Source organism: Electrophorus electricus, chromosome 7, assembly GCF_013358815.1.
Source record: "Electrophorus electricus isolate fEleEle1 chromosome 7, fEleEle1.pri, whole genome shotgun sequence".
Lineage (NCBI taxonomy): Eukaryota > Metazoa > Chordata > Actinopteri > Gymnotiformes > Gymnotidae > Electrophorus > Electrophorus electricus.
The window spans coordinates 17026552-17170730 of record NC_049541.1 but is presented as its reverse complement, the minus strand read 5'-3'; the positions used below and the strand labels follow the sequence as shown (position 1 = coordinate 17170730).

The 144179-nt window shown below is 39.7% G+C and overlaps 2 protein-coding genes, 2 long non-coding RNA genes and 1 pseudogene across 5 annotated transcripts; 1 reads left to right on the top strand and 4 right to left on the bottom strand.

Moving 5' to 3' along the window:
* The first annotated feature begins 39183 nt into the window (after positions 1-39183).
* LOC113569442 (antigen WC1.1-like) lies at positions 39184-55629 on the top strand. The gene is made up of 17 exons (XM_035527964.1): positions 39184-39409; positions 40765-41067; positions 46465-46779; positions 46882-47241; positions 47507-47821; positions 48245-48550; positions 48670-48735; positions 48947-49261; positions 50142-50195; positions 50287-50430; positions 50539-50637; positions 53779-53841; positions 54116-54172; positions 54266-54340; positions 54636-54698; positions 54822-54872; positions 55321-55629. The coding sequence occupies exons 1-17, from the start codon at positions 39199-39201 to the stop codon at positions 55335-55337; spliced, it is 2814 nt and encodes a 937-aa protein (XP_035383857.1). The 5' UTR covers positions 39184-39198; the 3' UTR covers positions 55338-55629.
* Positions 55630-61174: 5545 nt separating this feature from the next.
* LOC118241667 lies at positions 61175-62250 on the bottom strand. The gene is made up of 3 exons (XR_004776293.1): positions 62199-62250; positions 61983-62075; positions 61175-61347 (listed from the first exon to the last, which is right to left on the bottom strand). It is a non-coding gene; the product is annotated as an uncharacterized LOC118241667 (long non-coding RNA).
* A 466-nt stretch (positions 62251-62716) lies between these two features.
* Positions 62717-69335, bottom strand: LOC118241664. 2 transcript variants are annotated; one of them, XR_004776289.1, is made up of 6 exons: positions 69241-69335; positions 66409-66471; positions 66069-66134; positions 65907-65981; positions 65418-65480; positions 62717-62782 (listed from the first exon to the last, which is right to left on the bottom strand). It is a non-coding gene; the product is annotated as an uncharacterized LOC118241664 (long non-coding RNA). The 2 variants fall into 2 exon arrangements; XR_004776288.1 differs by having other exon boundaries at positions 65418-65468.
* Positions 69336-69396: 61 nt separating this feature from the next.
* Positions 69397-120705, bottom strand: LOC118241714 (annotated as a pseudogene).
* A 1717-nt stretch (positions 120706-122422) lies between these two features.
* On the bottom strand, positions 122423-127467 carry LOC118241713 (deleted in malignant brain tumors 1 protein). The gene is made up of 5 exons (XM_035528177.1): positions 127389-127467; positions 123710-124016; positions 123274-123602; positions 122659-122950; positions 122423-122483 (listed from the first exon to the last, which is right to left on the bottom strand). The coding sequence occupies exons 1-5, from the start codon at positions 127465-127467 to the stop codon at positions 122423-122425; spliced, it is 1068 nt and encodes a 355-aa protein (XP_035384070.1).
* Between the last annotated feature and the right edge of the window lie 16712 nt (positions 127468-144179).

The following is a 144179-nucleotide window of genomic DNA, read 5'->3' as shown; positions in this document are numbered from 1 at the left end:
GGGAGAGGTGTAACACACAAACAAAAAAAACCTTCAGACTGATTTTTCAGGCTGTCATATTCTCCATCTACAATCTGTAAAACAAGTTCCAGAGAAGACCCCACATTAGGGAGTATACAATCTGCCCAGCTTCTTTTTTTTAAGTCATAAAAATAAACAAGTACATAATGTTTCAGTGCATATGTTTTTATTTCTTATGAAATAAAACATTTGTGTGCACCTCTAATGTCAGAAACATTTAAAAAAATGAAACAGTAAGTGAAATCATATCTGAAGCTTGGCTATACCTGTATCAGGTATTGTCACGGTTGGCCGGGCATCCAGAAGGAGGGACATGCCCATTCTTGCTAGGGATCGTACTACATACCTGCCTCATTCCCAGTCCCCTGCCTACTAGTCACCTTCACCTGTTCCTTGTTTTCTCCCTCTATTTAAACTCACAGGTGTCTAGAGAGGTGTCATGAAAGGTTTATGTAGGTGTCACGTGGTCATGTTACCCTTCAGTAAAGTGTTAATGAAAGTTTTGATTGTCAACCATCTTATATACGTACATGTCTCATACCTCTCATGTCTAATATTGGGCTACATCACAAACTGTCCAAGGTGACATTTCCAAATTCGCAGGTCCATGGTCCTGAACTCTAAATAGTATCAGCATTTTAGTAGTAACTGCAAACTGTTTTAAATAGGCCTATGCACATTTTTAAAGTGAAATGGCTTTTTTCACCTCATTAGGCTTAGGCCCATGCTCTCCAAACTAGATGCTGAGACACCGGTTCACGCCTTTGTCAAATACGGAACACTTTACCTCAATCTCTCCATTGCTGCTCTCCACTTTCCTCTTTCAAATCACAACTTAAAACATACCACTTGTCTCAACATTTCTTATAACATCTCTTCCTATTCGTATTTGTTAATTAATTTGTTGATTGTCAATTAATGCCTTTTCATTCTCTCAATCTTTGTGATTGTAAAGCAATCTTGAGTCTGCGAAAGGCACAGTATAAGTTAAACTTTTTTTTTTACTTGAAATTGCAAATTGTACCTAACATAATAATTGTGAAGCTCCTGAAACAAACCACCAAAATGCTTTCACAAACACACACACACACACACACAAAAAAAAAATAAAATAAAAAAATAAACTACCACCATTCAGAACAGGAATTGCCAAAGGTGAGGTTATCCAAAGTCTCAGAACTGTCCATGCTGCAGAATAAAACTTCTTTTGATCTCTTACATAAATGCATAATATTTAGGACAGTTGCATGCACTTCTGAAAAAAACATATTAAACAGTCATAACTGATACATGGTACAAAAATTGACCACCTGCTAATACAGCTGTGGAATTCGTTGTCTAGTGACTGGAGGGCTATTTGACAATCAAGGCACCTTTAGAGGTCAAGACTAGTCTGTTTAGAGCTACCTGTTTGCTTCTAATTAATAATAAAAAATAATATAAATAAAATGTAAGTGCCTTTCAGGATACTGAAGGACACCTTACAGTATTAGAGCAAGTGAAAACATGTTAAGTGTTATAAGAAGAGAATATCAGAGTAAAAAACAAAAAAATAATAAAATTATAATGCAGTGGGGAAATAAAATCAAATACAATTACAGATTACAATTACATTTTAAAGGTTACAGTAAGAAAATGGCAATACAAAACATAACTATGATAAAATAAAAAAGATGTGAGGCAATAAGAAGAAAATAAGTTTTACAAATTAGGAAAAGCATTTGGAAAGAGGTGTTTTTAAAAGCTTTGTGAAGGTGGATAGTGATGGCGTTGGGGTTCCATATTTTTGGGCATGCAACGCTAAATGCTCTTTCACCATTAGAGCATAATTTGGCAGGACTAACAGAAAGCAAATGAGCATCAGCAGTTGCTGTATGCGATAATGGACCAGGAGCCAGTGTAGGTTTTTTAATTTGGGGTTATGTGTTTCCATCATCTAGTGCACATGAGAATTTTTACTGCTGAATTCTACACATATTGGAGCTTCTTGAAAAGACTAACAGGGAGCTCAGCCAGAAGCAAGTTGCAGTAATCCAGTCTGGATGTAATAAAATCATGAATTAGAGTTTCAGACACAGAATCAAGGAGTGAGGGATGCAGTCTGGCAATATTTTTAAGATGAAAAAAGGCAATTATAATGGTCAACTCTACACTGGCTATTCGACTTATCTAAGTACCCCATCAGCAGTGCGGTCAATTACCCATTTAGCTTATTGTCCCTTCATTCACTCTCTATAGTTTAATACAAGCTCTGCTAGCAAGAGGGTCTTGTCAAGAATGGATTCGACTTTGTTTCCTTATTACCAAATAATGAATACAAACTCAAATTATTCAGCCTATCATTGGGAGAATCCTGAATGTTATGGTTTTATTTTCAAGTGTTGATTATAAATAGGACATTGGTGACTATGCAACGCTTGCTGACTGTGATGTGCAGAGAAAGTTGAAGTCCAAAAGTTTGCATTGAGCAGCTCAAGCATGCAGATGCAAAAGCAACGTTAACTGCCAATTCAGCACCATGGACAGTGATTATCTCACCTTTGGCAATGATTAGAGTATTAGAACAGTGTCCCTGTGTGTGTGTGGTTCTTCTGTGGGCTTATCTGCTTAGGAATATTTGGCTGCATTTGTTCATAGACACACTGTGTATATGTGTTGTGTTTTGGTAGTTTACATCAATTATGTTTAGCACAATTTGCAATTAAGGCAAAGGTGCTGATATTGAAATTTCACTTTTATACAATTTACACTGTAAATACAATTTGTAATTAGTACAGAAGGGCAGAAGTTCAGAACCATGGACAGTTCTGCATCTTTTGATGACATCACATTCGGATAAACTGCTACACAGCCTACTGCCAAGATTCAAAGTTATTTAATCTCATTTTTATCATAAAAATTATGTGTATAATTCTTAATGCACCAGAACTCATTAGAAAGCTCAATTTTATATTTCAAAATAATAATAATTAAGTCTAATTTAAGAAATTGTATCCTGATTGAAAATTGTGAAAATTGAACTAATATTGCAGCAAAAGCTTTAAACTAGCTAAGAAATATTACCACGGTTCCCATGGTGATGTTCACCTCATGGTCTTTGTTTATGTTTTTGGTTTCCTTTCCTTGTTTCCTTTTTTTGTTTATCTGCAGGTGTTTCTTGTTGTATTGTAACCCTTCGTGTATTTAAACCCTGTGTTTTCTAGTTTATGTTCGTCATTGTTCAATGTCGCAAGTAGTTTTGCTTCTGTGTTCTTACTGCCTTGTTTGCCTGTTTCACTGTTAGCTGTATTACATCTGTACTATGCTTCGTTCCATCAGCCTGTTTAGTTTTCTGTGTTTAGCTTTTGTGTTTTGCTTCTTCTGTTTGTTATGTACTCTGCCTTTGTTTCTGTATCTGATGCTGCTGGCTTTCACCCTCGTTCTGTGTCACTACAACAATTATGGATTTGCCCTTAATTAATATCACTCTACTTAGTCCTACCTCCGTTCACCCACTGTTATAGTCTTAGAGTGAGAAGAAAAAGAACCCCCAAACAAATAGCAATAACAACAAAGCACTTTTACATGGACATACATATGCACAGCTTTAAATGTAACTGTCTACAGTACAGCTGTACTGTATTTACCTTTTCACTGATCTCATTCATTGACCTCAACAATGACATCTATACAGTGTGTCAATGTTTTATTTATTACAAATAACTCAATATGCATTTTTAAAATCACAGATTCCCATGTAGACATTTCCAAAGCTGTTTTTTCAGCTGGAGGACATGGTGCACCTGAATCAACCATAAGAAAATGGCATCTCTTGGATTGAGTAAAAGGGAGATGGTATCTGACCATCAGCTAAAAGTGGCAGTTGCCCATGATGTAAGATTGCATGGTTGTTAGTAGCCTAAAAACATGAGTCTTGAGTCTCGGAGGTCTCGTTTGTCTATGATACAATAATCTAATTTGTCCCATGATTATATAGGTCTGATATATAGATTCAAAATGCTGACTGGTTATTTGGACCACATGGACATTCTTGTGCAGGATGGACTAGACATTAATTGCTGTTTTTTTAAAATTATTTATTTATTTTTCTATTTCACTGCTCCTTATTCCGCTCCTTATTGTCTATATTGTTACTATTGTGGTGACTGTTGTCGGCCAGAGGAGGATGGGCCCCGCCTTTGAGTCTTGGTTCCTCTCAAGGTTTATTCCTCATGCTTTAGGGAGTTTTTCCTTGCTACTGGCAGCCTTGGCTTGCTCACTGGGGGCTTGTACTCAAACATTTGTAAAGCTGCTTTATGAAAACAAAGTTGTAAAAAGCACCATGTAAATAAATTTCACATGACTTTGACTTGACTATTTTGGCCTTGTGCCAAAAATTAGCAGCACTTCATGCCAATTTATTATAGAATTGTGATCTAGATTAAGGTGTAAGACAGTAGTTAGCTGGTTGTCTTTTTGGGAAGGCCAGCAATTAATCAGACATGAAATCGAACGCTAAATGTTTTAATCATAAGCATTCTACTTGCATTTTGTACAATATTTGAGTTCTTTATGAGCATAGGACATTGAAATGCACAGAAATGAAATGCAAACATTCAAACCTGTAACACTGGTGAGTTTGTTACACTGGTGAACAAGAGTGTTGAGTATCTACAGAGAGTAAAAAATAGCAAGTAAAGAAGCAAGAAAATGCTGTAAATAAACCATGGAATGAATTAACTTAGATATTGTGATGGAAATTATTATTCGATCATGTATTATCATGTGATTCATATTTAATCATGTTAATCCTTTCTCTATGTAATCCTATATGAATAGTTTAGTCTGCACATTCCGTCTTTGTATATTGTGTAACCTGCTGAATCTGCTGAATCTGCTGAATCAGCTGTTTCGTGATCTTGCATGTGTCGTGCGACTAATGCTGATAAAGAGAAACTAGCAAACTGTGTCCGTCCTGGTGGAACAGAGCATCCTGGTATGTGCAAAAGTGTTTAGCATGATAAGGAGCAGGAAACGGGTAAACAGGATGACAGGACATCCCTTCTGGGATGTGAAGTTTAGATATAAGGAGCAGAGCCAGTCTACCCCTTTAGAGCTTTGCTTCACAGTATTAGCTCTCACACAGCTGTGTTTTGTACGTCTTATTTTCTTTATTAAATTACTCTTTTAATCACGTCTGACTTGCTGTTTATTCAAAATTCCACAATATGCTACCACATTCAACATTATGTATGTAATATATGCATATAAAAGGGTTACTATTGTATTTCTATGATGCTTCCATGCTTATAATGATTTTGACAAATGTGCTCTTTTACACAGCAGGACACTGAGCAAAAGCACTCTCATTCTTCTCTGATTGAAGCCTTTCCTTTGTGTCTTACAGGTTATCATAGACTGTAAGTAAAAGAACAAGAGGAAATGCACCAATTTAGATTTGCAAATTGAGGACAAAAAAATATTGTATTAGGTAATAGTCCTATATGGTCTAATTACAGTATGCTATACAATGTAATAAAACACTGCTAAACAGAGGGTATAATATAGTTAAAGTTATTTTTAACATACATTATTGGTGCTTTTTAAATTGGCTGAATCTCAGGACACAGAACACATATCTAGAATGTTTTAGAATGTTTTAGGTCAGTATTCTCATAGCACAAATTAAGGAAATTTCAGTAATTTATTAGAGGATTCAGCATATCGAAACCTTCTAGGACATCAGCCAACATTGAAAGGACAATATTGTGACAGTAATAAACCATTACAATACTGTTATTCGGCTGTAATCAAATGTTTTATCATATGCAAAACCACTTTGAAGGACCCAGTTTGGTACAGTATTTACTATTGTTCAGTAAGTGGTGATTCCCTTAAACACCCAGAACATTCTTCAAAATTTACATCAGCATTATCATTACGCAATAATACATCAAACATCAGATGCTACTGAGAGGCCAGTCATTAAATAATAAGCAATGCAGTTAGAACGTATAGGTAAAGAGAAACATAAACTTGTTATAATGGGCTCCACCTAAATTGCATTCTCACCTGTACCACCTCCTGAGTCCTGTCCAGGGGAGATGACATCATCATAGTCCTCTGGCATAAGAGCTACACCAGCACATGTAAACAAGTTTTAATGCCCATGAGCAACAAGTCTGACATTATAAACCTGTTGGTTCTTGTGCCTAGAATTTCATTATCACTTAGCGGATGCTTTTATCCAAAGCAACTTACAATTATGACTGAATACAACTTGAGCAATTGAGGGTTAAGAGCCTTGCTCAGGGGACAACAGTGGCAACTTGGCAGTGGTGGGGCTTGTAAATGTAATGTAATATAAAAATGTAATATAAATGCCATCAGACATTAGTGTCATTGAGTGTTATTAATGTGTTTAAAACTGACAGTGCAAATTAATGCAAAAATCAATAAAAATATCTTAAGAAAAATCATTGATAGCAGGTTGAAGTCATATCAGTCTTGCAGAAAAAGCTGCAAAACTTTGACTGCAAATTACAGTTACCTATTTGGGCAGTAGTGTGAGTAATGAAGTTATTAGTAGAATACATTTTCCAGAAGTATCAGGTGTCTGTCCATGTGTGATGTCATTATAATTATCCTGTAGGTTTTCTGTGCCTAGGTCACCTAAATCAAATACAATGAGCTGATAGAGTACTTTCAGTCATCATCTCTTTCATTTTAATGAAGTGAGGAATTAAACAAACTTACTTGTCGGACCACTACTGGTGATGGCATCATCATAATATTCAGTCTCTTCTTCATTGACAGATTTTGCTGTAACCAAAAGAAAAAAGTGAATTTCTTGTAAATCACTTAAAATAAATGTTGCACCAAAAGAGAATTCTCTATGAGAATAAGCTCCAAAACTCCACAAGTCCACAAGGTAGTACACGTGGCTCACAGTAGAAGCTGTGGTATATTCAAACATGACAAATGTAAACTCGTCTATGATGAAGTTTAGAAATGAGATCAATCATGATGGATACTGTCATTAATGTAAACATGCATCATTTCACTAATTGTCGACAGGCAATTTACAGTACCTTCAGGTGAACTGAACCTAACAGAGCAACAGTATTAAAGAGAATCTCATACTGAGATAACAAATATCAGGATATGTTTCCAGTCAGTTACCTATAGCAGACTGATTAATTAATACTATAACCTCTATAATTTTCAGTATTTCTCTGCGGGTTGTACCTGCCTCCCTTTCCTGACAGAAGCTCTTCACCAACATCTTCATAACCAGAATGTTGTACTTCAGAGCTGATACGTTCTGTCAGAGGTGAACAGAGTAATCATGAGACATGTTTGAAATGTTAAATCATGAGTATCTATGTCTACAGATAATAATGAAGCTGGGTAGCTGTGAGAAATATAGAATATTTGACTAGCTGACTGCAGTCTTACAGAGGATACAGAAACATAAACTAGTCTGGTAAGTTACCAATGGACAACATTCTTGTTTTTGTGTGCCTTTATATTGTAATTGTTTTTACTTTAACATTTTTTTTTTAAATCCTCTCTAGGTTGATAGTTCTCAGCATATAAATAGTCTATTATTCAACACTTTATTCCATTCATTGTTTCTATATATTCTTGTAAAACTCCTTGATTTCCTATTGTGCATGAAATATACCATACATATAAACTTGCTGTAAGGCTTGGCACCAGGCCGAGGCCCCCTCCGGCCACCAGAGGTAGGCCTCGAGTCAACTACACCACTAATCAGGCTTAACACCCAACAGCTGGGCTATATCTTATATAAGCCCACTGACCAGGTCATTCAGTTTTGGAGCTTTGCTAAAGTTCTGAGCCAAGCTCCTAGCTGTTAACTTCAGGTCTTGAGGTCATGAGGTCTTGAGGTCTGTGTACCCTTGTGCTACACCTCACTTCTTGTCTGCGAGTGTGTTTGTGGTTTTACACGTCCCTTTCCCTCTCGAGTCTGTCTCTCTCCTGAGGCTTCCCTTAGCCATTCAAGTTCCTCCCTGTTTTCTGGTTTTGTTTCGGAAGTTTTAGTTTGGTTTTCCCCAGTGCATCAAGGTTGCCATTTCTTCCCATTGCATCCTTTGTTCTCCCTTTTTCCATGCTCGGCGTGGTGTTTAGTTTTTTCCTTTTGTTTTACCTGATCCAACATCTAACTGTTCTGCACATGGCCCACCATTGTTACCTGACCTGGGCTCAAGTCCACCTTACACTTGCCTTGCTTTACAGTGATAAGACAGACCTCTATCATGCTACTGCTCAAATCTCTTAATGTAGCAAGAAGTGTATAGTGATATAGTCACAGCTTCAAATGAACAAACGCACAAGCGCTCTCTTTTCCTCTCAATCTGTCATTCTCTCTTTATCTCTTTATCCCTCCTCAATATGATTGCCTGGAATATTACCCTTCCATATCAATCACCCTTTTGAGCTGAGATAGGTGTGCTTTTAGTGATGACTCTGTGGTCAATCTCCTCATAGATTACTTCAGGCAGAGTCTTATGCCTCCTCTTAGTTAATTAATAATGAAGCATTATATGATGATTACATTCGTATTTGCTCATTTTTTGAACAGATGTTTATTGTATACTACTTTGATGAATAAGAGGGAGTGTTTGTATATTCAAGGTTGTACATTAGTCAGAAAGGAAGAACTTAATTTCTATGTTCTTCTCATTTGGCTAATTGTTTTCTCAGTTCTTTGCACCTCTTCCTCATGACTTAGCTTCTCCCTCTAAGGAGGTGACAAAGAGATGCAAGGATGAGATGTGCGGACAAAGGGCTCAGTGACAAAACCTCTGCCCAATGAGAGTCCTTGCTTACTGAAACACCAGTTTAAAGCAAAATCACTTATTGATGATGTGCTGCACAGGTGTTTCCCCCATCACCAAGTTCAGTATCCAAAGATGCATAACAAGGTAAAATTATCCTACACACTAAACAAACATTGATCAAAACATTAAATATACAATTTGTATTTTTTAGCTACTGAATTTATTAATGCAGTTATTTATTGAATCCAGAACCATGAGTACCATCTCCTCTGACCTGCACAGGTGACTCCAGCATCCTCTTAACTGCAGTCCCACAGGTGAATCTCATCCCCTCTGCACTCCACTCTGTTCAGCCAAATCACCCCTTCACCAGCACCAAAGGCAGCACTGCCATCAGCCCTCAGTGCCTTCCCACAGCCCAGCTGTCTCCAGACGACCTCAGCATCCCTGATGTCCCACTGATCATCACAGATGGAACCCCATACAGCGTTATAATAAACCTCCAGCCTCTCAGAGCAGCTTCCCTCTGGTCCACTCAGCCTGAGAGGCAGGTGAACTACACCACAGATATATGACATGAGGAGAAACCATCGCACAGGACAGTGTAGTAACACAACTGTCTGGGTTCAACAGATACCACATTTCTTGTCAAATCTCACTGCATAAAGTACTGATATGGAGTAATCCATTAATATATACAATGACTAGTAGGATAGTGGAAGTCTTTGATGGGGAAATAAAGAGCTTTTCACATGTTTTTGTAAAGATTGCTGCTCTGCTGTGAGTATGGCAAGATAAATTATTATATATTTAACATTCAAGAGTATTCAATTATGAAATTCTCTCTGCTACTTTTATTGCAACATCAGACCTTGATATCTGCAAGCATCTTCACATGCACTTTGAAACCAAATACATGAAGAGAGAATCTGCCTACCTGAGCAGGTAATGTCAGCCACCTCATTGTGATTATTATAGCTGTTCTGCCTCCAGGGGTCAGATGGGCAGTGCCATAGAGTGGAGACATGTTTCCTACATTTCACCTGATCCAGCCAGTTAAGAGATTATTCCACTCTTGCTCTGGCCCCAGACTCCCTGCTTGTTCTTCCACAGTTCAGTTCTTGACAGACCAAATTTACTGTTTTTTCATTCATCCCATTCACACACATTTCTTTAAAATCTGTTGAGAAAAAGATGTGTAGGCAAAATTCATTTTGTAAGTCTCTCTAACATTCTCAACCATTAAAATACCATCTGATTCTTCCTTTTTTTTTCTAAGTGAGAGCTTACATTTCGCCTTCCATATATACACAGTTGCTTTCATTGTCTGTTAATAACTGTTAATTACTGGTTTGTATGTTGCTTTAAACCTATATGAAACTCAGCTTTGTTAATATAAAAAAATTGAAATAGTTAAAATCAAAATAAAATGAGTGTGACTACATTGCATACAGTTTTGTGCCATCTTCCTTCAGAATGAGCATATATCATTCTTGTGTGCTTACATTTCAAAAACGTTTAGATTTGACTTTTGTCTTTGAACTGAGCATTTGGCAATTTTTGATCTAGGTTTGAAACTTTTGTCTACTTATGTGTCTTACTTAAATTCTTAGTGATCACTATTCAATTTAATTAACAAAATGACAAACAGCTGAAGTGAGCACACTTCACATGAGCACATGACCCCTACATCCTCCTTGTGTCTGCAGTCATGCTTTCCCACAGACTGATACTTGCAGTTCCACAGGGACGTCTCCCTCCCCTCACACTGCACCTCATTCAGCCATATGGGCCCAGTTCCAGGACCAAACCAAGCTGGTACGTGGGCACTGAGGGCCACTCCACACTGTAGCTGCCTGCACACCACATGGGTATCCTCAATATCCTATGAGTCATCACACACTGTCCCTCATGAGTCATTGAGGAAAATCTCCAGCCCTTTTGCACAGTCTCCCCCAGAACCAACCAGTCTGATAGAGCTGTGAGCTGAGTTAAACACACACGCACACACGCACACACACACACACACACACAGACACACACACACACACACATACACACACACACACACACACACACACACACGCTGTGTGTAGATGTACAATTACACCTTAGATATGCAAAATAGTAAATTCTGTTATTTTATCCATACAAAAAACTCCAGGTTCATAAATCATAAATCATCACAAAATAAATGCAAATTCTAGAGGAGATTATTTAAGAATGTTACATAAAACACATACCAGAGCAGGTAATTGACAGCTGTTCCCTGGAGCTGCAGGAGAGGTCGAGGAGGTTTGCAGGAGTCCAGGAGAACTCTCCTCCAGCCCGGGCTGAAGTAAACCTCCACCTGCCACTCACACTCACTCCCTCCAGACAACTGCACTCGGCCGTTGTGAGGGATGCTTGCTTAAAGGAGGAAGTAAGGAATATGTGACCTTTATGTGACCTTTGCCCTCATCTTGAACAGTCTGCAAGAAAGACGAATAGAGAAGTGATGGAGTATGACAGTTATCGTTTAACTGTTGCTGGGCAGGGGTGCAGCAGCAGGGAGTAACAAACTTGCTTTTAGCAGGAAAGAATGTTCAAGGACAGTTGGGAGGCCCGGCACCTGGAGTCAAGAGATTAGCTCATGAGAGAACAATGGAGGATGGTGGTGGTATATGAACTCATGTGAGAGAGAAGTTTGAGGCTTCTCTCTCTTGATGCATAAGGGACAGAACCACTAAAGCTCGCTCATCTGCACATCTGGCTCGAGTCCTATTGATTTTTCCTCCAAAAATAAGAGAGCTGAATTGACAGCATCATAACATCCCAATTTACCATAACTCTGAATGCCCAAGTACCCCTAGATCTACACCTTTACCCAAGATAGAAAGTAGTTAATAAAATGCCTGTCTGTACAGCCTTAAATATTGAGACTGTGTCTGAGTCTTGAACATTTATAGGAAGGTCATTCCATAGTGTGGGAGCTTTACAGGAAAAGGCTCTGCCCCCCTGTGGTAGATTTTCTTATTCTCGCTACTAGTAAATAGCTTGCACCTTTTGATCTAAGCAGATGTGGTGGATTATAATGCACCAAGAGTCCTCTAAGATACTGTAGGGCAAGACCATTCAGTGCTTTGTAGGTTTAGAAGAATTTTAATCTTTGTTGATTAGAAGAATTTTATAATCAATACAAAATTTTACTGGGAGCCAACGTAAAGTAGCTAAGATAGGAGTGATGTGATCAAATTTTCTAGTTCAAGTAAAAACTCTGGCTGCTGCATTTTGACCTAGCTGGATCTTGTTTAGGCACTTAATGGTAGAGCCAGACAGTAAGGCAATACAGTAGTCCAATCTTGAAGTAATAAATGCATGGACTAGCATTTCTGCATTATGAAGAGAGCATGTTCTTAATCTTTGAAATGTTCCTAAGGTGGAGAAAGGCAGTCCTAGAAATATTATTTACATGAGCTTCAAATGTGAGACTGGGACCCATAATAACTTCAAGAGCTTTAACTGTTAGAGATGTGATTGGGAGATCATTGAGGTTCATTGAGTAATTAGAGAGTGAGTACCCAGCTGTCTCTGAGCCTAATAGAAGCACCTCTGTTGTCAGGATTAAGTGAGAGAAAGTTCCTCAACATCTGGTGTCTGAAGTCCTTTATGTATTCGGCAATAATACTAAGCTGATATATGTCCTCTGGTTTCGCTGAGACATACAGCTGAGCATCATCAGCGTAACAGTGGAAACTACCACAGTGTTCATGTAAAATGTCACCTAGAGGTCGCATATATAAAGAAGTCTATATAGTAAAATGTTGTGATCTGTAGTGTCAAGTGCTGCACTTAGATCAATCAATATAAGCAAAGATACATAACCCTGGTCAGAAGCCAACAACATGTCATTAACTACTTTAATTAGTGCAGTTTCTGTACTGCAATTATGCCTAAACCCTGACTGAAAGACTTCATCTATCTGGTTCTGGTTCAGATAGGAGCTTAGCTGTTGAGATACAGCTTTTTCTAGGATCTTGGAAATAAATCTTAGGTTTGAGATCAGCCTGTAGACAGCTGACTTGGGTGTAAAAATTTCACAAGCAGATAAGTTGTAGACAAATGTGCCAGCATATCTCTCCCACTGGAAACTTTGTTTATACTCACATTATCCCATTCCATGAGCATCAACTGCAGCCCTAAACATATATGAAACAGTCTAAAGTTAGCAATATAGTCCTTTATTGTCTTTAAAAACTTTGCAAAGGGCAGCTATAACGTTTAAGGGTTAAAGAGGATGCAGGGACGAGGCACGTCAAACAAAAACATATGTTTTAATGTTGATTTAACACTCACGACTCAAAACATACATTAACACACTACTTGGGTCAAACACCGACAGCTTTGACAATACGATATGAGACTTATATACATGCATGACAATACATGTATATAATCACTGCACTCCCCTGTCTCTCCATAATCTGTGTAGCCCCATTGATCGTCCAGGCAGGGGTCGTAGGACCCAGCAGAGTCCATCTTTGAGTACTGTTCCCCCTGCTCCAGCTGTTCTCCGTAGGACTCCACAATGTCCGATCCCAGACAATGCACAGGGCCCCCCAAAATTGTTCAGTGGGTTCCTCCCTCCCTGTAGATCCTTGAAGCGAGGCCAGGAAGAGGGAAGGTCTCTCTGCTAGACAGTAGGAGTCCATAGATTCCGACTCCGAGAAATAGAACTCATTATACCAGTCCAGGTCACCCGCCGGGGTTCCGTATGACTCCCCTTCTTCCGCACATGGACCTGCACCTGGAGTCAGGAGGGTGCCCAAGAACACTAAAGACTTCACTGCACGTGCTGTGGGAGGGCGTTGACTTCCTTTCCTCCCCTTCTTCTTTTTGCCTTTCTCAGGCATCCTTGGTAGGTCGGTGTTTCTGTAACGTTTAAGGTTTAAAGAGGATGCGAGGACGAGGCATGTAAAACAAAGACATATGTTTTAATGTTGATTTAACACTTACGACTCAAAACACATTAACACACTACTTGGGTCAAACACCGACAGCTTTGACGATATGACACGAGACTTATATACACGCATGACAATTACACACAACAAGGATCAGGTGAACAACACGAGAGGGCATGGCAACACAAACACACACACACACACACACATTCACACACACACACACACACACACACACACACACACACACACACACACACGCTTGAGGCGGGAGGGGCCGTACCATGACAGCAGCCCAAATCCTGTTTATTGCCAAATAGCCAGTAGGTATTTTGCGTCCATATGTCAGACCTATATAATCATGGGACACATGAGAACATTGTATCATAGACAAATTAGACCTCAGACACTCATTACTTTAGGATATTCAGCTCTTCTGGGCAACTGCCATTTCTAGGTGATGTCATATACCACCCTCCTTTTACCCAATCCAAGACATACACAAAGTTTTTCTTATGGTTGATTCAGATGCACTATGTTGTTTTCCATAATACACAAATGGATTACAAGACATCAAGAAACACCAGGAGATAAACTAAAACATAACAGAAAGGAAAACCAGGAACAAAACCAAAATCAGAAGTGAAATCAAGGAACAAAACAAAAACATAAACAAATGCCACAAGGAGACCATCAATACAGAAACCACAATCCCAGAGTAGAGAACTCATAACAAAAACATGGCTGATTATCAAAAGTCGAATCTAAATGTTCAGCAGTCATAACACATGATATCTGGCTGTAATTTTTAGCATGTGAAACTGTTTTCACATGGTATGGTATATCATTTCCTAAATCAGGTTTTTTTTTTAATAATCATTTAAAATTGATCATTGATATGAATTTTGCTACATTACAAATTCTAGACATAATTTATATGATGAAGATGATGATATGATTAAATTACCTTTGGTTATAAGAATAATAGTGTTAGGCTGTCCATGGTTCTGAAAATGGTCACAGAACTGTCCATGGTCCTGACCTTCTGCACAGCCATAACTTCTGCCATAATTGCAATTTGTTTTAAAAGTGCAAATTTAGTAAGGTGACCTTTCAATATCAGCACCTTTGCATAATTGCAAATTGTGCTAAACATAATTGGTGTAACCCACCAAAACACAACACAAAATTGCAGTAAATATATGTATAAACAGACATTTTAATGAGCAGATAAGCCCACATAAAAACACAGATCAGGGACACTGTCTTATATTGTAATTATTTCCAAAGGTGAGATGATCTCAGAACTGTCCATGGAACTGAACAGTTATTGATGTTCTTTTTTATATTTTCTGCATTATTCATAAATAATATGTAGGATATTTTACATCTGTTTATGAAAAATACATACAGAACGGAGAAACATGTTTGGCCACCTGTCTGCAGTCAGGCACTGGGCAAGTTTGCACTGGGGACTGTTCTGAGGTCTCCTGTGAACATACACTCTCCATACACATATCTACAGATTAATGCTGCTTCCTTAATTCAGCTATCTCTAGCTACTGGTTACATATTCATAGCATACTTAACACACATGCACCTCATAAATTAATTTAAAAAGGTACCTGATACTTCCCAATAATAATTTGATATGGGATTTTAACCAATGTCCTTCTAACCAAAGTGCACCATTGACCAGTGTGCTAACCTTTATGCTAAAAAAAAAACAATAATTGTGACTGTGCTGTTATGGAACTGATACAAGTCTACAATTCAAATGTCTGCAGATTCATTGATAATAATCAGTAATTCAATATTTCTGAGGTTGGTATTCTGTGTACTCTGCTTCCAAAAAACTGAGGTTATATTCTAAACCAACAAATCTGCAGCCATGATAACACTTTATATAGCAAAAGTTTGAATCTATTGATTTGCACATGTTTAGTAAAGTTCCATGTCAAGTACAACTTTTGCAGTATCCCTATGCTCAATTTGAACTTTCCAATTCATCTTGTTCTGCACATCAAAGTCAACAAATAACTGAAGTCCAGTTTATAATCAACACTTCGAAATAAAAGCATAAAATCAAGATTGAGGACTCTCCAGAAATGGGTATTTGTAACATGTGGTGGCCCAAGTGCCGCAGGGCGAGGGGCAGGACGCACAGACTCCAACGTCTGGGACGTACATTTATTAACATTTAACATAGAACACTAATGGCACTCACAAGAATCACAAACGATAAATACAAACGAGAAACGATCAACATTAAACAAGAACAAACATAACGTTTAGCATCACCATTGAACATTTACACACCACATTGACACGTTACGGTAACAATGACCAGCTGCATTCCCTGACCTGGGTTTACATACACACTAACAAACGAGGTGCAGGTGTGTGCAGATGTGGCCACAAACAAAGGTCCTCTTACTGCACGTGGCTGGCCAAACCACGTGCCTCGCGGGAGGTGAGCATTCCGTGACAGTATGAGATTGGTGTATGAAGCCATCTTCTTCCCTTAAAACATTATTAGTCACAGGTATTTAAATAAACTGTAGGTTAAAGACAGGCTTTTTCTCAGGTGTCTTCACATTTTTTACACAAATGCTTATGAGAAGCGACCATACTCCCTCTCAAAACAAAACAAAAGCCAAAGAGTTTGTACACGTCCTAATGTAGGGGCCTCCTCTGTAACTTCTTTTACAAATTGTAGATGGGGAATGTAACAAGATTGCAGTGGGAGATCAAACAGAGTGCGATACAGGTGGTATTTCTGAAAATGATGGGGATTTATTTTCCCAAAACTCCTGTGACAGGGGGCATCATGCCATAAGCAGACATAGAAGAAATTAAATTTCAAAGAAAACTACCAAAGAAAGAAAATAAATTCAGTTTACCAAAAAATTAAAAAGCCCAAATAAATGTAGCTCAACGTGCATTCCAGTTATAGTAGTATATCAGCGCATATCTACAATCTACCTCCAGATGCCTGTGTCTATACCTGTCACGTGCAGTGAGTCTTCATGTTTGCACACACCTGTACCTAGTTAGTGTTGTTCTGTGTTTATGTATTTAAACCCCTGTCATTGTGTGCATCACGGTCGATCATTGTTTCTGTTCGTGTTCACTGTTCACATTATGTGTAAGTGCCACTGTTGTGTGCGGCTACCAATAAACATCTGTCGTTGTCAAGAGATTCTATGCATCCTGCTCTGCACCCTGCGGCACTCTGGCCATTACAATACCTCGCTCCTTATATATACTCTTCGCCCCTTGGACCGGACTATTTACAGGTAGTTAAATTATTACGTTCTTAATATTTCCCCCATATTGTCTTTGTCTTGATAAAGGCTTATCAAAAACATGTTCCAGTTATACAGCATTTCCTTATTAAAATAAGTATATACATATCTAAATATATAGAGCCATTAACCAAGATTTTGTCCTCCCCCATTCTGCTTGGAAAATTACCTGATCCGATAACGTGAACCAAAAATTTCAAATCCCTTCAATACTGTGCACCACTGGATAAAACAGGTAAATATACTCTTTGGACTCAAACTCCCTTTACATTATTGCAGTAAAGATATATTTATATATGCATATACATTAACTTAGCAATTATCTACATAGTCATAGTACATAGCTGGTCACTCTGAACAATGAAGAGTTTAGCAAGGGCCTGTTTCTATGCTTGGCACCTGCTTTCTGATACAGGTTAGGTGCAAGTCAGACATGGGTTGTTCCTGGTTCACAAAATTCATTTTGTAAAAAGAAATCCTGTATTTTTCAGTGTCTGTCAAAAGATATTAAATGCCACTTTACAGTATAGATCTTCTGTAAATTAAATTTTCTCAAGTTTTTTGGTATTCAAAATTCACTATTTACTGGGGAGTGCCTGCAGGTTGGTATGGTGTGGAGGACACAACACTGGAGGCTGGAAACATATACAATGCCAGACAGACTCCTGGGTGTCCTCCCAGACCAACTGACCCATCTAGATGGGAGTCAGGCAAGGACTAGTTGGCATGAGCACACAGGCACCCCCCAATCCCCGAGCCCAATACATTTCAGGGGAGCTGTTTTATTCAACCGCTGAAAGGTAAATTTAACAGAAGTTGTAAAACAAAGCAGGGAACAGATTATGAAGGCAGGTGCATGTATAGTCAATAATGAGTGTACACAAACACAGTAAACTCCAAATGTAAATACTGACTGCCAAGAGAGACTAGGAGATGAGGGATATATACAGGTAAGAAAGAAAACACAAGTAGGGCAGAGGGAAACCTGTATGAGGGGACAAAAAGGTCCCCTTAAACATAGACAATTACATTTGTAGTAAAGTGGGGGAGCGTCTCTCTTCACGAAGGTCAATTTTGATACGGTCAATTATTTTTGTTAGATAAATACGTGGAAAATATAGTATACGAATATTTCCGCTTTTTTAACTTTTTAGACGGTTCCTTAATGACTCTCTTGAGGAAAGTTCAAGCGTTTCTCAGAATTTTCTCTTGAACGAAATTTATCGGTAGAACAGTTTAAAATACGTTTTACGCTAGAGGATTTGATAAATTTGGTACGTTTATTTTAGTGAGAACTTGACTCCAGAACATCACACGATACTTTATTTTATTCGTCAAGCGAATAAACAACTTTCCCGCAATAGTAATGAGCTTTTTACACGTATTGTGTGGGGTGAGTGAGTATATAATGCTTATAATATTTACTTGACACTGTGGGATGTGTCATGTGGGATGTGTCATTATTCTCTTTATCGCAGACTGACAGGGTCAGAGAAAGCAAGTCTATCAAGTAAATTCATTAAAAAAAAAACAAACAAAAAAAAACACATCAGTGGCGTTAGTTAGACATAGGCATTTTTTTTAAACCGAACTATTTTCCGCCACTTCTGCAGCATGACTAGACAGCAATGTCTAACTTACAGCAGCAGAACAAAACAGTGAATTTTTGGGGTGAGATTTAAAAATGCCTTCTTTGATTTGTCATTGAAGATGTTTGATGATTTCCCCTTTACTTTTCAATAAGGTAATAGTGAGTGTGATTGGCGGCTGCAAGGAGCTCTCTCTCTTTATATTGCGGGGTTGAGGGGATCCAGTTCCTTCAGTCTCTCTGGGGGAGTGGAGGTGAAGTTTGTGTTGCCTGCTGAGTCGAGTGTGTGCAGGGCAGAGGGAGATGGACAGCTATCTGGCTCCTATTCTACTGACTTTTGCAGTCACACTCATTACAGCTGGTATGTACTTACACATTTGAGTTCATAATAATAATACTTATTATTATTATTATAATAATTATAAAAATACTAATAATTATTACTATTATAATAATAATTATAATAATACTAATATTATTATAATAATGATAATTATAATAATAGTTATAATAATACTTATTATTATTATTGTTATAATTATTATTATTATTATTATTATTATTATTATTATTATTATTATTATTTAAAATGTATTTATTTGCACCAGAACACATTTGTAAAAAAGTAATTTCTTGAATGAATTTCTACCTCTGCAACTAAACATAAAAGAAGAGACAGAATAACAGCAGTCCACTCTGGGAGAGTAGAGGTGCTTCATGGGAAGACCTGGACCACAGTGTGTGATGTTGACTTTGACCAACAGGATGCAGAGGTTGTGTGTAGAGAGCTGGGCTGTGGGCCTCTTGTGGAGGTGCTGCTTTTGGCAGAGGGGAGGGCCAGGTGTGGACAGAAGAGCTTCAGTGTAGAGGCAATGAATCAGATATTTACTCCTGTCCAACATCATCTGTAGTCAAACAGAACTGCTCCCATTACAGTGAAGTGGGACTAATATGTTCAGGTTAAGTGTTTTTCTGCCAGAAATATATTGTAACTATGAGATACTAAGATAAGCTTTGTTCTTGTCATTTTAGAGATCTGTAATCAGTTCTGTGTTTTACAGGTCACACAACAGTGCGTCTCTTGAATGGCTGGGACTCCTGTTCTGGTCGAGTGGAGCTCCTGTACCTCAGTGACTGGGGCTCAGTTTGTGGTAGTAACTGGGATATGAGAGCTGCCAGTGTCCTCTGTGGACAGCTGAAGTGTGGGAGTGCTGTGGCTGTATTGGGGGCGGACTGGTTTGGGGAGTGGAGCGGCCGCACCTGGGCTGATGTGTTTGATTGTCATGGGAACGAGACACACCTCTCAGAATGTCCCATCTGATCATGGAGTCGAGCAGCACACTCTCATAAAAAGGATGCTGGAGTCATCTGCAGTGGTGAACATTTTTACACCACATTACTGAAAAATACATTTTATGGGAACATGCCCTCCTCTGGTAATCTGTGAAAGTAAACATTAGATTATATCTACTGCATTCTCAGAAAAAAATATACACATAAGTATATAGCTATATACCCATATTTTTATGCATCTTTCTGTTTCAGTTTCCTCTCAGGCCTTTCATGAGGGCCGAGTGCAGTTGTCTGGAGGGAGTGAGTGTGAGGGGCAGATGGAGGTTTACTTCAGCCCAGGCTGGAGGAAAGTTCTCCTGGACTCCTGGAGTGTATCTGATGCCTCTGTGGTGTGCAGACAGCTGGGCTGTGGCTCTGTGCTGAACTTCTCCAGCTCCTCTCCATCCAGTCCTGAACAACACAGCCACATCTGTGTGATGGGTTTCAATTGTTCTGGGAGTGAAGCTCATCTGGGTAACTGCAGCAGTGCAAACCTCCTCAACCTCTCCTGCAGCTCCAGGGAACAGCTGTCAATCACCAGCTCTGGTATGTGTTGCATTTAAAATTCTTAAATAATCTCCTCTAAAATTTGCATTTATTGTGTGATGATTTATGAACCTGTGTGCTGTACAGTGTGCTTTGGTTTGGTTTGTCTTGTTGGATTACCATCTGGTTGGTTAAGGTAGGCTCTGAGTTCACTTACTTTTGTCTTAGATTCTGTGAAATTCAAGGCTTGTTGTCTAAACCTAGTTGTTAGTTGCCTGGTAGCGGTAATTATTCACTACAGGTGTAGTTTCGCCCTGACCTTAAGTGTGAATTGAGGGGCGGGCTCAGCACTTATTGAATTAGGAGTTAAATTAGGACGACTCAACATCTGGAGAAGGTTTGGTGGTGTTCTCAATCAGTTCATCTACATCTCACCTACAGGACTTCACAAACTGAGCTAAGTATCTTCTCATATTATCTCGATCCTTTATCTCATACATCCACAAATCAAGCATCTGAAATGTGCTTCACAATTCCTGTCCACATATCCCACAGATCTCCTCGACACAATCATAGACGTTGTAATCTCAGCAACCTCACTGACTCACAACGATTCACACCATCACATATCGTGGTGGCAGGAGGGCTCTGGAACTGCTAATCTGCTGTCCAGAAGGCTAACTTCATCTCAGCATTAGCATCCCTCCACTTCCTACACTTCCTGGCTCTGACAGAGACATGGATCACCCCTGAGAACTTGGCGACTCTGGCTGCCCTGTCCTCTGCCTTCTCATTTACGCATTCTCCGAGGCATCTTGGCAGGGGTGGTGGCACAGGTTTACTAATGTCTCGAGAGTGGTGTTTCGCTCCACTTTGCTTCTCTACACTTTACATCTCCTCTTTTGAATTTCATGCCATTACAGTGTCTTTCCCCACCAAACTTCTTTTCATTGTCATCTACCACCCCCCAGGTTCCCTAGATCACTTCATTGATGAGCTCGACATCCTTTGAGTCATTTCCCCATTGAAGGAAATCCACTCATTCTCCTTGGTGACTTCAACCTTCCATCAGACAAGCTGCATTCCTCCTGCATCCTTCCGCTGTTGACAGCATTTGACCTCATCCTGAACCACTCTCTTCCAACTCACAAAGCAGGCAATGTTCTGGACCTGACCTTCACCCGTACCACCACAACATCAGACATTGCAGTCACCCCCCTCCACCCCTCGGACCATCACTTTCTATCCTTCTCTCTCTCCCTTCCTTCTCTTTCCATCCAGTCCTCTCCAACATATTCCTCCTCCCTCCCTTGCAATCTGCACTCCATAACTCCCTCTACCCTTACTTCTACTATTTTGTCCACCCTTCCTCACACTGACTCTCTATCCTCTCTCTCTTTGGATACAGTTACAAATACTTTCATTTCTACACTATCCTCATCAATTAATCTTCTGTGCCCTCTTGCCTCTAGACCTCCTAAGTCCTCCCCACCTGCCCCCTGTCTAACAGAAACACTTCACTGCCACAGGAGAGAACTAAGGACTGCAGAGAGGCAGTGGAGGAAATCTCGTGGAGATTCAGACCTCAGCTCATACAAGTCTCTCCTTTCTCACTGGAAGTAACCTCTGCAAAGTCATCCTACTACAGAGAGAAATTTGAATCATCATCATCTGATCCATGCAAGCTCTTCACTATTTTTTCTTCTATCCTAAATCCTCCCCTCCCAACCCCTTCCTCATCTCTTACTCCAGAGGATTTTATTACCTTCTTTGAGGAGAAGGTTGCAAAAATCTGCCAGTCCTTTTACTCTGTTCCCACTCCTCCAACCAATGTGCATTCCCCAACATCCAACTCTCTGACTTCTTTTTGTCCTCTCTCCACAGATGAAATTCTTCAACTCCTGACTTCCAGCAATCCGACTATGTGTCCGCTGGATCCAATTCCTTCTGCTCTATTCCAGACAATCGCAAGAGCTCTGCTTCCTTATCTTCTGGATATGTGCCTACTGCATTCAAAACTGCCAGGGTGGTACCAATCCTCAAGAAGGCCACACTTGACAGCTTCAACATTACCAACTACAGACTGGTATCACTTCTCTCTTTCCCCTCAAAAGCCCTTGAACAAGCAATTTATAATCGATTGTCTCTTTTTCTAACCCAGAACCAGCTGCATGATCCCAATCAGCCTGGCTACAAACCGGCACATTCTACAGAAACAGCCCTCATAGCAGTGACTAAGAAACTTCATGCCACTAAAGCTGCCAATAAAACAGTCATCTGTTTTGATTCTTCTAGACCTTTCAGCAGCCTTTGACACAGTGAACCACAACATTATTCTCTCTGTTCTTTCCAGGCTTGGTGTGACTGGCTCTGCTTGGAGATGGTTTCAGTTCTATCTGGAGGGATGGTCTTATCAGATGATATGGAGAGGATCCACATCCAAACCGTGTATACTCTCCACTGGTGTTCCACAAGGCTCAGTATTGGGCCCCCTTCTCTTCTCTTTGTATACTCGTTCTCTTAGTGATGTAATATCTTCTCATGGTTTCTCCTATCACTGCTATGCTGATGACACTCAATTATTTCTTTCTTTTCCACCCTCTGACATGCAGGTCTCCAGACATATCTCAGCATGCTTGACTGACATTGCGTCATGGATGACAGCCCACCACTTGAAGCTCAACCCCAGTAAAACCGAGCTACTGTTCATCCCAGATACTTCCAACCCTTACCATGACCTCATTGTTTCCTTTGAGAACTCCCTGGTATCACCATCCGAAGCTGCCCGTAGCCTGGGCGTAACTTTGGACAACCAGTTGTCGTTCTCAACTCATGTTTCTAATCTAACCCGGTCTTGCAGATTCCTCCTTTATGACATACAAAGGATTCAACCCTTTCTTTCGCAGGAAGCTACCCAGGTGCTTGTGTAGTCTCTTGTGATCTCAAAGATAGACTACTGCAACTCGCAACTTGTTGATCTTCCTCTAAGAACCATCAAACCTCTACAACTTGTCCAGAATGCAGCAGCACGACTGGTCTTCAATCTTCCAAAGTTCACACATGTTACTCCACTGCTGTGCTCCCTTCATTGGCTCCCTGTAGCTGCACACATCAGATTTAAAACCTTGATGCTTGCCTACAAAGCCAAAAATGGACCAGCCCCTTCATACATGAGGTCAATGGTCAAAGTCCAATCTGTACCTTCAGTACTTTGAACCTCATGTATGGCTCAGCTTGAAATACCTTGTTTCAGTTCTCATGGACGACAAGCATCTGTCCTGGCTCCAAGATGGTGGAATGAACTCTCACTTGCTGTCTGGACAGTGGAGTCCTTGCAGTCTTCAAACGCAGACTGAAGACCCACCCATTTGCTAAATATTTAAAGGACAACTGACACTGCTCCCTTATTGACTGACTAATTTAGTACTTATTGTAGGGCACTGTTTATGTTTTTTAACAAACTCTAGCAATTATTGTTTATAGCACTTATCATTTTATAAGATAGACCTTATGTATTTTGCACTTCTAGGTCTCAGCATTCATCCCTGTATTCTACAGTATTCTAGTTCATTGTTATGTTTAATTTTAACCTACTGTACTGTACTTGGATATATTCTATGAGTAAATGACAAAGCACTTTTGTAAGCCACTCTGGATAAGAGCGTCTGCTAAATGCCATAACTTTTTTAAAAGGACAATTTTATCTATGTAACTTTGTGATGGGTAGCCACCATTCAGTTTTCAGATCCCATTTATTGCTAAATAACCAGTCAGCATTTTGAATCCATATATCAGACCTGTATAATCATGGAACAAATTAGATCATTGTATCATAGACAAATGAGACCTTAGAGACTCGAGACTCATGTTTTTAGGCTAACAACCATGCAGTCTTACATCATGGGCAACTACCACTTTTAGGTGATGGTCAAATACCATCTCCCTTTTACTTAATCCAGGAGATGCCATTTTCTTATGGTTGATTCAGGTGCACCATGTCCCCCATCTGAAATAACAGCTTTGGAAATATCTACATACATAGCTCTACAGTCCATCCATGTGTTTAATAATACAATTTATCTTATTCAAATCTAATTAGAGGGAATCTGATTTTAAAAATGCATATTGTGTTATTTGTAATGAATAAAATATTGACACACTGTATGGATGTCATTGTTGAGGTCAATGAATGAGATCAGTGAAAAGGTAAGTAATGCACAGTACAGCTGTACTGTAAACAGCTACATTTAAAGCTGTGCATATGTATGTCCATGTAAAAGTGTTTTGCTGCTGTTGCTATTTGTTTGAGGGTTCTTTTTCTTTTCAGTCTAAGACTAATGGTGGGCAGACGGAGGTAGGACTAAGTAGAGTGATATTAATTAAAGGCAAATCCATAATTGTTGTAGTTACATAGAATGAGGGCAAAAAGCCAGCAGCGTCAGATACAGAAAAAAAGGCAGAGCACATAACAAACATAAGAAGCAAAACACAAAAGCTAAACACAGAAAACTAAACAGGCTGACAGAATGAAGCATAGTACAGATGTAGTACAGCTAACAGTGAAACAGGCAAACAAGGCAGTAGAACAAGAAACTAAACAGGCTGACAGAATGAAGCATAGTACAGATGTAGTACAGCTAACAGTGAAACAGGCAAACAAGGCAGTAAGAACACAGAAGCAAAAACACTTGCAATGATGAACATAAACTAGAAAACAGGGTTTAAATACACGAAGGGATTACAAGACAACAAGAAAACAAGGAAAGGAAACCAAAAACAAAGAAAGACCATGAGGTGAACTGTGGTAATATTTCTTAGCTAGTTTAGAGCTTTCCCTGCAATATTAGATCAATTTTCAATCAAGATACAATTTCTTAAATTAGACTTTATTATGATTAATTTGAAATATAAAGTTGAGCATTCTAATGAGTTCTTGTGCATTAAGAATTATACACATAATTTTTATGATAAAGATGAGATTAAATAACTTTGAATCTTGGTAGTAGGCTACATCCCAGTTTATCCGAATGTGATGTCATCAAAAGTCACGGAACTGTCCATGGTTCTGAACTTTTGCCCTTCTGTGATAATTGCAAATTGTATTAACAGTGTAAACTGTATAAAAGTTAAATTTCAATGTCAGCACCTTTACCTTCATTGCAAATTGTGCTAAACATAATTGATGTGAACTACCAAAACACAACACATATACACAGTGTGTCTATGAACAAATGCAGCCAAGTATTCCTAAGCAGATAAGCCTGTAGAAGAACTACACAGTGACACTGGCCTAATACTCTAATGATTGCCAGAGGTGGGGTGATCACTGTCCATGGAGCTGAACTGGCAGTAACATTGCTTTAGGAGTATGTGCATGCTCAGTGCAAACTTTTGTACTTCAACTTGCTCTGCACATCACAGTCAACACAAGTCCTGTTTATAATCAACACTTGAAAATAAAACCATAACATTCAGGATTCTCCCAATGATAGACTGAATAATCTGAGTTTATATTCATCATTTGGTAATTAGGAAACAAAGTCGAATCCATTCTTGACAAGACCCTCTTGCTAGCAGAGCCTGTATTAAACTATAGAGAGTGAATGAAGGAACAATAAGCTAAATGGGTAATTGACTGCACTGCTGATGGGGTACTTAGATAAGATGAATAGCCAGTGCAGAGTTAAACAGTACTTGATTGCTAACAGAGAGCAAGTTGTTTTGTACATTTCTTAGTTATGCTTATCATGTATGAGTGTGTCACACAATATATTAATAATAACCTTTATTTATAATGAACTTTTACAAACAAGCTAAAACATAAAGTAATATTAAAAATAAAATACATAGAAAATAAAGTGAAGTCAATTGAGGTTAAGGATCTGTTATTGGCAGGTGATGCTGGTCTAGTGAAAATCCTTGTCCTTCTAGATCTTGCTGTGGCAGTTGATACAGTCTGTCATGACATTTTATTACATAGGCTAGAGACCTGGACTGGTGTCACTGACACAGCAATTGCTTGGTTTAGGCCTTATCTCACTGAAAGGCAACAATTCATCACTCTTGGCAGCCTCAGGTCAGATACTTCTGCTCTCACTCATGGTGTCCCCAGGGTTCAGTTCTTGACCCCCTTCTTTTCATAATCTACTTGCTTCCACGTGGTGATATTAAAGGTTCACTGTTATGCTGATGATGCTCAGGTTTACATCTGCACCAAGCCCTCTGATACAATGCCCCCTGACTCATTGATCAATTACCTGGTTGACATTAAAAACTGGATGGCTAGGAACTTCTTCAAACTTAATAGTACTAAATCTGAAGCCACTCTAATAGCATCTACCTTCCACACTGAGGAAATTTTGTCGACCCAACCTATGTAACCCAGGTTTTATGACGTTCTCTGTGACTCAGATTCACTACCTTGGTGTTATCATGGACTCTACAATCTCTTGAGGCCAACATTAATAACATCATTATAGTTGCCTTTTTTCATCTTAAAAATATTGCCAGACTGCATACCTTACTCCCTGATTCTGTGTGTGAAACTCTAATTCATTATTTTATTACATCCAGACTGGATTACTGCAACTTAGTTCTGGTTGGGCTCTCTGTTAGTCTTTTCAAGAAGCTCCAATATGTGTAGAATTCAGCAGTAAAAATTCTCATGTGCAGTAGATGATGGAAACACATAACCCCCAAGTTAAAAAACCTACACTGACTCCTGGTCCATTATCGCATACAGCAACTGCTGATGCTCATTTGCTCTCTGTTACTCCTGCCAAATTATGCTCTAATGGTGAAAGAGCATTTAGCATTGCATGCCCAAAGATATGGAACCCCAACGCCATCACTATCCACCTTCACAAAGCTTTTAAAAACTTTTCTCTTTTCAATTGCTTTTCCTAATTTGTACATCTTATTTTCTTATTGCCTCACTGCTTTATTTTATCATAGTTATGTTTTGTATTGCCAATCTCTTACTGTAACTTTTACCATGTTTTAATTTGTAATTGTATTTTTTGATTTCCCCACTGTATTATCATTTTATTATTCTTGTTTCACCCTGATATTCTCAGTTAGCTCTAAATAGATATGTCTAAACAGACTAGTCTTGACCCCTAAAAGTGCCTTGATTGTCAAATAGCCCTCAAGTCACTAGACAGCAAATTCCATAACTGTATTAACAGGTGGTCAATTTTTGTACCATGTATCAGTTATGCCTGTTTAAAATGTTTTTTTCAGAAGTGGATGCAACTGTCCTAAATATTATGCATTTATGTAAGATATCAAAAGAAGCTTTATTCTGCAGCATGGACAGTTCTGAGACTTTGGATAACCTCACTTTTAGCAAAAATTAGAATTCCTGTTCTGAATGTTGTTGGGGATTTAATTTTTTTTTTTTTTTGTGTGTGTGTCTGTGAAAGAACATGTTGCATTTTGTTGGTGTTTCAGGGGCTTCATAATGATTATGTTAGGTACAATTGGCAATTTCAAGTAAAAAAAATAGTAAGTTTAATTTATACAGTGATTTTCACAGACTCGAGGTCGCTTTACAATAACAAAGATGGAGAGAATAAAAAGACATTGACACAATCGTCAAATTAACAAATACGACAAGGAAGAGATATTATACCTCTTGTCTCAACTTCTCTCATGTTTTAAGCTGTGAGCTGAAAGAGGATAATAAGGAGCAGAGACGGAGAGATTGAGGTAAAGTGTTCTATATTTGACAAAGCTGTGAACGAGGGTCTCAGCATCTTGTTTGGAGAGCATGGGCCTAAGCCTAGTGAGGTGAAAAACGGCATTTCACTTTAAACATTTACATGGGCCTATTCAGTTATTGCTGAAATGCTGATACTATTTGGCATTCGGCACCATGGATCTGCGAATTTGGAAACATCACCTTGGACAATTTGTGATGTAGCCCTATATAAGACATGTATGTATATAAGATGCTGACAATCAAAACTTTCAGTAACACTTTACTGAAGGGTAAAGTTTAGATGGCCACATGACACCTTCATAAAACCTTCACCTGTCTAGAGACCCCTACCCCTCCGTCTAGAACTGGACAGATATTTGAAGACAACTCATTTGGTGGATCGTCTTCTTTCTGATTAGCATTTAGAGACCTCACTCTGTAGTTGTCATTAATTTGCTCTATAAGAGAAGCTCTTCTGCATGTGTTTGAATAGAAGCACCTGTGTCATGCTCCCAGACTGATTACCGGTGTCTTTTTGTCTCGGTTGTTTGTCTATTTTACGTAGCCCGGTTCCATGTATTCCCCGCTTATACCAGTTTTATACCTCATCATTGTTCTCTGTTAGTCTTTCCTTAGTGTTTATTTCCTTTGTTGCTTAGTTTTCGGCCTCACCTCATTAGCCTGTTCTTCCTTCTAATCTGTATTGTTAGTCCGTTTCTGTTATTAAACATTTATTCTCTCCAATCATTATGGCTTCATTATGGCTTCCCTAGTTAGCGGAATCGTCACTTCGCAAGTGTGTTCGCTCTCCACCTCCCCCACGTAACAACCTGCTTTAAGCATCTGCTTATCTGCAGTGGCTTTTCTCTTCACACTGCTAAATAAAAGCTTAGCAATGAGAGAAATTCAATGGACATTAATACTGTGGGATTTTTTATTAATTGTTCCTACATGCTTCCCTTTTCTTTATGTATTCTATTTTATCATTCGGTAATACAAGCAGAGGATTTGGCTTCTTAGTTTACCAGTCCTGATACTTTACTAGTCCTGAAACTTGGGATTTTCAGCAGAATAGGCTCTGATCATTGAAACTTGTTTTACACATTGTAGATGGAGAACATGACAGCCTGAGAAATCAGTCTGAAGGGTTTTTGTTTGTGTGATAGACCTCTCCCACACTGGGAGATTGAATTGGTTAGGAATTGTGTTGTACTGTACATGTGAACACAAAGTGAATAGAAAGAACTACAATGTACTTACATCCTCCTCATCCCCAGACAAAGCCTGAGTCTGGGTAGCAACCGGGCCATCAGGGACAGTCTCCTTGGTCGGCCCGGATGCAGAGGACTTGGTTCGGTATGACTGGGTCCGCGACGAGGCAGCCAGAGAACGAGGTCCCATTGCTGTGCGATGGAGAGGCAGCATTGATTTGATACTCATTGAACCCCAAATCCACATCCTCGAATCCCTCGTCTTCCAGTTCTGGAAGGTCCTCATTGCTAAGCCCATCGGGAGCGTCTGTATCCCTGCCGACGTCCTAATGCAGCACTACACCGGTCTGAGAGTACAGGTACTCCACCCTGATGAGTTCACCTATACAAGTGTGTTGAATACATCCCAGAGGGGAAAAAAGGGCTATGTGTGTGTGTGCGCGCGTGTGTGAATATGAGAGAGAGAGAGAGAGAGAGAGAGAGAGCAAGAGAGATTGAGAGGATGTATACTCTCCAGGCCTAGTTTAGTCCATCTGGAGCCTAAGGAAATGCTTGCTCAGCTGGTGCTCAGCATAGTACTGCAGCTGGCTGCTGTAGCAGACCTGAGTAGGATCACTTCCCTCCACTGCTGCTGCTATGCGGTCTTCATTCCACCTCACCAACCGTTCAAGCAGGTATGACTGAAAGTGCAGGGCACTCGCACTTGTACCTGCAGCAGTCGAGGAAAGGAGGCTTTTAGTAAACAGTGCTGACATGCATACAGAGAGCGAGAGCGAGAGAGAGGGACTTACCAGGTATGAATGGGTTCAGGTGCAGGTGGAACGACTCCAGGGAAGTGGAACTGCATGCACAGAGATACACGGGCAGGACGAGCCCTCCCCTGGTCACCTGCCGCACCCTCCTGTACAGCTGTACACCAGGAGGATCCTGAATGCAGTGGAGGTGGTGCCTCTGGGTCTGCCAGATGTCCTCCATCTTCTTGCGGTCCAGAAGCCTGATGCCCATGGTGTCCGTCAGCTCCTGGATGAGCAGCTCAGTCTCCTGGGCCCCACGTTTGCGGCGGAGAAGACAGTGCCAAGCCAGCTCCTTGACAGTGGGTCTGCTGCAAGACCCGGCATCAGTCAGGCCTCCTGTAGATGGGCCACATCCTCCACGTCCCACTTGAAGACGCAGAAGGAGAGGCGGCCGTACAGCTGGTGACTGTCCGTGGTGACACCTACCACAAACCGTCGCATGAAGTGCCACATGTTCAGCCTGACTACCAGCTGGACCCACTCGTGGAACATGGCAGCTGCCTTGCCCTTGCCCACGCTGAAACAGCAGTCACAGTCCACGTAGAGGAGCTGAGGAGGGGCCTCTGTGGCTTGCTGGTTCCACTCCATCAGCTTGACACACATGGGCAGCAGGCCCTCACCCTCTGCCACCATGAGGACGCTGATGAGGACCTGACCAAACTCGTTCCCGACGTTTTTAGCCCATGCTGGTAGCAACACCAGCAAGTTTCTTAGTTACCTGAAGGGACAAACGGCACACAACAAATCACACATGTGACAATCAAGCATATTGTAGAGGTTAGTTTTCAGCGGCGTGCATGCATGCGTGTTGCACCCTAGCTTACCTTCTTTGGAAGGTGGAGGTGATGGAGGTGACCCTGGCCTTCGACTGCTCAAGCTGTGACAGCACATCTTGCGTGTATATTGTCAGCAGCCATTTTGGAGTGGGCACTGGCACCATTGGAGGCAGCTGGTGGGTGATGGTGCTGGGGTCGGTGCCCAGGGACAGAAACTTCTTGAGCATGGAGAGGTACTCAGAGGACTTGGCCAGCCACTGCTGTCTGTGCCTGATGCACAGATGCCTGTGCAGCGAGGTCACACTGTTCCCCAAAGTGCGACCCGGCATCAGGCAAACGACCCCCTTGTCGCAGGACAGCCTAAAGAACGGCAACACAAAATCACACAGAGGAACCAACAGGTCACACATTAATCCTTCACAAAATCTCTCTCTCTCTCTCTCACACACACACACACACACACGTATGTCAGGACCGTTGGGAACTTCTCCCAGTGGATGGGGTTCAGCTGATCCAATACGTCCTGCAACCAGCGTGCCACCTTCTTCTTACAGCGGCAGCACTACAGGTTCACAGTGGCCATGAAGTACCAGCCGCTGAAGTCCAAGACCCTCCGGACAGTCTCGTACAGCCCACAGGCCGTCAGCTTATGGCCCAGCCGATGGCACTCGGGTTGTGTGTACAGCAGCTTGAATGCCCACATGCGGTACGGCCTCCTCCGTCATCCTCTCGGCGCTCCAAACCCAAGACGGGGCCGGCCGACGCTTGTAGGCGTTGGACAGCTCCGCGGTCTCGGGCGAAGGCTGGAGGGTGGACTCGCTAAAGGTCTCTCGCCTGAATGCGGGCTTGTAATCCATTCTGTCCAAAATGAAACAAGAGAGGAAAAGACACAAGCGTCGTGCGCACGCACGCACGTCTGCGGAGACAAAAGACGACGTGCACACGTAAAACTTTGACAGGCTACTTACTTGAATCGCTAGTCAGTATCCAAACTGTAGAATGAAGAACACACACAAATCAGTGTCACATACAGAATATCACCAAAACGGTCGCGTTTTGCTTAGTGAACACTTCCAAGGAAAGCAGTACACCGCTGCGCGTCTGCAATACATGAAATACTTAGAATACAGCAGTATAGTCGATCTCGAGTCGTAAAGCACCACTCCAGACGCGCATGCAAGCTACCTGGGTCCGTTTAATCAGTCATTTTAATGTCATCTAGCCAGATAGTCAGACACCCTGTATTTCGCACATAAACGAACTAAACGAGCGAGCTAGTTCGGTCGGTCGGTTCTGGCTGCTAATTTCGCCCATTAAGTCTCACTTTTACAGTACATTCTTGACGTAGACGTAGAGAATAAAAGCCATGTAAAGAAAAAGAGCGTAGAATTGACAGAGAAAACGATTCGAATAGCTAAACTTCAAACAATAGAAGAACCCGGCGTTACTTACCGCACGCTGTGAGAAGTGACAGCAGTGTTGTGACAGCTATGAGACGGCAACGGGATAGCAACTAGAGAGCCGATGAAAAATCGAGAATCACATTAAAACAGGCCAATGGCGTTCTGCTGACTTTGGAAAATAATTTGTAACAGACCAATGAGAGGACGCTAGCCTTTTACAACCACTTGGAACGACATTGGAACAAAAGATTGTTGTAAATCCATCCAGAATCATAATCGTTGGAACAGTCCTGGGCTATGCGGAGAGACCGGGAATACATGATAACCCAAAAAGAAACAAAACACATGATGAAAAAAGAGGAAGCAGGCTATAGCAAAGGCATAAACAACGATAATAACAATTAACTAACACTAGCGATAACAAACAAGAAAACACGAGGCTGGAATAACACACAGAGGCTGGGATTGGCGTGAAGGATGCCACCCAGGACGCCACCCAGTCGTTTCCTGTGTCTACGCATCCGGACCTCCCGGACCTTCTTCTGAACGCCGCAGCCACTCCCCCGGACCTCCCGGACCCGCCGCTGAATACCGTGGCCGCGCTCCCGGACCTACCGCTTAACAAGAGAGAATATATATAAAGAATCAAGATCTCTATATAACTTTGATGATTTAATTTTTTCTCTTTTAAAAAATATGTGACTTGGCCAGTTTAAGACTATGAATCTCACCATGAACTTTTTATTTCTTGTACTGTCCTGCACTGTCCCACATTCCTATTACTGCTCCATCAGTAGTCCATGTATCTGATTAGGAATCTTTGCAGGCAATAAGAAATTATTTTCTTCCAATTCAAGTCTTCATTTAACAATATACTTTCTTTCTCCACAACAGTTAATAATAGTTAATAATGCGTAGAAGCTGCCGGTACTACATGCCACCAGTCAAATCAGGTGAATCGCAACAGAAGTTTGGCTTTTTAAAACACCCTTCGGAGCAATGTTTCGAAACACTGCGCTTCAGAAACTCGACACAAGAGTCGATACATACGTACCAAAGGTAGCATTCCTACTGTGAAGTAGTGGTGATTAAAACAGGAATACATATTAATCGGAATTCTACTGTTGTGTATTTGTGGAAAAATTGAAGTGGGCTTGGAAAAAAACATTATTTTTCCAAATGATTTTATACTTGTGTGTGTAACAGGCATGGTACAGACTACACTAAAAATTCAACAATGAGGTCTTTTAGAAAAATGGAACTGTAGTGGTATAAACGGTGTTTCTCTCTTTACTACGCTCAGTTTTTGTGTTTTAACCATTTTATAGTATATGTAAAAACAGCTTACGAAACATTCCGCTTTTGTACTTTTTAGACTGCTCCTTAATGATTCGCTTCTGGAAAGCGTCAGTTATCAGCGTTTCCGAACTTTTTCTCTTGAACGCAGTTTCGCGGGAGAACGATGGGAAGTAGCTTATACTTTGTATTTTACAGGGCTGATAATTACGTTTATTTTACTGAGAATTCGACGAAAGAACATAATGCTACACTGAATCAAGCGAATAACAAATTCGCAATAGTGCAGCAATAGTAATGACCGCTTTCCACGTGTAGCGTGGGCTGAGTGCTTTCAATATTCATTTGACACTGTGGGGCAATCCTACAAGTGAAAGACGATACGCTTACATTATTCACTTTATCGCTAACTCAGAGGTTCAGAGAAAAAAAGTCTATAAAGTAAATTCCGCTTTAAATAATTTGATGGCTGCCTGCAAAATTCTGAGTGGCGTTTGCCATGACGCTTTTTTTTTTTCCTAAAAGTTGAACTATTTTTAAATCCCAGTCTCTCTACAGCATGATTACACCAATGTCTAACTTTCTGTACCAGAAAAAAAAAAAAAACTGACTCTTTTGGTTGGGGATAATACCTTAATATGTGAATATGACGGATGTTTCACATGTATGTTTCCTTTGCTCCCTGATTCAGGTAAATAAATAAATATATATATATATATATATATATATATATATATATATATATATATATATATATATATATATATATATATATATATGTTTTAACTCATTTCTACGCATGTATAGAGGAGTCGCGTTTGGCACCGGTTATTTATCAGTGCTTAGATCAGCTCTGTGCAGGTGGCATTAAAGCTGTATCTACACTGAGTGCTTCCTCTCTTTGAAATCAGTCTCCTGTATGCTGGTGACTTTCTCACCACACTCTCCTCAGTCAGACGCCTCTAGAGACGGGAGGTGGAGTTCTGTTCGTCAGCCCTGACGTTCTTTTGATATATATGGAGAAATAAAAAAAATACCTTTTTGATTTGTCACTGAAGATGTTTGATGATTATACTTCTCTGTCTAATAAGGTAATAGTGATTGTGATTGGTGGCTGTTAGAAACTCTCTCTCTCTCTCTCTCTCTCTCTCTCTCTCTCTCTCTCTCTCTCTCTCTCGGGGGCTAGTTTTTTCAATCTCTCTGAGATAGTGGAGTTAAAGATTGTCTTGCCTGCTGAGTTTATTGCCTGCTGTGTTTAACAAAGAGTGTGTGCAGAGCAGAGGGAGATGGACAGCTATCGGACTTTAATTCTTCTGATGTCCACAGTTACACTCACTACTGCTGGTAAGTCATCATGTCAAAAACACATTTGAGCACATAGTCATATTATTATTATTATTATTATTATTATTATTATTATTATTATTATTATTATTATTATTATTATTATTATTATTATTATTGTTATTATTATTAATGTGTTTGCTTATATCTTAACACTATTGTAAGTTAATTATTCCTTGACATTTTTGCATCTGTAGCTACACATAAAAGAAGGGACAGAATAGACAGGCAGGCATACATAGCCATACATAACTCATGTGCAGTTAATATTATCTGTCTCTCTGTCTCTCTCTTTCTATCTCCATCTGGTATCTTCTATTTGGTATGCAGGCATCGTGAGACTGGTGGATGGTGGTCGCTCCTGTGCTGGGAGAGTGGAGATTTTTTATAGACGACAGTGGGGAACAGTGTGTGATACTCACTGGGATATTAAAAAAGCTGCAGTGGTATGTAGAGAGCTGGGCTGTGGGGAGGCTGTAGATGTACTGGGTAATGCTCACTTTGGACCAGGATCAGGACCAATCTGGATTAATCAAAGGAAGTGTACTGGATCAGAGCCTACGTGGGAAACATGTGGACCTCCTAAAATTTTGAGACAACTTGAATGTAATCATGATAAAGATGCTGGAATGATCTGCTCAGGTAAACTGTGCTAATTCTCATTCTCAAATATAATTATTTTTTTCAGTGGTCCACTGTAAAACTTTGTTTAATTGTAACATACATTTCACATTTTAAACATCACACTTCCTAAAATATTTTTGACAACTATCTTATTTATTTATTTATAAAAAAAAAACCAAATGCTAAATGATGAAAAAAGTCTTTAGAAGAAACAATATTAGATGAAATGGAGATACAAAATTACTGAGGCAAATGGAGTCAAACTTTGTTTGGGAAACATATTAGACCAGGGAAATATCTAATCTTGTGTTTACTATTATCTGATAGTGAACAATATAATTCAATTAAATACACAAGAATGTATCATACAACATTATATTTATATAATACGTATATTGTGTTATTGCTATAGTATTCTATTTTGGTCACACTAGGGAACAACACAACTTATTAAAAGACTATGTTGATGTTATAATATTTGCAATCTGATGTATTTGTCCATTTCTATAGTATGTGTATAATACACTATATAGTAATTATGCTAGGTTAGAGTATATAAATTTAGAGTCTATTAAAAAAAACACAAAAGTTTATAATTAATAATATAAAGTAGTTTATTTGTGCAAAGTACATAACAGTCCAAAAATTTGGAATGACTTGAAGATTCGATATAACTGGTAAAGGGGTTTGTTTCCATATGTAGTGTTGTAGTATATGAAACCATAAATTAATTGTCTTGGTTTTAGGGTAGGAGGACTGAAATTTGTAAGCTTCACATTTTCACATGATCATCAGCAAATATGACCAGAGCAAGTAAATGATGTTCATAACTGTAACTGTGGTATAGTATTTTGAAAGATGTAGCATTTCCACAGACAATTGCTTCCAAATTTATAGTTTTAAGAGACTGAGACAATATACCTTCTCAAAGGATACAGGTTAAAAGTTAAAAAGTTTCATTTCATGAAACTTAAGTGATAGTGTTCGTATTTGCTTGCTGGTTCGTGGTTATGTGTCCTCAACAAACATAGATGTCAGCTTTGTAAAATTATTATTATTATTATTATTATTATTATTATTATTATTATTATTATTATTATTATTATTATTATTATTAATAGTAGTAGTAGTAGTAGTAGCAACAGTAGTAGTAGTAGTAGTAGTAGTAGTAGTAGTAGTAGTAGTGGTGTTGGTGGTGTAATATAACTGCATAATTTTATTATATATTTTACATATTTGTAAGTTTTATGTATTATCATTATTATTATATCTATGATGATATTGCTCAATCTTCCACTTTATCAAGACGCGGAATTGTACGTAACAGAATGCATGTAATTGATCCTTTCCATAACAGCTTGATTTTTTTTTCTGTTTTTTTTTTAATGTTCAATTATTCATATTACTCCTGTTTTCATTTAATAATACACTTGAGTATATGAACCTCTTTGTTTGGTTTAAACTTAGCTGACCTAAACTGAGTATACGTGAATAACATTTATAAAAGTACAATAGAGACAGAAATGTTTTAATTGCATCATGTGCCTCCATAAATTTCAATACAGTTGGACAGAAAATATAATATTTGACTATATTTTACTATTTATATATTATTTAATGTTACACAACATACAATATATAATATACATAAATTTGATATTTAGTACATTTGAAGGATAACTAATGTAAATGGAACTACGTTTTAAAACGTTTTTATTTTTATATTATGCAAAAATATCGAACTGGTCGTGGTGTCGTCTCGGTCTTGAATCGAAGTCGGTCTAATGCCATTGACTACGGTACTGTTCAAATATATATACTATGTCGGAGAAAGAAAATCTCACATGCCCCGCTGCACTCGTAGAAGACGGCTGAGGAGAGATCAGCGCATGCTCAGTTTTATTTTGTCAAAGGAGAAATCTAGTCTTGTAACTGAGTTAACACGCTGTTTATTACTGTGGCCTATGTGTATTTTTAGCAGGAGAACGTATCCATCCTTTTAGAAATCACAACAGGCAATGTTGGCAGATGTGTTCCCTTTTTACAGGCAAGCATGCTCTGTTTAGCTATAAACTATTTAGCTAGGTTTCATGAAATGTTATTTTCAACAGTTCTTATGGAGGATTAAATTAAAAAAAATCTAAATCAATCAATAAATAAAACCCTACATAAATAAGTGAATAAATGGGCAACATAAAAGCAATGTATTTATCAATTTATGGATTTCTTTCTTCACTACGGTAAACCAACATAGTAGAGAAAGCAGTGTGTTCGATTATTCTTGTCTTGCTTTTGAATCATGTTGAAACATTAAACATTTCACACCAGAAGTTGTGCGGCGAGGCGAGAAAGACATGTCACAGCTTGTCACAACGTTTGCTGTTTAACGCCGGCTTTTATCCCCGATCTATGTATGCAGATTTATTTGGTATTATCTGCCCCACTCACTAATAATGTTTTTTCTCCTTATCCTCTTTTTTCTTCTTTCTCTTTTCACTGCCAGAAGGATAACTCCTCTTCATTTTTGTTGACTGACTTGTGTTGGTGACAACTTGTTGTCATTATTAAACAAATCTTGAACAATACTTGCAACAGGAGGGAGTGGAGTCAGACAGGGCTCGCTTAGGGAACTGAGGTCACAAACTGTCATTGCAAACTTTGCACATTGCCATTGACGTAGTATAAAGTTTGTCAGTTCTCAGCATTTAATGATTTTTGCTTCAATTTCTCATCTGTTTTAAGCTGTTACAATATTATGGCACAAATCACAAATGCATTCGGTTTGTGGAGGTTTATAAACCCATTGGTATACCAGTCTGTTGTCTGTGGAATAGGATTACTATCATGCATGCTCTGTAGTGAGACTCCTCTCAAAGGGTTGGAACCAGCCAAAACAAAACAAAACAACCAAAAAAAAGAGAATAAATGAAAAAGAAAGTCATGAAGAAAAGGAATAAAAACATAGTTAAAATGAATCAAAAGTTAACATGGTTTTGTGAAATCTGTTTTAGCATTTCTTAGTCATTACATTAAGTTACATTTGTCTCTATTCCTTATACTAATATTTTAGGAGTGAGGCTGGTCGGTGGTCCTCGCTGCTCTGGGAGGGTAGAGGTGCTTCATGGGAAGACCTGGACCACAGTGTGTGATGCTGACTTTGACCAGCAGGATGCAGAGGTTGTGTGTAGAGATCTGGGCTGTGGGCCTCCTGTGGAGATGCTGGGAGCAGCTGCTTTTGGCAGAGGGGAGGGCCAGGTGTGGACAGAGGAGCTTCAGTGTAGAGGCAACGAATCTGATATTTACTCTTGTCCGACATCTTCATTCAAACAAGGTTGCTCTCATGACAACGATGTGGGTCTGTTGTGTGCTGGTAAGAAATAAATTTATTTTAAGTAATGACATATTTCCACATCTTCATTTGTTTATGTAAAACACTTTCACATTTAGAATAGATTGTCTTCACTGTATACATTCTGTCTTCCACAGACAGTGTGAGACTGGTGGATGGTAGTAGTCACTGTGCTGGGAGAGTAGAGGTTCTTCACAGAGGACAGTGGGGATCAGTGTGCGATGATGACTGGGATATGAGAGATGCTGCAGTGGTGTGTAGAGAGCTGGGCTGTGGGGAGGCTGTAGATGTACTGGGTAATTCTCACTTTGGACCAGGATCAGGACCAATCTGGATGGATGATGTGGAATGTAGTGGATCAGAGTCTACACTGAAGAACTGTAGATCAGCAGGTTGGGGTAAACATAACTGTAATCAAACTAAAAATGCTGGAGTCATCTGCTCAGGTAAACTACAATACATATGCATATGACATCTATACTGATTGTAATTCAGAACCTAATATAGTATTAGTCACTATGGCTCTACTTTTTATATATATTAAATTTCTTAAACTTTTCTGACTATTTGTGTTTGTCATGTCTTGTATGTTGGCAGTATTTTGTACATAAAGGTTTTTACTGATATTTTATGACATTAAAGAAAACCATATGAGCCATGCATTAATTAGAGCATTACCTTAATATTAAGCTATTTAAGCATTTCTTGGTCTTCACAATAAGTTACATGTGTCTCTATTCCCCATACTAATATTTTAGGAGTTAGGCTGGTTGGTGATCCTCGCTGCACTGGGAGAGTGGAGGTACTTCATGGGAAGACCTGGGACACAGTGTGTGATGCTGACTTTGACCAGCAGGATGCAGAGGTTGTGTGTAGAGAGCTGGGATGTGGGGCTCCTGTGAAGGTGCTGGAAGCAGCTGCTTTTGGCAGAGGGGAGGGCCAGGTGTGGTCAGAAGAGCTTCATTGTACAGGCAACGAATCTCAGATTCACCTCTGTCCCTCATCATCTACACTTAAACACAACTGCTTTCATGAGCATGGTGTGGCACTAGTGTGTGGGGGTAAGATTTGGGTTAATTCATATATAAACATGTATTTATCAAACTATAATCATAAGTTATGTAAGATTTTAACATCCTTTTTGTATCTCTTCCACAACTGTCTTTTTCTACCGATTTGTCTCCATACCTCTCTACCTCTTTCTTTCTTCCTAATTTTCATTTTGCACAGACAGTGTAAGGCTGATGGACGGTGGTGGTCACTGTGCTGGGAGAGTGGAGGTTCTTCATAGAGGACAGTGGGGAACAGTGTGTGATGATGACTGGGATATGAGAGATGCTGCAGTGGTGTGTAGAGAGCTGGGCTGTGGGGAGGCTGTAGATGTACTGGGTAATTCTCACTTTGGACCAGGATCAGGACCAATCTGGATGGATGATGTGGAATGTAGTGGATCAGAGTCTACACTGAAGAACTGTACATCAGCAGTTTGGGGTAAACATGACTGTAATCAAACCAAAAATGCTGGAGTCATCTGTTCAGGTAAGATGCTCTAAATCTCAATATAAAACTCAAATAATACAGTTTACTACTGAACATTTATTAATTTCCTTGCCTTTGTCATTTATGAATCTAAAAATATAATGCATATTATTGTATTTTTACCACCTCCAACTCAAGATTTTCCATGACTTTTAAGGGTTGAGACTTTAATGGCCCAACAAATACATTCATATTTCAACATGTGAATAATAATCATTAGGAAGCACTGAATTTTCTTTGTTCTTTTATGCTAATACTTTAGGGGTCAGATTGGTTGGTGGTCCTCACTGCTCTGGGAGAGTAGAGGTGCTTCATGGGAAGACCTGGGCCACAGTATGTGTTGAAGACTTTGACCAGCAAGATGCAGAGGTTGTGTGTAGAGAGCTGGGTTGTGGGCCTCCTGTGGAGGTGCTGGGAGCAGCTGCTTTTGGCAGAGGGGAGGGCCAGGTGTGGACAGAGGAGCTTCAGTGTAGAGGCAATGAATCCCAGATTCACCTCTGTCCAAAATCATCTACTCTCAAACATGACTGCTCCCATGACAATGATGTGGGACTGTTGTGTGCTGGTAAGAAATGCATCATTCACAGTTAATCTTGTATTTTCTGACACTAATCATGTAAGTTATTTACAATTTAAACCCATTCTGTTATAGAATTTTAACTATATATGAATTATATATAATTTTAGCATTTTCTCTTTGTAATGGTGATGCTGAAGCTCGAGAAGTATTAGGATTAATTTACAGATTTCTTGCTGTGGAAATAGTTAAAGAGGACAGAGCAACAATAAGTGTAGTCTTAACAAGTATAGAGGCAGAAAACCAGGGAATTATTCTATATCAGGCATCAGTGCCAAAACACAAATGGCGAAGATCACAAACCATTAAAAAAGGAGGGTCAGAAACAAAAAGAGCCAAATGCATCAGATAAATAGTTCAGAAATGCAGACAGAGAAAAGTGGCAAGACTTCAGAATAAAACAAGCGAGTTTAAATAATACAGTTAAAGAGTTCCAAACATTTCTTAGTGTGCAGAGTTAAGAACCATGGCAACCATTCAGTATTCTGGAGCAGGTGAGCTCTGGTGGTGGATGTGGGAAGCGTCTGAGTCCTCCATCTGGTGGCCTGTGTGTAACAACAGTGACTTACATGACAATTATGCATACCCCCCTCCCTCCCAACTTAATCACTCTCTCTCACACACTCTCTCTCTCTCTCTCTCTCTCTCTCTCTCTCTCTCTCACTCTTGCTCTCGCTCTCTCTCTCCCTGACATACAGACATGGTGAGGCTGGCGAATGGCAGCAGGCCTTGTACTGGGAGAGTGGAGGTTCTTCATAGAGGAGAGTGGCGAACAGTTTGTGATGATGACTGGGATATGAGAGATGCTGCAGTGGTGTGTAGAGAGCTGGGCTGTGGGGAGGCTCTAGATGCAGTGGGTAAAGCTCACTTTGGACCAGGATCAGGACCAATCTGGATGAATAAAGTGGCCTGTAGTGGATCAGAGTCTATGCTGAAGAACTGTGGTTCAAGTGGAAGGGTTAGTGACTGTCATCATGCAGGAGTTATCTGCTCAGGTAAATTATATTAATCTTTAGACTGGATATATTCACCTCGACTGGCATTTCTGCATATTTGCTAGCTTTCAGACTTTGTTATGCCACTTATGACATTACAAATTTTGTGCATCTCAATTTTATATTTGTTTAATAAAAGCAAAGCATGGCATCATTATCATTAGAAGCTTCTATGGACATGAACCTATGAATGTGACATGCTATGATAGATCAGTTTTTAACAATTATTGTGGAGTTCCTTTTTCAGAAAGAATAGCTATGCTTTCTTTCTTCAGTTTTTGTAAAGGAAATTAAATTATCCTTTGTCACTTAATAGACCACCCACAAAATCTATTTTCTAATAATATATTTCTTATTTGCTGCCATTAATGAAGAACCATGCATGAACTAGATAGATAGATAGATAGATAGATAGATAGATAGATAGATAGATAGATAGATAGATAGATAGATAGATAGATAGATAGATAGATAGATAGATCACTTTATTAATCCTAGGGGAAAATTGACATATTGCAGTAGCTCAAGGTACAAAAAAGGCAACAGTGCAAAAAAGCAGTCAAATTAAAAAAAAAAACCCAATATATAAAAATAAGAAATGTAATAAGAACTAAGATACAAAGGTATAGTATGTTTGTGTTGTGCAACGTGTAAAAGTGGTGCGGTAACCAATCATTCTGGTCATTCACTGTTTACAGTCTAACAGGTAAAGTGACAGTGCAATACAAACATTCAGTTAGGTGTGTATATATGATTGTGCAGTGAATGCAGAAGAGAATGACAATACAGTGGATATTAATAGTAAGTACGATTATCTAGTGCTTAATACCACTCAGTAGTGTCCAGACAAAAAGAAGAAGGATTGTACAGTGTGATCGCAGTTGGAACGAATGATCTCCTGTACAGCTACTTACTACAGTGGAGCAGAATGAGTCTGTGACTAAAAGTGATCCAGTGTCTGGCCAGTAGATTATGGAGGGGGTGTGAAGTATTGCCCAGGATAGCTGTGAGTTTGTTAACTGTCCTCCTTTTAACCACCACCTAAAAACTGTCCAGAGAGCAGCCCAGGACTGAGCCAGCCTTCTTGATCAGTTTGTTGAGCTTGTTTGTGTCTCCTCCTCTGATGCTACCTCCCCAACTCACAGCTGCAAAGAAGATAGCACTCACGACAACAGACCGGTAGAACATTGTCAGCATCTTGGTGGTCACATTAAAGGAACTGAGCTTCCTCAAAAAATAAAGTCTACTCATCCCCTTCCTGGACACAGTATCTGAGTTGCCCTTCTAGTCCAGTTTATTGTCAAGGATGACACCAAGGTATTCATATGTTACCACCTGCTCAACATCCTGATCCTTGATGGTAATAGGTCTGATTGTTGTCCTCCTCCTCCTGAAATCCACCACCATTTCCTTGGTCTTGTCCACATTGAGGAGCAGATGGTTCCTCTCACACCACTCTACAAAACTGTTAACCACATTTCTGTGTTCTCCCTCCTGACCATCCTTGATACATCCAACCACCGCAGAATCATTCGAAAACTTCTGAAGATAGCATAGGTCAGACCCATACTGGAAGTCAGTAGTGTACAGGGTGAATAGGAAAGGTGAGAGTACAGTTCCCTGTGGTGCGCCAATGTTACTGACCAAGACTTCAGATCGGCTTGCTCCCAGCTGCACATACTGGGGTCTGTCAGACAGGTAGTCCTTGAACCAGGCAATCATGGACACATCCACCTGCAGTCTCTCCATCTTCTCCCCCAGTCTGACAGGTTGGATGGTGTTGAATATGTTTGAGAAATCAAAAAAGGTGATTTTTATAGTGGTGTTGATCTGATCCAGATGTGTGTGTGCCTTCTGCAGTAGGTAGATAACAGCATCATCCACGCCAACCTGCTGCTGGTAAGCAAACTGCAGAGGCTCCAGGAAAGGGCTGACTATAGGTCTAAGATATGACAGCACTAGTCTTTCTAGGACCTTCATGATGTGATATGTGAGCGCTACTGGTCTGTAGTCATTTAAGGAAGATGTAGACTTCTTTTGAACAGGAACTAGGCAGGAAGTTTTCCACCACATTGGCAGTCTCCTGCTTAAGGCTCAGGTTATAGAGCTGCTGAAGGATCCCACACAACTGGGTTGCACAAACCTTCAGTACCCTTGGGCTGATTCCATCCGGCCCTGTAGCTTTGCCGACTCTAAGCTTTTAAAGCTGTCTTTTCACCTGGCTGGTTGTTGCTTCTGGGTGGGGGAGTTGTGAAAGTTGCGAATCAACAGATAATGACTGTAGGGCAAGAGGGGGTGGGTGCTTATGTTTAAGAGGTGTTGATGTTGAGGAAGTGGGGGAGATGCCCCTGCAGGTGTGGGCGCAGGGTGTTGTGCTGAACCGGTTAAAAAACACATTCAACTCATTGGCCTTGTCTTGACTGCCCTCAACAGTCTGTTGCCTTATTTTGAAGCCAGTGATCTGCTTCATGCCTGTCCACACCTCCTTTGTATTCTGCTGAAGCTTCATCTCCAGCTTCCTTCTATGGGCTTCCTTGTTCTCCTGGAGAACTCTTTCTGCACCCCCTTCAATAGTTCTTTGTCCTTAAGTCTGAAAGGCTGTTTTTGTCCTATTAAGAAGTTCCTTCAGCTTTTGGTGACCCATGGCTTGTTGTTAAGGAAACAACATACCCACCTGACAGGAACAATGATGTCAAAAGTTGATATAGTCGGTGATGCAGTCTGTGATACTATTAATGTCCTTGCCAGCTGATTCATAGAGCACCTCCCAGTCTGTAGTCTCATAGCAAACCAGCAGAGCCTCCGCTGCCTGGTGAAACCTCCTTATTGACTTCTTTGTCACAGGTTGTTTTAAGACAACAGACCAGTATGAGGGTGACAACAGAACCAGGTTATGGTCTGATATAGTCTGAACTAGTGCAATATTATAAAAAATCAATAATGTAAGTAAGTTACATGGTCTCTATTCCCCATACTAATATTTTAGGAGTAAGGCTGGTTGGTGGTCCTCGCTGCTCTGGGAGAGTGGAGGTACTTCATGGGAAGACCTGGACCACAGTGTGTGATGCTGACTTTGACCAGCAGGATGCAGAGGTTGTGTGTAGAGAGCTGGGCTGTGGGCCTCTTGTGGAGGTGCTAGGAGCAGCTGCTTTTGGCAGAGGGGAGGGCCAGATGTGGACAGAAGAGCTTCAGTGTAGAGGCAACGAATCGGATATTTACTCCTGTCCAAGATCAGCTGCAGTCAAACATGACTGTTCTCATGACAGTGATGTGGGACTGGTGTGTGCTGGTAAGAATAGTTTTTTTTAAAACTGATTTCACATTTTACATAAAACACATTTTCTGTGTTAAAAACCCATTGTACATGATGATCTGTCTGTCTCTCTTTGTTACTCTATCATGTTCTTCTTCTTGGTCATACACAGGCAGTGTGAGGCTGGTGGATGGTGGAAGTCGCTGTGCTGGGAGAGTGGAGGTTCTTCATAGAGGACAGTGGGGAACAGTGTGTGCTTGTTGGTATGAGCACAATAGCTGCAGTAGTGCTGTGTAGAGAGCTGGGCTGTGGAGAGATACTGAGTGGTACTGCAGGTTACAAACCAGGATCAGGACAAATTTGGATGAGTCATGTGGACTGCAGTGGAACTGAGTCTACAGTGAAACACTGTGGATCCTTGGGCTGGGGTAAACATAGCTGTCTTCATTATTATGATGCTGAATTAATCTGCTCAGGTATGTTTAAATCAGTATGTTTATTCAATCAGTCTATTTCCTATTAATCTCTTTTAGCATGATTTGTATAAACATCAGAAATATCATATTTGTGAGTAATTCTAGACCCATCACACACAGAACATAGATGAGATGAATCTGACTTTAAATTTCATAGTATGTTTTAAGTAACTGAATGATTGTAGACAATTCATTCTTATATGTGTTGTCCATTGTGTTAATGATGTTACTTTACACACAGGTCACAAAATGCCCAGACTTAAAGATGGTCCTCACCTGTGTTCTGGGAGAGTAGAGATGCTTCATGGGAAGACCTGGGTCACAGTGTGTGATGCTAATTTTGACCAACAGGATGCAGAGGTTGTTTGTAGAGAGCTGGGATGTGGGCATCCTATCGAAGTGCTGGGAGCAGCTGCTTTTGGCAGAGGGGAGGGCCTGGTGTGGACAGAGGAGCTTCAGTGTAGGGGCAATGAATCTGAGATTACTCTTTGTCCATCTTCAGTCAAACAGAACTGCTCCCATTACAGGGATGTGGGACTAATATGTTCAGGTTAAGAATTAGTCTTTACCATTTTTTGTCAGAAATATTATGCAACTATGAGATACTAAGATAAGTGTTGTTCTTGTCTTTTTTACAGATCTGTTCTGTGTTGTTTTACAGGTCACACAGCAGCACATCTGGTGAACGGCTGGGACTCCTGTTCTGGTCGAGTGGAGCTCCAGTATCTCAGTGAATGGGGCTCAGTTTGTGGGGCTAGCTGGGATATGAGAGCTGCCAGTGTCCTCTGTGGACAGCTGAAATGTGGGAGTGCTGTAGCTTTGTTGGCGGCGGATTGGTTTGGGGAGGGGAGCGGCCGCACCTGGGCTGATGTTTTTAATTGTCATGGGAATGAGACACACCTGTCAGAATGTCCCATCTCATCATGGAGTCGAGCAGTATGCTCTCATAAACAGGATGCTGGAGTCATCTGCAATGGTGAGCTCTTCCACTCATGTTCACCACATTAGTGAAATTAGTGATATTTTGCATGCTAAAATAAGCTTATTAATTTACATGTTTAATTATATTCCCATTCAGGTTCCTCTCAGGCCTTTCATGAGGGGCAAGTGCGGTTGTCTGGAGGGAGGGAGTGTGAGGGGCAGGTTGAGGTTTACTTCAGCCAGGACTGGAGGAGAGTTCTCCTGGACTCCTGGAGTGTGCCTGAGGCCTCAGTGATCTGCAGACAGCTGGGCTGTGGCTCTGTGCTAAACTTCTCCAGCTCCTCTCCATCCAGTCCTGATCAACACAGGCAAATGTGTGTGACGGGTTTCAATTGTTCTGGGAGTGAAGCTCATCTGGGGAACTGCAGCAGTGCACACCTCCTCAACCTCTCCTGCAGCTCCATGGAACAGCTGTCAATCACCTGCTCTGGTAATTGTTACATTAACCTAAAACCTGGTAATTGTTAACAAAATTAATAACATGCTTGCCTAATCTACTCTAAAATGTACACCAGTTGTGTCAGGATGACGTTTATGATGTTTGTCACATTAACAAAAATAATAACCTGGTGTTCTTATTTTGGTGGAACAATTCTATGTAAATCAAAACCAGAGTTTAAACTGTCTGAACTGTTCTGGACAATTAAGGTGTGACTGTGTGAGTATACACATTTTGTTTGTTTGTGTGTGTGTGTGTGTGTGTGTGTGTGTGTGTGTTCCAGCCCATTCCTCCATCAGGCTGGTTGGCTCTGGGGTAGACTGTGCAGGAAGGCTGGAGGTTTTCCTCAGTGGATCGTGGGGGACAGTGTGTGATGACTCATGGGATATTGAGGATGCCCAGGTGGTGTGCAGGCAGCTGCAGTGTGGAGTGGCCCTCAGTGCCTACGTACCAGCCTGGTTTGGTCCAGGAACCGGGCCCATATGGCTGAATGAGGTGCAGTGTGAGGGAAACGAGACGTCCCTGTGGAACTGCAGGTATCAATCTAGGGGAAAGCATGACTGCAGACACAAGGAGGATATAGGGGTCGTGTGCTCAGGTGAAGTATGCTGACTGCAGCTGTTCTTGAATTTGATTTACTTGTATTTTGTTGTTTAAAGTGTATAGTGATAACATAAAATCTAACACATTTGCACAGTTCAAAGGCAAGTGTCAAATGTAAAACTCTATGACATTGAGCGTACAATAATTATATCTAATAATTCTGATAGAAGAGAATCCCAAACTGCACCAAAGCAGTGTCATATTTAATAATACTCATTTTAATTTGCTTTTAGCTATTTCAGTTTTGTTAAGAAAGCTAAGTTTCATATGGGTTTAAAGAAACATAAATAACAGTAATTAGCAGACACTGATGGCAATTGCCTGTTTATAATGTGGGTAGAGTGAGCTCTCATGTAGAAACATTTAAGAATCATATAAAGATTGACAAAACAGTTGTCTGCATATTTTCTCTCACCAGAGTTTAAAGAGATCAGACTCACTGAGGGGTGTGAAGGGAATCTGGAAGTGTTCTACAATGGAACCTGGGGGAATGTGTGTGTGAATGGGATGAATGAGGAAACAGCAAGTTTGATCTGTCAAGAGCTGAACTGTGGAAAAACAGGCAGGGAGTCTGGGGCCACAGCAAGAGTGGAATCATCTCCTAACTGGCTGGATCAGGTGAAATGTAGGAAACATGACTCCACTCTATGGCACTGCCCATCTGACCCCTGGGGGCACAACAAGTGTGATAATGACAAGGAGGTGGCTCACATTACCTGTTCAGGTAGGCAGATTCTCCCTGCATGTAAAGATTCTTGCAGATATCAAGTAGCTGAGAAGTTAATAATTAAATGCTCATAAATGTTAAATCTGCAATCATAATTTATATTACCATACTCACAGGAGTGCAGAAACAATTACAAAAACATGTGAAATGCTCTTCATTTCCCCATCAAGGACAGTGCTCAGGTAAGGATGCATTGATTAATGAGAGCATGAATAAAAATTCTTCCAATATCTTACTCTAGTCATTGTAAATTTTAATGGATTACTCAACATCAATACTTCACACAGTCAAAGCTGACAAGAAATGTGGTATCTGCTGAACCCAGACAGTTATGTTACTACCCTAACTGTCCTGTGCAGTATTTTCTCCTCATGTCATATGTCTGTGGTATAGTTCTGCTGCCTCTCAGGCTGAGTGGACCAAAGGGAAGCTGCTCTGGGAGGCTGGAGGTTTATCATAATGCTGTGTGGGGCTCCATCTGTGATGATCAGTGGGACATCAGGGATGCTGAGGTGGTCTGCAGACAGCTGGGCTGTGGGAAGGCACTGAGTGCTAATGGGAGTGCTGCCTTTGGTGCTGGTGAAGGGGCGATCTGGTTGAACAGAGTGGAGTGTAGAGGGGATGAGATTCACCTGTGGGACTGCAGTTATTCACTGAAGAACCACACTGATTGCTCCCACAAAGAGGATGCTGGCGTCACTTGTGCAGGTCAGAGGATACCTCAGACAGGGTTTTGGATTCAATAATTCAATAAATTCAATAAATTCAATAAATAACTACCTTGACAAATTCAGTAGCTGAAAAATAGAAATTGTGCTTGCAATGTTTTGATGTTTTTTTAGTTTGTAGTCTAATTACACCTTGTTATGCATCTCTGGGTGTTGAACCTGGTGATGAGGGATACACCTGTGCAGCACATCATCAATTAGTCATGTTGCTTTAAACTTGTGCCTCAGTAAGCAAGGACTCTGGGTGGAAGTTTTGTCACTGAGCCCTCTGTCCTCACATCTCATCCTTGCATCATTTTGTCATGTCCCCAGAGGGAGGAGCTAAGTCACGAGGAAGAGGTGCAAAGAAGTGAGATAACAGTTAAAGAAATGAGAAGAAACTAGTAATTAAGTTCTTCCCTCCTAACTAATGTATAGCCCTGAAAATACATGTCCTTATACATTGAAGTAGTATTAGTATACAGTCAAATCTGAATAAAAAATGAGCAAATAAAAATGTCATCCACAGCTTCATTATTCATGAATTGCTTTTTGGCTTACCAGAACTGCCAACCTCACAATTAAATATTGACATTTGGTCCGTGACAATGTAAATTAGTGACAATTATTTTTTTTTTTTTGAATATCCTTAGAAATGCTGGATTTTACACGTAAATCTTTATCATCATTATGAGTGTCAACATCAATAACAACAACAGCAACAATAATAATATCAAAAATGTCTAGAAAGAAATGTGATTTAAATGATAACAAACATATACTTGCTAGGGTCAATTAGAGAATAGAGCTAGTTATGGCTTTGATTTGTATGTGTGTGTGAGTTCTGTGTCCACCTAACTGATTTGGTTCTCTAATTCTAGACATCTCCCTGACCCCTGTTATTACAAGCAAAGTAACCACCGACTCCATCTCAGGTCCTTTTTTCATTCCTCTCCCTCATTTTTCTAAAACATTCAAATGGAAAATACTGTTTATACACGTTCTCTTTTGCAATTTCCTGTCCAGTTAGTAAATCTGAGATAACAACCAGTCGACCTCTACCTCAACCAGCTACCTCTCCAGTGGTCCTGCTGGTACTGGGAGTGCTGCTCTTCCTGGCCTTAGTGCTTCTCTCTGGGCTGGTTTACCAGAACCGAGTGCTCAGGAGAGGTAGAGTAAATTGACTGATAATATTTGGTTTCAGACATCTTACATCATTAATCCTTCAGTCTGTCATTCATTTGCTGGAGCCATGTTTCCTCCTGTCTTCACATCCAGTGCTCTCTAAGAGCAGGCATAAGACTTTGCCTGAAGTAATCTATGAGGAGATTGACCACAGAATCACCAATGAAAGAACTCCCATCTCAGCTCAAAAGGGTGAGTAATATGCAGGCATTCCTAGTGTGTATGACAGAGATAAAAGAAAGACAGACAGAGTGAGAGAAAAATGAGAGAGCTTGTGTGTTATATTTGTTATTTTGAAGCTGTGTGACTGTATCGCACTCTTTTCATACCTTATGACATTTCACATCTTGCTGCTCACTACATTAAGAGATCTGAGCAGTATCATGATAACTATCTGCCTTATCACTGTAAGGCAAGGCAAGTTTTAATATATAGTACCTTTCATGCACAATAGGAATTCAAGGTACTTTACTCAAATTTATAGAAACGTTGAGTGGAAAAAGGTTTTAAATAATAAAGGCTGAGATCTGTCACCTCAGAAAGGGCTTTAAAAAATAGGAGTAGATTTAAAGTAAAGTAAAATTACAAGTTAAAAGATAAAGGCACAAGAAAACAAGAACATTGTCAATCTAAACAATAACATTTGGGGTATATCTAACATTAAGAAGGTTGTGATTGCTTTTAGCATCATACTGTCTAAAAGTTGCCTCACCATATTTGGTTCTGATTCTAGGCAGCATTAGCTGACTAGCCTGACTGGTCTATTGGATTTGTACTCTTCCAGTAGATCAGAGATGTATTTTGGTTCTAGGCCATTCAGTGATTTATATACAATTGTTTGTATATAATTATATATAGAAGTACCAAAAATGAAGAACTTTGAAATGAATTGGTAGTGGATGTAAGAATGTGAAAACTGGAATCAATGTGCTCAACTCTATTTGTTTTGGTAAGATTTCTGGCAGCTGCCTTTTGAATAAGATGTAACAGTTTAATTGTGAACTTGTTTAGGCCAGTATAAAGACTAGTGCAGTAATCTTGTCTGTAGGACAAGGCATACTTCATTGTTGGACTCTATCCTACTGTACTGTACTAGGATATTCTATGAATAAATGACAAAGCACTTTTGTCAGTCTCTCTGGATAAGAGCGTCTGCTAAATGTCATAAATGGAAATTTCTATGTCCTGTTTAGACATGAGATTTTTACCCTTTGATATATTCTTTAGACCTCAAGTCAGTCATTGCTGTTAATGGCCAAATGTTGTTTTTTCTTTGTTCAATTTGGTGCCTTTCCAGTTGTTTATCTCTAGGCACTTTTTTTTACATCCTGAATATGTAAATGTGATGTAAAGTAATATATTTAAATAATTATATAGTTGAGAGGGCAAGTTGTAATTGTGGGAATACTGCTGAGAAGTATCTGGTTAGGCAAAGTTGGAGTGTGTAATTCTTTTAGGTTTTGAAGAAATGTATGCTTACACCTTTTGCTTTTTGTCTCAAGTGTATGCTTGAGTGTGTTACTATGTGTGAGGGAGAGAAACAGAGAGTGAAATAAATAACAAGAAGGGGAAAGAGAGATAAGGTGAGTGTGTGCATGATTGTTTGAGTTGGCTTGAGTGTGTGAGAGAAGCAGAGATACATAGAAAGAGCAATAGGAAGAGGTAAGGGGTTAAATCTTTGTGTGACTCTGTGTAGCTCCGACAGACAGAAAGACTAAGAGGATAAAGGTTAGACAGAGTGTGTGCACATATTTGTGTGTTTTTATTTGCATGTGTGGTGCAGGGGTATTTCAAGACTATCTTCTAAACTGAGACACACACAGAATGAAGGAGGGTATAGCTCAGCCCCTTTGTTTGCCAGTCAGTAGGAGGGGCAGAACTGTGCCTATGCTTTTCTGTTGCTCCTTTCCCTGCTCTCTGTAAGGTGGTCTCAAACCCAGGTCAATGGGTGATGACACCAACAGCCTATTGGGTGAGCAACCATGCTCTAACAATGGTGGGCCCGTGTGCCGAACAGTTAGAGCTCGGGTCAGGTAAAACAAAAGAAAAAACTAAACACCACGCTGAGCGTGGAAAAAAAAGGGAGAACATAGGACGCCAGAGGAAGAAATGGCAACCCCGATGCACTGGGGAAAACTCAAACTAAAACTTCCCAAACAAAACCACAAAACAGGGAGGAACTTGAATGGCTAAGGGAAGCATCCAGAGAAAGACAGACTTGAGAGTGAAAACACGGACACCCTCACAGCACAGAAGTGAGGTGTAGTACGAGAGCTCAGACCTCAATACCTTAAGTTACCGGCTAGGAGCTTAGCTCAGAACTTTGGCAAAGACCCAGCACTGAATGACTGGTTCACTGGGCTTATATAAGGTCTAGCCCAACTGTTGGATGTTAAGCCTGATTAGTGGTGTGGTTGACTCGAGGCCTCCCTCTGCTAGCCGGAAGGGGCCTCGGCCTGGCGCCAGCCCTTACACTCTCTCTTACTACTTCTACCTGTTCTGCATCTGCTTTCATGCTTTCTCTCTCTTCTTCTTCTCTTCTCACTCTTATTCCCTGCTCTCTCACTTCTGTCATGTGAAAAATTATTTCTATTTAATACGTTACATTAAAGATCTTGCATTTAATTTTAATACTATTTTCACATGTTCTCATCAAATAATCTTATGAAATGTTTCCTTTGAGAGATAAAACTACATGTGAATTGTGATTGTTTTTGCATCACCAGTTCATGCTAACTAAATAACACAAATGTGCAAAATGAATAGTTTACTGGTTATATTTCTCATTTTCTAAGTTTGGGTTATCTAGTTAGAAGTGCCCCCTTGTTAACTTAACCAGTGCCTTCATTTTAATGGTTCAATATGTGTTTTTTGGTAAGTGAAATGGTTATATGTGAGTAGATTTTAAATGATCATTACCTTGTCTTCTGACTTGCTTTTAAACACTGGCATCACTATTATTATTAGCTGCTCAAGCATTTGGAAAGATACTGGGTCATTATGGGACATATAAATTCACTACAGGGATTACATGGTATAGTTCTACTCAACAAGGTTAAAATGTAAAGCATTATGGATTTTGTACTGAATTTTAGCTCAGTGACTTTTATCAGTGATTATATTGGGGCATGGAAACATTTCAGTGGGGCATATGCTCCATTAAATTGGGTCTAGTGACACCCCTGGATTATTGTATTTGTATTGTATGGAGACATGGCAGTCAACTGGACAAATATTCTGTTTTTCTCACAGCTCATTATTATCCCTGAAGGAAGATGCTCATAAGTTCCTGTTTCAAGCATGTTTCATGATTGCTCTGTTCTCTTCTGACAGAATATATCAACTCAGAGGCTCAGCATTCTGGTTATGAAGATGTTGGTAAAGAGCTTCTCTCAGGTAAGGGTGGGATTACATCTCACAGAGAAATATTAGAATTGATAGAAATCATAGTGTTCTTTAATAATCTTATACTTCCAATCAATGCTGTTTTGTCGTAAACATACAACTTTTTAAAAACTCCTTAGTCAGTGTGCTGTGGGTGCCAGATGTGGTACCTTGTGGATGTGTTACCTTGTAGAGTTTTGGTGACTGTTCTCATAGACAATTCTCTTTGGATGCAACATATATCTTAATATAATTTACAACAAATTCACTTTTCTTTCGGTTACAGCAAAATCTGTCAGTGAAGAAAAGACTGAGTATTATGATGATGCTGTCACCAGTAGTGGTCTGTCAATTAAATTTGTTTAATTCCTCACTTCATTGAAATGAAAGAGATGATGACTGAAATTACTCCATCAGCTCATTTTATTTGATTTAGGTGATCTAGGGACAGAAAATCCACAGGATAATTACAATGACATCACACATGGACAGACACCTGATACTGTAGCAAGTATGCTTGAATAAAACCCCCTTGCTTTTAGAAAATGTAGGCTCTACTAATCATTTCATTACTCACACTACTGCCCAAATAGGTAACTGTAATTTGCTGTCAATTTGCAACATTAATACAACTTCAACCTTGTGCAGCTTTGTCTTGTAACATTGACAGTGATACATATACTATCAATTATTTTTCTTAAGATATTTTTGTTCATTTTTACATCAGTTTGCGCTGTCAGTTTTAAACACATTAATAACACTCAATGACACTGATGTCTTATGGTATTTATCTTACATTTTAATAGAGGATGTCATAGAGATCTATGATGATGCCGTTACTCTTGCACCAAACTCGCATCTTACAACAGGTTGGTTTCTCTTAAAATGATAATGTAATTCTAAGCACAAGAATCAACACATTAATAATGTCAGACTTGTTGCTCAGTGGCATTAAAACTTGTTTACATGTGCTGGTGTGGCTCTCACTCCAGAGGACTATGATGATGTCATCTCCCCTGGACAGGACTCAGGAGGTGATACAGGTGAGAATACAGATGCAGTTTAGGTGGAGCCCATTATAACAGGTTTTTCTCTTTACTTGCACATTCCAGCTTCACTGCGTATTGTTAATTAAAGATGGACTGGCCTCTATGTAGAATCTGACATTTGATGATAATATGTAATGATAATGCTGATGTTTTGAAGAATGTTCTGAGTGTATTGTAGTGTAATGATAATTTGTGCTGTGAGAATACGGACCAATCTAAAACATTATAGACATGTGATCTGTGTGCTTTGAAGAATCACCAAATCTAAAAAGCATCAATAATGTATGTTTAAAAAAAGATTTGACTGTATTATATTATCTGTTTTTATTATATCAACACTTTGTTTTGTTACATTGCAAAGCATCCTGTATTTGAAACAGAAACAGAAATATGAATTTGCAAAACTAAATTGGTATATTTACTCTTGTTCTTTTACTTGCAGACTATGATAACCTGTAAGACACAGAGGAAAGGCTTCAGTCAGAGAAAACCTCATGAATGAGAGTGCTTTTGCTCAGGAAATGACATTTGACCTCTTGAAACTCAAACAGTGTTTAGATCACAAATGGTTCAATGTCTTGCTTTACCCTTTTGCCAGAACACATTTTTGAAAATCATTTTAAACATAGAAGCATCATAGAAATACAATATTAACCCTTTTATATACATATATTACATGCATAATGTTGAATTTGGTAGCTTGAAATGGCTGATGTATGTTATTTGTTGCAAGGGCTCATTTATCAGTATTCAGTGCATGTGCTCCCTGGGAATCAAACCCATGACCATGGTGATATTAGCAGCATGTTCATAAGATTATTATGGTTTTATAAACAGTTAGCTAGCATTTAGATTCTGTTTTGTTCTTGTTTTGTTTTGTCCTGTATAAAGATGCACACCTTACTCTGTATAGGCCTACAACAAAGTCACTGGTGTTAAAGGTTTGATTCACTACTGAATCCTATAAATGTGAGCAATAGATGATTTATTTGTCTGGACAACAGCCTTGTGAGTAAAAACATTGTAATGAATAAAATATTATTACACAATTACGAATGGCTTTCATTTCTGTGCATTTTGTCCTGTGCTCATAAAGAACTCATATTGTACAAGCTAAAAGTAGAATGTTTATGATTAGTTGTTTTAATGTTCCATTTAATGTCTTTTTTTATTACTGGCCTCCCCATAAAGACAGTGTGATGATTTGTCACCCTCCTAGCGTCTCTGTTTTATGATTTCCCTCTCATGTCTTTGTTTTCCTTTACTTCCTTGTTCTGCTCCTTGGTTTCATTTTCTCTGCCCCTCGTCTGTTCCTTCATTCCAGTCCGTGTTTTGGTTCTCCCTGTCCCATGTTTACCTGAGTCTGTTTAGTGCCTGATTGTCTTGGTTATTTAAGCCCTGTGTAGTGTCTTCTAGTTTGTTGGTTATTTTGGTAAGTTAGGTTGGTTGTATTGTGTGTTGATTATGCTTTACTGTTTGCTGAGTTCGTGTATTACCTGCCTCAGTGTTTTCCTCTTGCCTCTGTTTATTTTGCTCTTCTTGTTTGTGTTTTCCTCGTTTACTAAACCACCTCATGCATATGCATTCTGCCTCTTGCCTGTTTCTGGTGGGATCATTACAGACAGCCAACAAATGACTGTTTCACATCAGGATGTCGTCAAGATAAACACTCTGTCTTACACATTACTTTGTATAGGCCTCCAACAAAATCACTAGTGTTAAAGGTTTGACTCACTACTGAATCCTATAAGTGTGAGCAATAGATGCCTTGACGTGCATTGTTGACAGCTTTGTGAGTAAAAACTTTGGAATTAATAAAGGGTTATTAATTGAATGTGTTTCATTTCTGTGTATTTTGTCCTGTGCTCATAAAGAACTCATACTGTACAATATAAAAGTAGAATGTTCATGATTAAAACAACTAATGTTCCATTTAATGTCTGTTTTATTACTGGCCTCCCCATAAAGACAGCCAACTAATGACTGTTTCAGATCCTTAAACTAGATGTCACTTTGTAACAGAATTATTAATTAATAATGTTCTACTTTCACAGTCAGTGCTGTATTGTCGTAAACATACAACTTTTAATATTATTTTTCAGCAAAATATGTCAATGAAGAAAAGACTGAGTATTATGATGATGCTGTTACCAGTAGTGGCCTGACAAGTAAGTTTGTTTAATTCATCACTTCATTAAAATTAAAGAGATGATTACAGAAATTACTTTATCAGATCACTGTATTTGATTTAGGTGGCCTAGGGACAGAAAACACATGAGATGATTATATCACACCTTCACAGGCTCCTGATAGTGTAGAAAGTATGTTTGAATATAACCACCTTGTTTCTGGAAAATACAGTACTGCTAATAACTTTATTTGCCCACACTACTGCCCAAATATACTTCTATCTGCAACCAACTTTTGTTTGATTAACTTTGTGCAGCTTTTTCCTGACAGTGTTACATATGCAAAGCTGATCCTGTCAGAATCTTGCAGCAACAATTTTGTTAAACTGCTCTTTCTTTTGATTTTTACATTATATTGCACTGTCAGTCTTTAACACATGAATGACATTCAATGACACTGATGTCTGATGGCATTTATATCTACATTTTGACAGGAGGATGTTCTTATGGTCGATTCAGATGCACAATGAGAGAAACAATGAGAAAAAAATGAGAAAGAAATATAGAAAGAGCACATTAACTGCTCAGGAGTTAGAAATAGCTATGTTTGCCTGCAGACATATGTTTAATTTTTTGTTTCTGTTACGCAGAGGAGGCAGAGCAGGATGCAGGAACGAGTTGTGGAACACAGAACACATGTTTATTAACACACACAATAACGAATACGTGGCATCATGGTTCAAATATCAACAACATTCACACTTAAGCACGAGACTTATATACACATTTTACTTTTTTATCAATAATTAATAATGCACATATTAGGAGAGCAAACTGATTTCACAGTTCGTGTGATCTATGAATCTCACAGAAAAGTATATATTGCAAGCTACTTTTCATAAATGTAGTAATTTGAGTCCCACACCAGAAAATGTTCGCTGTTCATTATGTAGGTCAACTGAAGCAAAGCAGAGGTACTCAGTGATCATCTTTTTGGAATTCACTAACCATCCCACACTTGACAGCTTGTGGCAAAATGTACAAAATGTAATTTTGTAATAAATGTATCTGCTATTTTTTTACTTCTCTTCATACAGCATAGAATCTCAGCAGACTGTGGCAGTTGTCCTTTGATGACACCTGTGTGGAATGTGTGAAGCTTGACAGATTTGCTGCAACATTACATTTGGCAATGTTTTGTATGTAACTGTAATATGTGATACAAGCCAGGAGAACATATTACTATCAATGGGGAGCTGTTTCCTACCTAGGTCCACTGTCCAATGCATTAATGCACATGCATTAGTAATGCACATGCAGATTACCAATGGGCACAAACAAAAACAAAACATGATAGCAAAAGGTAATGCGTATATAAATAATGTTGCATTACTGACTTACATTTCATAAAACAATTTCTTAAAAATATAACATGTACTTCTCTGAATTCTTTACAGCATGGACCAGAAGGCATGTACATATACAAAGGAACATGCAAGTGAACAGTTGCAGTTGTTCTATAATATGCTTGGCCTGGCAGCAATGAATGCACACTTTTTGCACGAGGCATATAAAGGGTCCACAGAGAGAAGAAGACACTTCGTACATGGCCTTGCAGAAGAACTGCAGCATCATTTCCTTGTCCTCTCATTAACTTTATTTTATGTACTATGCCTACAATTATTTTTTTATTATTGTTATAAATAGGCCTAGTTATACTACTTAATCATGGTGTGTGTATGTGTGTGTGTGTTTGTGTGTGTGTGTGTGTGTGTGTGTGTGTTGGTAAAAAATATTACAGCAGAGTTTTTACTATCAGTGTTAATATTAGAATAAATTGCACATGAATTCTAACTCGAAGTTCTTCTGAAGAACAGTTTGTGTAGTAATATTTTAGTTATGAGGAACATGCAGTACTAACGAATATAGAGAAGTGTAAGTGTAAATTACCAGTGTACTATAGGCTCGGTACTATGTTTACGTGAATTGTAAATCCTTATGAGTTGTAACAGCTTGAAGCTGTGTATGAAATGTGCTTTGTCATCATCTTAGTTATTTTCAGTATTGTACAAGCATTCTGTGGATATAGGCACTGGTTTGCCTTATGGAAATGTTCATAGTTTTATTCATTCTTTTGTTAAATACATATCCATATTTGGGAATAGATAGGTCAGTATCAAGCAAACACTATTACTGTTATTATAATGTGTTATTACATGAAAATGCATTGCTATTACGTGGTGTTATTAAATTATTACATTATCACATTGTTATTAAAATGCATCATTCTTGTGTGTAGTAACTATTAAAAAGTTAACTGTAATTATATTTGCTACAATGAATGTAGACTATATATATATATAGTGTCCTCTCATTAACTTTATCGTTGTTATTACATGGTGTTAATAACATGTTATTACATTGTTATTGCTATATGTAATTACAATGTGCTGATACTAAAAAGGCCACTTTAATACAATCAGTCCAAGTTAAATATTTAGATGTTTGACGATCAGTAAGTTAGCGACTAAAATAACAACAGCAACATAAAAAGTCTTTACATGTACATGCATATGCACAGTAACTGTTTACAGTAGAGCTGTATGGGCCCTGTCTCATTCAACTATTCACTGATCTGATACATTGGACAATGAAATCCACACAGACTGTGTGAAATATGCTTTTATTAATTCCAAATATGTCAGTGTGCATTTATATTTGTTTTTAGCGCAAATTCCCTCTAAAAAGATTGAAATGAATGAAAGAAAAATGTTAAAAATTATGGATTATAGAGCTACATATTTAGACATTTACAAAGCTGTTACTTCAGATGGAGGACAACATGGTGCATCTGAATCAACCATAAGAACATTTTGTTTTAGGTAAAAGGGGGATTCTATCTGAACATCAGCTAGAAGTGACATTTGCCCATGCTGTTCAAGAGATAAGTAGCCTAGCAACATAAGTTTCTGAGGTCTAAATTGTTTGTCCCGTGATTATACAGGTTTGAAAATGGTGACTGGGTATTTGGCAATAAAATGGATTTGTGCACCTAATCATTGAATGGGGACTGCCCATCATGAAGCAAGGTAAATAAAATTGTCTTTATTAAGTTGTAATGTGTAGCTAAATATGTATTATTGAAAGAGAGACTGAATTATTAATATAGCCACAACAATTTACTATATTTTAGGAGCACAGAAACGCGAACCCCTTACCTTACATATATTGGTGATAAATTGCATATTAACCAGAATGAGATGTTAGTTATTTTCAGTGTGTATGCTAATGGGTAAATTGTATGTTAGTGGATGGGTTGAACAACAAAATAGTTGCTCGTATTACAATGCCTGTGGAATTCAGGTCAGTATCATCTCAGCTAATAAGGTACTATACTACTAACCTGAGACCAAGTTTCAAACATGTTTAGGAATGTGGAATCATGTGAGGATGGAAAAGGGCCAGGTATTTTGGCCTTGGGCCCACAATATAGAAGCAGATCATTACAATTCTGTAATGAAATAACATCTAGTTTAAAGATGTGAAACAGTAATTAGAGGGTTCTGTTTATGGGAAGGCATTTAATAAACCATGTTTATAAACATGAATTGTAACACTAGTTGCTTTGATCACAAACTAGTTATTTTAATCATTCATAATTGTGCAATAATCTTTTATTCATTACAAAGTTTTTACTCACAAGGCTATCATCAAGACAAATCAAAGCATCTATTGCTCACATTTACAGGATTCAGTAGTGAATCAAACATTTAACACTAGTGATTTTGTTGTAGGCCTCTACAGAATAATGTGTACATCTTTATACAATACAAGACCAGGATAAAACAGAATAATCTAAATCCTGGTTAATTATATATAAGAAAGCCATGCAATAATGTTAGGAGCATGGTGCTAATAACACCAAGCTCATGGGTTTGATTCTCAGGGAGCACACATTCTGTAATACTGATAAATGTATAAATTCCTCTTGATTAGAGTGTCTACTATAAAATACAATGTGCTAAACAATTAAGCAAGCACAGAAGCTAGAAAAGGGCTGTAAATAAACCATAGAATGAATTCACTTACACATGCTATCAAATTCAACATTATGTATGTAATATATGCATATAAAAGGGTTAATATAAGTAGTTCTAGGATGCTTCCATGCTTAGAAATGATTTTAGGGGTACTGCAGGACCATTGAACCATTATATACTATCACTAATCACTGTTTGAGTTTCAAGACATGAAATGTAATTTCCTGAGCATAAGCAACCTCATTCATGAGGTCTTCGCTGTCTGAAGCCTTTCCTTTGTGTCGTACAGTTTATCATACTCTGTAAGTAAAAGAGTACACCAATGTAGATTTGCAAGGTGATGTCACAAAATATTGTATTGGATAACATTCCGGTATGTTCCTATTACTGTATATTCCTATTACTGGATGACTAGCAATGCAACAAAACACATAGTTAAAGAGAAGGTATAATATGGTTAGATATTTTTTAACATACATTATTGATTTTTATTAGATCTGGTGAATGTCAAGAGTTTTCAAAACACACACAGAGCACATGTCTATAATGTTTTAGATTGGTCTGCATTCTCTTAGCACACATTAAGAAAAATCCTGTGATTTATTAGCGGGCCTATTGGCGTATTGATGCCTTCTGGGATGTCAGCACTAGAAAGGCCAATATTGTGACAATAACAAGCCATTATAATAATGTTGTGCAGCTATAGTCAAATGCACCATATTCCAAAGATCACTTTGAAGGACCCGCATTGATATTGCATTTTCTATTGTTCAGTAAGTGGTGATCCCCCTAAACACCCAGAACATTCTTCTAAATTTACATCAGCATTATAATTACACATTATCATTAAGTGTCAGACGCTACATAGAGGCCAGTCCATCTTTAATTAACAATACGCAGTGAAGTTGGAATGTGCAAGTAAAGAGAAAACAAACCTGTTATAATGGGCTCCACCTAAACTGCATCTGTATTCTCACCTGTACCACCTCCTGAGTCCTGTCCAGGGGAGATGACATCATCATAGTCCTCTGGAGTGAGAGCCACACCAGCACATGTAAACAAGTTTTAATGTCAATGAGCAACAAGTCTGACATTATAAATGTGTTGATTCTTGTGCTTAGAATTCCTTTATTATTTTAAGAGAAACCAACCTGTTGTAACATCTGAGTTTGGTGCAAGAGTAACGGCATCATCATAAATCTCTAGTACATCCTCTATCAAAATGTAAGATAAATGGCATCAGACATCAGTGTCATTGAGTGTCATTCATGTGTTAAAGACTGATGGTGCAATATAATGTTAAAATCAAAAGAAAGAACAGTTTAACAAAAATTGTTGATGCAAGATTCTGACAGGATCAGCTTTGCATATGCTACACTGTCAGGACAAAGCTGCACAAAGTTAAAATCATACAAAAGTTGGCTACAGATAGAAGTTGGCAGTAGTGTGGATAAATGAAGTTATTAGCAGTACTGTATTCTCCAGAAGCAAATTCAGGATATTCAAACATACTTTCTACACCATCAGGAGCCTGTGAAGGTGTGATATCATAATCATCTGATGTTTTTTTCTGTCCCTAGGCCACGTAAATCAAATACAATGATCTGACACAGTAATTTCTGTAATCATCTCTTTAATTTTAATGAAGTGACAAATTAAACAAACTTACTTGTCAGGCCACTACTGGTAACAGCATCATCATAATACTCAGTCTTTTCTTCATTGACATATTTTGCTGAAAAATAATTTTAAAAGTTATATGTTTACAACAATACAGCATTGACTGTGAAAGTACAACATTATTAATTAATAATTCTGTTACAAAGTGACATCTAGTTTAAGGATGTGAAACAGTCATTAGTTGGCTGTCTTTATGGGGAGGCCAGTAATAAAACAGACATTAAATGAAACATTAGTTGTTTTAATCATAAACATTCTACTTTTATATTGTACAGTATGTGAGTTCTTTATGAGCACAGGACAAAATGCACAGAAATGAAACACATTCAACTAATAACCCTTTATTAATTCCAAAGTTTTTACTCACAAAGCTGTCAACAATGCACGTCAAGGCATCTATTGCTCACACTTATAGGATTCAGTAGTGAGTCAAACCTTTAACACTAGTGATTTTGTTGGAGGCCTATACAAAGTAATGTGTAAGACAGAATGTTTATCTTGATGACATCCTGATCTATTCCCCTTCACTGCCCCAACACATTTGCGACATAACCCAAGTACTCTGTACTCTCCTGCTGAACCACCTGTACTGCAAATTGGAGATGTGTGGAGTTTCACCTGTGTGAGGTCAGCTACCTAGGCTCATAAATGCAACTGGTGTATGTAATCAGGTGACCAAGGTGAAGGCAGTAACCAACTGGCCTTGTCCCCAGATGCACCATGATTTAAAGCCCTTTGTGTGTTTTGCCAATTTCTATCACATTTTATTAGGGAGTTTAGGGCTAAGCCCTATCTGCTCACCAACTTTGTGGGGGAAATACCAATTTAGAGTGGTGCTCTGTAGTACAGCAGACTTTTGCAGCTCTAAAAAAGGCATTCACCACAGCCCTAGTCCTACAACATCCAGATCCCTCAAGTTCATTTGTCATGGAAGTGAATGCTTCCAATGTGGAAGCCCCAAACTTAAAGTAGTAGCATTCTTTTCTAAAAAAGATCGAGAGCTTTTTCCAGTAAAAGTTGGAGTGGAGGCATTAGTTGGAGGGTGCTCAGCATCCCTTTGTGGTAATAACTGACCACAAAAACCTCCAATACCTTCAAACAGCCAGACAACTTAACTCCAACCAAGCCAGGTGGTCTGTTTTTCCTTCAGGTTCAATATTACCATCACTTATCAAGCTGCATTGAAGGATACCAAAGCAGATGCCTTGTCAAGGCAGCCACACCCACTAGCCAGAAACACATCCTATTTCCTTCCTGTTTCCTGGAGGGGGGGCATCAGATGGGACCTGGACAGAGTTATTCTGCTGGCAAACCCTCACCAAGCTGTCCGGATCACCAGTTGTATGGACCACCTAAGTGCCACTATATTCTCATCATATGGGCCCTTAACTCACTAGGAACGGGCCATCCAGGCTCAACACGAACAGAAAAGTTGCTTGCCGCCAGATAATCATGACTTTCAATGCAGCAAGATATCATCAGCCATGCAGCCTCCTGTACAATTGGTGCTAGAAGCAAGACCCCTTGCACACTCCCTGCAAGCAAGCTGCTGCCTCTGCCTGTACCTGATAGGCCATGGTCTTACATATTATTTGACTTTGTCACCAATCTCTAAGTTTCAGATGGTAACACCACCATTATTTCCAGTGCCAATCTCTTTTCTAAAATGGTCCATTTCATCCCTCTTCCAGTTCTCTGTACAGCTCTACAGATGGCCAACCTCCACTTCCAACATGTCTTTCATCAGTTCAGACTGCAGGAGGACATAGTGTCAGACTGAGGGGTACAATTTATATTGCGAGTCTGGCAGGAGCTTTTGGACAAACTCAGTGTCACAGTGAGACTGACCTCTGAATACCACCTGCAGGCTACTGGTGGGGCAGTTAAACCAGGATTTAGGGAAGTTCTTGTGACTATACTACCAAGAACATCCTGAGACATGGAGTGCTTTCCTGCCCTAGGCTGAACATTCCCAGAAATCGATACATCACTACTCCACAGGGCTCACTCCATTTGAGTGCATCCTGGGGTTTCAGCCACTTCTGTACCCCTGGAACTTGTTGACATTACAGTTTTCGGTAGTGCTGCACAGGCTACAGGAGAGCCAGAGGGTAAGGGAGGAGACATATTACTGCCTTCATCATAGTGGCATTCAAGAGAAATGCTGATCAGCGACAATGTCACTGCAGACAGATTCAGTACATGGTGGACTGGTAGGGCATGTGCCTAAAGAAAGCAGTTGGATACTAGCTAGATTTTCGACACCGTACTAGTCAACGTTTTCCATCATGCACATCCCACTTGTTGCCCTTGCTGTGCCTGCACCTGGGTTTCGATGGGCCCTTCAGGGGTTGGGCGGTACTGTCATGCCCTGGCCAATATCCAGCCACCAATCACATAGCACCGATCACTCAAATGTCAATCACACTCGACTTCAACCCCTACTCTCAATCAGCTGTATATTATATCACATCCTGTACCTATTCCTTGCTTATTCCTCTTCCTATTTAATCTCCACAGACATTGGAGTTTAGTGCTTCGCAATGAATGTTTGGTATTCATTTACATCAACATTATCATTACACTACAATACATAATTAATAATAAGCAGTGCAGCTGGAATGTGCAAGTAAAGAGAAAATATAAACCTGTTATAATGGGCTCTACCTAAACTGCCAATGTATTCTCACCTGTACCACCTCCTGAGTCCTGTCCAGGGGAGATGACATCATCATAGTCCTCTGGAATAAGAGCTACATCAGCACACGTAAACAACTTTTAATGCTAAAGAGCAACAAGTCTGACATTATTCATGTGTTGATTCTGAGAATGTCTTTATCACTTTAAGAGAAACCAAGCTGTTGTAACATGAGAGTTTGGTTCAAGACTTAGAGCATCATCATAAATCTCTACCATACCCTCTATCAAAATGTAGCAATAAATGCCATCACACATCAGTGACATTGAGTGTCATTAATGTGTTTAAAACTGAGTGCAAAATAATATTAAAATCAAGTAAAGTTTAACAAAAATAGTTGATGCAAAATTCTCACAGGGTCACAGGTGAAGTCAAACAAAAGTTGACTGCATATTGCAGTTACCTATTTGGACAGGAGTGTCACTGAAGTTATGAGCAGAGCTATATTTTCCAGAAGAGAGGTGGTTATATTCAAACATACTTGCTGCACTATCAGGAGCCTGCGCAGGTCTGATGTCATCATAATTCTCCCGTGTCTTTTTTGTCTCTGTGTCACCTAAATCAAATAAAATGAGCTGAGATTGTAATTTCAGTCATCATCTCTATAATTTTAGTGAAAAGATGAATGATTAAACCAACTTACTTGTCAGACCACTACTGGTAACAGCATCATCATAATACTCAGTCTTTTCTTCATTGACATATTTTGCTGTAACCGAAAGAAAAGTGAATTTGTTGTAAAGTATATTAAGATATATGTTGCATCCAAAGAGAATTGTCTATGAGAACAATCACCAAAACTCTACAAGGTAACACATCCACAAGGTACCACATCTGGCACCCACATCACACTAACTAAGGAGTTTTTAAAAAGTTGTATGTTTACGACAAAACAGCATTGATTGGAAGTATAAGATTATTAAACAACACTATGATTTCTTTCATTTCTAATATTTCTCTGTGAGATGTAATCCCACCCTTACCTGAGAGAAGCTCTTTACCAACATCTTCATAACCAGAATGCTGAGCTTCTGAGTTGATATATTCTGTCAGAAGAGAACAGAGCAATCATGAAACATGCTTGAAACAGGAACTTATGAGTATCTTCCTTCAGGGATAATAATGAGTTGTGAGAAAAACAGAATATTTGTCCAGTTGACTGCCATGCTTCCATACAATACAAATACAATAATCCAGGGGTGTCATTAGACCAAAATTAATGGAGCATGTGCCCCACTGAAATGTTTCCATGCCCCACTATAATCACTGGTAAAAGCCACTGAGCTAAAAGTCAGTACAAAATCCATAATGCTTTACATTTTAACCTTGTTGAGTAGAACTATACCATATAAATTCACTACAGGGACTACATGTCCCATAATGACCCAGTATCTTTCCAAACGCTTGAGTAGCTAATAATAATAGTGATGCAAGACCAGAAGACAAGGTAATGATCATTTAAAATCTACTCACATATAACCATTTCACTTACCAAAAAACACATATTGAACCATTAAAATGAAGGCACTGGTTAAGTTAACAAGGGGGCACTGCTAACTAGATAACACAAACTTATAAAATGAGAAATATAACCAGTAAACTATTCATTTTGCACATTTGTGCTATTTAGTTAGCATGAACTGGTGATGCAAAAACAAAATCACAATTCACATGTAGTTTTATCTCTCAAAGGAAACATTTCATAAGATTAACTGCTGAGAACATGTGAAAATAGTATTAACATGAAATGTAAGTTCTTAAATATAACATGTAGTAAATGTAAATTACTTTTTCACATCACAGAAGTGAGAGAGCAGGGAACAAGAGTGAGAATAGAAGAAGAAGAGAGAGAAAGCATGAAAGCAGATGCAGAACAGGTAGAAGTAGTAAGAGAGAGAGTAAAACAGAGCAGGGAAAGGAGCAACAGAAAAGCATATGCACAGTCCTGCCCCTCCTGACTGCCAAACAAAGGGGCTGAGCTATACCCTCCTTCATTCTGTGTGTGTCTCAGTTTAGACAAGAGTCTTGAAATACCCCTGCACCACACATGCAAATAAAAACACACAAACATGTGCACACACTCTGTGTAACCTTTATCCTCTTAGTCTTTCTGTCTGTCGGAGCTACACAGAGTCACACAAAGATTTAACCCCTTACCTCTTCCTATTGCTCTTTCTATGTATCTCTGCTTCTCTCACACACTCAAGCCAACTCAAACAATCATGCACACACTCACCTTATCTGTCTTTCCTCTTCTTGTTATTTATTTCACTCTCTGTCTCTCTCCCTCACACATAGTAACACACTCAAGCATACACTTGAGACAAAAAGCAAAAGGTGTAAGCATACATTTCTCCAAAACTTAAAATAATTACACACTCTAACTTTGCCTAACCAGATACTTCTCAGCAGTATTCCCACAATTACCACTTGCCCTCTCAACTATATAATTCTTTAAATATATTACTTTACATCACATTTACATATTCAGGATGTAAAAAAAAGGGCCTAGAGATAAACAACTAGAAAGGCACCCAAGTAAACAAAGAAAAGACAGAGGGGATTACATTTGCCCATTAACAGCAATGACTGACTTGAGGTCAGTTCTCATCTTTACACCAGAGCCTTGAAGACTAAAGACAAAGTCAGAAATCAGAATGTTGATTCTGATCAGAACTTCAGCAGTTACATCAAATCATTAACAAAGAACAACTGTTAACTATCTAAAGAATATATCAAAGGGTAAAGATTTCATGTCTAAGCAGGGCATAGAGAAACTAATACATGCCTTTTTCTCATACATTTACATTTATGGCATTTAGCAGACGCTCTTATCCAGAGCGACTTACAAAAGTGCTTTGTCATAGAATATCCTAGTACAGTACAGTAGGATAGAGTCTAACATACCAATGAAGTTTGTCTTGTCCTACAGACAAGATTACTGCACTAGTCTTAATACGGGCCAAATTTATAATTAAACCATTACAGATTATTCAAAAGGCAGCTGCCAGAAATCTTACCAAAACAAATAGAGTTGAGCACATTGATTCCAGTTTTCACATTCTTACATCCACTACCAATTCATTTCAAAGTTCTTCATTTTTGGTACTTCTATATATAATTATATACAAACAATTGTATATAAATCACTGAATGGCCTAGAACCAAAATACATCTCTGATCTACTGGAAGAATACAAACCCAATAGACCAGTCAGGCTAGTCAGCTAATGCTGCCTAGAATCAGAACCAAATATGGTGAGGCAACTTTTAGACAGTATGATGCTAAAAGCAATCACAACCTTCTTAATGTTAGATATACCCCAAATGTCATTGTTTTTAAGTCTAAATTGACAATGTTCTTGTTTTCTTGTGCCTTTATCTTTTATCTTCTAATTTGACTTTACTTTAACTCTACTTCTATTTTTTTGAAAAGCCCTTTCTGAGGTGACAGATCTCAGCCTTTATTATTTAAAACTTTTTTTTCCCACTCAATGTTTCTATAAATTTGAGCAAAGTACTTTGAATTCCTATTGTGCATGAAAGGTACTACATATTAAAACTTGCCTTGCCTTATAGTGATAAGGCAGACATTTATCATGATACTGTTCAGATCTCTTAATGTAGTGAGCAGCAAGATGTGAAATGTCATAAGGTATGAAAAGAGTGCGATACAGTCACACAGCTTCAAAATAACAAATATAACACACAAGCTCTCTCATTTTTCTCTCACTTTGTAATGTTTTTTTTTTTTTTTAAATCTTTGTGTCATACACACTAGGATTGCCTGCAATATTACCCTTCCCTATTACTCACCCTTTTGAGCTGAGATGGGAGTTCTTTCATTGGTGATTCTGTGGTCAATCTCCTCATAGATTACTTCAGGCAAAGTCTTACACCTCCTCTTAGAGAGCACTGGGTGTGAAGACAGGTGCAAACATGGCTTCAGCAAATTAATGACAGACTGAAGGATTATAAGATGTCTATGATATAAGATGTGTAAAACTGTAGATTATATGTGAATGTGCCCCACTTTTCCTGAGCACTCTGTTCTGGTAAACCAGCCCAGAGAGAAGCACTAAGGCCAGGAAGAGCAGCACTCCCAGTACCAGCAGGACCACTGAAGAGGTAACTGGTTGAGGTAGAGGTCGACTGGTTGTTATCATCTCAGATTTACCAACTGGAAAGGAAATTGCAAAATAGAACATGTATAAACAGTATTTTTTATTTGAACATTTAAAAAAAAATGAGGCAGAGGAATGAAAAGAGGACCTGAGATGGAGTTGGTGGTTACTTTGCTTGTAATCACAGGGGTTAGGGAGATGTCTAGAAATAGAGAACCAAATCAGTTAGGTGGACACAGAACTCACACAAACATACAAAATCAAAGCCATAATTAGCTTTATTCTCTAACTGACCCTAGCAAGTATATGTCTGTTATATCATTTAATTTACATTTCTTTCTAGACATTTTTGATATTATTATTATTGTTGTTGTTATTGATGTTGACACTCATAATGATGATAACGATTTACCTGAAAAATCCAGCATTTCTCAGGTTATTAAAAAAATTTATCATTGTCACTGATGTACATGAATGTCAATATTTAATTTTGAGGTTGCCAGTTCTGGTAAGCCAAAAAGCAATTCATGAATAATGAAGCTGCGGATGACATTTATATTTGTTCATTTTTTGATCAGATTTGACTGTATACTAATGCTACCTCAGTGTATAAGGATGTGTATTTTCAGGGCTATACATTTGTTAGGAGGGAAAAACTTAATTACTAGTTTCTTCTCATTTCTTTAACTGTTATCTCACTTCTTTTCACCTCTTCCTCATGACTTAGCTCCTCCCTCTGGGGACATGACAAAATGATGCAAGGATAAGATGTGAGGACAGAGGGCTCAGTGACAAAACTTCCACCCAGAGTCCTTGCTTACTGAAGCACAAGTTTAAAGCAACATGACTAACTGATGATGTGCTGCACAGGTTTATCCCTCATCACCAGGTTCAACACCCAGAGATGCATAACAAGGTGTAATTAGACTACAAACTAAATAAACATCAAAACATTGCAAGCACAATTTCTATTTTTCAGCTACTGAATTTGTCAAAGGAGTTATTTATTGAATCCAAAACCCTGTCTGAGGTCTCCTCTGACCTGCACAAGTGACGCCAGCATCCTCTTTGTGGGAGCAATCAGTGTGGTTCTTCAGTGAATAACTGCAGTCCCACAGGTGAAACTCATCCCCTCTACACTCCACTCTGTTCAACCAGATCACCACTTCACCAGCACCAAAGGCAGCACTCCCATTAGCACTCAGTGCCTTCCCACAGCCCAGCTGCCTGCAGACCACCTCAGCATCCCTGATGTCCCACTGATCATCACAGATGGAGCCCCACGCAGCGTTATGGTAAACCTCCAGCCTCCCAGAGCAGCTTCCCTCTGGTCCACTCAGCCTGAGAGGCAGCGGAACTATACCACAGACATATGACATGAGGAGAAAATACTGCACAGGACAGTTAGGGTAGTAACATAACTGTCTGGGTTCAACAGATACCACATTTCTTGTCAGCTTTGATTGTGTGAAGTATTGATGTTGAGTAATCCATTAAAATTTATAATGACTAGAGTAAGATATTGGAAGAATTTTGATTCATGCTCTCATTAATTAATGCATCCTTACCTGAGCACTGTCTTTGATGGGGAAATGAAGAGCATTTCACATGTTTTTGTAATTGTTTCTGCACTCCTGTGAGTATGGTAATATAAATTATGATTGCAGATTTAACATTCATGAGCATTTAATTCTTAACTTCTCAGCTACTTGATATCTGCAAGAATATTTACATGCAGGGAGAATCTGCCTACCTGAACAGGTAATGTGAGCCACCTCCTTGTCATTATCACACTTATTGTGCCCCCAGGGGTCAGATGGGCAGTGCCATAGAGTGGAGTCATGTTTCCTACATTTCACCTGATCCAGCCAGTTAGGAGATGATTCCACTCTTGCTCTGGCCCCAGACTCCCTGCCTGTTTTCCCACAGTTCAGCTCTTGACAGATCAAACTTGCTGTTTCCTCATTCATCCCATTCACACACACATTCCCCCAGGTTCCATTGTAGAACACTTCCAGATTCCCTTTACACCCCTCAGTGAGTCTAATCTCTTTAAACTCTGGTGAGAGAAAATATGCAGGCAACTATTTTGTCAATCTTTCTATGATTCTTAAATGTTTCTACACGAGAGCTCACTCTACCCACAGTATAAATGCACAGTTGCCATCAGTGTCTATTAATTACCGTTATTTATGTTTCTTTAAACCCATATGAAACTTAGCTTTCTTAACAAAACAAAACTTAAATAGCTAAAAGCAAATTACAATGAGCATTATTAAATATGATACTGCTTTGGTGCAGTTTGGGATTCTCTTCTATCAGAATTATTAGATATAATTATTGTATGCTCAATGTCATAGAGTTTTACATTTGACACTTGCCTTTGAACTGTGCAAATGTGTTACATTTTATGTTATCACTATACACTTTAAAGAACAAAATACAAGTAAATCAAATTCAAGAACAGCTGCAGTCAGCATACTTCACCTGAGCACACGACCTCTATATCCTCCTTGTGTCTGCAGTCATGCTTTCCCCCAGATTGATACCTGCAGTTCCACAGGGACGTCTCGTTTCCCTCACACTGCACCTCATTCAGCCATATGGGCCCGGTTCCTGGACCAAACCAGGCTGGTACGTAGGCACTGAGGGCCACTCCACACTGCAGCTGCCTGCACACCACCTGGGCATCCTCAATATCCCATGAGTCATCACACACTGTCCCCCACGATCCACTGAGGAAAACCTCCAGCCTTCCTGCACAGTCTACCCCAGAGCCAACCAGCCTGATGGAGGAATGGGCTGAAACACACACATACACACACACACACACACACACACACACACACACACACACACACACACACACACACACACACACACACACACACACACACACACACCTTAATTGTCCAAAACATTTCAGACAGTTTAAACTCTGGTTTTGATTTACATAGAATTGTTCCACCAAAATAAGCACATGAGGTTATTATTTTTGTTAATGTGACATAAAGGTCATGAATCCTCACACAACTGGTGTAGATTTTAGAGTAGAATAGGCAAGCATGTTATTAATTTTGTTAACAATTACCAGTTTTTAGGTTAATGTAACACTTACCAGAGCAGGTGATTGACAGCTGTTCCATGGAGCTGCAGGAGAGGTTGAGGAGGTTTGCACTGCTGCAGTTCCCCAGATGAGCTTCACTCCCAGAACAATTGAAACCCCTCACACACATGTGGCTGTGTTGATCAGGACTGGATGGAGAGGAGCTGGAGAAGTTCAGCACAGAGCCACAGCCCAGCTGTCTGCACACCACAGAGGCTTCAGATACACTCCAGGAGTCCAGGAGAACTCTCCTCCAGCCCGGGCTGAAGTAAACCTCCACCTGCCCTTCACACTCACTCCCTCCAGACAACCGCACTTGCCCCTCATGAAAGGCCTGAGAGGAACCTGAATGGGAATATAATTAAACATGTAAATTAATAAGCTTATTTTAGCATGCAAAATATGACTAATTTCACTAATGTGGTGAACATGAATGGAAGAGCTCACCATTGCAGATGACTCCAGCATCCTGTTTATGAGAGCATTCTGCTCGACTCCATGATGAGATGGGGGCATTCTGATAGGTGCGTCTCGTTGCCATGACAATCAAACACATCAGCCCAGATGTCGCCACTCCCCTCCCCAAACCAGTCCGCTGCCAACAATGCCACAGCACTCCCACACTTCAGCTGTCCACAGAGGACACTGGCAGCTTTCATATCCCAGCTAGCCCTACAAACTGAGCCCCATTCATTGAGGTACTGGAGCTCCACTCGACCAGAACAGGAGTCCCAGCCATTCACCAGTTGTGCTGCTGTGTGACCTGTAAAACATAGAACTGATTACAGATATGTAAAATGAAAAGAACAAAGCTTATCTTAGTATTTCATAGTTACAATATATTTATGGCAAAAAAATGGCAAAGACTTAACCTGAACATATTAGTCCCACATCACTGTAATGGGAGCAGTTCTGTTTGACTGAAGATGTTGGACAGAGAGAAACCTCAGATTCATTGCCTATACACTGAAGTTCATCTGTCCACACCAGACCCTCCCCTTTGCCAAAAGTAGCTGCTCCCAGCACCTTCATAGGATGCCCACGTCCCAGCTCTCTACAAACAACCTCTGCATCTTGTTGGTCAAAGTCAGTATCACACACTGTGGCCCAGGTCTTCCTATCAAACACCTCTACTCTCCCAGAGCACAAGTGAGGACCTTCGATAAGTCTGGGAATTTTGTGGCCTATGTTTGAAGTAACATCATTAATACCATGGACTACACATAAAATAATGGATGGACTACAAACATTCAGTTACTTAAAACGGACTAAGATAATTAAATTCAGGAGTATCTGATGTGTATCTATCTAGAATTAAACTAAATAATTACATTCATACTTTTAGATTAATATATAAGTTAATAAATCACAGACTTCTATAAAGTTAATTCTATAAACAGAGAAATGAGAAATATTGATGTTCAGTGTTATTAACCACCTGATTATTGGTGTTAAGCATGAATGAAACATACCTGAGCAGATTGCTTCGGCGTCATCATTATGTTTACATTTATGTTCACCCCAACCCAATGATCCACAGTGTTTCACTGTAGACTCAGATCCAGTGCAGTCCACATGACTCATCCAAATTGGTCCTGATCCTGGTATGTTACCTGCTGTAATACTCATTAACTCTCCACAGCCCAGCTCTCTACACACCACTACTGCAGCTAATGGAGTTCCACCCTCAGCACACACTGTTCCCCACTGTCCTCTATGAAAAACCTCCCCTCTCCCAGCACAGCGACTTCCACCATCCGCCAGCCTCACACTGCCTGTGTATGACCAAGAAGAAGAAAATGATAGAGTAACAAAGAGAGACAGACAGAGATAGATAATCTCAAACAACACACAAATAAAGTCAGGGAAATGCAAGATAAACTGTTAATGACGCATTTCTCACCAGCACACAACAGACCCACATCGTTGTCATGGGAGCAACTGTCTTTGAGTGAAGATGATGTTGGACATGAGTAAATATCAGATTCGTTGCCTCTGCACTGAAGCTCCTCTGTCCACACCTGGCCCTCCCCTCTGCCAAAAGCAGCTGCTGACAGTACCTTCACAGGAGGCCCACAGCCCAGCTCTCTACATACAACCTCTGCATCCTGCTGGTTAAAGTCAGCATCACACACAGTGGCCCAGTTCTTTCCATGAAGCACCTCCACTCTTCCAGAGCAGTGAGACCCACTAACTAGTCTGACCCCTAAAATATTAACACAAGAAATATAGAGCATGGAACACTTTTTACTGATTAGATGCTTATACAGACAACATTTTCTAGTAGCTGAAAGAATACTAACACAGATTGATTTTAGAATATTACACTAGATAATACATGGTTCTTGATTTGTTTTCTAATTTCTTTAGAAAATAGACATTTCACTTTAAAATTTCAATAATATTACTTTAATATTATGTACTTATACTGCACACTATCAATTTCTATGTTGTAAAATGCGACTGTAGGGGAAACGCTAAACCGAGCCATGTGTGGGTGCGTGAGTTCAAGTGTCCTTGGGTACCAGGACCTGGAGCTGAGCAGTACCCATTACTATTAGGAAGAAATTTGGTAAAGTCAATTCAAGGCCCAAGAAAAGGCCAGTAAAATTGTCTAATATGTTTAACTTGTATCAAACTGTACCAAACTTAGTGCTATCTAAGAGCCATATGAATCAATGCTGGCAAGGAAGGAGATACATCTCTGAGGTTAGTCTAACCCGATACACATGTTCTATCTTCTGTAGCTGCATTCTTTTTGCATTAGACAGTGAACAATATTATTGAAGTCCTGCCACGGCAATGTATTTGCACAGAGGGATAGGGGGACATCTAGTGGCAAATAAAGAGAATTAAAGTTAGAGCGAACATGCCAACCAGAAAAGACAGGGAGAAGTGAAAATTTAAGCAAGCCAATCAGAGACTATAATTCCCTGCCCTTAAAGAATCCAGTGGGGTATTTAAAATTATGCACCACCATTAGCTAATCAGTGTTTGCTTTCAAAACCAACCTTTATCGCTCAGATTGATTCTATGTAATAAAGTTCATTATACTTTTAAAAATTTGTAATTTTTCTCATCCTCAAACCCATTTCTATGGGTGGTCTAATAATTGGCAAAGTTTAATTTAATTACATTTATTGCTAAAGAAAGACATCAATGCTGTTCTATCTGAATAAAGCAAGAGAACAAGAATGATTAAAAACTGATCTGTCAAAACATGTCAAGTTCATATGTCCATGTTCATGGAGGCTTCTAAAGACAATACTATTTTTGCTATTATTAAAATAATAAAACAATTGAGATGCATAAAATGTGTAAGAAAGTCATAACTGGTAAAACAGTCTGGAAGCTTGAAAAATGATGAGACAAAAAATTAATGAGAGGTACCTAAATTAATTCTAAAGATTAGTTTAATTTACCTGAGCAGATAACTCCTGCATCTTTGCCATGACCACAGTCATTAACCCCCAGTCCTCTTGAACCACAGTTCTTCAGTGTAGACTCTGATCCACTACAGGTCACATCATCCAACCAGATTGGTCCTGATCCTGGTCCAAAGTGAACATTACCCACTGCATCTACAGCCTCCCCGCAGCCCAGCTCTCTACACACCACTGCAGCATCTCTCATATCCCAATGATCACCACACACTGTTCCCCATTGTCCTCTATGAAGAACCTCCACTCTCCCAGCACAGCGACTGCTACCACCCACCAGTCTCACAATGTCTGCTCATCAGAGAGAGAGAGAGAGAGAGAGAAAGAGAGAGAGAGTGAGAGAGAGCGAGAGAGAGAGAGAGAGAGAGAGAGAAAGAGAGAGAGAGAGAGAGATGGAAAGAGAGATGTGGGAAATACATAAGTGTAATTTTCATGTGTGCCCTTCTTGTTACACACAGGCCACCAGATGGAGAGTTCAGCCACTTCTTGCATTCACCAACAAAGCTCACCTGCTCTGGAATACTGGCTGGTTGCCATGGTTCTTAATTCAGTAGACATGTCAACTGTTTGGTACTCCTTAACTGTATTATTTAAACAGTCTTAATTGTCAACATTGTTATGAAGTCTTGCTAGTTTTCTCTGTCTGCATTTCTGAGCAATTCATCTGTAGTTTACTCTGTTTCTCATGTAGCTTGCTCTTTTTGTCACGCTACCTGATCTGGACAAATTCCCTGGTTTTCTGCCTCTATGCTGATTAAGTCTACTATGATTTTTGCTGTTTGTTCTTTAGCTATTAGGATTATAATCATATAGTTTATAATAATTAATAATAATAATAATAATAATAATAATAATAATTAATAATAATAATAATATAACATTTTTTAATATTGTAAAAGTGTACATAATTCAGTCTTAGATAATATACTCATAACTGAGAGAGACTGTATAAATACTAAACAACTTACACAAATAGAGTCAGGGAAATGCAAGATAAAATGTGAATGATGCTTTTCTTACCAGCACACACTACTCCTACATCATTGTCATGGGAGCAGTCATGTTTTAGTTTAGATGATGTTTCACAGGAGTGAATATCTGATTCATTGCCTCTACACTGAAGCTCCTTTGTCCACACCTGGCCCTCCCCTCTTCCAAAAGCAGCTGCTCCCAGCACTTCCACAGGAGCCCCACAGCCCAGCTCTCTACACACAACCTCTGCATCCTGCTGGTCAAAGTCAGCATCACACACTGTGGCCCAGGTCTTCCCATGAAACAGTTCTACTCTCCCAGAGCAGCAAAGACCACCAATCAGTCTGACTCCTAATATATTAACTTAAGAGAAAAAAAAAATGTTAGTATTTACTAATGAATAATATTCAATTGTTGAAATAAATGTATTTTCTTTGTGAATTTCAAACTTTAAATGTCCTGTAAAATCATGTGGGGAAAAACTAATAATGTGCATTTCCAAATAATGATGTTCTTGCGTTCATAAATGGCAAAGGAAAGGAAATGAATTTTGTGCAGTAAACTGTATTCTTTAGGTTTTATGTAAACTTTTTGAGCATCTTACCTGAGCAGATGACTCCAGCATTTTTAGTTTGATTACAGTTATGTTTACCCCACCCTGCTGATCTACAGTTCTTAAGTGTAGACTCTGATCCACTACAGTCCACATCATCCATCCAGATTGGTCCGGATCCTGGTCCAAAGTGAGCATTACCCAGTACATCTACAGCCTCCCCACAGCCCAGCTCACTACACACCACTGCAGCATCTCTCATATCCCAGTCATCATCACACACTGTTCCCCACTGTCCTCTATGAAGAACCTCCACTCTCCCAGCACAGCGACTGCCACCATCCACCAGCCTCACACTGTCTGTGCAGAATGAAAATTAGGATGAAAGTATCAGGCAGAGAGGTATGGACACAAATAAGTAGAAAAAGAGACCATGGTGGAGGAGATACAGAGAGAAGGTTAAAATCCTACAAGAAATAAAAAATTACAGTCTGTCGAATACAAGATGCAGTTCTTACCACCACACACTAGTCCAATACCACTGTCATTAAAGCACTTGTGATTCAGTGTAGATGATTTTGGACAGAGGTGAATCTGAGATTCGTTGCCTCTGCACTGAAGCTCCTCTGTCCAAGCCTGGCCCTCCCCTCTTCCAAAAGCAGCTGCTCCCAGCATCTCCACAGGAGGTCCACAGTCCAGCTCTCTACACACAACCTCTGCATCCTGCTGGTCAAAGTCAGCATCACACACTGTGCCCCAGTTCTTCCCATGAAGCACCTCCACTCTCCCAGAGCAGCGAGGACCACCAACCAGTCTGACTCCTTAAATATTTGCACAGGGGATAGAGATACATGTAACTTTTGTAAATAAAAAGAAAATGCTTACACCAATTAAAGTTAAAGTAATGCACTAGTTAAAGCATTTTTCTTTCATTTGTAATTCATGACAGCACAAAGGAAAACCCTTATATACTAAAATATATACTGCAACCATACAAGACATGACTAAAACTAATATTCTAGGACAGTTAAAGAATTGTCACAAGACAGTACATATCAAAAACATCAAAATGACCAAAGTCTGATTAAAGTACTTACAGTGACTAATATAACAAATGTGAATTCATTACAGATGTCATATGCAGATGTAGTGTGGCTTACCTGAGCAGATGACTCCAGCATTTCTAGTTTGATTACAGTTATGTTTACCCCAACCTGGTGATCTACAGTTCTTCAGTGTAGACTCAGATCCATTACAGTCCACATCATCCATCCAGATTGGTCCTGATCCTGGTCCAAACTGAGCATTACCCAGTACATCTACAGCCTACCCACAGCCCAGCTCACTACACACCACTGCAGCCTCTCTCATATCCCAGTCATCATCACACACTGTTCCCCACTATCCTCTATGAAGAACCTCCACTCTCCCAGCACAGCGACTGATACCACCCACCAGCCTCACACTATCTGCACAACAGAGATACAGAATGAAACAGAAATTCTGTCAATTTTACATCAAATACAAATGAGACAAATAGAATGCTTATTCGAATGTTGCAGACATTTTAAAAACTATATATTAACTGTCATCTGACCTTCCTTTTTTCAAATTTAAATCTATTATCTTAATATATAAAATAGAAATAAACAACCAAATAAATAAATACATAAAATGCATTTTTTATACATTTCTAAATGCAAAACAAAGTGTTGAGGTTCACTTATTCATATGGGGATAAAGAAATATAAATGTATTTAAAATAAATTTATTTCTTACCAGCACACAACAGACCCACATCGTTGTCATGGGAGCAACTGTCTTTGAGTGAAGATGATGTTGGACATGAGTAAATATCAGATTCGTTGCCTCTACACTGAAGTTCCTTTGTCCACACCTGGCCCTCCCCTCTGCCCAAAGCAGCTGCTCCCAGCACCTTCACAGGAGCCCCACAGCCCAGCTCCCTACACACAACCTCTGCATCCTGCTGGTCAAAGTCAGCATCACACACTGTGGTCCAGTTCTTCCCATGAAGCACCTCTACTCTCCCAGAGCAATGGGATCCACCAATCAGTCTGACTCCTGACAAAACGAAAAACCATGGGAGCTTTTTAGTTTTATTAGTTTTTATTGGTTTAAATTTAAGTTTTTATTAGTTTAAATTCATTATTCTTCATGGCTTTTTCTTTTTCTATTTTGCTGTGTTCCTCTGTGCCTCTTTTACTGGATCTTTGCTGTTTCTTTCCGTAAGTGTCAACCTTTTCATGGGGTCTCACTGCAGAGCATGCATGATAAAACTTCTATTCCACATGCAACAGACTGGTATACCAATGGCGTCATAAATGTCCACAAACCAAATCTATTTGTAAATTGTGCCATGGTATTTGTAAGCTTAAGAGGTGTAGCAAAATCATTAAATACTGTAAATTTAATTCATGATGAGACAATCATGGCATAAAAAAATGCCATTTTGCTTGCATTAAAATTACAATGTAAACTATGGTGCTTTTATATCACTCTGATGGTGTAAAAAGCTCTCTTCTATAATAACTTTCTTCACCCAGTCAATGACAAACAAGGCCAGACCACACAAATTCATTATGGATCTTTGATGGTGATTAATTATTCTTTTATGTGCTTGAACAAGCATATATGAAAAGATAATGAGAAAATTATGACTGAAAGAAATTTCAGGCTTTTGTTTAAATCTCCTGCTTCACAGAATTTTTTAATGTGCAAAAAGACCTTTATTATTTCACATATGTCTCTTTTTACATTTCAACAGAGATGGTCACTGGCTGTAAATCTACTCTAAACTCCACCTGCCCTCTGAGACCTGACTCATCTATGAGGCCATGAAATTATGCTATTTTTACCATAATCATATGAGTGAAATGGTGGGCATATTTACCAAGCAATACAATTATATTGGAATAAACATGTTTACACCTCACTTATGACTGTGACTTTTTGTGACTTATTTAGCACTCAAAATTGGGCAGCTGGCTGATGCCGAGCGTGAGAAAAAGGGACAAGGTGAGTACTTCTTCCATGAAGGACATGCTTTGTGTGCTAGTTAAGGTTTCGCACAAAGGTTGCTCATATCTCATCTGATTCTAACCTAGCCATTGGTAACCTGAGGAATTGGAGCCTCATGAGGCTTCCCCAGCCTGCATGGAGGAACCTTTCATCTTGGTGGGCCTGGTGGTCCAGGGTCAGACTCTGCAGGATTCTACCTGCCCCCCAGGCTACTAGAATGATTACTCTGAAGGATCTTCCCTGCCCCTCCTAGACTATCGGGATGGCTACAAGAACTATAGCAAGGGTGAATTTTGTAAGTGGCTCTGGATAAGAGCATATGCTAAATGCCGTAAATGTAAATGTGAGGACTATGATGACCTCGAAAGCTTCAAGTCTAAAGCAAAGTCTGATCACTCTAAGGACCTTTGCATGGAAGTTAAGGAGGCCCTCCATACTTCCATACTTGAGGATCATACTTTTGGATCAGAAATTAGGTCAGGGGCCTATGATAATGACAAGCCCCCAGCACCCAAGGCTCCATCCAGAGCACACCACTCAAGAGCCCATATGTTCCCTCCAAAAAGGCTACATCGCGAGTGCCCAAGTCGCTAAGAGACACTTTCTCACCTAGTGCACACGACCCCAAAGTGGGAGAGATGGAAGCACCACTAGCACTGGACCCCAATGGTAGGTTTGCTATGTCATCTGGCAAGAAGACAGAGATGCCATCACCACCCAAGCCAGAGGTGAGCGCGTCCTCCTAGACTCACTGGACCGTGCCTTAACCTGCGACTGGAGGACTGGCTGGTCTTCCTCCCGGCCTCACCAGACTCTTCCCACTCCTTTATATGGTTCTGTTTCACATGTGCATGTCCCTTTTCACATCCTGCCTGTTCCTGCCCCCCTTCCTGTAAGTGTGCCCGTCCATGTGTCATTGACTTAGTCTCTGTTGTTCTCCCCTCTGTCCTGTCCATGCTAGCCCATGTCGGTCCACTTGGTCCTCCGACCTCATCATTTACTGTTGGTCTGGGGGCCGTGGCTCGATAGGCTGGTGCGCCAGGAGTCGTGCCATCGGGGAAGGGGGAGTTTTGTAACAGCATGGCCCCTCACCATGTCTGTGTGATGTCTTGTTGGTGTTTGTCATTGTGTGTGTGTGTGTGTGTGTGTGTGTCGGGGGGGTACATGACCATGTGTGAACACGGCTCGTTTCTGCATCCTGTCTCACCTCCCAGCATGTTTTTGCTTTCATTTTAACTAGTTTTCCAGTAAATGGACAGTTACCTTAACTGTCTTTCTCCCTGTAAGACTTTTAATTAAAATAAAGAAATAAGAAACATATATTTTCAAGGTAAAAATAAAAAATCCAATGGACATTTAAGTTTTCTTTACTTTTTGGCCAGGTAAACACCCGCCTACTGGCCCATCCCCCTTCTGTGAAGCATTTAGTGCCTGTTGTCTTGGTAATAACACAGTCCATTGGAAGCACCAAACCCCACATAGAGAGAACATATCAAATATATTGTACAAACTTCTTTTCTTGTAATCAAGAACGTGCACCTACATTTTCACTTCTGCATGACTAAAATTTTTTTCACATGCTGTGCTCTTCAGAACACAGTGTAACAGTGTGTTTGTCTAATTCTTCTAATTCTGGTTTCTTTAACATGACAGTGAGGTGCCTGTACTCAAATAGCCTGCATAGTCATCAGATCTCAATCCAATAGACTACCTTTTGGATGTGGAATGGAAGATTTGCAACACAGATGTGCAGTCAACAAGTCTGCAGCAATTGCATGATGCTATCATGGCAATGTGGACCAAAATCTCTAAGGAATGTTTCTAGGATCTTGTTGAATCTACACCATGAAGAATTATAGCAGATCTGAAGGCAAACAAAATGGGATTAAGTCCGTTTTTTTACCCTTTTCCAGCCTGAAAAAGTTGTGATGTGACATAAAATATGCATATGCAAGACATAGTACACCCGTGCATGCAAAGTACATACTCAGTGAACTCAGCTGAAAAATTAAAATTTATTTTCTCCCACTCCCTCTCTCTGTATCTAACTCTATATTGTATGTATTTGTGCATATATATATATATATATATATATATATATATATATATATATATATATATATATATATATATAAAAGAGAGAGAGAGAGAGAGAGAGAGAGAGAGAGTGAGAGATGAGAGATTTATTGTTACTATAGCATATAGTATATAGTTATTGTACAGTATATAGCCTCAAAGAGAGACTCCAGTCAAGCTAGTGTTGAAATGTAAAATGTAAAAATCTTAGCATGGACCATGGACAAAAACTCAATTTGAGAATAAGAATTAACAGTTTACCTGAGCAGATTATTCCAGCATCGTTCTCATGACTACATTCCTGAAGCAATTTCCAAGTAGTAGCAGCTCCACATTTTTCCCATGTGGACTCCAGTACAGATCCTATGATTTGCCCAGATTAGTCCTGATCCCTGTCCAAAGTAAGCATTACCCAGTACATCTACAGCCTCCCCACAGCCCAGCTCTCTACACACCACTGCAGCATTTTTCATATCCCAGTCACCCTCACACGCCATTCCCCACTTTCCTCCATAAAGAGTCTCTACCCTCCCTGCACAGTGACTGCTACCATTCACCAGCCTGACAGTATCTGTATACCAGAGACACACACAGAGAGGGAGAGAGAGAAACAGAGAGTGAGAAACAAATAGAGAAAGACCATGTTAACTGCACAGGAGTTCAGAATAGCTATGTAATGCTGCAGACAGCTGTTTATTCCCTCTCTTCTATTTTTAATAAATGTATTATGATCATTGTAATTTATTATGATAATCTGTTATAAGCAAAAATATCTAGACAAAAAATGATAATAATAATAATAATAATAATAATAATATATACTCAAATGTGTTTTCTGATACCAAGGACTTACCAGCTGTGATGAATGTGACTGTGGATGACAGCAGAATGAGAGCCAGATAGCTTTCCATCTCCCTCTGCCCTGCACACATTCTGTTCAACTCAGCAGGCAAAACAAACTTCACATCCACTCCCCCAGAAAGACTGAAGGAACTGGGTCCCCTCAACCCCCTATAGAGAGCGAGAGCTCCTCATAGTCGCCAATCACACTTACTATTACCTTATTGGAAATGGAAGGGGAAATCATCAAACAGCTTCAATGACAAATCAAAGAAGGTTCTTTAAAAAATTTCCATATATATCAAAAGAACGTCAGCACTGATGAATAGAACTCCACCTCCTGTCTCTATAGGTCTCTGACTGATGAGAATGTGGTGAGAAAGACACCACCAAAATGGAGAGAGGAAGCGCTTGTGAATATACAGCTTTAATGCCACCTGCACAGTGCTGATCTAAGCACTGATAAATAACGTTCAGTGTCAAGCACAACTCCTCTTGAGAAAGATACACATATATAGAAATTAGTTCATTGCTAATAAGAGTTCACATAAGGTAAATTTCACCTGAGTGTCCGAACAATAATGAAGGAGACGTGTGAAGCAAACCCACACTCATATACAGACATTCTGCTGCAGTAAGTTAGACATTGTTGTCTAATCATGCTGCAGAAGTTGCAGTTTAAAAATAGTTCAGCTTTTAGGAAAAATGCTCATGTCTAACTAACGCCATTCATATTTATTTTTTTATTTTTTTGGAATTGATAGACTTGCTTTTTCTGAAACTGTAAGTCAGCAATAAACACCATAATGTCAGAGCAACGTCTTTCTAGAAGGTGTATCCCACAGTGTCATATATATGGAAGGCCGTTTAGGGTGAAAACTGTGAAACAGTTGCGCACATGCACACTACTTGCACATATATATGAAACACTTGTGCATTCATAGGAAATATTTGCACATACATTTGAAGCATTTTCACTACATTTTTTTGTAGGATAACTTACACTTATGTATACACGCACTTGCACATTCATTCACTGGTGCATAAACATAGAGTTTAACTATGTTTGTGTGTATGTGTGTGGTCACGTGTGTGTAAAACAATTTTTAGTGTGCCCAGAAGTAATTTCATTTTAACAGGAAGTCAGATATTTTATATATTTATATATTTCCCAGTTTAATTGATATAAATATATTCCTAATTGACATGTAATCATTTATGACAGAGGTCATTCACCTGCTGTGCAAGCACTTTGTATACATACGATAGATGTTATGCATAAAATAGATTTTTAAAATAACATGTAGGGGAGCTCGGAGTGAACAGCGTAGCCTATATCTTCTTTGCTTTACATCTTTGCTACAAATGTACATGTAAACTTTGTTTCCAACTACCAGTTCTGAACAATTTAGCCAAAAGTAGTGAGTGCAAACGTTACAATGTGCCTCATATGTGTGCTAGATGTAAAAATGGTTAAAAAGTCTGTTAAAACTGATAGAAATAACACAGCTCTATATTGCTTCGGCCAAATGAACTTTTCAGCCAAAATACATTTTAAAAATCTGATCCAGATTAGGTATGTTAGTGAAAACAAATTGTGTCAAGCGTGACAAATTTATTTTTGACAAAAAAATCGAATAACAAATAGCTGCATGATAGAAAGTATTTATATTGCATCTGTAATACGTTTCTGATTAATTGTGGGGAAATCAGATGACGTTACAGATGCATTCCATATCAACTGACTTATTTATATGACTTTAAAATGATTTATTATATATACCTGCATGTTGTTAAACATATGTGTAAGATTTCAATTGAATATTAACATTATTTAATTGAAATCTTACACATATGTTCATAGCACTAGGTGACAGCTTGAATGTTAATCTTATGCAGCTGAGTAAAATTGTACACAAAGATTCTAGAATGTTTGGAATCCAGATGCCATCTCTTTCTGAAATACATTCCATTTTCATACAATGTGTAGGTCAGTGTGCAGCTATTGTGTTTAATCTAATGGAAACAAATAGAGGACAATCTCAGCACATCTGTTCTGGCTTGCTTAACTCTCTACTCCGACTACAACTCCACATGTAAACTTTCTGTGTGCTCTGCATAGTATTACTTACAAGACTGTAACATAAGCAAGAAACCTCCATTACACTCATACATACTACAATAAGGAGATAAAAATGCGAATAAAAGGACACCACAAACCTAAGGTTTTCAGATGAAAAAAGTTTATTTTTCTTTTTTTCTTGAGGTGGCTTTTTTGTTGTATAAGTTGTTGTTATCAATAAAGTTCCTTTTCTGTTTTTCTATACTGGTCCTTGCCTGATGCCTGTCCAGGCAGATTTGAAAGCCCCGATGGATCATCTCCTCACTTCTCTGATGATGAGGAACCAGGCTACTACTCCCCCATGACACCTGACTGTAGGAGGTGTCCCCCGCTGATCTCTCACGCCTGCCAATGCCCCTCTACATGTGGTGTGCTACGGGCCACCCCCATGGTTGTGCTGGCCCCTGTCCCAATAAGGCAGCAGAGAGGAAGATTGTGACTCCCCCAGCCAACAACATTGCCAATGATGCAAGGAGCGTGCTCTGGAACCAAGCCTCCTGCTGTCCCTGTCCTGGTGGCCAGGGTTTTCAAGGGGATGTGTCCCCTGAATTTTTTGCTGGTTGCTCCTGGTTTTGGCCCTCTGGTGGCTGACCGGTCCTTCCTGACTCCTGACTGGTCCACCTAGGTGGGATAGTTGATCTAGAAGGGCACACAGGATCCTGTTTGTCTGGCTTTGTCTATTTTTTGTCAATTTTGCAAACCTCAAACAACCCATGCTTGACCTGCACCTAACCTGTACCAGAAAGCTAGAATAGAACATAAAAATAGGCTCTTGCTAAACTCTTCTGCGGATAACTAGCTGGCCTGTGCTCTGTAGTGTACCAAGTGGAAAATCAACTTTGATGGCCCATCTGACAGGCTCCCCACAGGAACTGAATACCATAAGTAGGCCTCAAATGTACAGTAAAAATGCATAAAGATCAGACAGGGCAGTATTATTTGGCAGGTTAATAAATGCACTAAAGTTGTAAACATGTCTAGGTTTCCACATCAATACATGTAAACAATAGATAATGTGCATGACAAACCCCCTTGTTATTTTTCAGAGATACCAAGGACCAACCTGTGTAAAATGCAAGTGTTTAGAATGAATAAAGACAACAGGCTAAAAGAAAAATGTATGTGAAATTGTTCGTACGAGCAATACATTGACTACAGACCGTTTCAATGAGAGAAACAAGAACAAAACATGTCCGTTTCTTTGGCGTTTCCGGTACAGCCATTTTTAAATATCCGGCTATGAAAATGACGAGCGCATACTTTCCGAGTCTCCCGAACGCAGAGAAAACAGGATATACACAGAACGTAGTCATACACGATCAATTATCTTTACCAGATACGTTTGAGAAGAATTGAAGAAGACCGTTTTCCCGCTGATTTAAAATGTTTGCCTGACGTGATATACCAAGCTGTATGTCGCTACCTTGTTAAAATGGTGTGTTTACACCATAGAGGGAGTGAAAGCGTACCGCAGTTTGGACGTATACATTTACTTTTTTAGTGGAAAAGTTGGGACTGTGTGTTTCTACAGTGCAGAGGGCATCAGTAATGTGTATGGTGAAGTTGGAACAAGTTAGGTTTGTGAATCTCAGATTAAGTGAAGTTTGCACACATTTTGCAACTTTGTGGCTGTGGAAAACAGTTGAAAAAGTTCCAAAAGGTTGGTAACTACAATGCCACCTATTAAAGTTTTGTTTTCTGAATGTACTCATTATGAATTAAACTGCTGTGCTCTTACCCATTTTATTAAATAAAATATAAAACTGGCAAACCTGCATCATTCTTGTAGCCTGATCCAAATCCAATGTTCAATACTGACTTCTGTAAACCAAACACAAAGCAGCTCTGAGCAACAAACTTTCTCAGCATTCCTTCTCTGACAGTAGTATCACCAAATAAGTTTTTTAAGTATTTGAAGGTGAGCTAAGCTTACAATGAGTTGTTATAAATATAGTAGTATTGTCAAAAACTCATTTTGTTCACCTTTTCACAACAGGATGACATCCCAGAGTGTGCACTCTACAACAATGAGGTGCAACAGTGATACTGTCACAATCACACTGACAGGTAGAGCAGTATTCTGGTGGCTGAAGCTGAACATTTTGATGGCCTTACACAGTATGGTCTGATACCACTACAGAAAAGCACAGTAAGTTAGCTGTAGATGCCACAACACAAATTCACAAAGATCCCCAAGCCCTTTACTCACCTGTTTGATGAAAACACAGCATCCTCTCAAAAACTGAACTTTAAATTAATGCAAGGCATTCCTTCTTCATTAAATATCGTGAACTTCAAATAACATACAATTGGCCAATCAAACTGTGAATTGTGGTTTGACCAAAGGCAGGGTCAAATCACTGCCAGTCACTTTGAAGAAGTGCTAAATTGCAAGATAGCTCAAGCTAGTCTGACATCAAAAATCATGGGGTACACATCCAGCAAAAACTCAACTGCTTTATTATGGTGTAGGGGGAACGAAAAGGTATCTAGAAAGGTATTTGTCAAATCATAAAAGCTGACATCAGAGTCTGGAGGGAAACAAGATTGGTGGTTAATCCAAGAGATCATTTAGCCCAGATGGTGCAGTGCAGTGCAAGTGCTGTCCGCCAGCTGTACTTGAGATAAAATACCCTGCAAAATAAAGTAAGTGAAGCTACCAGACATGCAGACTTTTGTCTGGAGCAAAATTATCCATTTATAAAGACTCATGCATACTACACACAAGTACAAATGTAGTATGTTGTAATTAGAAGTAGTTGTAATTAGTAGTTGTAGTATGAACAACTACTGACTGTCATATTCAGAGAATAGACTCTGAAGAGTACTGGGCTCAGATCAGACCTAAACTCGACTAGTTTTACTAACAGCACATTCTCAGAGAAATTTGCACAGACAAGCTGAAGGAGCTAAAATGGCTAAAATCACATGTTGTTGCAAATCTGATCTCTGTTGGTGAGTGCAGAGCATATCAGCAGATGTTGCATCTTAAATGTGTTAGGTTAAAAAGGCAGCCATGTGAGATGTGGTTGTGTTTGGTGTGTTTACAGAGGCCATCAAAGGAGCATGATCTAACAGAAACAAACCACAGTGAATTTATTTACATCCAAATTAAAACATTCTAGCTAATGCTCAAACATGTTATAGTATAACTTGAAGGGTCTACCTAAATACACACAGCATTAATAAATGTTTTTTTTTTTTTAATTATCTCTGAAGTTGATAACATCTTGTGCATGTGCATCCACCCCCATGTACTCCACTGCTTCATCCATAGATTGGGCTGCAGATGCTTCTGAAGGACCTCTGTGGTAGATACACGTGTTCTTTAGCCTTGATCAAGAAACACAAAGTCTTAGAAGGTTTTAGCGCTCACATGCATTTATTCAGCATAAACAATCTCCAAAGAAGGCACTTCAGACAAAAGATCCTAACATGGGTGTTGTCACCCTTCATCGGTCATCAGAGACAAAGAAGACTTGCCCAACTCACAACAACAACAAAAAAAAGGCATGCAATACTTCAATTACATTTCTGCCTGATCTCAAACAGGTGGGTTGCTACTTCTTCAGGGGCTAGCAGTCCTTGCATTGTTTCTGTTCCAGTGCGATGAAGGTCAGGCCAAGCATACCAGCATGTATTCCCTTTAAAAGACAAACATACACACACAGAGCATGAACCTTCATAGATTACAGATTACAGATTAATTATGAACACAAAGCATCATAGAGTTGTGGCCAAATGTTTTGAGACTGACACGAATTTTGGTTTTCACAAAGTTTATTGCCTCAGTTTTTTAAAGTCCTTTTGTCAGATGAATATATGGTATAGTACAATTATAAGCATTTAATAAGTTTTTTTTTTTTTTTACTTTTTACTCACAAATGCATCCAGTTTATGCAAAGACAGTGTTTTACAGTGTTGACCCATATTTTTTAAGACTTCTGCAATTTACCTTGGCATGCTGGATATCAGCTTCTGGGCAATATCTTGACTGATGGCAACCCATTCTTGCCTAATCAGTGCTTGGAGTTGATCACAGTTTCTGTGTTTTTGTTTGTCCACCCTCTTTTTGATAATTTACCGCAAGTTCTCAATGGGATTGAGATCTTGTGAGATTCCTGGCCATGGACCAAAAATTTCAATGTTTTGTTCACCGAGCCACTGGGTTATTGCTATTGCCTTGTGACATGGTGCTCCATCATGCTGGAAAAAGCATTGTCCATAACTTCTGCATGCACAGTGAGGCGATGGCTTTTGGAGGATGGCTTGGTGTCAAGAAGGGCAGCAAAGAATCCACTTCTCTCCAAGAGAAACATCAAGGACAGACTTTGCCTCACTGTGCGTGCAGGTACATTCACACCTGCCTTCTGCCATTCCTGAGAAAGCTCTGCACTGGTGGTGGCCCGATCCCATAGCTGCATCCTCTTTAGGAGATGGTCCTGGTGCTTGCTTGACTTTCTTGGGTACCCTGAGGTCTTCTTCACTGTAATTGAACCTCTCTCCTTGAAGTTCTTGATGATTTGATAAATGGTTGAATTAAATCAGCTGCCTTTTCCTTCTTAACACTTTCTCCTGAGCTAACAAGAAGATCACTGAAATGATGTTACAAGGCCATTTTGTGGCAGGGTTGCAATGCAGTGGCTGATATGCAGTAATTTTTGTGATTAAATACATTTTCATGGCAAGGAATGACTTTGCAATTAAATGCAATTGATCTGATCACTTTTCACAATCTAGAGTTATTGCAAATTGCCACCATAAAAACTGAAGCAGCAAACTGTGTGAAAACCAAAATTTGTGCTAGTCTCAAATCTGTTGGCTACTACTGTACATGAGTGAAATAACAGGTGAATGAAATATTAAAATAACATTATCACACCTCTGATATCTGTCCATTTTTCTGGATCAGTCAGGTCTGTAAGGAAGCTCTGATGGTATGTAATCAGGACAGATGTCACGATTAGTCCCTCCCATCTTACATGTTCCGTGTTTTTCCTGTCTTGTGTATTTTAGGTTCATGCCACAGTTTCGTTTTCTCCACACCTTGTTAGATTCTCCACACCTGTCCCTCGTTTCTAGTCTTGTTAAGTTCATGTATTTAAATCCTGTCTTGAGCCCTTTGTCTTGGCTGTTCATTGTTTCTTTGAATTCACGCGTTTGTGTTTGGTGAATGTTTTCGAAAGCCTGTCTCTGTATAACTGTAAGTTAGTACTCCGTGTATCCTAGCCTTTGTGTTTCTTAGCCCCAAGTTTTCCCTAGTCTTTGTTATAGCCTGCTTCCCTCGTAACTCGTGAGGGGAGGAGCGTTCCGTGACAGAATGATTGTTTACAATCTGTTTATAATCTGTTTACAATCTGTTCATAATTTGTTCATAAGGAGTCAGATGTGGAATTATGTTAATTATGCTATGTAGATGTGTAGATATGTGTATGGAAAGAATATAATTATAGATAAGCTCAGAGCAGTCCACACTCAGTGCTAACTTGCCTGATTGCTAACAGGCGGTCAAATCTTTTTGTACTTTGTATCAATTCAAATGTGTTTAATGTCTTTTTGTTTAATGTCTTTTTCAGAAATGTATGTAAAATATCCTATGGATTTTACTGCACCTTTAGCAATAATTAGAGTATTAGGCCTCCCTGAGCTGTGTGTGTGTGTGTGTGTGTGTGTGTGTGTGTATATTTTTTTTTTTTATGTGGGCAGGAATCTGTGTTTTTATGTTATGTTTTCATGGTTCACACAATTATGTTTAGTACAATTTGCAGTTATGGCAATGGTGCTGATATTTAAAAGTTCACTTTATTACAGTTTACACTTTTAATACAATTTGCAATAATTGCAGAAGTGCAGAAGTTCAGGACCATGGACAGTTCTGCCACTTTGGCTATCTTCACCTTTGGATAAGTGCAACGGCGCCAGTGCCGCAGGGCGCGTGGCAGGACGCACAGAATCCCTCGACAGTGACAGACGTTTATTAACAGATGCATACAACACTGGCACTCACATACAACGTAAACGATTAAATATATAATTATTTTACTTTGTCATGATTCCCGTTTTCTGCCATAGTGGTTCCCGTGATGATGGTTTCATCGTGGTCTTTGTTTATTGTTTGTTTTTGCTCCATGGTTTCGCCTCTTGTTTCGGTTTTGTTTCTGGAGTTCTGTCCCTTGTCTCCTGTTTTGCTCATGTGTTTCTTGTTGTCTACTAATGCCTTCATGTATTTAAACCCAGTGTTGTATAGTTTGTGTTGGTCATTGTTGGATGTTGCAAATGTTTATTGCTTCTGTGTTCCTAGTTTTGCGTACTGCCTTGTTTCACTGTTGGCCTGTTCTGTGCTTGATTCATTCCATCAGCCCGTTTTGTTTTCAATTCTGTTTCTTCCTTTCGTTATGTACTCCAGTTTTGTTTCTGTATCTAACTGTTTACAGTACAGCTGTATGTGCCAAGAATTAGTGATCGTTTCATTGATTTCATTCATTGCTCTCAAAAATGACATCCGCACAGACTGTGTGTAATAAATGTTTATTTATTACAAATAAGTCAAAGTGCTTTATCTTTATTTATTTAGTCACAGATTTCCTCTAAGCATATTCAAAATAGAAAAAGAAAAAAAAGGTGTTATTAAACACATGATAGACTGTGGAACTTTATAATGATGTTTGCAATTCTGTTATTGCAGTAGTAGGCCAACATGATGCATCTGAATCAACTAAGAAAACTTTGTGTGTCTCTTGGATTGGATAAAATATGGGTGATATCTGAACATCACCTAAAAGTGGCAGTTGCCCTTGTTATTCACCGGATAACAATCTCTGAGTTCTCATTTTTGTCAATGATACAATAATCATAATAATAATAATTATTATTATTAATAATACTACTAGTAATAATAAATTAATTATAATAATTTGTTCCATGATTATACAGTTCTGACTTATGGATGCAAAATGCTGACTGGCTAGTTGGGGGAAAAAAAAAAGGGATTTGTGCATCTGAAGATTGAGTGGGTTGCCCATCACAAAGCCAGGTAGAAAAAAAAAAAGTCCCTTTAGTTATGTGTGGATAAATAAGCATTACTGAAACAAAGACTGAATTATTAATATTTCCAATAACTAATAAAATTGAGCTATTTTCAATATTTTAGGAACCCAGAAACCTAAACCCCATACTTTGCATATGTTGGTCACAAATTACATATTGACCAGGATGAAAAGTTAGTTATGTTCAGTGTCTCAAATGTTATGCTAGTGAATGGGTTCAACAACAACATAGTTGCTCATGCTACAATGTTACAAAGGTCAGTATCATCTCAAATAATAAGGTAATAATAAAGTACTATACTACTAACTCAAAACTAAGTTTCAGAAATGTTTAGGGCTGCAGTTGATTTACTAGATGGCTTATTAACATACTAGAGACTTCTAGCATGTCAAGACTGCAAAGACCAATTCTGTGATAATAACAACTCATTACAACATGTTACGCAGCTGTAAACAACTGGTTCATCATATGCAAAGACAACTTTGAAGGACCCAGTTTGGTACTGTATTTATTATTGTTCAGTAAGTGGTGATTCCTCTAAACACCCAGAAAACATTCTTCAAAATTTGCATTAGCATTATCATTACACTATAATACGTCAGATGCTACATAGAGGCCAGCCCATGTTTAATTTATAATACGCAGTGAAGTTGAAACCTACAGGTAAACAGAAACATAAATCTGTTAGAATGGTCTACACCTAAACTGCCACTGCATTCTCACCTGTACCACTTCCTGAGTCCTGTCCAGGGGAGATGACATCATCATAGTCCTCTGGAATGAGAGCTACAGCACATGTAATGTGGTCTCAAACACAGGTCAGGTGGGTGATGATACCAACAGCCTACTGGGTGAGCAACCACGCTCTAACAATGGTGTGCTGAATGGTTAGAGCGTGGGTCAGGTAAAACAAAAGGAAAAACTAAACACCATGCCGAGCGTGGAAAAAAGGGAGAACAAAGGACGCCAGGGGAAGAAATGGCAAACCAGATGCACTGGGGAAAACTCAAACTAAAACTTCCAAAACAAAACAAGAAAAACGGGGAGGAATTTGAATGGCTAAGGGAAGCCTCCGGAGAAAGACAGACTCGAGAGGGAAAACTGGAGAGAGGAGGGGACGTGTAAAAACACGGACACCCTCGCAGCACAGAAGTAAGGTGTAGCACGAGAGCTCACAGCCCTCAATGCCTTAAATTACCAGCTAGGAGCTTGGCTTAGTACTTTGGCAAAGACCCAGCACTGAATAACTGGTTCACTGGGCTTATATAAGGTCTAGCCCAGCTGTTGGGTGTTAAGCCTGATTAGTGGTGTGGTTGACTCGAGGCCTCCCTCTGGTGGCCAGAAGGGGCCTCGGCCTGGCGCCAACCCTTACATGTAAACAACTAAAGAGCAACAAGTCTGACATTATTAATGTGTTGATTCTTAGAATTCCATTATCATTTTAAGAGAAACCAACCTGTTGTAATATACGAGTTTGGTCCAAGAGTAACGGCATCATCATAGATCTCTACCACATCCTCTATCAAAATGTAAGATAAATGCCATCAGACATCAGTGTCATTAATGTGTTTAAAGCTGACTGCAAATTAATGTAAAAATCAATAAATTAGCTTAAGAAAAATAATTGATAGCATATGTAACACTATCAATGTTACAAGTCAAAGCTACACAAGGTTTAAGTTGTATCAGTCTTGCAGAAAAAGCTGCAAAAAGTTGACAGCTAATTATAGTTACCTATTTTGGCAGTAGTGTGAGTAATGAAGTTATTAGTACAAATACATTTTCCAGAAGCCAGGTGATTTTATTCAAGCATACTTGCTACAGTATCAGGTCTCTGTCCATGTGTGATGGCATTGTAATTATCCTGTGGATTTTCTGTCGCTAGGTCATCTAAATCAAATAAAATGAGCTGATAGAGTAAATTCAGTCATCGTTTCTTTAATTTTAATGAAGTGAGAAATTAAACAGACTTACTTGTCAGACCACTACTGGTGATGGCATCATCATAATACTCAGTCTTTTCTTTATTGACAGATTTTGCTGTAACCAAAAGAAAAAAGTGAATTTCTTGTAAATCACTTAAAATAAATGTTGCACCCAAAGAGAATTCTCTATGAGAATAAGCTCCAAAACTCCATAAGTCCACAATGTAGCACATGTGGCTCACAGTAGAAGCTGTGGTATATTCAAACATGAATATTCATCTATGTTGAAGTTTATACATGGGATCCTTCATGATGGATACTGTCATTAATGTAAACATGCATCATTTCACTAATTGCCAACAGGTAATTTACAGTACCTTCAGATGAACTGAACCTAACAGTGCAAGAGTATTAAAGAGAATCTCATACTGAGATAACAAATATCAGGATATGTTTCCAGTCAGCAACCCATAGCAGACTGATTAATGAATACTATAATCTCTATAATTTTCAATATTTATCTGTGGGTTGTATCCGCCTCCCTTACCTGAGAGAAGCTCTTCACCAACATCTTCATAAGCAGAATGCTGTACTTCAGAGCTAATATGTTCTATCAGAGATGAACCGAGTAATCATGAGACATGTTTGAAATGTTAAATTATGAGTTTCTACGTCTATAGATAATAATGAAGCTGGGTAGCTGTAAGAAAAACAGAATATTGGTCTAGTTGACTGCAGTCTTACAGAGGATACAGAAACATAAACTAGTCCAGGAAGTTACCAGTCCACAACATTCTTGTTTTTATGTGCCTTTATTTATTTATTTTTAAATCCTCTCTGGGGTGATAGTTCTCAGCATATAAATAGTGTATTATTAAACACTTTATTCCACTCATTGTTTTTATATATTTCTGTAAAGCTCTTTGAATTCCTATTTTACATGAAAGGTACCATACATATAAACTTGCCTTGCTTTACAGTCATAAGGCCGACATCTATTATGATACTGCTCAAATCTATTAGTGTAGTGAGTAGCAAGTAGCAAGTGTAAAGTGTCACAAGGAATGAAAAGAGTGTGTGATATAGTCACAGCTTCAAATTAACAAACACAAGCGCTCTCTTTTTCTCTCAATCTGTCATTCTCTCTTTATCTCTGTGATATACACAATAGGATTGCCTGGAGTATTACTCTTCCATATCACTCACCCTTTTGCACTGTGATAGGTGTCCTTTTAGTGATGACCCTGTGGTCAATCTCCTCATAGATTACTTCAAGCAGAGTCTTATGCCTCCTCTTAGAGATCACTGGAGGAGAAGACAGACAGAAACATGGTTCCAGAAGATTGATGAGAGACTGAAGGATTAAGGAAACAGTAGATGATGTTTGAATATGTCCCACCTCTCCTGAGTACTCTGTTCTGGTAAAGCAGCCCAGCAAGAAGCACTAAGGCCAGGAAGAGCACCACTCCCAGTACCAGCAGGACCACTGTAGGGGTGGACAGAACAGCTGCTGGTGGAGGTAGTGGATGACTGGTTGTTATCATCTCTGACTGACCATCTGTGCAGGGAATTGAAGAAGAGAAACTGTGCAACTCATGAGTTTAATTTAAACGTTTTAGAAAAATGAGAGACAGGAATGAAAAGACAACCTGAGATGGAGTTGGTGGTTACTTTGCTTGTAATAACAGGGGCCAGAGAGATGTCTTGAAACAGAGAGCTACATCAGTCAAGCGAATACAGAACTCACACACATACAAAATCAAAGTCCTAATTAATGAAGTCCCTAATTAAATAAATCCGTAATTAGTTCTAGTCTCAAATTCTGATTGCCCCTAGTAATTACATGTTTACAAATATGATTGAAGTTACATTGCTTACCAGTAATTGTTTTTTTAAATTATTTTTATTGATAATGGTAATGATGATATTTATAATGATGATAAATATTTAATAGAAAAATCCAGCATTTCTTCGGTTGTTAAAAAGTTATACTCTGATTTACATTGTCACTGACCAAATGTGTGCTTTACCCTTCTGACAAGCCAAAAATACAATTCATTAATAATGAAGCTTTATATGAATAATGACATTTGTATTTGCTCATTTTTTGATCAGATGATGATTGTATACTACTTTGATGAATAAGGGGTGTGTTTGTATATTCAAGGCTGTACATTAGTTAGAAAAGAAAAACTTAATTACTTGGTTCTTCTCATTTCTTTAATTGTTTTCTCACTTCTTTGCACCTCTTCCTCATGACGTAGCTCCTCCCTCTGGGGACGTGACAAAGAGATGCAAGCTTGAGATGTGAGGACAGAGGGCTCAATGACCAAACCTCTACCCAATGAGAGTCCTTGCTTACTAAAACACCAGTTTAAAGCAAAATCACTTATTGATGTGCTGCACAGGTGTTTCCCTCATCACCAAGTTCACCAATATTCAAAACATTGAATATACAATTTGTATTTTTTAGCTACTGAATTTATCAAAGCAGTTATTTATTGAATCCAGAACCATGACTACCATCTCCTCTGACCTGCACAGGTGACTCCAGCATCTTCTTTGTGAGAGCAGTCAGTGTGGGTCTTCAGTGAATAACTGCAGTCCCACAGGTGAATCTCATCCCCTCTACACTCCACTCTGTTCAGCCCTTCACCAAGACCAAAGGCAGCACTCCCATCAGCCCTCAGTTCCTTCCCACAGCCCAGCTGCCTGCAGACCACCTCAGCATTCTTGATGTCCCACTGATCATCACAGATGGAGCTCCAAGCAGCATTATGGTAAACCTCCAGCCTCCCAGAGCAGCTTCACTCTGATCCACTCATCCTGAGAGGCAGGTGAACTACACCACAGACATATGGCATGAGGAGAAAGCACTACACAGGACAGTTAGGGTAGTAGCACAACTGTCTGGGTTCGACAGATACCACATTTCTTGTCAAGTCTCACTGCATAAAGTACTGATGTAGAGTAATCCATTAAAATGTACAATGAGTAGTAGGATAGTGGAATTTTGATTAATGGTTGTCAAGCATCCTTACCTGACCACTGTCTTTGATCGGGAAATAAAGAGCTTTTCACATGTTTTTGTAAAGATCACTGCTCTCCTGTGAGTATGGTAATATAAATTATGATTATGTATTTAACATTCCAGAGTATTCAATTATGAAATTCTCTCCACTACTTTTATTGCAACATCAGACCTTGATATCTGCAAGAATTCTTACATGCACTTTGGAATCAAATACATGAAGAGAGAATCTGCCTACCTGAGCAGGTAATGTGAGCCACCTCATTGTGATTATTACAGTTATTCCGCCCCCAGGGTTCACATGGGCAGTGCCACAGAGTGGAGTCATGTTTCTTACATTTCACCTGATTCAGCCAGTTAGGAGATGATTCCACTTTTGCTGTGGCCTCAGACTCCCTGCCTGTTCTTCCACAGTTCAGCTCTCGACAGACCAAATTTACTGTTTCTTCATTCATCCCATTCACACCCACACATTCCCCCAGGCTCCATAGTAGAACACTTCCAGATTCCCTTCAAACCCCTTAGTGAGTCTGATTTCTTTAAAATCTGGTGAGAAAAAGATGTGTAGGCAAAATCCATTTTATAAGTCTCTCTAACATTCTCAACTGTTAAAATACCCTCTGATTCTTTCTTTTTTTTTAAACTTTTTTTTTAAGTGAGACCTTTCTTTTTCGACTACCACAGTTGCTATCAGTATCTGTTAATATTTGTTATTTACTGCTTTGTATGTTGCTTTAACCCATGAATCCTATGAAACTGAGCTTTGTTAATATAATAAAATTTAAATAGCTAAAAGCAAAAAAATATGAGTGTTATTAAGTATGACACTGCATATAGTTTTGTGCCATGTTCCTTCAGAATGACCATATATCATTCTTGTGTCCTTAAATTTCATAAACTTTTAGATTTGACTGTTGTCATTGAACTGAGCATTTGACAATTCTTGATCCGGGTTTGAAAATTCTGTCAACGTATGTGTCTTACTTACATTCTTAGTGATCACTATACAATTTAATTAACAAAATGACAAACAGTTGGAGTCAGTATACTTCACCTGAACACATGACCCCTACGTCCTCATTGTGTCTGCAGTCATGCTTTCCCCCAGACTGATACCTGCAGTTCCACAGGGACGTCTCGCTCCCCTCACACTGCACCTCATTCAGCCAAATGGGCCCAGTTCCAGGGCCAAACCAAGCTGGTACCTGAGCACTGTGGGCCACTCCACACTGCAGTTGCCTGCACACCACCTGGGCATCCTCAATATCCCATGAGTCATCACACACTCTCCCCCATGAGCCGTTGAGGAAAACCTCCAGCGTTCCTGCACAGTTTCCCCCAGAAACAACCAGTCACACACACACACACACACACACACACACACACACACACACACACACACACACACAGACACACACACACACACACACACACACACACACACAAACTCTGTGTGTAGATATGCAATTACACCTTAGATGTCCAGATAGTCAATTCTTTTATTTTGTTAATACATGGAACTGTACCATTAACAAACTCCAGGTTCATAAATCATAAATCATCACACAATAAATGTATATATTAGGGGAGATTATTTAAGAATGTTAAATACAACACATACCAGAGCAGGTGACTTGACAGCTGTTCCCCGGAGCTGCAGGAGAGGTTGAGGAGGTTTGCACTGCTGCAGTTCCCCAGATGAGCTTCACTCCCAGAACAATTGAAACCCGTCACATACATGTGGCTGCATTGTTCAGGGCTGGATGGAGAGCAGCTAGAGACGTTCAGCACAGCGCCACAGCCCAGCTGTCTGCACACCACAGAGGCTTCAGATACACTTCAGGAGACCAGGAGAACTCTCCTCCAGCCCAGGCTCACTCCCTCCAGACACCCGCACTCAGCCCTCATGAAAGGCCTGTGAGGAAAATGAAACAGAAACATGCATAAAAACATGGCTATATAGCTATATACTTATGTGTATGTATTTTTTGAGAATGCAGTAGATATAATCTAATGTTTACTTTTACAGAATAGCAGAGGAGGGCATTTTCCCATAAAATGTATTTTTAAGTAATATGGTGTAAAAATGCTCACCGCTGCAGATGACTCGAGCATCCTGTTTATGAGAGCATGCTGCTCAACTCCATGATGAGATGGGACATTCTGACAGGTGTGTCTCGTTCCCATGACAATCAAACACATCGGCCCAGATGTGGCCACTTCCCTCCCCAAACCAGTCCGCCCCCAACACAGCCACAGCACTCCCACACTTCAGCTGCCCACAGAGGACACTGGCAGCTCTCATATCCCAGTTACCACCACAAACTGAGCCCCAGTCACTGATGTACTGGAGCTCCACTCGACCAGAACAGGAGTCCCAGCCGTTCAACAGACATGCAGCTGTGTAACCGTAAAACACAGAAATGATTACAGATATGTAAACAGAACAAGCACAATTGTTGTCATAGTATCTCATAGTTACAATAGTTCACTGGCAACAAAGATAAAGATTAATATTTAACCTGAACATATTAGTCCCACATCACGGTAATAGGAGCAGTTCTGTTTGACTAAAGATGTCGGACAGAGAGAAATCTCAGATTCGTTGCCTCTACACTGAAGCTCCTCTGTCCACACCTGGCTCTCCCCTCTGCTAAAAGCAGCTGCTCCCAGCACCTCAACAGGAATCCCAAAGTCCAGCTCTCTACACACAACTTCTGCATCACACACTGTGGTCCAGGTCTTCCCATGAATCACCTCGACTCTCCCAGCGCAGTGAGGACCACGAACCAGCCTCACTCCTAAAATATTAATATGGGGAATAGAGACCATGGAACATATTCTAGTGACAGAAAATACTTACTTTATTGATTTTCTAATATTGCACTAGTTACTACATGGTTCTTCATTAATGGCAGCAAATAAGAAATATATTATTAGAAAATAGATTTTGTCGGTGGTCTAATAAGTGACAAAGGATATTTTAATTTCCTTTACAAATGCTGAAAAAGGAACTGCACAAGAATTGTTAAAAACTGATCTATCATAGCATGTCACATTCATATGTTCATGGCCATAGAAGCTTCTAATGATAATGATGCCATGCTTTCCTTTTATTAAACAAATTTAAAATTGAGATGCACAAAATTTGTAATGTCATAACAAAGTCTGAAAGTTAGCAAATATGCAGAAATGCCAGTTGGGGTAAATATATCCATTCTAAAGATTAGTATAATTTACCTGAGCAGATAACTCCTGCATGATGACTATGTATGTGTATGACTATGTGTATGACGAATAAACCAAACTTGAAACTTGATGATAGTCACTAACCTAGCCACCTGAACCACAGTTCTTCAGCATAGACTCTGATCCACTACAGGCCACTTCATTCATCCAGATTGGTCCTGATTCTGGTCCAAAGTGAGCATTACCCAGTACATCTACAGCCTCCCCACAGCCCAGCTCTCTACACATACATTGTTTACCCGGCTTAATGTTGTGCCTTTTGGTTTGTCTTTATCATTATGGAAAATAAATACAATGCTCAACCGCACTCGCATCTCACTCACTCCCTGCCTCCATCACACTTTCATTTTAACTAATCATATTTTTGTCTTAATAGGGCCTTCCTGTAAATGAACAGCTACTTCAATGATCTTGCTCCCTGTAAGCCTTTTAAATAAATACATAAATAACAAACAGATTTCAGGAAGTATATGAAGTGAAAGGTGTGTTGTAACTAAACAAAAAAATTTCAAGTGTACCATTGACAAAGACTCATTAAATTTGAGAATGAGAATTGACACATCTGAGCAGATCATACCATCATCTTTATTTTGATTACATCCTTCACACAGTCTCTGCATTTCATCACCTCTACAGACCATTTGAGTCAGCCAGATTGGTCCTGATCCTGGTCCAAATGTACCCTGTACATCTACAGCCTCCCCACAGCCCAGCTGTCTACACAACACTGCAGCATCTCTCATATCCCAGTCATCATTGTACACTGATCCTCACTGTCCTCTGTGAAGAACCTCCACTCTCCCAGCACAGAGACTACCACCATCCACCAGCCTTGCACTATCTGCACACTATAAAGAGGGAGGGAGAGAGAAACAATGAGAAAATATATAGAAGAGCACATTAACTGTTCAGGAATTAGAAATAGCTGTTTGTCTGCAGACAGCTGTTTATTCTGTCTTTTCTTTTATGTTTATGTTACGCTGAGGAGGCAGAGCAGGATGCAGGTACGAGTTGTGGAACACAGAACACGTTTATTAACACACACATTAATGACTACGTGACTCGCAGGCTAACAGGGTTCAAACATTGACAACATTCACACTTAAACACAACACTTATATACATGCACACTAACGATACACAACGAAGAGCCATGTGAAACATGGTATGTGTGGCCATATGGACGAACTCACACACTCACACACACACACATACACACACACACACACACACACACACACACACACAGGGAGATGTTTGGGAGGAGGGGCCGTACCACAACAGAGCCCCTCCCCAACGGTGCGACTTCCGGCGCTCCAGCCTATCGGGCTACGGCCCTGAAACCAATGCCAAATGGCAAGACTGGAGGACCGAGCGACCCGACACGTGGCAGCGCGAGCAGGACAGAGGGGAGGAAGACAGGGATCAGGACGACAACAGACACAGGGACGTACACAATGATGGGCACAGGTACAGACACAAAGGGGGACAAAGCAACTGGCACAGTAATAGGTACTTTGATCGGGACAGGTATATGAACCGGACTACATAAAGAACTATTAAACAGTCCGGGGAAATGTAGCAGGAGCCCCAGCCAGTCCTCCTATCGTTGGCTGCGTCGGCGACCGCCCCGGCTGGACGTATCCTCCTTTGCTGGCTTGTGTGGTGGTGGCTGCTCCGGCTTTGGCGCACGCGTATCCGGAGACGCACCAGCTGATTTGTCCATCTCAGGGGCGGGCACTGGTGACACTGCCTTCTTGCGAGCCTTCATGGAGGGAGTGTCCTCATCGGATGACTTGGGTGGTACCTTGGGCATCGGAGGTCCTTCACTCTCAGAATCCGCCGACGCAGTGTCCATCACCGAGGGAGAATCCCTATGGACTTATATTTTAGTTTGAGCGTTCCCCTCCCCCAGCGTATTATTGTATCCATGCTGTTGTACCTTTATGTAATATTTCAGTTTCCGTTTCTTAGTGGCCCATCATACAACCAAGGTGTAAAAACCTGATCATCATTGCTGTTACTTTATAAGCTCATAGCAGCACAGCACTCACTACCATAGCATGATTATTGCAGTCTCATTGTCCGCAGTGGTCCTGTGGTCACAGACTAGGCAGTGGCAAAAGGATTAAAACAATATCTATCTATATATAACAGCTAAGGTGTTTACACCACCAGAGGGTGACATAGAGTCTTTGCAGCATTCCACCCCCACTACCTACTTTACATGGAATCCTATTGGAAATGGCCACAAGACACACAGAAGGCTGCAGCAACATTTAGAAAGTGATGCAGTTAGCTGTTTAGTTCAAAGCACTTTCAAAGAAATTGCTCACAGGGCTTTGTGAGAGTCTGCTGTAAGCGTACATTTTCATTAAAAATACTGTGGAGCTGCGGTTCAATTGTTTGGGGTAATTTTTTGTGTTTGATGTATTTTATATGCTGTTTTTACAGATATGCAGGGATATGACAGATAGGTTTACTGAAGATGAAAGCATTTAATATTTTTTCTTCCATTGCCATACCGACAGTGTCTCTCTTAGGGAGACAATATGCATTGCCTTGTTCGTCATGTTCTTGGTTCTCAGCTGTACTGTAAGCACCCCAACACACCACACATACAAACACTCTCTCTCTCTCTCTATCTCTCTCTCTCTCTCTCTCTCTCTCTCTCTCTCTCTCTCTCTCTCTCTCTGACTCTGTTCAGTATGGCTCCCTCAGTTACTTACCGACTTATTTACACTGATAGCCTGATAGCTCTTCTGCATTTTTTCTCATTAGTGCATGCAACTGTAATTTCACATCAATTTAATGTTGACCTTATCATTTTTCTTCTTGTGAATTTCTGCAGTAGATCGCTGTTCTACCCACTACACACCAACAGAAGTGCGTGAAGTAACCAAAAATTCTGCTCAAGTAAAAGTACTGTTACTTTAAAATAAAAATTGCTCAAGTAGAAATAAAAGTACTCATTTAAATTATTACTTTAGTGAAAGTAATAAAGTATATGTTAAAAAGACTACTCAAGTTGTGAGTTTCTTCACTGGAAATCATTTACTAACACAAGGCAACAATATTACTTGTGTGTCCCTCAAAATAAAATATGAGGCCCTCATAATTTTTACACTGAATTCAAATCACTTTTAAAGATGTTTCTTTCAAGGTTTCAAGGTTTTTAAGTGAATTTTACATGAAGTATATGTTACTTATTAATAAATAAGGCTGTTATTACATTTAAATTTAATATGTACAATCTTGAACATTTCTCCAGTAATAGTTTGCCTGCACTTTTCTTGGTACAGTTAAGTAGACAACTAAAAGCACTTTGGTAGATTTCTGCTAAATGCTATACATGTAGATGCAAATATAATGGAACGACGACAACAACAACAACAAGACCAACAACAACAACAAAAGGTTAATAGAGAAATTCTAAAAACATATTTGGATTCAGCATGCAGAAATTCTTACAAACAGCTTTTTCTTTGCTCTGGGTCTTTGTCCTACTTAGTTCATGTGTTATGTTTAAGCTACATAAGGTTTTTCATATCAGCTAAACATTGTGTATATGACATAACACACAAGTATCACACTGGATTTGGTAATCATTTTGTGATTAGTACAGTTTCTGGGAATATTCCAAGCTCTTGCCCAAGGTCACTTACTAGACATTTTACTTTTCATTATATTTACACTGTAATTATGTGACCAATTAGTCAGACTGGCTGGCTATGTAGCTAGATATGCTTCATTGCCCAGCTAACAAATGCATCTGTATGTGGTCAAAATAAATATCAATATGTAAAATCAATAATAAACCTTAATTTCTATAACCTCAGAACCTTTAGAATCTTGAAAATATGCAACAACATAGGGCATGCCTTCCTGCACACCCTGAGTTCAGTTCAGCTGCTGCATTTATGTTTCTAGTGCTTGTAGTTTATAGCTACGTAGCTAGCTAGCCATTTTTTTTTCTTAGAATATAATTGATATCTAACCACATTTTACTTTCTTATTACTTTCTTATTTACTTTCTAATTAATCATGCACATATTAGGAGCACGAGCTGATTTTACAGTTCATGTGATGTGTGAACCTCACAGAAAAGTATATATTGCAAGCTACTTTTCATAAATGTAATAATTTGAGTCCCACGCCAGAAAACGTTCGCTGTTCATTATGTAGGTCAACTGAAGCAAAGCAGATCCCACAGTTGACAGCTTTTGGCAAAACATACAAAATGTAAAAAAAAAAAAATTTAAATGTAGCAGAAGGAATATATATATATATATTAGAGAGAGAGAGAGAAATAGATAGATAGATAGATAGATAGATAGATAGATAGATAGATAGATAGATAGATAGATAGATAGATAGATAGATAGATAGATAGATAGATAGATAGATAGATAGATAGACTTTTTTCAAGAGATATGGCACCTTGCATATCATATCTCTTGTTTGTGAAGTACCTTTTTTGTGAGCTTTTGCTGGTGTTTAGAAAAAAAAAACATTTTGAAATTTGACTGCTATTTATTATGTGCAATTTACATTTATTTTTTTACTTCTCTTCATACAGCATAGAATCTCCGAAGATTGCAGCAGTTGTCCTTTGATGACACCTGGGTCAAATGTGTGAAGCTTTACAGATTTGCTGCAACATTACATTTGGCAATGTTTTGTATGTAACTGTAATATGTGTTACAAGCCAGAAGAACATATTACTGTCAACAGGAAGCTGTTTCCTACCAAGGTCCACTGTCCAATGCATTGTAGTAGTTATATTTGATACAATTAATGTAGACAATAAATCAAAGTGGAACTGTTTTAGGTGACATTATATCTATCTATCTATCTATCTATCTATCTATCTATCTATCTATCTATCTATCTATCTATCTATCTATCTATCTATCTATCTATCTATCTATCTACACAAAACAAATATATATATATATATATATAGATAGATAGATAGATAGATAGATAGATAGATAGATAGATAGATAGATAGATAGATAGATAGATAGATAGATAGATATCAGATATATATACAATAAATCAAAGTGAAACTGTTTTAGGTGACATTATATCTATCTATCTATCTATCTATCTATCTATCTATCTATCTATCTATCTATCTATCTATCTATCTATCTATAACAAATATTTATATATTTGTTTTGTCCTCTCATTAACTTTATTATTATTGCTGTTATTACATGGTGTTAATAAAATGTTATTACATTGTGTTATCTATCTATCTATCTAATATATATATATATATATATATAGATATATAGATAGATAGATAGATAGATAGATAGATAGATAGATAGATAGATAGATATAATGTCACCTAAAACAGTTTCACTTTTATTGTATATATATATATATATATATATATATATATATATATATATATATATATATATATATATATATATATATATATAATTTTTTTTTGTCCTCTCATTAACTTTATTATCATTGTTATTACATGGTGTTAATAAAATGTATTGTTATTGCTATATGTAATTACAATGTGTTATTAAAAAGTGTTATTACAATACATAATTACATTGTTATTAAAATGTATTATTACACTGTGTTATTACAATGTGTTATTAGGTGAAGGTAGTTGGAATAAGTAGGTAGAAAAACCCTATAAATATGCGTCTGGCGATAATGTGTTCACACTTTACATGAATACCCATTGCTGGCAATAATGGCAATAATTAGAGTGTTAGGACAGTGTCCCTGATCTGTGTGTTCTTTCTGTGGGCTTATCTGATGAAGAATATTTGTTTATTTGTGAATAAACATGCAGCATTTTTGTGTTGTGTTTTGATAAGTCACACCAATGTTTTATAGCACAATTTATAATTGCAGCAAAGGTGCTGATACTAAAAAGGCCACTTTAGTACAATTTATCAGTCCAGGTTAAATGTTTAGATGTTTGATGATCAGTAAGTTAGCAACTAAAATGACAACAGCAACATAAAAAGTCTTTACATGGACATGCATATGCACAGCTCTAAGTGTAACTCTAAGTGTAACTACAGAAGAGCTGTATGGGCCCTGCCTCATTCAACTATTCACTGATCTGATACATTGGACAATGAAATCCACACAGACTGTGTAAAATATGCTTTTATTAATTCCAAATATGTCAGTGTGCTTTTATATTTATTTTTAGCACAATTTCCCTCTAAACAGATTAAAAAGTAAGAAAGAAAAATGATCTGATACAGTAATTTCTGTAATCATCTCTTTAATTTTAATGAATTGACGAATTAAACAAACTTACTTGTCAGACCACTGCTGGTGATGGCATCATCATAATACTCTTTTCTTCACTGACATATTTTGCTGAGAAAGAATTTAAAAAGTTGTATGTTTATGACAATACAGCACTGACTGTGAAAGTAGAACATTATTCATTAATAATTCTGTTACAAAGTGACATCTAGTTTAAAGATGTGAAACAGTTATTAGTTGGCTGTCTATGGGAAGGCCAGTAATAAAACAGACATTAAATGGAACATTAGTTGTTTTAATCAGAAATATTCTACTTTTAGCTTGTACAATGTGAGTTCTTTATGAGCACAGGACAAAACGCACAGAAATGAAAGCCATTCGTAATTGTGTAATAACCTTTTATTAATTCCAAAGCTTTTACTCACAAGGCTGTTGTCAAGGCAGGTCAAGGTATCTATTGTGCATATTTATAGGATTCAGTAGTGAACCCATCCTTTAACACTGATGACTTTGTTGTAGGCCTATACAGAGTAAGGTGTGCATCTTTATACAAAACAAGAACAAAACAGAATCTAAATGGTGGCTAACTGTGTATAAAACCGTATAAACCCATAATAATCTTATGAACATGGTGCTAATATCACCATGGTCATGGGTTTGATTTCCAGGGAGCACATGCACTGAATACTGATAAATGAGCCCTTGCAACAAATAACATACATCAGCCATTTCAAGCTACCAAATTCAACATCATGCATGTAATATATGTATATAAAAGGGTTAATATTGTATTTCTGTGATGCTTTTATGTTTAAAATGATTTTCAAAAATGTGTTCTGTCAAAAGGGTGAAGCAAGACATTGAACCATTTGTTATCTAAACACTATTTGAGTTTTAAGAAGTCAAATGTCATTTCCTGAGAAAAAGCACTCTCATGAGGTTTTCTCTGACTGAAGCCTTTCCTCTGTGTCTTACAGGTTATCATAGTCTGCAAGTAAAAGAACAAGAGTAAAAATACCAATTTAGTTTTGCAAATTAATATTTCTGTATGTTCCAAATACAGGATGCCTTGCAATGTAACAAAACAAAGTGTTAAACAGATGATCTAATACAGTTAAACTTTTTTTTAAAACATACATTATTGATGCTTTTTAGATTTGGTGATTCTTCAAAGCACACAGATCACATGTCTATAATGTTTTAGATTGGTCAGTATTCTCACAGCACACATTATCATTACACTACAATACATCATGTGTCAGATGATACGGAAAGGCCAGTCTCTCTTATTATTAATAAGCAGTGCAGCTGGAATGTGCAAGTAAAGAGAAATAGAAACCTGTTATAATGGGCTCCACCTAAACCACCACTGTATTCTCACCTGTACCACTTAAAGAATCTTGTCCAGGTGAGATGACATCATCATAGTACTCTGCAGTGAGAGCCACGCCAACACATGTAAACAAGTTTTAATGCCACTGAGCAACAAGTCTGACATTATTAATGTGATAAAATGAAAGGAATTCTAAGCACAAGAATTAAGAGAAACCAACCTGTTGTAACATGCGAGTTTGGTCCAACAGTAACAGCATCATCATAGATCTCCATGACATCCTCTATCAAAACACAAGATAAATGCTATCAGACATCAGTGTCATTGAGTGTTATTTTATGTGTTTAAAATTTACAGTGCAAATTGATGTAAAATTAACAAAAATAGCTTAAGAAAAATAATTGATAGTATATGTATCACTGTCAATGTTACAAGGCAAAGCTGCACAAGGTTGAAGTTGTATCAGTGTTGCAAATTGACAGCAAATTAGTTACCTATTTGGGCAGTAGTGTGAGTAATAAAATTATTAGTAGAACTACATTTTCCAGAAGCAAGGGGGTTTTATTCAAGCATACTTGCTACAGTATCAGGTGTCTGTCCATGTGTGATGTCATTGTAATTATCCTGTGGATTTTCTGTCCCTAGACCACCTAAATCAAATAAAATTAGCTGATGGAGTAATTTCAGTCATCATCATCTCTTTCATTTTAATGAAGTGAGGAATTAAACAAATGTAATTGACAGACCACTACTGGTGACAGCATCATCATAATACTCAGTCTTTTCTTCACTGACAGATTTTGCTGTAACTGAAAGAAAAGTGAATTTCTTGTAAATTATATTAAGATACATGTTGCATCCAAAGAGAATTGTCTATGAGAACAGTCACCAAAACTCTACAAAGTAACACATCCACAAGGTACCACATCTGGCACCCACAGCACACTGACTAAGGAGTTTTTAAAAAGTTGTATGTTTACGACAAAACAGCATTGATTGGAAGTATAAGATTATTAACGAACACTATGATTTCTATCAATTCTAATATTTCTCTGAGATGTAATCCCACCCTTATCTGAGAGAAGCTCTTTACCAACATCTTCATAACCAGAATGCTGAGCCTCTGAGTCGATATATTCTGTCAGAAGAGAACAGAGCAATCATGAAACATGCTTGAAACAGGAAATCACGAGCATCTTCCGTCAGGGATAATAATGAGCTGTGAGAACAACAGAATATTTGTCCAATTGACTGCCATGTTTCCATACAATACAAATACAATAATCCAGGGGTGTCACTAGACCCAGTTTAATGGAGCATGTGCCCCACTGAAATGTTTCCATGCCCCACTATAATCACTGGTAAAAGTCACTGAGCTAAAATTCAGTACAAAATCCATAATGCTTTATATTTTAACCTTGTTGAGTAGAACTATACCATATAAATTCACTACAGGGACTACAGGTCCCATAATGACCCAGTATCTTTCCAAACACTTGAGCAGCTAACAATAATAATAGTGATTCCAGTATTTAAAAGCAAGTCAGAAGACAAGGTAATGATCATTTAAAATGTACTCACATATAACCATTTCACTTACCAAAAAACACATATTGAACCATTAAAATGAAGGCACTGATTAAGTTAACAAGGGGGCACTGCTAACTAGATAACAAGCTTAAAATGAGAAATATAAGCAGTAAACTATTCATTTTGCACATTTGTGTTATTTAATTAGCATGAACTGGTGATGCAAAAACAAAATCACAATTCACATGTAGTTTTCTCTCTCAAAGGAAACATTTCATAAGATTATTTGATGAGAACATGTGAAAATAGTATTAAAATGAAATGTAAATTCTTAAATGTAACATGTGAAAAAGTAATTTACATTTAATACATGACAAATGAGAGAGCAGGGAACAAGAGTGAGAAGAGAAGAAGAAGAGAGAAAGCATATGCAGAACAGGTAGAAGTAGTAAGAGAGACAGAGAGTGTAAGGGTTGGCACCAGGCTGAGGCCCCTTCCAGCCACCAGAGGGAGGCCTTGAGTCAACCACACCACTAATCAGGCTTAACACCCAACAGTTGGGCTAAACCTTATATAAGCCCAGTGAACCAGTCATTCAGTGCTGGGTCTTTGCCAAAGTTCTGAGCTAAGCTCCTAGCTGGTAACTTAAGGTATTGAGGTCTGAGCTCTCGAACAACACCTCACTTCTGTGCTGTGAGGGTGTCTGTGTTTTCACATGTCCCCTCCTCTTTCCAGTTTTCCCTCTCAAGTCTGTCTTTTTCCAGATGCTTCCCTTAGCCATTCAAGTTCCTCCCTGTTTTGTGGTTTTGTTTGGGAAGTTTTAGTTTGAGTTTTCCCCAGTGCATCGAGGTTGCCATTTCTTCCCCTGGCGTCCTTTATTCTCCCTTTTTTCCACGCTCGCTGTGGTGTTTAGTTTTTTTTTTCTTTTGTTTTACCTGACCCAGGGTCTAACTGTTCGGCAAACGGGCCCACCATTGTTAGAGCGTGGTTGCTCACCCAGTAGGCTGTTGATATCACCCAGCTGACCTGGGATTGAGACCACCTTACAGAGAGCAGGGAATGGAGCAACAGAAATGGAAAACAAAGGGGCTGGGCTATGTCCTTAATTCTCTGTGTCTCTCAGTTTAGAAGATCATTCTTTAAATATATTACTTTACATCACTTACATATTCAGCATGTAAAAAAAAGTGCCTAGAGATAAACAACTGGAAAGGCACCAAATTGAACAAAGAAAAGACAGGAGATTACATTTGGCCATTAACAGCAATGACTGACTTGAAGTCAGTTCTTATCTTGACACCAGAGCCCTGAAGACTAAAGCTAAAGTCAGAAATCAGAATGTTGATTCAGATCAGAACTTCAACAGTTACATCAAATCAATAACAAAGAATGACTGATATATTCTTTAGATAGTTAAAAGGGTAAACATTTAATGTCTAAACAGGACATAGAGAAACTAAATACCTGCATTTTTCTCCTACATTTCCATTTATGGCATTTAGCAGACATTCTTATCCAGAGCGACTTACAAAAGTGCTGTCATTTACTCATAGAATATCCTAGTACAGTAAAGTAGGATAGAGTCCAACATACCAATGAAGTATATCTTGTCCTACAGACAAAATTACTGCACTAGTCTTTATACTGGCCTAAACAAGTTCACAAACTGTTATTCTTATTTAAAAGGCAGCTGCCAGAAATCTTAACAAAACAAATAGAGTTGAAGACATTGATTCCAGTTTTCACATTCTTACATCCACTAGCAATTCATTTCAAAGTTCCTCATTTTTGGTATTTCTAAATATATTTATATACAAACAATTGTATATAAATCACTGAATGGCCTAGAACCAAAATACATCTCTGATCTACTGGAAGAGTACAAACCCAATAGGCCAGTCAGGCTAATCAGCTAATGCTGCCTAGAATCAGAACCAAATATGGTGAGGCAACTTTTAGACAGTATAATGCTAAATGCAATCACAACCTTCCTGATGTTAGATATACCCCAAATGTTATTGTTTAGATTGACAATGTTCTTGTTTTCTTGTATCTTTATCTTTTAATTTGTAATTTTACTTTACTTTAAATCTACTCCTATTTTTTAAAGCCCTTTCTGAGGTGACAGATCTCAGCCTTTATTTAAAACTTTTTTCCACTCAATGTTTCTATACATTTGAGTAAAGTACTTTGAATTCCTATTGTGCATGAAAGGTACTACATATTAAAACATGCCTTGCCTTACAAGCAAACATTTATTATGATACTGCTCAGATCTCTTAATGCAGTGAGCAGCAAGATGTGAAATGTCATAAGGTATGAAAAGAGTGCGATACAGTCACACAGCTTCAAAATAACAAATATAACACACAAGCTCTCATTTTTCTCTCACTCTGTCTTTTTATTTTATCTCTGTGTCATACACACTAGGATTGCCTGCAATATTACCCTCCATATTACTCACCCTTTTGAACAGAGATGGGAGTTTTTTCACTGGTGATTCTGTGGTCAATCTCCTCATAGATTACTTCAGGCAAAGTCTTACACCTCCTCTTATAGAGCACTGGGTGTGAAGACATGAGGAAACATGGCTCCAGCAAATGAATGGTGTAAAATGTCTGAAACCATAGATTATATGTGAATGTTCCCTACCTCTCCTGAGCACTCTGTTCTGGTAAACCAGCCCAGAGAGAAGCACTAAGGCCAGGAAGAGCAGCACTCCCAGTACCAGCAGGACCACAGAAGAGGTAACTGGTCGAGGTAGAGGTCGACTGGTTGTCATCTCAGATTTACCAACTGGACAGGAAATTGCAAAGGAGAACGTGTATAAACAGTATTTTTCATTTGAACATTAAAAAAAAAAATGAGGCAGAGGAATGAAAAGAGGACCTGAGATGGAGTTGGTGGTTACTTTGCTTGTAATCACAGGGGTCAGGGAGATGTCTAGAAATAGAGAACCAAATCAGTTAGGTGGACACAGAACTCACACAAACATACAAAATCAAATTAATTAGCTTTATTCTCTAACTTACCCTAGCAAGTATATGTCTGTTATATCATTTAAATTACATTTCTTTCTAGACATTTTTGATATTATTATTATTATTGTTGTTATTCATGTTGACACTCAATGATGATAACGATTTACCTGAAAAATCCAGCATTTCTCAGGTTATTGAAAACATTTATCATTGTCACTGGTGTACATTGTCACGGACCAAATGTCAATATTTAATTGTGAGTTTGGCAGTTCTGGTAAGCCAAAAAGCAATTCATGAATAATGAAGCTGCGGATGACATTTATATTTGCTCATTTTTTTATTCAGATTTGACTATATACTAATGCTACTTCAATGTATAAGGACATGTATTTTCAGGGCTATACATTAGTTAGGAGGGAAGAACTTAATTACTAGGTTCTTCTCATTTCTTTAACTGTTCTCACTTCTTTGCACCTCTTCCTCATGACTTAACTCCTCCCTCTGGGGATGTGACAAAGAGATGCAAGGATGAGATGTGAGGACAGAGGGCTCAGTGACAAAACGTCCACCCAATGAGAGTCCTTGCTTACAGCAACATTAATAATTGATGATGTGCTGCACAGGTGTATCCCTCATCACCAGGTACAACACCCAGAGATACATAACAAGGTGTAATTAGCCTACAAACTAAAAAAAAAAACCCATCAAAACACTGCAAGCACAATTTCTATTTTTCAGCTACTGAATTTGTCAAAGGAGTTATTTATTGAATCCAAAACCCTGTCTGAGGTCTCCTCTAACCTGCACAAATGATGCCAGCATCCTCTTTGTGGGAGCAGTCAGTGTGGTTCTTCAGTGAATAACTGCAGTCCCACAGGTGAATTTCATCCCCTCTACACTCCACTCTGTTCAACCAGATCGCCCCTTCACCAGCACCAAAGGCAGCACTCCCATTAGCACTCAGTGCCTTCCCACAGCCCAGCTGTCGGCAGACCACCTCAGCATCCCTGATGTCCCACTGATCATCACAGATGGAGCCCCACGCAGCGTTATGATAAACCTCCAGCCTCCCAGAGCAGCTTCCCTCTGGTCCACTCAGCCTGAGAGGCAGCGGAACTATACCACAGACATATGACATGAGGAGAAAATACTGCACAGGACAGTTAGGGTAGTAACATAACTGTCTGGGTTCAGCAGATACCACATTTCGTGACAACTTTGACTGTGTGAAGTATTGATGTTGATTAATCCATTAAAATTTGCAATGATGGGTAAGATATTGGAAGAATTTTGATTTAATGCTCTCATTAATTAATGCATCCTTACCTGAGCACTGGCTTTGATGGGGAAATGAAGAGCATTTCACATGTTTTTGTAAATGTTTCTGCTCTTCTGTGAGTATGGTAAGAAATTATGATTGCAGATTTAACGCTCATGAGCATTTAATGATTAACTTCTCAGCTACTTGATATCTGCAAGAATCTTTACATGCAGGGAGAATCTGCCTACCTGAACAGGTAATGTGAGCCACCTCCTTGTCATTATCACACTTGTTGTGCCCCCAGGGGTCAGATGGGCAGTGCCATAGAGTGGAGTCATGTTTCCTACATTTCACCTGATCCAGCCAGTTAGGAGATGATTCCACTCTTGCTCTGGCCCCAGACTCCCTGCCTGTTTTCCCACAGTTCAGCTCTTGACAGATCAAACTTGCTGTTTCTTCATTCATCTCATTCACACACACATTCCCCCAGGTCCCATTGTAGAACACTTCCAGATTCCCTTTACACCCCTCAGTGAGTCTGATCTCTTTAAACTCTGGTGAGAGAAAATATGCAGACAACTGTTTTGTTAATCTTTATGATTCTTAGACCGTTCTACAAGAGCTCACTCTACCCACAGTATAAATGCACAGTTGCCATCAGTGTCTTAATTACTGTTTTTTTTATGTTTCTTTAAACCCATATGAAACTTAGCTTTCTTAACATAAAACTTAAATAGCTAAAAGCAAATTAAAATGAGCATTATTAAATATGACACTGCTTTGGTGAAGTTTTGGGTTATCTTCTGTCAGAATTATTAGATATCATTCTTGTATGCTTAATGTCATAGACTTTTACATTTGACACTTGCCTTTGAACTGTGCAACTGGTGTTACATTTTATGTTATCACTATACACTTTAAAGAAGAAAAGACAAGCAAATCAAATTCAAGAACAGCTGCAGTCAGCATACTCCACCTGAGCACACGACACCTACATCCTCCTTGTGTCTGCAGTCATGCTTTCCTCCAGACTGATACCTGCAGTTCCACAGGGACGTCTCGTTCCCCTCACACTGCACCTCATTCAGCCATATGGGCCCAGTTCCAGGACCAAACCAGGCTGGTACATGGGCACTGAGGGCCACTCCACACTGCAGCTGCCTGCACACCACCTGGGCATCCTCAATATCCCATGAGTCATCACACACTGTCCCCCACGATCCACTGAGGAAAACCTCCAGCCTTCCTGCACAGTCTCCCCCAGATCCAACCAGCCTGATGGAGGAGTGGGCTGAAACACACACACACTAAGTGTATACACACACAGTCACCTTAATTGTCCAGAACAGTTCAGACAGTTGAAACTCTGGTTTTGATTTACATAGAATTGTTCCACCAAAATAAGAACACCAGGTTATTATTTTTGTTAATGTGAAATAAAAGTCATTAATCCTCACACAACTGGTGTACAATTTTAGAGTAGATTAGGCAAGCATGTCATTAATTTTGTTAAGAATTACCAGTTTTTAGGTTAATGTAACACATACCAGAGCAGGTGATTGACAGCTGTTCCATGGAGCTGCAGGAGAGGTTGAGGAGGTTTGCACTGCTGCAGTTCCCCAGATGAGCTTCACTCCCAGAACAATTGAAACCCGTCACACAGATGTGGCTGTGTTGATCAGGACTGGATGGAGAGGAGCTGGAGAAGTTCAGCACAGAGCCACAGCCCAGCTGTCTGCAGACCACTGAGGCCTCAGGCACACTCCAGGAGTCCAGGAGAACTCTCCTCCAGTCCTGGCTGAAGTAAACCTCAACCTGCCCCTCACACTCCCTCCCTCCAGACAACCGCACTTGCCCCTCATGAAAGGCCTGAGAGGAACCTGAATGGGAATATAATTAAACATGTAAATTAATAAGCTTATTTTAGCATGCAAAACATCACTAATTTCACTAATGTGGTGAACATGAATGGAAGAGCTCACCATTGCAGATGACTCCAGCAGCCTGTTTATGAGAGCATGCTGCTCGACTCCATGATGAGATGGGACATTCTGACAGGTGTGTCTCATTCCCATGACAATCAAAAACATCAGCCCAGATGTGGCCACTCCCCTCCCCAAACCAATCCGCTGCCAACAAAGCCACAGCACTCCCACACTTCAGCTGTCCACAGAGGACACTGGCAGCTTTCATATCCCAGCTAGCCCCACAAACTGAGCCCCAGTCACTGAGGTACAGGAGCTCCACTCGACCAGAACAGTAGTCCCAGCCATTCAACAGACGCACTGCTGTGTGACCTGTAAAACACAGAACTGATTACAGATCTCTAAAATGATAAGAACAAAGCTTATCTTAGTATCTCATAGTTACGATATATTTCTGGCAGAAAAATGACAAACACTTAACCTGAACATATTAGTCCCACATCATTGTAATGGGAGCAGTTCTGTTTGACTGAAGATGTTGGACAGAGAGAAATCTCAGATTCGTTGCCTCTACACTGAAGTTCCTCTGTCCACACCTGACCCTCCCCTCTGCCAAAAGCAGCTGCTCCCAGCACCTTCATAGGATGCCCACATCCCAGCTCTCTACAAACAACCTCTGCATCCTGTTGGTCAAAGTCAGCATCACACACTGTGGCCAAGGTATTCCCATGAAGCACCTCTACTCTCCCAGAACACAGGTGAGGACCATCTGTAAGTCTGGGCATTTTGTGACCTGTGTGTAAAGTAACATCGTTAATACCATGGACAACACATATAAGAATGAATGGTCTATAATCATTCAGTTAATTAAAACATACTACGATATTTAAAGTCAGAATGATCTCATCTATGTTCTGTGGATGATGGGTCCAGAATTAATCACAAATATGATATTTATCAGATGTTTATACAAATCATTCTAAAAGAGATTAATAGAAAACAGACTGATTGAATATACACACTGATTTCAACATACCTGAGCAGATTAATTCAGCATCATAATAATGAAGACAGCTATGTTCACCCCAGCCCAATGATCCACAGTGTTTCACTGTAGACTCAGTTCCACTGCAGTCCACATGACTCATCCAAATTGGTCCTGACCCTGGTATGTAACCTGCGTTAATACTCAGAAACTCTCCACAGCCCAGCTCTCTACACACCACTACTGCAGCTATTGTACTTATACCAAAAACACAAACTGCTCCCCACTGTCCTCTATGAAGAACCTCCACTCTCCCAGCACATCGACTTCCACCATCCACCAGCCTCACACTGCCTGTATGGCCAAGAACAAGAACATGATAGAGTAACAAAGAGAGATAGACAGATCATGTACATTGGGTTTTTAACACAGAAAATGTTTTTTATGTAAAATGTGAAATCAGTTTAAAAAACACAATTCTTACCAGCACACACCAATCCCACATCACTGTCATGAGAGCAGTCATGTTTGACTGCAGATATTGTTGGACAGGAGAAAATATCCGATTCATTGCCTCGACACTGAAGCTCCTCTGTCCACACCTGGCCCTCCCCTCTGCCAAAAGCAGCTGCTCCTAGCACCTCCACAGGAGGCCCACAGCCCAGCTCTCTACACACAACCTCTGCATCCTTCTGGTCAAAGTCAGCATCACACACTGTGGTCCAGGCCTTCCCATGAAGTACCTCCACTCTCCCAGAGCAGTGAGGACCACCAACCAGCCTCACTCCTAAAATATTAGTATGGGGAATAGAGACCATGGAACACATTCTAGTGACAGAGAAACTACTTACATTATTGATTTTTTTATAATATTTCACTAGACTATATCAGACCATAACCTGGTTCTGTTGTCACCCACATACTGGCCTGTTGTCTTAAGACAACCTGTGGCAAAGAAGTCAATAAAGAGATGGTCACCAGAGGCAGAGGAGGCTCTGCAGGTTTGCTTTGAGACTACAAACTGGCAAGGACATTATCACAGTATCACAGACTGCATCAGCGACTATATCAACTTTTGCACTGACTTCATTGTTCCTGTCAGGTGGGTACGTTGTTTTCCTAACAACAAGCCATGGGTCACCAAAAACCTGAAGGAACTTCTTAATAGGAAAAAACAGCCTTTCAGACTTAAGGACAAGGAACTATTGAAGGGGGTGCAGAAAGAGCTTAAGGTGAGACTCCGGGAGAACAAGGAAGGCTATAGAAGGAAGCTGGAGATGAAGCTTCAGCAGAATGCAAAGGAGGTGTGGACAGGCATGAATCAGATCACTGGCTTCAAAATAAGGCAACAGACTGTTGGGGGCAGTTAAGACAAGGCCAATGAGTTGAATGTGTTTTTTAACCGGTTCAGCACAACACCCTACGCCCACACCTGCAGACGCATCTCCCCCACTTCCTCAACATCAACACCTCTTAAATATCAGCACCCACCCCCTCTCACCCTACAGTCATTATCTGTTGAGTCACAACTTTCACAACTCCCCCACCCAGAAGTAACAACCAGCCAGGTGAAAAGACAGCTGGAAAATCTTAGAGTCCACAAAGCTGCAGGGCTGGATGGAATCAACCCAAGGGTACTGAAAGTTTGTGTAACCCAGTTGTGTGGGATCCTTCAGCAGCTCTATAACCTGAGCCTTAAACAGGGGACCACCAATGTGGTGGAAAACCTCCTACCTAGTTCCTGTTTCAACGAAGTCCACTACCTCTTCCTTGAATGACTACAGACTGGTGGTGCTCACACCTCATGTCATGAAGGTCCTCGAAAGACTAGTGCTGTCATATCTTAGACCTATAGTCAGCCCTTTCCTGGACCCTCTGCAGTTTGCTTACCAGCAGCAGGTAGGTGTGGATGATGCTGTTATCTACCTACTGCAGAAGGCACATGCACATCTGGATCAGAACAATACCATGTTAAGAATCACCTTTTTTTGATTTCTCAACCGCATTCAACACCATCCAACCTCTCAGATTGGGGGAGAAGATGGAAAGAATGCAGGTGGACATGTCCATGATCACCTGGGTCAAGGACTACCTGTCTGACAGACCTCAGTACGTGCAGCTGGGAGCAAGCCGATCTGAAGTCTTGGTCAGTTACATTGGAGCAGCACAGGGAACTGTACTCTCACCTTTCCTATTCACTGTGTACACTACTGACTTCCAGTACCGGTCTGACCTATGCCATCTCCAGAAGTTTTCTGATGATTCTGCGATGGTTGGATGTATCAAGGAGGGAGAATACAGAAATGTGGTTAACAGTTTTGTAGAGTGGTGTGAGAGGAACCATCTGCTCCTCAATGTGGACAAGACCAAGGAAATGGTGGCAGATTTCAAGAGGAGGAGGACAACGACCAGTCCTATTACCATCAAGGATCAGGATGTTGAGCAGGTGGTAACGTACAAATACCTTGGTGTCATCCTTGACAATAAACTGGACTGGAAGGGCAACTCAGAAGCTGTGTACAGGAAGGTGATGAGTAGATTTTACTTTTTGAGGAAGCTCAGTTCCTTTAATGTGTCCATCAAGATGCTGACAATGTTCTACCAGTCTGTTGTCATGAGTGCTAGCTTATTATCTTTTAGTCACAGACTCATTCTGCTCTGCTGTAGTAAGTAGAGGTACAGGAGATCATTCGTTCCAACTGCGATCACACTGTACAATCCTTCTTTGTGTCGGGACACTACTGAGTGGTATTGAGCAATAGATAATCGTGCTTATTATTAATATCCACTCTGTTGTCATTCTCTTCTGCATTCACTGCACAATCATATATACACACCTCAGTGAATGTTTGTATTGCACTGTCACTTTGCCTATGTCAATTTCCCCCTGGGATTAATAAATAAAGTGATCTATCTATCTATCTATCTATCTATCTATCTATCTATCTATCTATCTATCTATCTATCTATCTATCTATCTATCTATCTATCTAGTTAATGCATGATTCTTCATTAATGGCAGCAAATAATAAATATATTATTAGAAAATAGGTTTTGTGGGTGGTCTAATAAGTGACAAAGAATAATTAAATTTCCTTTACAAATGCTGAAGAAAGAAAGCACAGCTGTTTTATCTGAAAAAGGAACTCCACAAGAATTGTTAACAACTGATCTATCATAGCATGTCACATTCATAGGATCATGTCCATAGAAGCTTCTAATGAGAATGATGCCATGTTTTCCTTTTATTAAACAAATATACAACTGAAACGCACAAAATGTCTAATGTCATAACTGGTATAACAAAGTCTGAAAGCTAGGAAATATGCAGAAATGCCAGTCGAGGTAAATATATCCATTCTAAAGATTAGTATAATTTACCTGAGCAGATAACTCCTGCATGATGACAGTCACTAACCCTTCCACTTGAGCCACAGTTCTTCAGCGTAGACTCTGATCCACTACAGGCCACTTCATTCATCCAGATTGGTCCTGATCCTGGTCCAAAGTGAGCTTTACCCAGTACATCTACAGCCTCCCCACACCCCAGCTCTCTACACACCACTGCAGCATCTCTCATATCCCAGTCATCATCACACACTGTTCCCCACTGTCCTCTATGAAGAACCTCCACTCTCCCAGTACAAGGCCTGCTGCCATTCACCAGCCTCACCATGTCTGTATGTCGAAGAGAGAGAGAGAGAGAGTGAGAGAGAGAGAGAGAGAGAGAGAGAGAGAGAGAGAGAGAGAGAGAGAGAGAGTGATTAAGTTGGGGGAGAGGTGTATGCGTAATTGTCATGTAAGTCACTGTTGTTACACACAGGCCACCAGATGGAGGCCTCAGACACTTCCCACATCCACCACCAGAGCTCATCTGCTCCAGAATACTGACTGGTTTCCATGGTTTGTAACTCTGCACACTAAGAACAGTTTGGAACTCTTTAAATGTATTATTTAAACTCGCTTATTTTATTATGAGGTTTTGCCACTTTTCTCTGTCTGCATTCCTGAACTGTTTATCTGATGCATTTGGCTCTTTTTGTTTCTGACCCTCCTTTTTTAATGGTTTGTGATCTTAGCCATTTGTGTTTTGGCATTGCTCCCTGATATAGAATAATTCCCTGGTTTTCTGCCTCTATACTTGTTAAGACTCCACTTATTGTTGCTCTGTGTTCTTTAACTATTTCCGCAGCAAATAAATCTGCAAATTAATCATAACACTTCCCCAGCTTCAGCATCACCATTACAAAGAGAAAATGCTAAAATGATATATAATTCATATATAGAAAAAAATATACATAAAACAATGGGTTTAAATTGTAAATAACATAAATGATTAGTGTCAGAAAAATACAAGATTAACTCTGAATGCATGCATTTCTTACCAGCACACACCAATCCCACATTATTGTCATGCGAGCAGTCATGTTTGAGAGTAGATGATTTTGGACAGAGATGAATCTGGGATTCGTTGCCTGTACACTGAAGCTCCTCTGTCCACACCTGGCCCTCCCCTCTGCCAAAAGCAGCTGCTCCCAGCACCTCCACAGGAAGCCCACAGCCCAGGTCTCTACACACAACCTCTGCATCCTGCTGGTCAAAGTCTTCAATACACACTGTGGCCCAGAGCTTCCCATGAAGCACCTCTACTCTCCCAGAGCAGCGAGGACCACCAACCAATCTGACCCCTAAAGTATTAGCATAAAAGAACAAAGAAAATTCAGTGCTTCCTAATGATTATTATTCACATGTTGAAATATGAATGTATTTGTTGGGCCATTAAACTCTCAACCCTTAAAAGTCATGGAAAATTTTGAGTTGGAGGTGGGAAGAATACAATAATATGCATTATATTTTTAGATTCATAAATGACAAAGGCAAGGAAATTAATAAATGTTCAGTAGTAAACTGTATTATTTGAGTTTTATATTGAGATTTAGAGCATCTTACCTGAGCAGATGACTCCAGCATTTTTGGTTTGATTACAGTCATGTTTACCCCAACCTGCTGATGTACAGTTCTTCAGTGTAGACTCTGATCCAGTACAGTCCACATCATCCATCCAGATTGTTCCTGATCCTGGTCCAAAGTGAGAATTACCCAGTACATCTACAGGCTCCCCACAACCCAGCTCTCTACACACCACTGCAGCATCTCTCATATCCCAGTCATCATCACACACTGTTCCCCACTGTCCTCTATGAAGAACCTCCACTGTCCCAGAACAGCGACCACCACCGTCCATCAGCCTTACACTGTCTGTGCAAAATGAAAATTAGGAAGAAAGAAAGAGGCAGAGAGGTATGGAAACAAATCAGAAAAAGAGACAGTTGTGCAAGCGATATAAAAAAATGTTAAAATCTTACATAACTTATAATTACAGTTTGAGAAATACATGTTTACATATGAATTACCCCAAATCTTACCCCCACACACTAGTGCCACGCCATGCTCATGAAAGCTGTTGTGTTTAAGTGTAGATGATGAAGGACAGAGGTGAAACTGAGATTCGTTGCCTGTACACTGAAGCTCCTCTGACCACACCTGGCCCTCCCCTCTGCCAAAAGAAGCTGTTCCCAGCACCTCCATAGGAGGCCCACAGCCCAGCTCTCTACACACAACCTCTGCATCCTTCTGGTCAAAGTCAGAATGACACACAGTGGCCCAGGTCTTCCTATGAAGCACCTCCACTCTCCCAGTGCAGCGAGGAGCACCAACCAGCCTCACTCCTAAAATATTAGTATGGGGAATAGAGACACATGTAACTTATTGTGATGACCAAGATGCTTAAATAGCTTAATATTAAGGTAATGCTCTAATTAATGCATGGCTCATATGGTTTTCTTTAATGTCATAAAATATCAGTAAAAACCTTTATGTACAAAATACTGCCAACATACAAGACATGACAAACACAAATAGTCAGAAAAGTTTAAGAAATGTAATACCTATAAAAACACCCAAATTTGCCAAAGACATTTGAAAGTAGAGCCATAGTAACTAATACTATATTAGGTTGTGAATTACAATCAGTACAGATATCATATGCAGATGTATTGTAGTTTACCTGAGCAGATAACGCCAGCATTTTTAGTTTGATTACAGTTATGTTTACCCCAACCTGCGGATCTACAGTTCTTCAGTGTAGACTCTGATCCACTACAGTCTATATCATCCATCCAGATTGGTCCTGATCCTGGTCCAAAGTGAGAATTACCCAGTACATCTACAGCCTCCCCACAACCCAGCTCTCTACACACCACTGCAGCATCTCTCATATCCCAGTCATCATCGCACACTGTTCCCCACTGTCCTCTATGAAGAACCTCTACTCTCCCAGAACAGTGACTACTACCATCCACCAGTCTCACATTGTCTGTGGGAGACAGAATGAATAGAGTGAAGACAATCTATTCTAAATGTGAAAGTGTTTGACATAAGCAAATAGAGATGTGGAAATATGTCATTACGTAAAATAAATGTATTTCTTACCAGCACACAACAGACCCACATCGTTGTCATGAGAGCAACTGTGTTTGTATGAAGATGTCGGACAAGAGTAAATATCAGATTCATTGCCTCTGCACTGAAGCTCTTCTGTCCACACCTGGCCCTCCCCTCTGCCAAAAGCAGCTGCTCCCAGCACCTCCTCAGGAGGCCCACAGCCCAGGTCTCTACACACAACCTCTGCATCCTGCTGGTCAAAGTCAGCATCACACACTGTGGTCCAGGTCTTCCCATGAAGCACCTCTACCCTCCCAGAGCAGCGAGGACCATCGACCAGCCTCACTCCTAAAATATTAGTACAAGGAATAGAGACAAATGTAACTTAATGTAATGACTAAGAAATGCTAAAACAGATTACACAAAACCGTGCATTTGTGATTTGTAATATTGCAACAGGTTGCAAAGTGAATTTGTGCGTTTATTGACAAAACTAAATGGTCACAAAAAGAAAAACAAAAAATAAGCTTTTTATCTTTCGGTGCTTCTTTGCTCTCATAATATTGCTCTCATAATATTGTAACAGCTTAAAACAGCTGAGAAATTGTAGCAAAATCATTAAATGCTGTAAACTTACAAACTTTATACTACGTCAATGGCAATGTGCAAAGTTTGCAATGACAGTTTGTGACCTCAGTTCTCTAAGCGGGCCCTGTCTGACTCCACTCCCTCCTGTTGCAAGTATTGTTCAAGATTTGTTTAATAATGACAAGAAGTTGTCACCAACAAAAGTCAGTCAACAAAAATGAAGAGGAGTTATCCTTCTGGCAGTGAAAAAAGAAAGAAGAAAAAAGAGGATGAGGAGAAAAAAACATTACTAGTGAGTGGAGCAGATAATACCAATTAAATATAATGATTAATAACTAATTCCTGCAAGTCTAGCCTTAAATGAGGGGGAGACACACTTGAATAACATCCACTAGAATGACATTATTTCATTTGTTTACCTTGACATTTAATATTAGTTAACCTAGCTTGCAAAGCATCCTAGTGTGTCCAGCTCAGTTTTCCATGACATGAGTCAGAGTCAGTATACAGGCAGTTGACTCAGTAGTGTAGCTAGCCTGTCAGGCTGTCAGAACGTAGACGCTAGTAGCTACAGTATTATATCTTTTCATTAAAATGTTATTTATATTTAGATTCTGAAAATAATAGTACTGTTAACTTTTGAAATAAAAAGTTAACATTTTCCAATTTCTTGTTGGTGTTAGATTATTTATAAGATAATGGCGATGAACACTGCTTGGTGGGGCCTCTATGAATTTTTGCCTAGGACCCCAATAGACGCTAGAATCGCCACGGCATACAAATCCAGTTTGATATTTTTGCATAATATAAAAATAAAAAGTTTTAAAAAGTAGTTCCATTTACATTAGTTATACTTCAAATATACTAAATATCAAATTTGTATATATTATATATTGTATGTTACGTGTTGACATTAAATAATATATAAATAGTCAAAGATAGTCAAATATTATATTTTTAGTCCAACTGTATTGAAACTTATGGAGGCAAATGATACAATTAAGACATTTCTGTATGTACTGTACTTTTAGAAAAGTTATTCAGAAGTCAGAACCTAAAGTCTACTCAATTTAGGTCAGCTTAGTTTAAACCAAAGAGGTTCATATACTCATCTGTATTAATAAAACGAAAACAGGAGTAATATGAATGAATGAACATAACAAAAAAAAAAAACCCAGAAAAAAAACAAGCTGTTATGGAAAGGATCAATTACATGCCTTCTGTTACATAAAATTCCACTTGTCTTGATAAAGTGGAAGATTGAGCAATATCATCATAGATATAATAATAATGATAATACATAAACCCAACAAATATATAAAATACATAATAAAATTATGCAGCTTATCTTACTACTACCAACACCACCAACACCACCACTACTACTACTACTACTACTACTACTACTACTACTACTACTACGACTAATAATAATAATAATAATAATAATAATAATAATAATAATTTTACAAAGCTGCCATCTATGTTTGTTGAGGACACATAACCATGAACCAGCAAGCAAATGCGAACACTATCACTTAAGTTACATGAAATGAAACCGCCTGTTATACTTTGAGAAGGCAGATTGTCTTAGTCTGTTAAAACTGTCAATTTGGAAGCTAATGTCTGTAAAAATGCTACATCTTTCAAAATACTATACCACAGTGACAGTGACAGACATCATTTACTTGCTATGGTCATATTTGCTGATGGTCGAGTGAAAATGTGAAGCTTACAAATTTGAGTCCTCCTACCCTAAGACCAAGACAATTCATTTATGGTTTCATATACTACAACACTACATATGGAACAAACCCCTTTACCAGTTATATCGAATCTTCAAGTCATTCCAAATTGTGGACTGTTATGTACTTTGCACATATAATAAACTACTTTATATTATTAATTATACACCTTTGTGTTTTTTTAAATAGACTCTAAATGTATATACTCTAACCTAGCATAATTACTGTATAGTGTATTATACACATACTACAGAAATGGACAAATATATCAAATTGCAAATATTATAACATCAACATAGTCTTTTAATAGTTATGTTGTTCCCTCGTGTGACCAAAAAAGAATACTATAGCAATAACCCAATATACATATTATATAAATATAATGTTGTATGATACATTCTTGTGTATTTAATTGAATGATATTGTTCACTATCAGATAATAGTAAACCTTGAAAGAGATTAACACAAGACAAGATTAGATATTTCCCTGCTCTAATATAATTCTCAAACAAATTATGACTCCATTTGTCTCAGTAATTTTGTATCTCCATTTCATCTAATATTGTTTTTTCTAAGGACTTTTCATCTTTTAGCATTTGTTTTTTAATAAATAAATAAATAAATAAATAAGATAGTTGTCGAAAAGATTTTAGGAAGTGTAATGTTTAAAATGTGAAATGTATGTTACAAGTAAACAAAGTTTTACAGTGGACCACTGAAAAAAATAATTACATTTGAGAATGAGAATTAGCACAGTTTACCTGAGCAGATCATTCCAGCATCTCTATCATGATTACATTCAAGTTGTCTCAAAATTTTACGCATTCCACATGTTTCCCATGTAGGCTCCGATCCAGTACATATCCTTTGATTCTTCCAGATTGGTCCTGATCCTGGTCCAAAGTGAGCATTACCCAGTACATCTACAGCCACCCCACAGCCCAGCTCTCTACACACTACTACAGCAAATTTCATATCCCAGTGAGCATCACACACTGTTCCCCACTGTTGTCTATAAAAAATCTCCACTCTCCCAGCACAGTGACTACCACCATCCACCAGTCTCACACTGTCTGCATACCAAATAGAAGATACCAGATGGAGATAGAAAGAGAGAGACAGAGAGACAGAGATAGAGGAAAAGAGAGATACAAAGATCATATTAACTGCACATGAGTTATGTATGGCTATGTATGCCTGCCTGTCTATTCTGTCCCTTCTTTTATGTTTAGCTACAGATGTAAAAATGTCAAGGAATAACTAACTTACAATAGTGTTAAGATACAAGCAAACACATTATTAATAATAATAATAATAATAATAATAATAATAATAATAATAATAATATGACTATCTGCTCAAATGTGTTTTTGACATGAGGACTTACCCGCAGTAGTGAGTGTGACTGTGGACATCAGAAGAATTAAAGTCCGATAGCTGTCCATCTCCCTCTGCCCTGCACACATTCTTTGTTAAACTCAGCAGGCAATAAACTCAGCAGGCAAGACAATCTTTAACTCCACTACCTCAGAGAGACTGAAGAAACTAGCCCCCTAGACAAAGAGAGAGAGAGAGAGAGAGAGAGAGAGAGAGAGAGAGAGAGAGAGAGAGAGAAAGTTTCTAACAGCCACCAATCACACTTACTATTACCTTATTAGACAGAGAAGTATAATCATCAAACATCTTCAGTGACAAATCAAAAAGGTATTTTTTTTATTTCTCCATATATATCAAAAGAACGTCAGCGCTGATGAACAGAACTCCACCTCCCGTCTTTAGAGGCGTCTGACTGAGGAGAGTGTGGTGAGAAAGTCACCAGCATGCAGGAGACTGATTTCAGAGAGAGGAAGCACTCAGTGTAGATACAGCTTTAATGCCACCTGCACAGAGCTGATCTAAGCACTGATAAATAACCGAACGCGACTCCTCTACACGACTCCTCTACACATGCGTAGAAATGAGTTAAAACATATCTTAAAAAAAAAAAACAAACCTGAATCAGGTTCTTTACATGGCTGAATCACGTTCTCGTGTTCTTTACATGGCTTTTATTCTCTACGCCTACGTATGTCAAGAATGTACTGTAAAAGTGAAATTGAACGCGCGAAATTAGCAGCCAGAACCGACCGACGAACTAGCTCGCTCGTTTAGGTCGTTTATGTGCGAAATACAGGGTGTCTGACTATCTGGCTAGATGATATCTGGCTAAATAACTGATTAAACTTACCCAGGTAGCTTGCATGCGCGTCAGGAGTGGTGCTTTACAACTCGAGATTGACTATATTGCTGTATTCTATGTATTGCATGTATTGCAGACGCGCAGCGGTGTACTGCTTTCCTTGGAACCGTTTTGGTGATATTCTATATGTGACACTGTTGTGTGTGTTCTTCTTTCTACAGTTTGGGTATTCACTAGTGATTCAAGTAAGTAGCCTGTCAAAGTTGTACGTGTGCGCGTCGTCTTTTGTCTCCGCAGACGTGCGTGCGTGCGCACGACGCTTGTGTCTTTTCCTCTCTTGTTTCATTTTGGACAGAATGGATTACAAGCCCGCATTCAGGCGAGAGACCGCCAGTGAGCTCACCCTCCAGCCTTCGCCCGAGACCGTGGAGCTGTCCAACGCCTACGAGCGTCGGTCGGCCCCTTCTTGGGCTTGGAGCGCCGAGAGGATGACGGAGGAGGCCAAGGATGGCGTGGTGGAGAGTGTGGGCGATCCCGGGAACACCCGGCTGGTGCTGAGCGAGAGCACGGTCCAGTACCAGGGTGAAACATTTAAATGGTTGCTGACCCACCACGTGGGATACGCCGTCATGGTGTTGGCAGCCCATCAACCAAGGATGGGTCCTCCTCTCCTGGGCGGAAGGATCAGCAACTTGTTGGCTTCGGGGAACACCAGAGCGTCTCGTACAAGGACCTGCATGAGGGTAAGGACAGTTAGAAGAGGAGATAGGTGTTGAATTCCCACATGACAAACAGAGCAGCATTGGAACCTGGAAGGTTTTGCAGTTACACGTGGCGTTTTGTTAATCCAGTTACATCCAGTGGATCTGACGGCAGAAATTGATGCCTGGGAGCAAGATGGAGGCACTGCAAAAATACATCCAGTGCAGAGACGCAAAGGAGAGCAGCCATCTGCAGACGAACTCTGCAACCCCATCTCTACCTGCTCCGGCACTAGCGCCCCATCTTAGAGGTGCGTGCGTGCGTGTGCGGACAACCGATTCATTGAGTGCATTTGAATGTGACCCCTTTCTGGTGTCTGAAGTTGCTTCTTGTGTCTGTACGCAGGTGTCTTCAGCCATCGGAGTTCCACAGCCAGGCGCGCACAGGAGCCTTCCTACGCCAAGCTGCTGGCTGTGTACTGGACGCTGAAGGTTAGCTGTGCTGCTGAATGGATTGAGTGAACTACACAAGTATAAAATTGAAGGTCTGTCATGTTGTTTGTCCTGACTGTAACGTGTTTTCTTCTGATACATTGTAATGCAGCTATAATGGGAAGGGTCTATAATGGGAAGGAAGCGGTCAGGCAGGTGATGTGAGATAGTGGTAGAATGACCTGCGTGGTCATTAATTCATTCTGTGGTGCTTTTCGTGTTTGCTGGCTAAAACAGGGCACTGGTAGCTCAGTGGTTAAGGTATTTGTACTTGTAATTGGAAAGTTGCTGATTCAAGCCCCACTACTGCCACTGTTAGCCCCCTCTGCATGACACTTAACCTTCAGTTGTACTCAGTCGTAATTGTAATTTGCTTTGGATAAAAGTGGCAGGTAAATGTAAAGTGTGTCATCTGCTTGTTTCATTAACATAGCTGCACATAATGACATAGATTTGCTTGAAGCTTCTGTCGTTGTTGAGTGGTGGATTGGGAGCTCAGTTGAGCTCACTCTTCAGTAGCATTAGATACTTTTAGCTTCTTGGCTGTGTCAGTCGTCCCTGCAGGCTGATGTGCACCCGTGATGTCAAGTGCCCTTTTCTTTTGCCCTTTTCTAAGCTCATTAATGTGTGTTGGTCCAGCTCCCTCGTCCTCTGCTCCGGAAGTCCCTGCACCACCCCAGCGCTCCCTGCAGACGGCTGAACCGGAAAAGCAGACTTCGCGAACGCAGCCAGTGCCCACTGCTGAGGTGAGCAGCACCACCCCGCCTCTTGTGCTTTTGTGGTAGGTTGAGGAAAATGCCAAGCACATATATACGATGCATCTGTTTGTTCGTTTATGGTGCTTCTGCCCAAGGACTAGAAGCAGATGCTGCCCAGAGAGCAGCATCATTGGGTCAGCTGGGTACTCTTCACCAGAAAGCAGTCTGGGAGGCCAGCGCTGACCAAGAATCTGTGTCTGTGGTGGTCACCTCCTGGACCCTGGCTGGTTTATGCGCAACCTCCATCTTCGCCCAACGCCTTCTTTCACAGCAGACTGTTCCTGTGGATGCCGTACCGCATGTGGGCATTCGAGTTGCTGTTCTTACAGCCTGAGTGCCGTCAGCTGGGCCATAAGATGATGGCCTGTGGGCTGTACAAGACTGTCCGGAGGGTCTTGGACTTCAGCGGCTGGTACTTCATGGCCACTGTGAACATGTAGTGCCGCCGCTGCAAGAAGAAGGTGGCGGGCTGGTCGCAGGACATTTTGGATCAGCTGAACCCTGTCTATTGAGAGAAGTTCCCAACGGTCCTGACATACGTGTGTGTGTGTGTGTGTGTGTGTGAGAGAGAGAGAGAGATTTTGTGAAGGATTAATGTGTGACCTGTTGGTTCCTCTGTGTGATTTTGTGTTGCCATTCTTTAGGCTGTACTGCGACAAGGGGGTCATTTGCCTGATGCGGGGTCGCACTCTGGGGAACAGTGTAACCTCGCTGCACAGGCATCTGTGCATCAGGCACAGACAGCAGTGGCTGGCCAAGTCCTCTGAGTACCTCTCCATGCTCAAGAAGTTTCTGTCCCTGGGCACCGACCCCAACACCATCACCCACCAGCTGCCTCCGATGGTGCCAGTGCCCACTCCAAAATGGCTGCTGACAGTATATGTGCAAGATGTGCTGTCACAGCTTGAGCAGTCGAAGGCCAGGGTCACCTCCATCTACGGAGCCATTTTGAATATGGACTCCACAAATAAGGTAAGCTAGGGTGCAACACGCACGCACGCGTACAGTAACCTCTACAATATGCTTGATTGTCACATGTGTGATGTGTTGTGTGCCGTTTGTCTCTTCAGGTGACCAAGAAACTTGCTGGTGTTGCTGCCAGCACGGCGGCATGGGCTAAAAACGTCGGGAATGAGTTTGAGCAGGTCCTCATCAGCGTGCTCATGGTGGCAGAGGGTGAGGGCCTGCTGCCCATGTGTGTCAAGCTGATGGAGTGGAACCAGCAAGCCAGAGAGGCCCCTCCTCAGCTCCTCTACATGGACTGTGACTGCTGTTTCAGCGTGGGCAAGGGCAAGGCAGCTGCCATGTTCCACGAGTGGGACCAGCTGGTAGTCAGGCTGAACATGTGGCACTTCATGCGACGGTTTGTGGCAGGTGTCACCACAGACAGTCACCAGCTGTACTGCCGCCTCTCCTTCTGCGTTTTCAAGTGGGACGTGGAGGATGTGGCCCATCTACAGGAGGCCAAGCAGTTGGAGCGCGGGGAGGCCCCCGCAGTCCAGAGGCCACCTGACTGATGCTGGGTTTTGCAGCAGACCCACCGTCAAGGAGCTGGCTTGGCACTGTCGTCTCCGCCGCAAACACGGGGCCCAGGAGACTGAGCTGCTCATCCAGGAGCTGATGGAAGACTATATGGATGCAACGGACACCATGGGCATCAGGCTTCTGGACCACAAGAAGATGGTGGACATCTGGCAGACCCAGAGGCACCACCTCCACTGCATTCAGGATCCTCCTGGTGTACAGCTGTACAGGAGGGTGGGGCAGGTGACCAGGGGAGGGCTCGTCTTGCCCGTGTATCGCTGTGCATGCGGTTCCACTTCCTTGGAGTCGTTCCACCTGCACCTGAACCCATTCATACCTGGTAAGTCCCTCTCTCTCACTCTCGCTCTCTGTACGCATGTCAGCACTGTTTACTAAAAGCCTCCTTTCCTCGACTGCTGCAGGTACAAGTGCAAGTGCCCTGCACTTTCAGTCATACCTGCTTGATCGGTTGGTGAGGTGGAATGAGGACCGCATAGCAGCAGCAGTGGAGGGAAGTGATCCTACTCAGGTCTGCTACAGCAGCCAGCTGCAGCACTATACCAACCAGCTGAGCAAGCAACTCCTTAGGCTCCAGATGGACTACACTAGGCCTGGAGAATATACATGTAATATCCTCTCAATCTCTCTCTCTCTCTCTCTCTCTCTCATATTCACATACACGCACACACAGTCCTTTTTTCCCCTCTGGAATGTATTCAACACACTTGTATAGGTGAACTCATCAGGGTGGAGTACCTGTACTCTCAGACCAGTGTAGTGCTGCATTAGGATGTCGGCAGGGATACAGATGCTCCGGATGGGCTTAGCGATGAGGACCTTCCAGAATCCCTCGCTGAAGGACGAGGGATTCGAGGATGTGGATGTGGGGTTCAATGAGTCTCAAATCACTGCTGCCTCTCCATCGCGCAGCAGTGGGACCTCGTTCTCTGGCTGCCTCGTCGCGGACCCAGTCGTACCGAAACGAAGTCCTCCGCGTCCGGGCCGACCTAGGAGACTGTCCCCGATGGCCCGGTTTCTACCCAGACTCAGGCTTTGTCTGGGGATGAGGAGGATGTAAGTACATTGTAGCTTTTTCTATTCACTTTGTGTTTACATGTACAGTACAACACAAGTCCTAACCAATCCAAAATAAATGTTGTTCAACTATATATGAGAGCGGTAAATGTTTGTGTGCTTCAGTCAAAAAGTGTATTTTTCTTTCTTTTATTTTCAGAAGAGCCTGGGACCAGGTGGTGTTATAGGTTACCATCACGTAGTAAACCTGGCCAACAGTCTGGTGGACCTGCGTCACCAGGCCTTTGTGACACAGCAGAGGGTAGACAGCATCGTCGCACTCTGGGAAAAACCAGAGAGTGACAAGGGCAGTGTTGCCTACCGACTTGTCAAGGAATGGTTTAAAAAGCAGCCACTCTAAGACCTCTGTTGTAGCTGGAACAGAGAGTCTGAAGCAGTAAGCACACTCTCAATAATCTAATAAATTTCCTTAAATTTGACTAGTAGCTGTGTGACTGACTGATTCTGTCTGTCTGTTTGTCTCTCCTTTTGTATCTTCACAGCTGCTTCCCTGGACAAGGCAGTGGGCCTTCCTAGTTTCCCAGCATCAGCCGCCTTGTCGAGGCCGTATGCCTGGGGCTTTGTTGGCTCCACCCGGCTGGTCAGACCATCACTGGTGTCAGGGCTGCCGTCATGAGGGACTACGGTGTCATCATGGCCTGGACCCATATTCAACTTTTTTAGCTAAATCAGCGGACACTGACCCAGTGGTGAATTTATCGGGTCTTAGATCGATCTTATTGACACTGTGGATTATACAGGCTGAGTACTAACAGGCTGTGCTGCATTTTTTGTTACAGGTACAACACCAGGAAGAAAAAGCAGGAACAGAATGTTCTGTGCCTGAGCGTTGGCCAGTCCAGCACTCCAGTAGTGGCCCCGGAACCCCTCCCTCCTGCGTTGAGTGAGCTCCTGGAGCATCTGACTGACGGGCACCCTGCTTTTGACTTTAACATCCAGCAGAATGCGTCTGGGCAGGCTTCTCAGCGTGTCCGAGGCCAGCCTCCTCTTCTTCCCGGTGAGACCCTGACATGCTTCGGTCTGGAAGGCGACCACCACTGCCACCACTGCCACTCCCATGCCCGCTGGGCCCTAAGTGCCCAAGACTACAGCGTGGCAGTGGAAGAAAAAGGCAGAGGCTGAGGCCACCACTGCTGATGGACAGGTCCTTTCAAAAATAAATGAGCACTCTTTAATACATCACAAATTGATTGAGCACCGATTTACATTTACCTGACACTTTTGTCCAAAGCAATTTACAATTATGACTGAATACAACATGAGCAATTGAGGGTTAAGAGCCTTGAACCAGTAAACGGCCAATTATAAGTCACAGTACCTTAACTGAACTACCACTGCCCACTGATTTATTCTGCTTTGTAATTCACAATCTGAATGGGCAGCAGTTTATTCTGAATGGGCACTGATGTAAACTGCTTTGTTCTTTAATGAAGTGAATGAATGTGTTTGTGACTTGTTGGTAATTAGACACATTCTTACAAAAGATGCACGTGTTATTTTGATTGATATTTATTTGATGAACAATAAACAAGTACTATTCAAACACTTCAGAAATGTAATATCCTCTCAACTCAGAGAATAAATGATTAGGTTAAATTAGCTTGATGTTGACAATTGAATTATTCTATTCTTAAATGAACATCCATGTTTAACAATATTTATAATGGTATATATTTTAAATGCAGAAAAACAAGACAATAAAAATGACAGTTGAATGTCTGTTGAATTTTTGCATGCAATCTTAATCATGATTAAAAATGAATATAATTACACGGACAGATACACAGATAAAAAAAAGTCTAACAGCTTGAAACAGCTACTTGACATGCATGCTCAACTGCACATAGCTGCTTGACATGCGAAACAACGTCCGACCCTCTATCACCATAGTCCCACCTCCTTGCCAGAGAGGGCACAGAGGTCACCTGGGAGAGGAATTTGGGAAGATTCTGGGTGAACCATGGGTCCAGGAACGGCGCGGATGAGATGGGGTGCCCCCGGAAGGGCCACCGAAGGGCCAAAACAGCTCTGGAGGTGACTGGCCACAGAAGATTGGCCCACAACCACTGGACTCTGTTCTATGCCTTATTTTCCTGTATGTTTACCTTTCATTCATTGAATAAATCAGTATGACTGGCATCTGTGCCCTGCCTCTGCTTCATGCAAAGTGCATGTCACAGATTAACTGACCCTAAAAAAAGATGTCAACTCACTGCCAGGTCATTTGATACCTGGCTGTGAGCTGACATGCCAGAAACTTATTGAGGCAAGCCAATACAAACAGCATGCTGCTCATTGGTTTGCAGACAGATTGGATCAGCCAATGGGCTGAGACATCAGGGTGGGGAGAGAGCAGATTTGCCTGTGCAAGTGGATTTGAAAGCCCCAATGGAGAGGGACAAGGCTCACCGTCATTTGCTCACCATCTCTTTCCTCTCATAAGAAGGAACTGGACTACTACTTCCTCATGACAGATCACACCCTGTCTACAGGAGGTCTCCCCTGCCTGCCTGATGCCCCTCTACAGAAGGTGTGATAGGAGTTAAAATGACAATGTTTGCAAGATTCTCCCTGAGGAGTGTGTGAATTATTTTGACCTCTGGTGTCTCCAGAATACTCTTTCCCAGTGTGGGAGAGGTCTAACACACAAACAAAAAACCTTCAGACTGATTTATCAGGCTGTCATGTTCTCCATCTACAATGTGTAAAACAAGTTCCAATAATCTGAGCCTTTTCTTCTGAAAATCCCTTAAAGTATCAGGACTGGTAAACTAAGAAGCCAAATCCTCTGCTTGTATTACCCAATGATAAAATAGGATACATAAAGAAAAGGGAAGCATGTAGGAACAATTAATAAAAATCCCACAGTATAAATGTCCATTGAATTTCTCTCATTGCTAAGCTTTTATTTAGCAGTGTGAAGAGAAAAGCCACTGCAGATAAGCAGATGTTTAAAGCAGGTTGTTACGTGGGGGAGGTGGAGAGCGAACATACTTGAAAAGTGGCGATATTACTAACTAGGGAAGCCATAATGAGCTAGACAGATTGGATAGAATAAATGTTTAATAACAGAAACAGACTAACAATACAGATTAGAAGGAAGAACAGGCTAATGGGGTGAGGCCGAGAACTAGGCAACAAAGGATATAAACACTAAGGAAAGACTAACAGAGAACAATGATGAGGTATAAAACTGGTATAAGCGGGGAATACACGGAACCGGGCTACGTAAAATAGACAAACAACCAAGACAAAAAGACACCGGTAATCAGTCTGGGAGCATGACACAGGTGCTTCTATTCAAACACATGCAGAAGAGCTTCTCTTATAGAGCAAATTAATGACAACTACAGCGTGAGGTCTCTAAATGCTAATCAGAAAGAAGACAGTCACAGAATGTGAGACAATGCACCAAACGAGTCATCTTCAAATATCTGTCCAGTTCTAGACGGAGGGGGAGGGGTCTCTAGACAGGTGAAGGTTTTATATAGGTGTCATGTGGCCATCTAAACTTTACCCTTCAGTAAAGTGTTACTGAAAGTTTTGATTGTCAGCATCTTATATACATACATGTCTCAATACCTCTCATGTCTAATATTGGGCTACATCACAAATTGTCCAAGGTGATGTTTCCAAATTCCAAATGCCGAATGCCAAATAGTATCATCATTTCAGCAATAAATGAATAGGCCTATGTAAATGTTTAAAATGAAATGCCATTTTTCACCTCACTAGGCTTAGGCCCATGCTCTCCAAACAAGATGCTGAGACCCTGGTTCACGCCTTTTTCAAATATGGAACACTTTACCTCAATCTCTCCATCTCTGCTCCTTACTTTCCTCTTTCAGCTCACAACTTAAAACATGAGAGAAGTTGAGACAAGAGGTATAATATCTCTTCCTCTTCGTATTTGTTAATTTGACGATTGTGTCAATGTCTTTTTATTCTCTCCATCTTTGGTATTGTAAAGCGACCTTGAGTCTGTGAAAATCACTGTATAAATTAAACTTACTATTTTTTTTTACTTGAAATTGCCAATTGTACCTAACATAATCATTATGAAGCCCCCGAAACACCAACAAAATGCAGCATGTTCTTTCACAGACACACAAAAAAAAACAACCTCCAAAAAATTTTTTAAATCCCTAACACCATTCAGAACAGGAATTCTAATTTTTACTAAAAGTGAGGTTATCCAAAGTCTCAGAACTGTCCATGCTGCAGAATAAAACTTCTTTTGATATCTTACATAAATGCATAATATTTCAGCAGTTGCATGCACTTCTGAAAAAAACATATTAAACAGTCATTACTGATACATGGTACAAAAATTGACCACCTATTAATACAGTTGTGGAATTTGCTGTCTAGTGACTTGAGGGCTATTTGACAATCAAGGCACCTTTAGGGGTCAAGACTAGTCTGTTTAGACATATCTATTTAGAGCTAACTGAGAATATCAGGGTGAAACAAGAATAATAAAATGATAATACAGTGGGGAAATAAAAAAATACAATTACAAATTAAAACATGGGAAAAGTTACAGTAAGAGATTGGCAATACAAAACATAACTATGATAAAATAAAGCAGTGAGGCAATAAGAAAATAAGATGTACAAATTAGGAAAAGCAATTGAAAAGAGAAAAGTTTTTAAAAGCTTTGTGAAGGTGGATAGTGATGGCGTTGGGGTTCCATATCTTTGGGCATGCAACGCTAAATGCTCTTTCACCATTAGAGCATAATTTGGCAGGAGTAACAGAGAGCATATGAGCATCAGCTGTTGCTGTATGCGATAATGGACCAGGAGTCAGTGTAGGTTTTTTAACTTGGGGGTTATGTGTTTCCATCATCTAGTGCACATGAGAATTTTTACTGCTGAATTCTACACATATTGGAGCTTCTTGAAAAGACTAACAGGGAGCCCAACCAGAACTAAGTTGCAGTAATCCAGTCTGGATGTAATAAAAATAATGAATTAGAGTTTTACACACAGAATCAGGGAATAAGGGATGTAGTCTGGCAATATTTTTAAGATGAAAAAAGGCAATTATAATGATGTTATTAATGTTGGCCTCAAGAGATTGTAGAGTCCATGATAACACCGAGGTAGTGAATCTGAGTCACAGAAAACGTCATAAAACCTGGGTTAGATAGGTTGGGTTGACATTTCCTCAGTGTGGAAGGTAGACGCTATTAGAGTGGCTTGAGATTTAGTACTATTAAGTTTGAAGAAGTTCCTAGCCATCCAGTTTTTAATGTCAACCAGGCAACTGATCAGTGAGTCAGGGGGCAGTGTATCAGAGGGCTTGGTGCAGATGTAAACTTGAGCATCATCAGCATAACAGTGAACCTTAATAGCACCACGTGGAAGCAAGTCGATTATGAAAAGAAGGGCGTCAAGAACTGAACCCTGGGGACACCATGAGTGAGAGCAGAAGTATCTGATCTGATGCTGCCAAGAGTGATAAATTGTTGCCTTTCAGTGAGATAAGGCCTAAACCAAGCAATTGCTGTGTCAATGACACCAGTCCAGGTCTCTAGCCTATGCAATAAAATGTTATGACAGACTGTATCAACTGCCGCAGCAAGATTTAGGAGGACAAGGATTTTCACTAGACCAGCATCACCTGCCAATAACAGATCCTTAAGATCAATTGACTTCACTTTATTTTCTATGTATTTTATTTTTAATATTACTTTATGTTTTAGCTTGTTTGTAAAAGTTCATTATAAATAAAGGTTATTATTAATATACTGTGTGACGCACTCATACATGATAAGCATAACTAAGAAATGTACAAAATAACTTGCTCTCTGTTAGCAATCAAGTACTGTTCAACTCTGCACTGGCTATTCATCTTATCTAAGTACCCCATCAGCAGTACAGTCAATTACCCATTTATCTTATTGTCCCTTCATTCACTCGCTATAGCTTAATACAGGCTCTGCTAGCAAGAGGGTCTTGTCAAGAATGGATTCGACTTTGTTTCCTAATTACCAAATGACGAATATAAACTCAGATTATTCAGTCTATCATTGGGAGAATCATGAATGTTATGGTTTTATTTTCAAGTGTTGATTATAAACAGGACTTGTGTTGACTGTGATGTGCAGAGCAAGTTGAAGTCCAAAAGTTCGCACTGAGCATGCACATACTCCAAAAGCAATGTTACTGCCAGTTCAGCTCCATGGACAGTGATCACCCCACCTCTGGCAATCATTAGAGTATTAGGTCAGTGTCACTGTGTAGTTCTTCTACGTGCTTATCTTCTTAGGAATATTTGACTGCATTTGTTCATAGACACACTGTGTATATGTGTTGTGTTTTGGTAGTTCACATCAATTATGCTTAGCACAATTTGCAATGAAGGTAAAGGTGCTGACACCTTTCACTTTTATACAGTTTACACTTTACAATTTGCAATTATCACAGAAGGGCAGAAGTTCAGAACCATGGACAGTTCCGCGACTTTTGATTACATCACATTCGGATAAACTGGGATGTAGCCTACTGCCAAGATTCAAAGTTATTTAATCTCATCTTTATCATATAAATTATGTGTATAATTCTTAATGCACAATAATTAGAATTAGCATTAGAATGCTCAATTTTATATTTCAAATGAATCATAATAAAGTCTAATTTAAGAAATTGTATCCTGATTGAAAATTGATCTAATATTGCAGGGAAAGCTCTAAACTAGCTAAGAAATATTACCATAGTTCCCATGGTGATGTTCACGTCATGGTCTTTGTTTGTTTTTGGTTTCCTTTCCTTGTTTCCCTTTTTGTTTATCTGCAGGTTTTCCATGTTGTCTTGTAATCCCTTCATGTATTTAAACCCTGTTTTCTAGTTTGTGTTCATCATTGCAAGTGTTTTTGCTTCTGTGTTCTTACTGCCTTGTTGGTCTGTTTCACTATTAGCTGTACTATGCTTCATTCTGTCAGCCTGTTAAGTTTTCTGTTTTTGATACGAACCACAGGAACTACCCTCAGCCCCGCACAGCCACACCCTCTTGCACACACCCCCGATCTGACTCACTGGAATTCTAGCACACACCTGATTCCTATTCCCCTCATTACCAGCCCCGTTATAAGCTTCTCCTCCCCGTATACTAATCGCGAAGTATTGCTTAACTATGTGGTGTACCAAGGGTTTCCTGAACCTGTGTGCTTTTCCCGGTTATTGACTCTTGCCTGGGCCTCAAACACCTCCTGTACGCTACCCCGTGCTTTGACCCCGGACCGACCCGACCACGCTTACCTGTCTTACTGCACGTATTAGTTTAGTTGTTAAAATAAATCCTCTGCAACTGGATCCTCTTCTACGTATTTAAACCATGTGTTTTCTAGTTTATGTTCCTCATTATTCAATGTCGCAAGTATCTTTGCTTCTGTGTTTTTACTGCCTTGTTTGCCTGTTTCACTGTTAGCTGTACTATATCTGTACTATGCTTCATTCTGTCAGCCTGTTTAGTTTTCTGTGTTTAGCTTTTGTGTTTTGCTTCTTCTGTTTGTTATGTACTCTGCTTTTGTTTCGGTATCTGATGCTGCTGGCTTTTTGCCCTCATTCTATGTAACTACAACAATTATGGATTTGCCCTTAATTAATATCACTCTACTTAGTCCTACCGCCGTCTGCCCACCATTTGTCTTAGACTGAAAAGAAAAAGAACCCTCAAACAAATAGCAACAGCAACAAAACACTTTTACATGGACATACATATGCTTTAAATGTAACTGTTTACAGTATAGCTGTACTGTGCATTACTTACCTTTTCACTGATCTCATTCATTGACCTCAACAATGACATCCATACAGTGTGTCAATGTTTTATTCATTACAAATAACTCAATATGCATTTTTAAAATCAGATTCCCTCTAATTAGATTTGAATAAAATAAAAGGTATTATTAAACACATGGATGGACTGTAGAGTTATGTATGTAGACATTTCCAAAGCTGTTATTTCAGCTGGAGGACATGGTGCCCCTGAATTAATAATAAGAAAATGGCATCTCCTGGATTGAGTAAAAGGGAGATCATCTAGATCACCTAGAAGTGGTAGTTGCCCATGATGTAAGACTGCATGGTTGTTAGCCTAAAAACATGAGTCTCGAGTCTCTGAGGTCTCATTTGCCTATGATACAATGATCTAATTTGTTCCATGATTATACAGGTCTGATATATGGATTCAAAATGCTGACTGGTTATTTGGCAATAAATGGGATCTGAAAACTGAATGGTGGCTACCCATCACAAAGTTATAGATAAAATTGTCTTTTTAAAAAAGTTACAGCATTTAGCAGACGCTCTTATCCAGAGCGACTTACAAAAATGCTTTGTCATTTACTCATAGAATATATCCAAGTACAGTACAGTAGGTTAAAATTAAACATACCAATGAACTAGAATACTGTAGAATACAGGAATTAATGCTGATACCTAGAAGTGCAAAATACATAAGGTCTACAATGATAAATGCTATAAATAATAATTGCTAGAGTTTGTTAAAAAACATAAACAGTGACCTACAATAAGTACTAAATTAGTCAGTCAATAAGGGTGCAGTGTCAGTTGTCCTTTAAATATTCTGCAAATAGGTGGGTCTTCAGTCTGCGTTTGAAGACTGCAAGGGACTCCACTGTCTGGACAGCAAGTGAGAGTTCATTCCACCATCTTGGAGCCAGGACAGATGTCGTCCATGAGAACCAAAGCAAGGTATTTCAAGCCGAGCCATTCATGAGGTTCGAAGTACGGATGGGGCTTTGACCACTGACCTCATGTATGAAGGGGCTGGTCCATTTTTGGCTTTGTAGGCAAGCATCAAGGTTTTAAATTTGATGCATGCAGCTACAGGGAGCCAATGAAGGGAGCGCAGCAGTGGAGTAACGTGTGAACTTTGAAAGATTGAAGACCAGTCGTGCTGCTGCATTCTGGACAAGTTGTAGAGGTTTGATGGTTCTTAGAGGAAGACCAGCAAGTAGCGAGTTGCAGTAGTCTAGCTTTGAGATCACAAGAGACTGCACAAGCACCTAGGTAGCTTCCTGCGAAAGAAAGGGTTGAATCCTTTGTATGTTACAAAGGAGGAATCTGCAAGACCGGATTAGATTAGAAACATGAGTTGAGAACGACAACTGGTTGTCCAAAGTTATGCCCAGGCTATGGACAGCTTCAGATGGTGATACCAGGGAGTTCTCAAAGGAAACTGTGAGGTCATGGTAAGGGTTTGGATTATCTGGGATGAACAGAAGCTTGGATTTACTGGGGTTGAGCTTCAAGTGGTGGGCTGTCATCCATGATGCAATGTCAGTCAAGCATGCCAAGATACGTCTGGAGACCTGCGTGTCAGAGGGTAGAAAATAAAGAAATAATTGAGTGTCATCGGCATAGCAGTGATAGGAGAAACCATGAAAAGATATTACATCACCAAGAGAACGAGTATACAAAGAAGAGAAGGGGGCCCAATACTGTGCCTTGTGGAACACCAGTGGAGAGTATACACGGTTTGGATGTGGATCCTCTCCATGTCACCTGATAAGACCATCCCTCCAGATAGGACTGAAACCATCTCCAAGCAGAGCCAGTCACACCAAGCCTGGAAAGAACAGAGAGAAGAATGTTGTGGTTCACTGTGTCAAAGGCTGCTGAAAGGTCTAGAAGAATCAAAATAGATGACTGACTGGCAGCTTTAGTGGCATGAAGTTTCTCAGTCACTGCTATGAGGGCTGTTTCTGTAGAATTTGCTGGTTTGTAACCAGACTGATTGGGATCATGCAGCTGGTTCTGGGTGAGAAAAAGACAATTTATTATAAATTGCTTGTTCAAGAGCTTTTGAGAGCAAAGAGAGAAGTGATACCAGTCTGTAGTTGGTAACATTGGACCTGTCAAGTGTGGCCTTCTTGAGGATTGGTACCACCCTGGCAGTTTTGAATGCAGTAAGCACATATCCAGAAGATAAGGAGTTGTTGATGATGACAGGGATGAAAGGAAGCAGATCTCTTGCGATTGTCTGGAACAGAGCAGAAGGAATTGGATCCAGTGGACACGTAGTCGGATTGCTGGAAGTCAGGAGTTGAAGAATTTCATCTGTGGAGAGAGGACAAAAAGAAGTCAGAGAGTTGGATGTTGGGGAATGCACATTGGTTGGAGGAGTGGGAACAGAGGAAAAGGACTGGCAGATTGCTGCAACCTTCTCCTCAAAGAAGGTAATAAAATCCTCCGGAGTAAGAGATGAGGAAGGAGGGGGAGGGGAGGATTTAGGATAGAAGAAAAAAGAGTGAAGAGCTTGCATGGATCAGATGATGATGATTCAAATTTCTCTCTGTAGTAGGATGACTTTGCAGAGGTTACTTCCAGTGAGAAAGGAGAGACTTGTATGAGCTGAGGTCTGAATCTCCACGAGATTTCCTCCACTGCCTCTCTGCAGTCCTTAGTTCTCTCCTGTGGCAGTGAAGTGTTTCTGTTAGACAGGGGGCAGGTGGGGAGGACTTAGGAGGTCTAGAGGCGAGACGGCACAGAAGATACATTGATGAGGATAGTGTAGAAATGAAAGTATTTGTAACTGTATCCAAAGAGAGAGAAGATAGAGAGTCAGTGTGAGGAAGGGTGGACAAAATAGTAGAAGTAAGGGAAGAGGGAGTTATGGAGTGCAGATTGCGATGGAGGGAGGAGGAATATGTTGGAGAGGACTGGATGGAAAGAGAAAGAAGGGAGAGAGAGAAGGATAGAAAGTGATGGTCCGAGAGGTCGAGGGGGGTGACTGCGATGTCCGATGTTGTGGTGGTACGGGTGAAGATCAGGTCCAGAACATTGCCTGCTTTGTGAGTCAGAGGAGAGTGGTTGAGGGTGAGGTCAAATGCTATCAACAGCGGCAGGATGCAGGAGCAACGCAGCTTGTCTGATGGAAGGTTGAAGTCACCAAGGAGAATGAGTGGATGTCCTTCAATGGGGAAATGACTCAGAAGGATGTCGAGCTCATCAATGAAGTGATCAAGGGAACCTGGAGGGTGGTAGATGGCAATGATAAGAAGTTTGGTGGGGAAAGACACTATAATGGCATGAAATTCAAAAGAGGAGATGGAAAGTGTAGAGAAGCAATGTGGAGCGAAACACCACTCTCGAGACATTAGTAAACCTGTGCCACCACCCCTGCCAAGACGCCTCGGAGAATGCGTAAATGAGAAGGCAGAGGACAGGGCAGCCAGAGTTCTCAGGGGTGATCCATGTTTCTGTCAGAGCCAGGAAGTCTAGTAAGTGGAGGGATGCTAATGCTGAGATGAAGTCAGCCTTCTGGACAGCAGATTGGCAGTTCCAGAGCCCTCCTGCCACCATGATATGTGATGGTGTGAAGCATGGTGTGAGTCAGTGAGGTTGCTGAGATTACGACATCTATGATTGTGTCGAGGAGATCTGTGGGATATGTGG

Bases quoted from the DNA above. Each gene is read 5' to 3' on its own strand.
- LOC113569442 (XM_035527964.1), top strand. From the start codon at position 39,199: ATGAGAGATGCTGCAGTGGTGTGTAGAGAGCTGGGCTGTGGGGAGGCT. The intron at 50,431-50,538 runs GTAGAGTAAATT...CTTCACATCCAG, and splicing joins GAACCGAGTGCTCAGGAGAG to TGCTCTCTAAGAGCAGGCAT. The intron at 50,638-53,778 runs GTGAGTAATATG...CTCTTCTGACAG, and splicing joins TCCCATCTCAGCTCAAAAGG to AATATATCAACTCAGAGGCT.
- LOC118241713 (XM_035528177.1), bottom strand. From the start codon at position 127,467: ATGTGTGCAGGGCAGAGGGAGATGGACAGCTATCGGACTTTAATTCTT. The intron at 123,603-123,709 runs ATACATTTATTT...TCTGTCTCCCAC, and splicing joins CTGTTGTGTGCTGGTAAGAA to AGACAATGTGAGACTGGTGG. The intron at 122,951-123,273 runs GCATATGATATC...ATATTTTAGGAG, and splicing joins AGGTAAACTACAATACATCT to TGAGGCTGGTTGGTGCTCCT.